Below are 144,179 nucleotides of genomic sequence, written 5' to 3'. Positions count from 1 at the left end.
GAAATATGATCTCCTTGATCGTGCTCCCATGGCGGGAAGCATTCTACTAATGCGCAGAATGCTTCCAGCAGTTGGACTGTGATTAAGGAAGCGCACGGCCTGGGTTACGCATGTGCCATAACCACGACTGGTCTAGTGGACAAGCATTTAAAGAGGGACAGCATAACAGACTGGCAAACCAAGGGACCTGTAAGGCTATGAGGGGCTGGAGGAAGCCTCAGGTAAGTAGAATAAAACTTTTCCCCTGTCTAAGGGAAACTGTAATGATCTGCTCGGCGCCTGTGCAGGCAGGCAGCTTTTTGACCATTGTTTAGGTTTGCATGCTGCAGGACTCTGGAAAGAAGAGCTTCTGTCAGTTTTGCAGCTTGTGCTTGCAGAGGAATTTGCATACGTTGTCATGCAAATTGCCGGGCCACATTCATTGGAGGCGTGTACTATAAGTACTATGCGTTTCCCACAATGCTTGGCTGGTCATAAGGATTTAGTCCTGTGTAACACTCCTGGAGGAGTGTCAGCCTTACTCTCTGTTTGAAGATCAGCTTAGAGTAATTCCTGGAAAACTGCACTAGGCAGGTTTCCTTAGTGCAGTTAGGATTGCTTATCTGTTTGTTTGTTCTGTTGCGATTGTCCTGTCCCAGCGGTGGTCGACAGGAAATGGTTCTGATCTCTGTTCTTGGAGTATAGCTGGTGCAGCGGTTGCTACCAGCTATCTCTTCTGATCTGTCTCACTTGGATCGCACTAGCATCTTGCGCTAGCGCTGTGGATCCTTCTGTTCTGTCTCCTTGGATCGCGCTGGCCACTTTCCGCTAGTGCTGTGGATCCTTCTGTTCTGCTACTCTGTACCTGGATCGCACTTGCCTAGCGCTAGTGCTGTGGATCCTTCTGTTCTGCTACTCTGTACCTGGATCGCACTAGCATCTTGCGCTAGCGCTGTGGATCCTTCTGTTCTGTCTTCCTGGATCGCGCTTGCCACTTTCGCTAGTGCTGTGGATCCTATCTCTCGCTTGTCTTTGTATTCGTGTGTCTGTCTTGTCAGCTACGAACGCTTGCTGGAGGCTCGGTGAGGTAACCGTTAAGCAAGCGCTCGCGTCCTCTGTTACATGTTTGTCTGTCGATGGTTAGTTAGGCGTGCTTGTCTCTATTGTGCTTATCACGTGGAGACCGCGCATGAACGTGTGCTCTGTTGCGAATGAGTGCGGTGTTCGCGTTCAGTTAGCGTTTGTTATTTTCCGTATCTTATTGTATGATTTGCTGTGCCTTTGCTATCCTCGTATTCTGTTCTGATCTGCCTTGTGTCACTTTTGGCAATCGCCTTTCTTACGGTTGCGTTTCTGTTTCGTATCTGCTGTTGTGTGTGCGCTGTCGCGGGGTGGCGACTAGATTGGCGCACACACATACAACCTGTCCCTTTGGTCGTTCTCATTCGCAATCGCTTCCCTTGCGATTGCGTTCTGCGCTTCGTACAATTCCTGTCTGGCATTTGTGGAGGTACAGAGGATTGGTTCCTCTGCACTCCTCAGCACCATCTGCCGACAGGAATTTCCCTCTACGGGTGCGTAGCACCTTTTGCTGGGTTCCTGCAATTACACGCTTGTGGAGGATTTCCACCGTGTCAGTGCACGCGTTGTGCGCTGATCACGGAGAAAGTTCCACAATCGTTACAGAAACTTTAAATAAAAAAGATGTATACTTACCTGGGGCTTCCTCCAGCCCCCAGTAGTCCGTCTGCTTGATTACCTCCATTCTCCCACAATGAAGTCCGCAATCCAGCCCAGTCGCACGCCAGAGTGCGTGGGGGGTAATGTGAGGGCCCCTGATTGAAATACCATTCAGAGCATTTTGTGCAAGCAGAGTTACAGAGTTGGCAAAATGCGCATGCGCAGAACATTCCCTGCCACGGGAGTGTGACCAGCTGTGGCCAGGATCGTCCGCACACATGCTGTAAAGTGCAACTAAACAAGAAGACAGAGAGCATGGGCTGGATAGGGCAGAAGCAGAGCATTAGGGGACCAAAGTCAGCAAAGACAGAGGATTGGGACTGGTAAGAAGCCCCCCGCATATATAATTACCTAATTAATATTAAAATATGTTACATATATTAACAAAATAACATTGGGGTTCTAAAGGGAAGGGGGGCCTCAGTAAACCTCACCACCCAGCATTTGTCATTCTACATTTGATTTTACAGCCAGTGTGACACAGACAGACATGATGCTTCAGCAGGCTATTTCTGACTGTATGTTCACTTACAGTTAAGTCACAAGGTGCAGGGTGCAGACATTGAAGGCTGGAGCCAGGGCTGTGCGTAGCAAATAATTAGGGAAGGGAGGTCTCGTTCTCCTCGGTGCCTGCACTCTGGGGCTCTCAAACAACCATCAGCCCCAGCGGCACGGCGAGACCTCTCCATCCACAACAGTCTCCTGGCCAGCGCTATGCTGACCTTTACGTCAGTAAAGTTGATTGACAGTGGGGGCGCCCTGTATTAAGATGCGCTCGCTTGCTCTCACTGCCCGCCGCAAGTTGGAAGCTTGGAGCTGGCTGCCCGGGACTCGAGAGCGAGAGTCTGCCTACAGTGCCTATTACTGGCTTGCTGCCAGGTAGCAAGTGCAGGCAGACTCGCTCGAGTCCAGGCAGCTTCACTATGATCGCATGCCTCTGATCTCCTCCTCAGTCCTCTGGGTCCCACCTCCTCATAGCCAGGCAACCGCAGCCGCCGCCTCCACCTCACACACAGAGCAGAGCGGCAAGCAGGGCGGGCGGCTGCAGACAGACAGTTGCGGTTTGCGGGCAGCTCCGCTGACAACCTATGGTTAACCTGTCACCTGTGGCTGCCCCAATAAAGGTAGCAAATTTATTCGCCCTAGTCCTGGGCCTTGGAGGCCTGCCCACAAATCCGGCCCTGCGCTCACACAATAAGTTCCCCTTGGAAGATCAACCTTGTCGGAACAATTATGAAAATGTACCATGAATGTGTCAGCAGACATCATGTTTAAAAAACAAACTTTTCCTTCAGCCACCGGAAATATTGGTTTGGCTTCGGGATGGATCTTTTGAATGCCAGCTGCGCATTCTCTGTTATTAAGCCAGCATGCTTCTTCACTAAATCTGACTTGCCCCAGCAAACACAGGTACTTCTCTGAGAATTGCCAGCATAACAACAAATCTACTTGTTTCACCTCCCCGTCTAGCACCAAAAAATGTTGACCTCTCAGGTCATGGTGTAAGACATGTGTGGAAGAAACAGGTGTCCCCAGTGATACTACTGGAAAAACTACCTGGGTTTTTCCATCGGTAGGAACTAAGGAAGTAGCGTTGCATAAAGAATTGTCGCACCCTTTCCACCTGTTTACCCAGACATCTCGGTGCCTCCATGCAAAAGATCCTTCCCCAGGAAAATCGATAAATCTCTCCTTGTCAAGTCTCAGCTGTAAAGGAGTTTTACCTTCTGATAAGGCTTGACCCATAATCTTAAAATCCGCTGTTAACTCAGTCTGAATAGACAAGCATGCGGTTTCCCATGCCGTACCCCTAGCATGTGCAATCATCTTCTGAAGAATTATTTGAATGTGCCTTGGAGTGTACCCCTGAATTTTATATGTGTTATGCGTTAACTGTTCCAAAACCAAGTTCAGATGATGTTGGGTACCCACATTCTGTTGGCCCAATGTGCCTAATTGTTGAATGACCTCTGTCATACCTTCTATGTCTACACTGTTTGCTACCCCCATTCCAGCGCCCATGCCTCCCAAGATTGTATCTGCTAAATCCCAGGACCTTCTTCTGGCTACACTATCCCCTGTGGAATGTGCCAATGACATAAAAGCCTGTACCAGGGTGGCAGCGACAGTGCTGCAGTTAGGGTAGATATTAGATCTTACCCACTCCTCTAAGTTATTCTGCCAAGTGATCAATTGAAGCTGGGCCTCCATGATAACTGGAGTCGCCCTCAGTTGATTTAACTGAAAATGGCCACTTTTTACAACCTGATGTGTATCACATGACGGTAGGCAGGGTTCCTGGGTAGTCACTGGCAGGGTGACTACCTGAGCTTTAGGAGTCGTGGGAACCCCCAATTTTACTGTCATGGTTCCCCTTCTCACTATATAAGATCTATTTGGACCTTTAAACTCTAGGGTGTGAGAAAACACGGAAGCACCGCCGCATGCGATCATGGCAAGGCGGAGGATTCCGCGTCCAGCGTGGCCATGGATGTATGTGCTCACGCGTCTTTGTGTTTGCCTGAAAGCGGAGGAACCGCCGCATGCGCTGGCGGCATGGTGGCAGATTCTGCGCGCAGCACAACAGGCATTTCGCAGCAGGGTTCTGGTGTGGCTGGGAGCTGTAGTCCACACAGGTTCAGAAGGACGCGTGCGCGCGCTGAGAGGCAGAACTTTTATGACAGCCAGAAGGGAGTCAGCTGACCAAGCCGGTCATCTGACGATTCAACCAGTTCCCATTGGTCCAGCACTTAGGGGAGGCGCTGGAGAGGTCTGTGCTATATATACTGGGTGCTGGTCATTCACTGGTTGTCTGCCGTTGCGATCACTACGTGGTAGCACTCAGACCTTGTCTGTATTTGTGTTATTAGACCAGTTTCCAAAGGTGTTGATGGCCAAGGATCTCACACCTTAGTCTAGGAATTCTGTACCATCTGTATATTTGTATTATCTAGTCTAGTTCCTGGAGCGTGAGAATCTTGGAGTTCACACTCAAGTCTAGGCATTGTTGATTATTTGTTATGACCTTCTGCTTTCCTGACCATTCTTCTGATCTCTGATTGTGTACCTTTGTCATTCTGATACTCTGTTGCTGAACTCGGCTAGTCTCTGGAATCCGCATCTGCCTCCTGTCTCTGTACCTTATCTGTCTGTCTGTTGCCGACCTGGCCTGTCCGACCTCGAGAACTATCTTCCCTGTCTGGAGATAGTTCACTGACCTGCCAGTGACACTTCACCTTTTGGTGTCACTCACCTTCTGTCCTTCTCTCTCTCAGCCTTGCTTCTCCCCTTGGGGAGCTGCAGGCCTGTAGAAGGAATCTGTTCCATAGCAGTATCTGTTACTACCTAGCACCCATCTTACGGGTGTGTTCTTCAAAGTATTACTGTTGCACCAAAACACTCTCAGGTGACCAGAGGTTAGTTGATATATCTGATTATCGGTGATACTGCAGATCATCAATAATCAGGTATATTCTGTATTCTCGGTGATACTGCAGATCACCGGTAATCAGATCCTCTCTGTGTTACACCGATCGTTACATAGGGACTGTGGGATGCAAAAACCGTATGTCCATGGGCCTTCATCCTCCCGGACTAAGGGCGCTATTTTTAAACTCCCCCGGTTTAGTCCCATCACCCTACCATCATAGAAAGTCCCCGGGGTGCTACCTGATGTATCCCAGGAATCTACCTCTCTACTCCAAAAAGTCCCCTGATCCATTAAACTCACGTCCCATGCTAACCCTTGTGGCCCTCCCCAGAAGTATACTGTTGGTACTCTTTCTTCTGAGAAATTGATTAGCATCTCAATGACAAAAGATGTTCCCAACAGTCCTGATTGGATCTTTGCCCCCCTTATGTCCTGAGGCAAAATACGTACCTTAGGTCGGGAAGAATGTACTCTCTGCAATCTTTCAATTAAGAGTACCTCCTCACTTACCCATCTAGCATGAGGATACGTGGCTGAATATGGACTGTGTAATATTGTCCCATATTGTGACCCGTGTAGTGAGGATGGTGTTACTTGTATTGGCTCTCCGTTTCCTGGGATCGCTCTCCCCACCCTCTTTGTCACCTGAAAATGTGGCTGGATCTCGATTTTTACTTCTCGTTCCGAGAACCAAAACCCTTCTGCTTTCCAGCCTTTACGTGTGTATAGTTGTCTCAGAGACTGTTGGTTGCTCCAGAGTGTAACATTGTTCACTGCTTCTCTCCTGGAGGAGAATTGACGCTTACTGCTCGTTCCTCTCCAATCTAGAACCATCTCACTCCAGAGAACCAAGACAAGGTAATCCTGAATAACACACTCCACCTTTTGCATGTACCCATTGTACTGCAATGTACCTTTTAACAAAACTTTGGATCGGTGCGTTGGTTCCAGGAGTGTGACATTCCAGAGCAAATTTAAGCTGCTGTTCACATCACACCTCCAGCACACTTGACCCTTCATACCTTTCACCAACATTGTGCCATGAAATTTGTTTCCACCTGGCACCTGTGATCTTTTCCTCCTTCCCTGTTCGGTCCAGTCGGGCCAATCAGAGGGAAGGGCAAAAGGATCACTACCTTTTTCTCCAAATCTTAACATGTTTGGGCCTTGTGTTCTCATTAACCCCTTATTTTTCATGAGAATGTTCTCTCCTCAGTCTCCTAGGACGAAATGGCAGCCTAGAATCACCATCAGCACAGTACTCTTCATTATGAGAGCACCTCCTTGGGAAAGAAAAACATTAGCAATTTGCATTATGCTTTGCTCAGTCAGTTTTTTTAGTCTCTTTCCAATCTCAGAAATCTTGCTGTTCTACAAACCAGGATTGGCCTCTGGAAACTTTCGCTTATCCAACTGACATCTCTGTCTCTGCTGCCAGCATCTCAGCTTTCTCGATTCCATATTGCCAAACTCCTGAAATCGAAATACAAACAAATCAATTATTATTAATAATTTGGGTTTCGCCCTTCGGCTTGTACTCTGTACACCTCAGATTGATCAATATATATAGCATAATTGATCTTGTTTCTTTATAGTTCTCCTGAACTCTGTTTACTCTTTTTGGTAGACTGGAGCTAAACTCCTCTCCACTACCTAATGCACAATGTCATAAGTACTTACCTTTTTAAAATATGCTCCCACGGACTTCACCTTTGGAAGCTCTTACCTCATTGAAAACTCTTACCTCATCCCCCCCTGTACATACTCGGCCGCAGTATGTACTGAGTACGGATGCCACACACATGTAGCTGCTACCTGCAGACTGCTTTTCAGCTGAGCTTGCAACGCTCTTACGCATTTTCGTTGTTACTTACCTAGAACTTCATTGATCGCAACCAGCTCTGTTAGAAGTCCTGTTTGTTGTACCCTCTGACCCATGTTTGCCAATGCTACTACCTCCCTACTTGTCCAAAAAATGGCTACCTCCGTGTAGGAAGGTGTGCTTTGCACCTTAACTACACAGGGTTCAGGGCTACTCATGCCAGCTTCATATGCCTGCATGGGAATCACTGAATGTCCACTAGGTAGGTAGTCCTATGGCAAACACTGTACTGATAAACTGTCACTCTGTAAATGGCAATTCCTTGCTTCTTTGTAATTGCCCCATGAACTGCTTTCAGTTCTGTTCTGTGCTAAACTTGATAGGAGCTGGAAAAAAATATATTTGACCAATCAGTGGACGAGGAAAAACACACAAACAGCCCAGCATTGACCTCTTTGTCAATCTCTGGTCCTGTCCACAACAAAAAAACGGGAAAAAAGTTTACCGCTCTGCAGCCGCGGCGACGGACACCTGGATTGGTCAACTCCTTTTTTCCACCTCCGGTACACCCTTATGTACTGTTCCCCCCTTTTTCTATTGGGAACTCAGGTTGCACCGCACTTTAAGGTGCTTCACTTAAAGGAATAATCCCCTAATTAACCCTGTCCAAATACCACCCCGATCCGCACTTGCAAATCATTCCCTGGGAAATATCTGACGTCTATGTGTCTCCATGTACCTTGCTGGAAAAGACTTCCAGCAAGGCCTCAGCAACAATGATTGTCTCATAGCAAGTGGTTGTTTCACATATCTGGCATCTTTTTCCCCATGCTCAGACTCTGGGAAAATAATCTGAAATCTGAGATACTCTGTAGAGTGTCTCTGCCCCTTCTATGGATTTCCCGATCAGCTGCTCTGTGCAAGGTGCCCGTTTGCACAGCCCTGATGTGGATCCCTGGCACCTCCGTACCCCCCTTCGCTGACATGACGCTAGCTTGCCAGCCTCCCATCGAGGGCGTGACATTACGTGGGCGCTTCCAGTAGTGATGGGCGAACAGTGTTCGCCACTGTTCGGGTTCGCCCGGATTTTGGCCTGTTCGGGTTCGGTTCGGCACCCCCCGAACGCCTCATGGTGTTCGGGAGGGTGTTCGGGCACGCTGCCCGAACCCGAACAGGCCTTCTTTGTTCGGCTGAACACAGCCGTGTCCGGCCGAACATAGCCCCCTATAGGGTCCCAGCATAAAGGGAGAGCATGCCCCGAGCGCGGGGGGGGGGGCGGAAATGCCCCCCACCCCTCCCCGCTAAGCTCTCCCTTTTGCCGGTTCCCTATAATGTTAAATTTAAGCCCCCCAAAAGTACCTGAGGAGGAGGGCAGGAAGCGGGCAGCCGGAGATGCTAGGCGCTAGTACCATCTGGTACTTCCGCCCTCTCTTGACGCACTTCCTGTTTACATTTGAAGTCGCGTCAAGAGAGCGTAGAAGTACCGCGATGACGCGTACGAGGGTACGTGTCATCACAGTTTCAAGTAGTTTATTCAGTAAACAGATATTAAAAAGCTCATCCCTACACCGCAAAGCAATTGTTCTGTAGTAAGTCCTCTTTGCGTTACAGCTCTTGGTTCCATTGCATGGCAACCAGGTTTTCTCTTATGTTCCATCTATACTACGTAGCCCTTAGGCCTATTTACAGCATACAGTTAGATAATATGACAATACATTACAAATAAAAGTAAAGGGTGGATTACAGATTACTCTAGCTCTGTGTATCAAAGGAGAGCACATTGTCGGTTCGCCGACAAATAGGTTCGCTATCTAAGGGCAGCTTTAAAAGGGCAAAAAAACGAATTTACCCAAATTCAATTTATGACTCATAACCCACTGACTCATCTATGACTCATAATACTTGCATCTGCAACCCAATCTGCAATTTCCCTGATCATCTTCATCCTTTCTCAACAGGTATGTCTGATAATTTCCATCTTTGAATCTGAACTGCACTGAAATCTGCAACCACACGCTTAATCTCATCCTGCATTTGCCAGTGTATGTCTGATAATTTCCATCTTTGAATCTGAACTGCACTGAAATCTGCAACCACACACTTAATCTCATCCTGCATTTGCCTGTGTATGTCTGATAATTTCCATCTTTGAATCTGAACTGCACTGAAATCTGCAACCACACGCTTAATCTCATCCTGCATTTGCCTGTGTATGTTTGATAATTTCCATCTTTTGTATTCAGGGGCGGCGCCAGGGGGGTGCAAGGGGGTGCTCGAGCACCCCCTAGAATTGTCCAAGCACCCCCAAAGCACCCCCTGGAGTGAACTGACTTCAGGCGTCTAAAAGACGCCAAGTCAGTTCACACAGCGGCAGCACGGAGCAGCAGGCAGGGCTACGGTAAGATGGCCGCCCAGGGCCCTGTTCTGCAGACTTCGGGCGGCCATTTTCCCGTAGCCCTGCTCTCTGCATGCAGGCAGGAAGTCTCGTCGTGACGTCGGGAAGGAAGAGGATCGTGGGCGCGCGGGCGCTGCGCGCCACAAGGAGGTCGGGTCAGGAGGTCGGGAAAGAAGGTCTTTGGCTGTAGGTGAGTAAATGGGGTTTTCTTTTCTTTTTCAGGTGGTGCTTATTGGGGTCATATCTGCTACGGATTGTGCATATTGGGGTCATATCTGCTGCGGATTGTGCATATTGGGGTCATATCTGCTACGGATTGTGCATATTGGGGTCATATCTGCTACGGATTGTGCATATTGGGGTCATATCTGCTACGGATTGTGCATATTGGGGTCATATCTGCTACGGATTGTGCATATTGGGGTCATATCTGCTACCGATTGTGCATATTGGGGTCATTTCTGCTACCGATTGTGCATATTGGGGTCATTTCTGCTACCGATTGTGCATATTGGGGTCATTTCTGCTACCGATTGTGCATATTGGGGTCATTTCTGCTACGGATTGTGCATATTGGGGTCATTTCTGCTACCGATTGTGCATATTGGGGTCATATCTGCTACGGATTGTGCATATTGGGGTCATATCTGCTACGGATTGTGCATATTGGGGTCATATCTGCTACCGATTGTGCATATTGGGGTCATTTCTGCTACCGATTGTGCATATTGGGGTCATTTCTGCTACCGATTGTGCATATTGGGGTCATATCTGCTACCGATTGTGCATATTGGGGCCATATCTGCTACCGATTGTGCATATTGGGGCCATATCTGCTACCGATTGTGCATATTGGGGCCATATCTGCTACCGATTGTGCATATTGGGGCCATATCTGCTACCGATTGTGCATATTGGGGCCATATCTGCTACCGATTGTGCATATTGGGGCCATATCTGCTACCGATTGTGCATATTGGGGTCATTGGATGTGTTTTTTGTTAAAATCTGCTCACATTACATGTATTTTCTTGAGAAAACCTGCACAATTATGTGAATTTTCTGGGGAAAGGGTCACCAAAACTTGGGCCCTCTGTCTTTGCGTTGCACTTTTAAAGGGAACCCGAGGTGAGAATAATATTGAGGCTGCCATATTTATCTCCTTTTAAGTAATACCAGCTGCCTGGCTGCCGTGTTGGTCCTCTGCCTCTAATTCTTTCAACCATAGACCCTGAACAAGCATGCAGCAGGTCAGGGGTTTCTGACAATATTGTCAGAACTGACAAGATTAGCTGCATGCTTGTTTCTGGTGTAATTCAGTTCACTACTACAGCCAAATAGATCAGCAGGGCTGCCAGGCAACTAGAATTGTTTAAAAGGAAATAAATATGGCAACCACCATATCACTCTCACCCTGGGTTCACTTTAAATTACAGTTAGCCACGCCCTCATCCGGTCATGACCACGCCCATTTTCTCGCCGCGGCGCGCTTCGCGCACCGCAGGTTGTAGCCACACCCATTTTTTGCTGCTTCGCGCGCCGCAGGTCGTCAGCTCCCCCAGAAATTGGTCCAGCACCTGCATAGCACCCCCTAAAAAAATTTCCTGGAGCCGCCACTGTTTGTATTTGTTCACTTTTGCTTTCTTGATCTTCCTCTGTAATAGTGTTAGCACCTGAGTAACATTACAGACGTTATTGTAATTGCTATTGAATTCTGGCTTTGTTTGTTCACACTTCCTGGTGGCTGGCCTGCAATTTCCATCAAAGCCTATATCCCATACAGATCTGTTTGAACTTGCAGGAGACAAGCCCACCCCTATTAATTAGCATATTGTCTGCCAGCTGACCAGGCCTTCCTGATTACACATTACTCTAGCTCTGTGTATAAAAGGAGAGCACATTGTCGGTTCGCTGACAAATAGGTTCGCTATCTAAGGGCAGCTTTCAAAGGGCGAAAAAACAAATTTACCCAAATTCAACAGTAATTCAGCAGAAATAAGCACCACATCAAGGTAACATTATCATTGTTGTAATTTACTTGTATCTGAACTGCACTGCCTACAAGCCACCCCACCAAATAGAAACAAACAAACTGCACTGATAATCTACTAAACACTGCTCCATTGCCCTAGTTAAGCTCACCACCAAGTATTCTCCAGCCTCTGCTACACCAATTTCCTTTCCTACCTCACCACCACTCCCAGTGCAACAGTATGTATCCCCAACACATCATTATGCGTACCCCCCTCATACCTGCTCCTCTTTCCCCTGATCACCCGCCCTGATCACCCGTTCTGGCTCCATCTGCTCCTCCCCCTGGTCCCTTGTCCACTTCTCGCCACACATCTTAACCCCAGGCCCACTCCTGTCTTCCAGTCCCCCCATTCCCCTCCTCTTACTTCCCCCCTCGCTCACCACAACCAAATTCACCCACCAAGCCCCTCTCCTCGCCACACCTCCCACCCTCCCCATACCCACGAACATTCTCACCCCAATCTCATTCCCATCCGCCCCATACTCAATCTTTTCCTCTATCCAGCGGTCTCTGGAATGCCAGATCTATCCGTAACAAGCTTACAACCATCCATGACCTCTTTATCTCAAAAACCCTCACCTTTCTTGCCCTTACTGAGACTTGGCTCACCCCCTCTGACCTGCCTGCAGCTGCAGCCCTATCCTACAGGGGTCTACACCTCAGCCATACCCCAAGACCAGATAACAGGCCTGGGAGAGGGGTGGGCCTACTCCTCTCCCCGTCCTGCACTTTCCGTGTCCTTACCCCTCCCCCTTCTCTTTACTTTACCTCCTTTTGGCCCATGTTATCTGACTCTACCATCCCCTCTCAGCCATTTTTGCAGTCCTGTATCCCCCCCCCCTCCAGTACAATATCGCACTTCCTAGAAAACCTTGCCTCCTGGCTCCCACACATCTTTTCCTCCGACCTCCCAACCATCATCTTCGGAGACTTTAACATTCCAATTGATGAGCCTACCACCTCTGCTGCCACTCAGCTTCTCTCGCTCACCAACTCCCTTGGCCTCACTCAGCATACTAATGCCCCCACCCACAGCACTGGTAATACTCTGGACCTTATTTTTTCCAAAGCCATCACACTTACAAATCTGGACATTGCACCATTCCCCATCTCCGACCACCACCTCATACCCTTCACCCTCACTCCGTCCAGCACCCCCTGTCCCCCTCCCCAAACTGGACGCTGGCAGAGAGATCTGCGCAACCTTGACCCCAGTGTACTAGCCACACCCCTCCAGTCCCTCTCCTCCTCTCTTCCCCAGCCTAAACCTGCCCCAACGAAGCGGCAGCTCAATACAACAGTAACCTCTCCGCAGCCTTAGATCATGCTGCTCCCCTGACCTTTTGTACCAACTGTCGCCCCAACCCCCAACCTTGGCACACTGTCCTCACAAAAAAACTACAAAATGAGACACGAGTTACAGAACGCAAATGGAGGAAATCCCGCCATAACCATGATTTCCTGGGATACAAGACCAAGTTGCAGACGTACCATACTGCCCTCACTAACAGATATACTTCACTCGCTTGATTGCTACCCAAGCCTCCAACCCCCATCGTCTTTTTGCCACCTTCAATGCCCTACTTAACCCCACACCTCCCCCCCCCCAACCTCCACCCTCTCAGCCATTGACCTATCAAACTACTTTATCAACAAAATTACAGCCATCCGGAGGGATATTTCTCTCCTCCACTCCATCGCCCCCACCTCCTCACCCCATCCTACTCCTGCCTCTATCTCCTCCCTTACCTCGTTCAATCCTGTCACGGTGGAGGAAGTCAACCAGCTGCTGGCAACTTCAGCTGCCACTTCCTGCCCCCTAGATCCGGTCCCATCTGATTCTCTGCGCCCACATTTTTCTGATCTGGCCCCTGTCCTCACCAACCTGTTCAACCTCTTCTTCTCCACCGGCATCTTCCCCTCCATATTCAAACAGGCCACTGTGCTTCCCTTGCTAAAGAAATCTTCACTTGACCCTGCTCTGCCATCCAACTATTGCCCAATCTCTCTCCTCCCTTTTGCCTCGAAAATTCTTGAACGCCTGGCCCACCAACGCCTGACCAACTTCCTCAATTCCAACTCCCTTCTGAATCCTCTGCAATCTGGTTTTTGAGCAGCCCATTCTACAGAAACAGCTCACACCAAAGTAGTCAATGACCTTGCCCTTGCCAAAGTCGAAGGTAAATACTCCATCCTGATCCTCCTAGACCTCTCCTCGGCATTTGACACAGTCGACCACTCCCTTCTCCTCCACTCCCTACAGTTAATGGGCATTCTGGACCTAGCCTTAGCCTGGATCTCCTCCTACCTCTCCAACTGCTCCTTCACAACATTTTTCAATGGCTCCTCATCCACTCCTACACCCTTCTCAGTTGGTGTTCCTCAAGGTTCCGTTCTAGGACCACTACTCTTCTCACTCTATACTGCCTTAATTGGCAAAATCATCTCCTCCATGGGTTTCAATTACCACCTGTATGCCGATGACACCCAGATATACCTCCACACCCCAGATCTCTCCTCCTCTACCATAGACAAAGTCTCAGCCTGCCTCACATCCATTTCCTCCTGGATGGCCACCAGGTACCTGAAGCTTAATTTGGACAAGACTGAGCTTCTAATATTCCCACCCGCACAGCTGCACCCCTCCCAGATCTGCACATCACTATCGAAAATACTACCACCCGCCCTACCTCCCAAGCCCTCTGTCTAGGCGTTACCCTGGACTCTGAACTTTCCTTTACACCCCACATCCAAGGTATTGCCAGATCCTGCAACTTCCACCTCCGCAACATCTCCAAGATCCGCTCCTACCTGTCCCCTGACACCACTAAACTCCTTATCCACGCCCTTGTCATCTCCCGCCTAGACTACTGCAATTCTCTTTTGTCTGGCCTCCCCTCTAACCATACTGCCCCACTTCAGTTGGTAATGAATGCGGCAGCCAGACTGATACATTCTTCTCAGCGCAGCGCCTCTACAACTCCGCTCTGTAAAGCCCTACACTGGCTCCCCATCAGCTTTAGGATCAATTTCAAAATCCTGTGCTTGGCCTACAAATCAGTGCACAAGACCTGCCCGACCTACATCTCTGATCTGGTCCACAGGCACATACCAGCCCGCCCCCTCTGATCCTCCAATGACCTGCACCTAGTCGCACCACGCATATCTCAGTCACATGCACGATTGCAGGACTTCACCAGGGCTGCCCCTACTCTCTGGAACTCACTCCCACCAGCCATCAGACTCGCCCCACCTTTAATATCTTCAAACAAGCTCTCAAGACTCACCTTTTCATGCTTGTATACCCCCCTACACCAGCACCATAATATGTTCTGTTAGACACCCTCTCAAAAGATGCACCTACTGTCTCCACCCCCACCCTTTATATTGTAAGCCTCTGGCAGGGCCCTCCTCCCTAGTGTTTCCAGCTTGATTATGCAATCTTACTGCCAGTCACCCCTCTTGTGGACTAGAACAGTCTCTATTTTGACCTATGACACTGACTGTTATCACATCATTTGCATGATCTTGTTTTGTTGTGATTTTCCTGTATGTTCTACCTTGTATGTTAACCCATTTATCTATTGTGCAGCGCTGCGTAATATGTTGGCGCTTTATAAATACAATAAATAATAATAATAAAGGGTGGAAGTCATCAGCCCGACCTCAGAAGAACAGCAGTAGTCAGAAGTGGCTCCCTGGAGCCCGTCAGCTGCTTTAGTACCAACCACTAAAGAGTTATATATGACATCATCTGAGCAGGAACTCATCGCCTGCTATTGGCTGATAAAACCTTGTGATATAATGACAGGCACGGTCTTTACTGCGCATGCCCGAACTATAACCTAGTTCTAGGACCATTTGTTTAATGTTCTTGTGAGAATATTTTTATAACAATGGCTCATATTTATGTTGTTTGTCACCAGCTAGTCTGGCCTCTATACTGGATATCTCTGATACAGCCTTGGGTGTTCCCGTATCACACTGTTCTTCAGTGCTTCTCGAGATCCTCTTTAAAGGCATACTCTGCAAATCAAGTCCTTTAACTAACCTCAGTTAAAGTAACTGAGGCCTACAAATTCAATCATATAATACTTAAATTCTAACACTTTCAAACTCCTCACAATACCAGAAAAGTGTTAGATCAGGATAACAAATACCAACAATAGCTGGATTGATGAAACCAATATGGGAGTGCGCCCCATAGACAAGTCTAAACAATCTATTCAGCTGTGCTTCTTAACCAGCCGGGCGGTATGGACGAGCTCAGCTCGTCCATTACCGCCGGAGGCTGCCGCTCAGGCCCTGCTGGGCCGATTTGCATGGAATAAAAAGCAGCACACGCAGCCGGCACTTTACCAGCCGCGTGTGCTACCTGATCGCCGCCGCAGCGCGGCGATCCCCCGCGTGCAGCAGCGACAGAGGGTCCCCCCAGCCGCCTGAGCCCAGCGTAGCCGGAACAAACAGTTCCGGCCAGCGCTAAGTGCTGGATCGGAGGCGGCTGACGTCCATGACGTCACTCCGCTCGTCGCCATGGCGACGAGGTAAGAGAAACAAGGAAGGCTGCTCATTGCAGCCTTCCTTGTTACTTCTGGTCGCCGGAGGCGATCAGAAGAACGCATCCGGAGCGCCCTCTAGTGGGCTTTCATGCAGCCAACTTTCAGTTGGCTGCATGAAATAGTTTTTTTTTTATCAAAAAAAAAACACCTCCCGCAGCCGCCCTGGCGATCTTAATAGAATGCCAGGGTGGTTAAATCATGAATACCAGAGCTGGGATAAAGAGACTGTGTGGTGTATATAAGTACCATGAGTTATACTAACTAGTGTGACCCGCATTACTCTATTAGCACAGCCATTGCACAGTGATGTGCGTTACTAACAGTAATGCTCATTGCTAACATGCGTTGCTGTAGCGACAGTTGCATTACTTGTGTATGTGAGTCGCACTAATAGTGTAACTCGTGGTACTTGCTGTGAGCAGAAGGGTAATATTTCCATGCAATGTGTGTGCTCGGTAGTATTACCACTGTTATGTGCATCAGGTCTATTGTCTTCTAACTTTCTGTAGTGTCTCTTGGTCTGTAAGGGGTTGTTCACACTAGAAACAGTGCTGATGTAGAGCAGTACCCACCTCTCTGCCCCCTCCCCACCCCATCTTCCCTCCTGCTGCCTGGCTTCTCCAGTGTAATTTAGCACCATGGAACAAATGCATCCAGGTGTATTTTGACATGATGAAATCAGCTGATCCCATTCACTTGTACTGAATGGGAATGCACCACTCTGTACTCCATGGCAGCTTGATGCAATGCTGAGCCATGTGCAATGCTGGATAAAAAACAGACTTTTAATGAATGGAAATCAACACAATGGGTACAAAGACAACAACAAAAATTTTTAAAAAACCCACAGCGGCTCTGAAGTGACCCAGCAGCCAATATCTGGAAACATGAGCTATCTCATGGCTCATTTTTCACATATTTACTGAATGATTTTTCTGCTAAACAGTTATCAGGGGGAGGAAATGTGTACTTATCTATACTGTCATGTTTACACCAGGAGGCACAATTCTCCTTTCATCCTATGACAAGCTGCATGTATTGTTCAGCTGCCCAGAATGGAAATGCTGCCTTATAGCAACATCCACAGTGTACATACAGCAGCTGCTGGTGTTCTTAATGACACAGCGAACATCAGACTTTCACAGACGCAGGGAAGTCAGTTATTTCAAGCCGAGACACATTAAGCCACATAAATTTGCTTTATTCTCTCATTTTCATTATGCTTTGTCCTTCACACAATCCTCAAAGGGAAACTACAGTTTGTCCAGAGATGAATACTTGCCAATTACTTCTATTTTAGGAAGACGGCATTGTACTTGACATATCTTTTTCAGGAAGGGCCTTTGGGGTTTCTTTTGGCTGTCTACCAGAATCCTAGTGGTTCTGGTTCTCCCCATTGCAACTAGGTATAAAACCTCTGTCTCCTTAGTCCTACCAAAGAGCTGTGTACCTTGTACGGATGAAAGCCAAATGATTCTAAACCAGATGGGTACTATGGCACTGTAAAATGAATACATTTAATAATAATACTAATGTAGGTGTGCTATAAACCAGCAGTCTTGGATGTATGTCTAGCTTTTCAGAGACAATACTCTGTTCATGAAGATGGTGCCTTAATTGGCAGCCACAGCCACAGGATTCTGGCCTTTTCTTGTTTTTGTTCCCTTTTCACTATCAATTCTCCTTGTTTTCCCCTCTATGGTGTGCAGTGTGGTCCAGTGGAGCTGGGACATTGGTTCTGGTCATGGGGAGTGCGGGACCTGGAGTTTTCTGCACCTGTCCAAGTCCGTTGTCTGTACAGGAACAGGCTGTGTGGAGTCCACCGCTGCTACCCAGGAGGGGGGGGCTCCACTGAGATTGACACCGCCACAATCGGAACACCTTTGATCTCGCTGTATGCCGGCTCCATCCATCCATCAGCTGCTGCTGTTCCGTCCAGCAGTGACACATTTGGTGCAGCCGATCCATCAGAGATGTATTAAGATGTAATGGGGCCCTAGGCAAGGTAGTAGATTTTGTGTTTCTTTTGGTAAGCTGAAGGGGAGAGAAGTCGAAGAAGGTGGCAGGTGAGCCCCTTGATGCCCACTTGGCCCCAAACACCTGCCTTGGTTGCCTTCTGGATGATCCTGCTCTGCCCTCCATGATGCCAGATGCTAATTTAGAAGTAAGGGCCGCCACATCCGGATGCTTCTGTGACAGCCAGATTATCTTGGCCAGCCCTGCCGAATGCTGCCCAGGAGTCGGGACCCACTAGAGAAATTAACACTACTGCATGCAGCTTTTGAACTGGAACACCTTGGCCAGCACAGCTAGATGCCAACATTTGGGATCCTCAGCAGCGTCAGCCATCACTGCTGGTTTCTTTCATGAAGAACTGGGCCATCACTGCTGAACCTTCACCTCCCATGTATGCAAAAAAATGGGAGTGATTAATCAACGGCTGGCATGTGTGCTGTACACAATATCATAAGTGGACAGTGGATACCAAAAATACAAATATACAGTGGGTTGCAAAAGTATTCGGCCCCCTTGCAGTTTTCCACATTTTGTCACATTACTACCACAAACATGAATCAATTTTATTGGAATTCCACGTGAAAGACCAATACAAAGTGGTGTACACAGGAGAAGTGGAACGAAAATCATACATGATTCCAAACATTTTTTAAAAATAAATAACTGCAAAGTGGGGTGTGCGTAATTATTCGGCCCCCTGAGTCAATACTTTGTAGAACCACCTTTTGCTGCAATTACAGCTGCCAGTCTTTTAGGGTATGTCTCTACCAGCTTTGCACATCTAGAGACTGAAATCCTTGCCCATTCTTCTTTGCAAAACAGCTCCATCTCAGTCAGATTAGATGGACAGCGTTTGTGAACAGCAGTTTTCAGATCTTGCCACAGATTCTCGATTGGATTTAGATCTGGACTTTGACTGGGCCATTCTAACACATAGATATGTTTTGTTTTAAACCATTCCATTGTTGCCCTGGCTTTATGTTTAGGGTCATTGTCCTGCTGGAAGGTGAACCTCCACCCCAGTCTCAAGTCTTTTGCAGTCTCCAAGAGGTTTTCTTCCAAGTTTGCCCTGTATTTGGCTCCATCCATCTTCCCATCAACTCTGACCAGCTTCCCTGTCCCTGCTGAAGAGAAGCACCCCCCCCCCCCCCCCCCCGAGCATGATGCTGCCACTACCATATTTCACAGTGGGCATGGTGTGTTCAGAGTGATGTGCAGTGTTAGTTTTCCGCCACACATAGCGTTTTGCATTTTGGCCAAAAAGTTCCATTTTGGTCTCATCTGACCAGAGCACCTTCTTCCACATGGTTGCTGTGTCCCCCACATGGCTTGTGGCAAACTGCAAACGGGACTTCTTATGCTTTCTGTTAACAATGCCTTTCTTCTTGCCACTCTTCCATAAAGGCCAACTTTGTACAGTGCATGACTAATAGTTGTCCTATGGACAGAGTCTCCCACCTGAGCTGTAGATCTCTGCAGCTCGTCCAGAGTCATCATGGGCCTTTTGACTGCATTTCTGATCAGCGCTCTCCTTGTTCGGCCTGTGAGTTTAAGTGGATGGCCTTGTCTTGGTAGGTTTACAGTTGTGCCATACTCCTTCCATTTCTGAATGATCGCTTGAACAGTGCTCCGTGAGATGTTCAAGGCTTTGGAAATTATTTTGTAGCCTAAGCTTGCTTTAAATGTCTCAATAACTTGATCCCTGGCCTGTCTTGTGTGTTCTTTGGACTTCACGGTGTTGTTGCTCCCAATATTCTCTTAGACAACCTCTGAGGCCCTCACAAAGCAGCTGTATTTGTACAGACATTAGATTACACACAGGTGCACTCTATTTAGTCATTAGCACTCATAAGGCAATGTCTATAGGCAACTGACTGCACTCAGATCAAAGGGAGCCGAATAATTATGCACACACCACTTTGCAGTTATTTATTTGTAAAAAATGTTTGGAAACATGTATGATTTTCATTCCACTTCTCACGTATACAGCACTTTGTGTTGGTCTTTCATGTGGAATTCCAATAAAATTGATTCATGTTTGTGGCACTAATATGACAAAATGTGGAAAACTTCAAGGGGGCTGAATACTTTTGCAAGCCACTGTAGTTTATTAGGATCAATAAGTCAAACTAATACTGTTACAAAAACATAAAAATATATAAAAACGCATGGGATGGCAACTCCACCATGCAACCAGGAACCACCACACACTCACTATCACACCTAGGGATCACAGCTGTGTAGATCATCAATGTTAGATGGTCAATCAATTAATATGCAGGACTCAGCAAAGAATATCCAACAATTATATGTGAGGCTTAGGATATAGATTTCAGCACCAGCAGGATTATAAGCAGTAAATATCATATAGAGCAATAATAGCAGTCATAAGGCAGCAGAAGGAATCTGCAGCAAAGCTTCAAGCATCTCACAGCAGCTTAGCCAAGAAGATAGGCAGTCAATATAATAGTCAGTAGCAATAGCAGCCACAAAGCAACAAGTAGGATCTGCAGCAATGCTTAAAAGGTTTCACAGCAACTTGACCATGGATGGATAGACATATCAAGCTGAAGTATCCAACCTTCACCTCCCACTAGCCCAACCCCCCCCCCCCCCCTCCATGTCTCCTTAGGGATAACAGATGATTGCCAAGTGCAACTGGTGGTGCTGTAGTATGGAAGCCTGGGCTCCCAGCTTTCTGACATCCCCCCCCCCCCATTTCTAAAATCCCCCATTCCAGGACCTGTATGAGCTGAATTTGGGTACAGCCCATACCCATCCACCTTTGTACTTGGCAAAATAAATGATTCTGATTCTGAAAATAAAAGGAATAATTGTTATATTTTCGCTAATATAGTGTTAATATTCTGCAGAGAGCAGACACTTCATCAACATGCTTCCTGCCACGGCTATATTTTTGGAAAGGCCACAAAGGTCTGGGACTTGGGTGGCTGTAGCCCAGGGGGAGGCAGCTGGATATGGAAGAGGGGTTGCTGCATATGGAAAATGAGGCTGCAAATGATAAAGGGAGGCTTCAAATGAGGATTAACACACTGGAAGAGTGATGTTGCTGTCCAAGGTAGTGTATATGAAGCTGATAGGCATTGATGGACATGGATGTTACACATGGAAGAGGGCATGTTACACATGGCTGTTTCACATAGAATGGGAGAGACTAGAAAGTTATCCTAGGGGCAGAAAAATAAGAAATCTGCCATCACTTTCTGCTCAGTAAAATGGAAGAGGAACCAAAGTAATGGCTCCTGCTGGGAACATTATTAGTTGCACACGTTGTTGTCAGACTAAAAACTGATACATAGCTGTTATTCATTTCATTGCAGGTAGGAATATTTCTGGAAATTTTAGCCTGTTAAATGTACCTATTAAACATATCACTGCTGCTCCAGAGAGAAACTTGCTAAGCTGAGGAAATGCACATGACAATCCCTAGGCTTAGTGCTTCCACAATCAAATAAGAAGTAGGTGAGCAGCAGCGGTATGCAGAAACAGCAAGCTATTGCGCTGTTCTATATATACCCAGAGCTGTGATTGGCTGCTGTTGTAGCTACACACAGGAATGCAAAGGGAAACACTTTATAAGTGTGGAAATACACATACTGTATTTATAATCAGCCATTGTACTGCAAACTTCATTGCCTATGCCCATATTTCCCAAATAAATGTGCAGTTGCCATGTAGTGTGATGTCCAGTCCCATGATTTTTGACATATCTGTACACACATGTGTCATTTGTCATTGCTTTTTTTGTCATTTGTTTTTTGGATGCCAATTCGCATGGATGCCAATTCACTTCAGCATGCGTGTTGCATCCATTTAGAAAATGGTGCAGCACATAGTTAGAAACCTGCGCTTAGGCTTCTTTCACATATGACAGAAATTGTGTGAAATTTCCATTTTTGAAAATTGCATTCACGCACAGTAATCCAAGCCAATGGCATTGCATTTGACATGCCCTGTTGAGTGAATTTTTGCATCCAAATTTTCTGCAGAACAAAAAAGGCCTACATGTATCATTTTTTCATGCCCAACGTGCAAGTTGAACAATTAATCATGTAAATCAACTTCATTGATATGCATGGAAAAATAGGAATGCAAAAATATGCATAAAACAAAAACGGGTACTTCCGTATTATCCTGTCTGGAACGTTTGCCAGCTTTTTGTTAAAGTTCACTTTGATCCCCTAGCCATATCTAGCCATTTTTGGAAAGCTGAAAGTCCCAGCTTTCCTTTGCACTGGGTCCCAAGTCAATGTGATTTCCCCATTCCCAAGTTATGGGGGGGGGGGGGGGGGGTTGTCCCCTGCACTTTGCTGCAGAGAGCACAGTGGAATTGAGTCTCCTGCCCATGCCATGCCAGTAGGGGCTTGTTCACACTGCAGGAATTTTCGTCTTTTCTTCGCCCACGTGCTGTTTTTAAAAAACGCCCCCCAACCGCGTGGACAATGAATGTCTATGAGAAGGTTCATATCAGCGCGAGTCATGCGCTGTCCGTTCAGTAAAGCTGTGCATGTACCATTTTTGAGGTGATTCCGCCTCAATGGAAAGTATAGGAGAAACGCAAAACGCTCACAAAATCGCTTTTTGTAGCGATTGCGTTCGCGTATTTAAGAATAAATACATTGTATTTATTCTTTTCTGGGTCAAAGAGTTCAGTTCCTGACTTGCGTCAAGGAGTGAACTACAAAACCGTTCGGAAAAAACGCTTAGAAAACCGCTAAGCACAAAAATTAATCACCCACCCAAGTGTCGGGAATCAGAAAAAAAAAGACGCCTCAGAAACAGCCCAACGTGGACACACGAACAGAACGCAATGTGAACAAGGCCTAAGACAGAGAGGAGACAAGGTTGCATAGCTGTGCTGCTCCTTCATCTGTAATGAGAGACCCAGGGCACTTGACATAAGTTTTGAAGACACAGATTTATGCTGCGAAGGAAGAAGAAGACCTACCGGGTGTGCTGCTTATCATCATGTCGGGTTTGTCCCGTACTTCTGTAATTGCACTTTCTGCAGCCAAGTTCAGGGGACACTCCTCCTTCAAAACCCCATAACTTGGGAACTGAGTATAATATCCACTCGAGACCTGAGGCAACAGAAAGCCGGAACTTTCCGCTTTCAAAAAATGGTCAGATCTTCCAGGGAGAGCAAACAGAACTTGAACAAAAAATCTGCCAAACTATTCAGATGGGATAATACGTTAGTACCCAAAAATGGAGGAATTGGTTTCAAAAATCCGTAAAATGCTAAATCGCTAACATGAACAATCACAGAAAAAAATCACAGCCAAAAATGCACCCTATGAAAATACCTGTGAAAATCATGAGTGATGCAAGGTAAATATGTAAGTATATATGATAGATAGATAGATAGATAGATAGATAGATAGATAGATAGATAGATAGATAGATAGTAATACTAGTTAGATAGGGCTGTTTCAAAAACAGGCGCTGGATTAACAGCCAGCATCTACCTGCGTGTGGCAACAGCCGCGTACTCGCCTGCGCAGTCGGCAGTAAGATGACTCATTTTATTACAAAAAAAAAAACGATGTTATTAAGGTAGTGGTGGTAAGAAAGAAGTTGCTTTGGTATTAAAATCTATAGAATAAATGCAGATATGATATTTGCTAACATGCTTGACTGGCATAATTAACAACAAGATATATAGAAGCAATGTTTACGTGTACACACAGAACTTCATCAGTTTTTGTTGTGTGCTTCTTGATTTCCACAAATCCAAGTACAGTAATATCATCCTCCTGCTCTCTGCTATTGGCTGTGTGACCTTGTCCATGCATCACCTCCCACCCTCTGTCTGATAGGCTCCATTTCTGTCTCTGCGGTTAGCATGGTAACTGCTGGCTTCCAGCTGCACACCTCCTCCCTCGCTTCATGTGTTGGATGGTTTAGCTGAACAGCTTATTCTTCACTACGCATGCCCACATTGGATGCTGGGAATAAACAGCTCAGAAGTCAGCAGCAGCAGCGCTTCATCCCAGGCTGCTCTCCACAGCAGAGAAAGCTGTCAAGCCTTTCAGCACCACAGAAGCTGGACAGCTCCCAGCACCATCATCCTGTGGAAAGCAATCAGGATTACTGGAGGATAAAGTGCACACAGCAACGATCAGGACAGCCACCGTGGGCTCCTTACACAGCCTTCCCAGTTTCTCATCATATAAGTCCTTGATTTGGGATCTGCCTTAGGATAACATGGAGAGACGCCATTGCCTGGAAGAGCATGCTGGTGGCAGCCAAATGGAGGAACCCAGGTAGAAAACAGCAGCTTACTTAAAATCCTGCATGGTTATCTGCAAGATCCAATCCTTGTTATGTGTTACCATATCTGTCCTCCCCATTTATTTCCTGCATTTGCTGGAATTGTCTATCCTTCATCAGTCCTCTGTGCTCCTTCAGGAGTCAATAAACACTGTATTTCATCATTGTCACTTTCTGGTCTCCTTGTTCCTGTCATGTTCATGTACTCATGTCACAAACTCTCTGCATTTTACCATGCAAATGATGTGTGTCATGTATATTTACCCTATATGTTCCCATCTTGTGTATTAAGCAAACACTAAACTGGTATTGATTGCTTATCTGTTTCTTTACATTTTGTGCTCTGTGTCATGCTGTGATATGATATGGAATATTATACCAGTAAACTCAAAAGAATCGTACACCACAACCGCTGCAGAGCCTCCACCAATCAAAGCCGGTGCACACGCCATCATCGCCCAAAGTCTACGTGCGCCAGCCGTTCAAAGCCTGCACATGCCACCGCTGCCCAAAGCTTGCGTATGCCCACTGCAGAGCCCCCTCTGCCCAAAGCCTGGGCACGTGCCACCAGCGCCCAAAGTGTGCGTTTTTTGTTTATGCGCACTGGTGCGTTTCTGGGTCAGTGAATACTTATATTTTTTTATTAGTATATAGTATGATTTCATGGAAGTAATATAACTCATGTTTTATAACTGATCCACTATGGCTTCTAACTGTGTGTGTAAATCGGTGTAATTAGCATAATACAAACATTAAATTCATAATACTTATTAGCCATACACAAGCTGACCTCCACCCTTTACAAAAAAACAAAAACTGACATATGTTTGATAAAAAACACAATCTATATAGATGGAGGCACAGCCCTCCCAAATTAATGTATTTTTTTTTCTTGACAAATACAACATTTTAATACTATGCAGAGAAAGGATTGCTTGACTGGCTTATGTGAGAGTCCCTTGGATCAGTTCATTTCGGCGTGCAGCTCTGAGAGCCGAGCGCCAAAACTGGGCGCCGTCATAGCAGAAATGCTGTGATGCGCGCCCCGTGTAGTGGTAATTCAGGTCTCTGGCGGCTGCCAGACCCCGAATTACATCTCCATCTGAGTTGCGACAACTCGGAGGGGGAATAGTATTTAATGCCGCCTCGGAGTTTAGCGGCAGTGGGGAAAGCCGTCATTCGGCTCTCCCCGCACCAAACTGAGCGGCGCCGAAATAATATGTACCCAGAGTCCCTATATGGCTATTATTGAGAGATTACATATTATTATTATTATTATTATTATTATTTAGTATTTATATAGTGCCAACATCTTCCACATTGCTGTACAGAGTATATTGTCTTGTCACTAACTGTCCTTTAGAGGGGCTCACAATTGAATACCTACCTTAGTCAAATGTCTATGTATATATTATGTAGTGTGTGTATCATAGTCTAGGGCCAATTTAGGGGGAAGCCAATTCGAACCGTGGACCCAGCACTGCAACGTCAGAGTGCTAATTACTAAGCCACCACGCTGCCCCACGGTATATATTACTTAGCAGTTACAGCTATGCTAATTATTTTTTTTAGTAAATCATTGTGCAGTGATGCATGTGACACCACTATTTCCTGTTTCCTGTGTCACCTACATGCTTGGGGGGATATTGAAGCAGTATCAAGCACCACAGATGACCAGGGAGATGTAAATATTTGTGATGTGCATGCAAATACATACAAATATACAGTATATATATCTAAAAGGCAGTTGTAATACACACGGAGTGGACGCAGTGCTGCACACGCTTTTTAAAATGGTGTAATGAGAGGGGTACACTTATTCCCGCAGGAGAGCGCGCGTGTGCATGTGTGGCGGGGGGCATGGGCCCAACGGAATCTATATATATTCCGGAGATTACTGGTACAACAGAAAACAGAGCCAAACCAATTTAGAAGCTATAGAGTTGGTATGGCTCAGTTCAAAACTGCATGCTACTTGCATGCAAACCCAAAACATTTGTATCTCATTGATCATTTCTATCAAGCAACATCATACTGCTCACATGGTGTCCAGGGAATTCACAGAAGACAAAGGAAGCTGTGAAACTGTGGTTAGACACAATTGGCTGAAATACATACAAATCAGTTCACAGGTACAATAGTTTAATAACCTCCGTACTACAGTTTGCAAATATAAAATATATATTAAGCCTTCTCTAATACCTCAATTTTATGCCAGAAGACGCAGTCATGTGGCTCCTTCTTGCTACTCCTTGCCTACTCTAGTTGGCGGTTAGAGAGAGGGACTATTAGTCCACAGTGCTAGAATGGAGCATTATAGCTGTCGTTTTTTCATATTTTCTGCAAGGACATACTAGTTGTGCGGAAGTTATTTATTGTTATATAGTATGCAGCAGTGGTAACTTATGGGGGAGCTTTAATCTAAGCAGGTAATTTTACAGGCAGTGCATGTTTGGTAGATAGGGCGTTGCCATAAGCCCTAATACAATTAGCGGCTATGGCGTTGCCTAAACAGCAATTTGGACACCCAAGGCGGGGATTACAGCTATGCATAGCGGCGGTACTATGGCACTGGGTGAATTGCCGCTATGGACAGTGGTGCTACAGTTCAGATTGCAGCTACAGTGGAGGTGCTTTGACTCTATAGTTAGGTGTAGGTAAGGGGGAGGTTAGTTTTAGGTGTAGGTAGAGGGAAGGTTAATGGTAGGTATATGTAGGGGGGAGGTTAGAGTGGGAATAGGAAAAGATAAGGCAACAGAAGAATATCAGTAAAATTGCAGATATGCTACTAATGAGAACAGGAGATAATATCGTCAAATTTACCAATACTACATTCTAATATTCTACTGTTGGGTACACCTCACACCTCTTAATTCCTACCAAGTGTCAAATATAGCTATAGAATTTCTTCAGTAAACATACATACTTTCCACATTATCTTTGTTTAATATCGGCTTCATATTAGAGTAGAGGTACCCATAGACATGAGATAACAGCTCCTACAATCTCTGATCTATCTGTGTAGTTAACTATTTAAAGTCTTGAACACATGCTCGGCACTTGGAGCTGCCTCTGCTGAGAATCTAGCATGCACACAGCAGCCCCCTAACCTCCCCAACTCATCAACAGCAGATCTAAACTGGCAGGTAGTCTTGTCCGAGACCATTGTTCTTCTCCTCACCTCTCCTGCTCCATCATGCACTATGCTGTTTTCTGTCTTCCCACTCTGTGGCAACAGATCATGTTGGAAAGCCTCTAGGCTAGTGACACGTTTGTACAGAGCTCGGCCCTGAACTGCCCGCCGAGGTATTGAGCCCGATTCCTGCGGGGGACAGTATACGTACGTGGGCGTGAGGCTTTCGGCTGGACCTTGGAAGGAATGATCTTTTGGACAGGACAGAAACTCTGTCGTTATCATTCCATACATAATTCTAGATCGAGCCAAGCTTTCATGATTGGTTGGGTCAGCAGACAATATTGATTAAAGTGTTAGTTTAAGTGTTTTTAAATAAGGCTCTGATCAATAATGCAATATATTACTGTTTTTATCTATGTTTTTAAATGTTGGCAAAACCCTGGCATGTGAATCACACAACTTACACAAACAAATGAGTCATTCGCTACCTATATAAATCAATACTTTGTACTTAGCGCGTGCCAGAGTTTAAATAAAACACATGATGATCCTCAGTGCAAGCTACAGTATTAGTCTATACCAAGAGAGAACAAAGGAACACTTTAGAACCAGATAATTCAATCATAGATCAAAACGTAGCTAGGCCTGGTACACACTAGAGTGATTTTGGCCATGTTTTTGAAGCTCCAACAATCTCCGGCGCTTTCAAAAACTATTTGCTAGTGTAAGTCTATGGTGTTGAGCACACTAGAGTGCTTGCGATTTTGGAAAGCATTTGGGCTCCAACACAGTATATGAGGTAGATTAATCGCAGTAAAACGCAGCTCAAATCGCTAAAAAAAAATGCTGACACAAAGTGCTAGCAATTGTTATTGTGCTTTGCTATTTATTGTGTGTCCCAGGCCAGACAGTAGTTAGTTTACTATAAGTACAGGTCAGCGTAACAGCTCACACTGTATACGCTGAAGGTCACATTTATAAATTGGGCTAAATTCGGTTAGGCTTGGAACCCACTAGCAGTGTTTTTCTAAGCCTTTTTTTTTCTAAGACTTTTTTTAAGCACTTGTTATTTGAAAAGCTCTTGCTAATGTAAAGTCCCATTCACACTGGGGCATTTTTTGCTGGCGATTCGCACTTTGCTCATCGCCGTCAATCAACAAAGCGCTGCTGCACGAGTAGTCCTATGGGATTAATCTCACTGCATCGATTGTGGCTCATTTGCAATTACCGCCTTTTGCAAACTCACTGCATGCAGCATTTTCCCGGGCAATTGCGGCACAATTCTCATTCACTTGAATGAGAACTGCAAAACGCAATTGCCGAAAAATCGCTGAAAAATCGCAGAAAAAAGTAAAAGCAAAAAAATTGATCTTTTTAAATTCCAAACTATTCCTGCGGAGTGCAGATTTCTGAGGGAACATTGCTGCATGGACACTTCTTCTTCTGCTGCTACCCAGAAGGTTGCTGTTGCTGTAATCGGGCAGCCCTGCTGTGTGATACAAAAAGCTCTTGCCCTGCTGGCTGCAACATGAAATACAACTTAGTCTGTCTGTCTGCATTATGGACATCTAAGATGATATGAAGCCTGACTGGAGACATATCACCTGTACAGACCAAACTCCACAGCATGAGGTTGATTGCTTTTAGAAAAAAACTGAGTGCCAGACATCCAGAGCTGCATGTTTACATCAACTAAAATGGGCAAAGAGACGGGTGGGTGGCAGTAATGGTGAGAAATCATGACTTCACATTAGTATAGGCATCTCTCTCAGCAATGGCTGCACATAAATCGATAGGATAAATGAGTGACTGATTTGCTGCTGAAGAATGACTGCACTTCAGCACAGCAGCCCTTATGCTTTTGACTTTTTCTCTTTTTTGACTTTTGACTTTTTAAGTTTTCTTATAGGACATAATGTTTCATCCTCTGTTTAAAATCATTTTCAGCATTCTGACCTTGAAAAAGTACCAAAAAAGAAGGTGAAAAGTACTGTCAAAATTATTCTGAGTAACTTTCATGCTTTCTGGTGGCTTTTTTATTTTATTGATAAGGTGTAATATAACCTATTAGAAAACTTAGGAGAAAAAGTGAATTGAATTAGGGCCAATGGCCCTTATGCAATTCACTTTTTCTCCTGAGTTTTCTCCTAGGTGATATTTTCACACCTTGTCATAAAATTCCTTTTAAGCCACTTCCAGGCAAAAAAAATACTTAAAATAAATGTATTGGTACTTTTTCATAAACTTTTGGGTACCTTTTCAATTGTAAAATGCTGAAAAGTTAGTTTAAGCTGCTTTCACAGTAAGACGTTACAGGCGCACGTTAGTGCATCCCATGGCCGGCCTTTGACCTGAGCGACCAGAGCGGTCGCTCAGGGCGCCGGCTTCCAGGGGGCGCACGTGTTGTGCATTCAACTGGCTCTGGCTGGCTGCGGGCTCCGGGTTCGTCTGTGGCTGCTGCGAGAGGTAGCTCCGCCCCCTGGTGCCGCTGGGGTGATGGGGGGGGCGAAGACTCCATGAACCTGTTGCTGCCTCGTTGAGTCTGTGTGAGCCATGTGTACCAGTAGCACTGCCCCTCGCTCACAGGCGATGTCTGTGCTGCGCACTAATCAAAGAGAGACCTGCTTGTCACTCCTGAGTCCTGACTCCTGCCCATCTTCTGTCCCCAGCTACAAGCAGAAAAGTAAGATTCCCCAACTGCCTCTTGGTTGGGGAAGGGGGTACCTATATCCACTAAAGGGGGATCTGCTTGTATACTATAAACTATTTATCTCCCTAGCTACAGTATATACACTAAAAGGGGGCTCTGTTTATATATACTAAAGGAGGGGACCTACCTATATACACTAAAGGGGGGGATCTGCCTATATACACCAAAAAGGATCTGCCTATATCCACTAAAGGGGGGGGGGGGATCTGCCTACATACACTAAAGGGGAGGGGGGGGAATCTGCCTACATACACTAAAGGGGAGGGGGGGGAATCTGCCTATATACACTAAAAGTTGTGTGGGAGGGTAGGGGGGAATCTGTTTATATGCACTAAAAGGGGATCTGACTATATACAGTAAAAGGGGATATGCCTATATACAGTAAAAGGGGATATGCCTATATACACTAAAGGGGGGATGTGCCTATATACACCAAAGGAAGGTATCTGCCTATGTACACTAAAGTGGATCTTGCACATGGGCGTGTGGGTGGGTGCGTGCGTGCGAAGAGGATGAATGAGGGGGCACTAAAATCTGGTTACACTCAGGGCGCTGTGAAACTTAAGGCCGGCCCTGGTGCATCCTGTAACGCAGCCCAATGCACAGTAATGTAAAATCAATGGGCTGTTCACAGTGCCCACGTTGCGTTACAGGGTAACGCTGCATGTTCTGGGAAAGTGCAGCATGCAGTACGTCATATGCGGCTTTAGCCACGTTAGACTATGTGCACATGCTCAGTAATGTTGTTTTTTTTTATAGATATGCTGCCCGAGAGGAGGTGGGGAGAGTCCGCTAATGTAGCCAGGCACATGGCTACTTAATATTCACTGCACTTGCAGGGTTGTCTTCCTGGAGCAGCCACTGATTGGCTGGCGGTCCCACGTGATGCGGAGTGGAACACTCCGCATCACGTGGTCCCGCCAGCCAATCTGCGCCCCGGAGACCACATGATTGGAACGATCACGTGGTCTCCGCAGTCTGTACTGCACAGTGCACACAAAGAGCTGCATAACGCGGCTCACTCTGGCGTCCTCCTCCAACACCATCAGGCGTTTCATTAGGGGCACGTTATGCGACCATAACGTCCCCTAAAATGCAATGTCCTGGTGAGAAAGAGGCCTTAAAGTGAAGGTGAAAATTATTTCCTAGGCGATAACTCGAGTGAAAAAGTTAATTGCATATGGGCCACTGTGTCTTAACTGTGTTTTTTTTCCTTGTAAGGGAGAGTCTTATGCTGGGAATACACAGCTCAATTTTGAGCCATTAAGATGGCTCGTTACATAATTTCCGACATGTCCGATCTCCCACCCGATTGTTTCAACACTCGATTCCGGATTGAAGTGAATGGAAAAAGATAAGAAAAATGAGCGGAAGATAAGAGAATTGACTGCAGAATCGAGCGGCGAATCGATCAAGAGGGAGAATCGAGCTGTGTATGCCCAGCATTAGAGTGTTGCAAAACTTTAAACTGTTGCAAAAGGCTCCTGGGCCCATATGCAATTGACTTTTTCTCGCGTTTTCTCCTAGGTGATATTTGTAAACGTATTATTAAATTGCCTTTTAAGCCACCAGCAAGCAAGAAAAAGCTCTAATAGTGTTGATAATACTTTTTCACCTACTTTTTGGTACTTTTTCAATTGCAAAGTAAAGAAAAGTTATTTTAAATAGAAGATAAAAAAATGATCTCCTAGGAGAAAACTCAGGAGAAAAAGTGAATTGCATATGGCCCCTGGTGACCCATCAATCCCTAGGCACCTGTCAAGCTACCAGTTGAAAGAGCATAATATAGGGTTTTGAACAACAGATGTTACAACGCATTTATGTTATGACATTGCATGACAAAAATATTCTTCAAAAGCTTTGTGCATATTGATTTATTAACAAATAATGTTGTTGTGCACAGCTCTGCACAGCATCCATTATGCCGATAAGAAAACAAGCAATGGTGCTGCATGAAGTCTTTAGCGCCAGTGCCTAATGCACACAGTGCTGGATCAACTTGCTTTGTCTGGATGAATAAGTGGCCACAGACATTGACGTAGCTAAGGAGCTTTGGGCCTTGGTGCAACATTGGGACCCCCTCCAAGCACTCTATAATTAACAATTGATATGGTGCACCAAAACCTGCCAAGGACTGCCACAGTATTAGAGGGGCAAGCAGGGGATAGGGGAAAGTTTGTTAATGATCAGGCTTTTTTTACCACTTAAAGGATACATCCGAGGAAAAAAACAACCAGATCTACTTACCTGGGACTTCCTCCAGCCCCTGGCAGCCTATGTGTGCCTCGCCGCAGCTCTGGTGTCCCGGGATCCCCCCTGTTGCAGATGCCAACCTTGCCAGGTCAGCATCTACTGTGCCTGTGTGACCACAGGGCCGCACCACTTGCAATAGTGCTCACGTGGCCTGGAGCGTTCTACGCAGGTGCAGACATACTGCGCCTGCGCCGAATGCTCCAGGCCATGTGAGTGCAAGCAGCGCGGCCTTGCGGTCGTGCAGGCACAGTAGATGGCGACCTGGCGAGGGGATCCCGGGACAGCAGAGCTGTGGCGAGGCACACATAGGCTGCCATGGGGCGGAGGAGGTCCCAGGTAAGTAGATATGGTTTTGTTTTTTTTCCTCAGATTTATCCTTTATGCAGAGAAATTGACATTTTCTGTCCATTCCCCACTCCACAATGAACAAGCTATTTTATAAATAGGAGCTGTTCACACTTGTCACGCTGCAACAGATCTGTGGTATCCGATGCAGTAAGTGGACTGCACTTCTGTGCAGTCCACGATAATCCTGGGCAGGCGGATGTGTTCCCCCATATAACATACGGGGGATCGCATCTGTCCAGGGCTACAGCCAGACCACGGCGGACCATCGGTTACCGCTGGCTGCACATGGTCTGGCACAAATGGGAACACAGCCTTACTACTATTCAAAGCATCTATAGAAGTCATCATTACCAGCAGAAGACCACTTTGGAGCCAATACTGCCATTGAGGGAGGGCCCCTTCTGGCCCAAGGCCTCCGGTACAGTCGCAACCTCTGCAGCCCCATCACTACAACTCTTGCCACAGATCACATGCTGCATGTGATCTGTGACAAGAGTTGTAGTGATGGGGCTGCAGAGGTTGTGACTGTACCGGGGTCCTTACTGACGTAGGTATGTCCACACAACAATCTTCATGTAAAAGTAAACTTTTTTTTTGCTTTCCAAAGCAGCAGATCTATGAATAACTTATGTGTATGGAAGCAGTTCCTGTAATGCATTCCTCTAATAGGCCCTCTAATGGCTTAACCTGATTAATTCAAGCTTATTAGGACCCAGTCATTATTACTGTAACAGACTGTGTATGGTATAAATGATGATTCAAGAGTTCCATGTCTGTTAATTCATCTTACAGCTGGCTCATTGGTGGAGTTCTTTGATGCCATATGCATGTCTATTCATGAAGATCAGAGTCTCTGTATAATAAAACCCAGCTGCTTCATTATAAACTAGTGTCCTCTTTCATATAACAATAGGAAAGCATCTTTTGAGGAGAGATGCTTTATATAGTTGAGTAAATGGAATGATTAATATCCAAGTAGCATTACAGCAGACATTGTGAGGGCCAAGCAGTCATGACTGTAAAATAATGACCTGCTTTATGGGTCTGGACTGTGTGATCAGTCTATTTTAGTTCAAACAGGGGGGCACTTAGTTTATAGCTATACATACTGGGAGGGGGGGGGGGAGTTATAATAACTGTATTTCTATTTCATTCCTGTAAAGATCAGATGATACTTGTATGTTCGGTTGCTATTTAGTCGTGTCTGACTCTTTGTGACCCCATGGACCACAGCATGCCAGGCCCCTCCATCCTCTACTGCAGTGGTTACTAACCTTTTTGAAGTCGTGACAAATCAGGCCAAATGCTCAGATGTCTGTGACATATCCCCCTGCCCCCCCCCCCCCCTCACGATTTGGAGTGTTCGCACAGAACCAACAATTTGCACTGAGCCAACAAATTGCACTGGCCCCCCCTCAAGGTAACCCTGAATATAGGTAGCCATGCATAGATGCCCCCAGTATAGGAAGTCAGATGTAGTTACCCTCAGAATAGGTATGTAGGTGCCCTCAATATAGGTATGTAAATGCCTGCAGTATAGGAATGTAGGTGACCACAGTATACGGTGCCCGCAGTATAGGTATGTAGGTGCCCGCAGTGTAGGTATGCAGATGCCCTCAGTATAGTTATGTAGATGCCCTCAGTATAGTTATGTAGATGCCCTCAGTATAGATATGTAGATGCCCTCAGTATAGGTATGTAGGTGCCCTCACTATATAACATACAGAGGGGCTGCAGCACACAACAGGAAAACAGTGACAGGGGCTCTTGGTTACGCTTTAACGCGCTTAAGCTCACCAACTGCGCCAAAGTGTCCCCGATCTGGTGAGTCCTACTCTAACCATGCTAGTTTTTATCAGCAGTCTAGTGGGAACTAATCCAAAAACCCAAGAGTCAACTAAATGGGAGAAAAAGAAATTAAAAACACCTCACCTTTTCACTAGCTTCCAAATGAACTCTCTGAACCAGTTCAATGCACTCATTTATATGCTTAACTGTGCTAGAGGTGGGCGTGGTTATGCAATCTCACAGGGGGGAAATTATAATCAAATATCAAGGGGTGAGCAGCACAAACCAACTTTAATGCAATTTTTTTTTTGCAAAGCATGCATGCAGCAGTGGAGACCTCAATCCCCACAAGAAATATATATAACATACAGAGGGGCTGCAGCACACAACAGGAAAACAGTGCCAGGGGCTCTTGGTGCCCTCAGTATAGGTATGTAGGTGCCCACAGTACAGGTATGTAGTTGCCCGCAGTATAGGTATGTAGGTGCCTGCAGTATAGGTATGTAGGGTGCCATAGGTAGCCAAGCATAGGCATCCCCAGTTTAGGAAGTCAGATGTAGGTAGCAAGGCATAGGTGCCCCCCCCCCCAAGTAGCAGGAGCATGCGGTGGCCGCGGCTCACTCACCCAGCTCCGTTGATTCCAGCGATGACGTCTCTTCAGCACCCTGCTCTGTCTCCGCTCCATGTATAATTAGAGCAGGGCTACAACAAAATGGCTGGCCAACTTACGCATTTGTTGACATCGACGGCCATTTTCTTGTAGCCCTGCTTTATTTACATGGAGCAGAAGCACAGAGTAGTGAAGGGAGAGAGCGAGGTGGCGACACATACCCGAGGCTGCCGCGACACATGAATGTGTTGTGGCACACGGGTTAGGAAACGCTGCTCTACTGCCTCTTAAGCTGGTCCAACCTCATGTTTGTTGCTTCCATGATACTATATAGTTATCTCATCCTCTGCCGACCCCTCCATTGTTTGCATACGGTATTGTACGGTGAGTTGGGCGTCGGGAGAGCTGAATGACGGTTCTCTCTGCTGCCGCAAAACTCCCTGGTGGAGTTAAATACTATTCCCCCTCCGAGTCGTCACAACTCGGAGGGATATGTAATTCAGGGTCTGACAACGGCCGGAGCCCCGAATTATATTTACATGCCCCTGCGCAGTATAACATTGCTGCTATGGGGCATCTGCTTTTGCTGCCCGGCGGTGAATTCCGTGCACCGGAACCACCTGCTTAGCTTCTTTTGCCCTCCATCTTTCCCAGCATCAGGGTCTTCTCCAATGAGTCCCAGCTTCTCATTTGTGTCCAAAGTAATTCAGCTTCATCTTCAGCATTGCTCCTTCCAATGAACATTATCAGGGTTAATTTATGTATCTTGTTAGTTAAAATGAACCCCCAGACTAAAAATCTACTCAGCAGAACTGAAAAGGCTTGGTGTTCCTTTAACAGTTTCACAGCATCAGAACTTTGTTTTTCTTACCAACGCATCATTTTTAGCTGCATTTTTAGCTAAGCTCCACCTATCAAAGAAAACTGCCAGGCGTTTTTTCCCTGATGCTGTGCAAAGCATGATGGGATTTCCTATGCTGTTATTCATGTTGCCTAGCAACTGGGAAGGGTGATCAGCACACAGGACAGTTGGGAACTGTGTCTCATGCTCCCTGTCACCTCCTTTCAACCAAAAAGATGGCTGCCATCATAAAATCAAACATTTGCCTGTTCTTTTAAAACAGGGTGGGTAAGAGATTATATTACCTATCTATTTTAATTAACATAACTAATGTAACTTAATGACAGTATGCACTAGCGTCGTGAGGGGGGTGCGGGGGGTGGACCCGCACCAGGTGGGGTGAGATAGTGGCAGGGCAGGGGTGATGTGGGGTTGAGGCTGAGCGCTGTTGGGAGGGGGGAGTTAGCCACGTGGAGGGCAGCCCGACCTCTCCCTTCCTCTCCCCGGGCTGCCCTCCGTGCTCCCCCCTCCGACTGCAGAGTTAGCCAGGGAAGCGCTAAACTGCCAGCAACTCACCTGCCAGGTTCCAAGCGCCGCTCAGTCGTCGCTGGTCTTCTCCTCGGCATATACGCTGATACACACACTGCTTCCTGTTTAACAGGAAGCAGTGTGTGTATCAGCGTCTATGCCAAGGAGAAGACCAGTGGCGACTGAGCGGCGCTTGGAACCTGGCAGGTGAGTTGCTGGCAGTTTAGCGCTTCCCTGGCTAACTGCAGTCGGAGGGGGAAGCACGGAGGGCAGTCATGGGAGAGGAAGGGAGCGGTCGGGCTGCCCTCCCCGCGGCTAACTCCCCCCTCCATTATGGGGGGGCACCTACCTAATCTAACCTATACTGGGGGGCACCTACCTAATCTAAACTATACTGGGGGGCATCTACCTAATCTAAACTATACTGGGGGCAGCTACCTATCTAACCTATACTGGGGGGCAGCTACCTAATCTAATCTATACTGGGGGGCAGCTACCTAATCTAACCTATACTGGGGGGCAGCTACCTATCTAACCTATACTGGGGGGCAGCTACCTAATCTAACCTATACTGGGGGGCACCTACCTAATCTAACCTATACTGGGGGGCACCTACCTATCTAACCTATACTGGTGGGCAGCTACCTATCTAACCTATACTGGGGGGCACCTACCTAATCTAACCTATACTGGTGGGCAGCTACCTATCTAACCTATACTGGGGGGCAGCTACCTATCTAACCTATACTGTGGGGCACCTACCTAATCTAACCTATACTGGGGGGCAGCTACCTATGTAACCTATACTGTGGGGTAGCTACCTACCTAACCTATACTGGGGGGCACCTACCTAATCTGACCTATACTGGGGGGCACCTACCTATCTAACCTATACTGGTGGGCAGCTCAGGGCCGGGACAAGGTCCACCACCAACAGAGGCTGGGCTGCCCAAGTGCGCCCCCCCCCCATTTAATGTAACAATAAATAATGCACAAATACAGTATTTTTCCGCCAGTCGGTGGCTCCTGCACATGTGCATTAGCAATTTTTAGAAATGGCAGATATGGCAAACGCCCCCGGGAGTGCGTTGAGGAGGCCCACTGCTGGCCAGGGAGTCTTGGACCGGCGTCGCGGGCACAGCACAGGAGGTCTCCAGGGGGCTGCAAGAAGCCCCAGGTAAGTTCAGCTCAAATTTCCTTTAAAGTAGTTATCAGGCAAATATTACATGAAAAGCTTTACTCACCTGGGGCTTTCTCCAACCCCTAGCAGCCGACTGTCCCAAGCTGTCACCTCCACTCCCCGCCGCTGTCTCCATGCTCGGAGCGGAAGGTGCAAACTGCCACTGTCAATCAAGCCCACGTTGTATGCGGCTTACTGTAAGCCGCATACAACGTGGGCTTGATTAACAGCGGCGGTTCACGCATGCGCAGTGCGGATGACCTCGGGGTCGGCTTCCGCACCAAGCACAGAGACCGGGAGAGCGGAGGTGACAGTGTAGAACAGTCGGCTGCTGGGGGCTGGAAAAAGCCCCAGGTGAGTAAAGCTTTTTTTTAAATATTTGCCTGATAACTACTTTAAGGCATGCAGCATAATTCTGGCCACATGTGTTTATAGGTGTAGAATGAATGATATACTATATCCACAAACTCATTCTGCACCTATATACACAGGTGACAGACACTATGCTGCTTGCTTGCAGGCAGATCTCTTAGCAATAGCAAACAACTAGGCAGTCAGTCAGGATACCATTCTATTCCTCACTCAGACTCAGTCACTCACTATCTATCATCTATGTTACACACTGAAGCTGACTCACTGTCTCTTCATTCACAGCACTGACTAACTAACTTACCTTATTATTATGGCTGCGGCAGGTGCAGTCCATTCCCCATTACGCAGCAGCAGCAGCCAGAAGCCAGCCCAGCCAGAGAAGAGAAGACGCCTGCGAGGGACGTTACTGACGTCCCTGTCACGTGACCGTCGTCATGATGACTGAGGAAAGGGGGCGGACGCGGACTCAGCAAGCAGAAACCGTCCGTGACTGACCACATCAATCAAGTGAAGGGGAGGGCCACCACGGGCAGGACTCACGCGAGAGCCACTAAGCGTCAGCTACAGTGAGCATGGATTGGGCTAACGAGTGAGCTGCACGCTGGCTACAACATCGGCTCTTGAGAGCGGGGGGCGGTGCAGGCAGCGTTGTGGCCATGGCAACTGTACATTCTCTCAGAGAGAGAGAGTGTACACAGAGACATTCTCGCCGCTGACACCCGCGGCCGGTACATTGCAGGGCGGGCAGGCACGGATCCGATCATCTGAAGTGTCCTCATGATTTATTTGATTGACAGGCGCCCAGAGGCCGTAGCCTCGCCAGCCTATGTGTCGGCCCGGCTCTGGGGCAGCTATCTATCTAACCTATACTGGGGGGCACCTACCTATCCAACCTATACTGGTGGGCAGCTACCCATCTAACCTATACTGGGGGGCAGCTACCTATCTAACCTATACTGGGGGGCACCTACCTAATCTAACCTATACTGGGGGGAAGCTACCTATCTAACCTATACTGAGGGGTACCTACCTAATCTAACCTATACTGGGGGGCAGCTACCTATCTAACCTATACTTGGGGGGCAGCTACCTATCTAACCTATACTGGGGGGCACCTACCTAATCTAACCTATACTGGGGGCACCTACTTATCTAACCTGTATTGGGGGCACCTACCTACCTAGCTAGCCTATACTGGTGGCAACTATACTGGCTACCTATATTGGAGGCACCTACCTAACTAACCTATATTGGGGGCATCTACCTCTCTAACCTGTGCGGGAGGCAACTATTCTGGCTACCTATATTAGCCCACTGCCTTACTGATACAGTTGCATTACAGTTAGCCCCGCCCATTTTTTGCCACGGCGCACTTCTCTTTTTTTTTGGGGGGGGGGGGGGGGTGTCAGTAAATTATCCGCACCGGGTGTGAAATACCCTAGCTACACCACTGACAGTATGTTTGTTTAGGCTGGAGTTCCTCTTTAAAGAACTGTTACCTTAACAACTACCGTTCACACAAAAAAAGGAAAATGTTTACGCAGTTTGTAATAATGCATCTGTTTCTTAACCACTTTGCATCCAGACATTGTTTACCACTTATAGACCAGAGCAGGTTTAACATTTTAGCTATGTCCCTATTTAATGAGCAATAATGTTATCCCTACTTATGACACCTACGTGAAATATATATTGTTTTTTCAAGACTAACTAAGCTTTCATTGAATGGCATTTTTCCCCTCAATGTTGTTTTCTATGCATTTTAATAGGAAACCTAGGAAAAAAATAGAAAAAACACATTATTTCTCTGTTTTACCAACTCCAGTTTAGACATAAAAAGTGCTGTTGTAGATAAAAAAACACAAATTTTGTTTGGCTATTTCTACTGTTTATTATAAAACTTAGATTATGTTCCTGTCACAATTTATGGTGAAAATATTTGATTCTGAAATAATGCTATGGTGTGTATTATTCACTATGAACTGAGAAAATAAAAGTATTTTTAATGGTAAAAATCAATCTTATTGGCTCAGGGAATATATATTCCCTTTCACCCATTAGTGCTGCAGCATATAGTGCCAGAGGTTTTTGCACAGGAGCAAGCACGATCCTGCACAGCTGTGCTTCATCTACACGACTTATATCTATGTCCTTGTGGCTAAGGGCTCTTTCACATTAGGGCAGATTTTCTGCGTTTCAACGCAATGGGTAAAGCTTGCATTACCTAAGGTAAAATGAAAGTCCATAGACTTTCATTTTAGCTTTCACATATAACGCAGCCTTTTTGTGCGTTGCGTTACACTCCACCCAGGCGCAGTTTTTCGGCCGACGCTAGCTTTATGCGTTACAATGTTAGTCAATGTAAAACGCACACTATGCGCGTTTTTAATCCGTTAACGCAGGCAATCAGTCCCAGAATGCAACAGAGGAACAATGTAGAAAGTTGAAAACTAAAAGAAAAGAAAATGACCTGCGTTTTCCTATGTGCTGTAACGCATTGAAAACGGATTAAAAGCGTACACTCACTGCAGTGCAACGCATATCAAAACGCATTAAAATGCATACAACAAAACGTATGCTTTTCCAACGCAAGCTCTGATGTGAAAGAGCCCTTAGATGAAGTCACAGAGGACATAGATACACTGTAGAGGTGGAAAAGGTGGTTTAAGGGGAACTGTAGTGAAAATAACGTAATGAATAAAATTGCTTCTTTTTTTACAATATTTATGCGCTTGATGGTATAATCTTCTAAGAAAAAGCAGTGCTAATACTGCAATAAGAACACTGATTACCACTGGAACCAAAAGTGGGAATGTGCAAGCTAATTCATAAGACTGAGCTATAAAGAGCAGAGACCAATAATCTTATGGGCAAGTTTGCCAGTGTCTAAAATGGTGTGAGCATGTGAATGCAGAAAGCCGTCCAGGATTGGTTGATGGCGCTTTCAAATACAGACGTTCCCTAGTGTTAAGCCACAAGCTGACGAAACCCTGTGATAGGGTGAAATGCGTAGGTAGGCGGAGCTAAGATGGCACAGTGTATGTGACCACTGAAGCCCTTCATGATCCCCACTGGGTGGCTGTATTGAGCAGGTGAGCTATGCAGAGGCGCCGAAACACCAACTGAGCATGTGTTACATGGCCTTGAATACACCAGCTTCTGCCTCCAGTAGAGAAGTGCAGGGAGTTCTCTTCAAAGTGCATAGCTTTCTATGGCCACTCTCTAAGAGCTCCCCCAACATCTCCCTTCCTTGATAGACTATGTTTATAAGAAAGGGACATATTATAATGATGAACATTTGAAGAGAAATATACTGTAAATACTCGAGTATAAGTCTAGAAAATTAGGTCTGATTCACTTCATAAAAGTATAGGGGTCGACTTGTACACGAGTCACAGGCAACACTGTGCACACTGAGTAATGTGTGTTCTAATAGTGACATTCCCATTTGCAGCAATTTACCCTGTGGTAAGTGATACTTTGAGGAAAGGAAATGACAAGAAAACACAGGTCTAAAAGTCCTGGCAACAACTATTAACAAGTAAAGGGGCAGGGGGGAAATACTGGGCTGCATAAAAGGGAGTGAATAATTGCAGCACTTGGGGGCCTGGAGGAGGTATTGGCTGCACTTAAGTGACAGGTGGGGTTAATGGCTGCAATACTGTATCCTGAGCCCCAATTGCAGCCATTTAGGCCCCGTTCACACTTGCGTTCTGGGATGCAAACAGACCGGATCCGGATCTGATCTGGACCGGATCCGGTCCGTTTGCATCAGGCATGAATCAGGCTGCCATCTGGATCCGTGTGGTAAAAATAGTGAAAAAAACGATTAAAATTGTTGGGGTGTGGGAGGTCAGCAGAAGGTGCACCTGTACAATCAGGTCCTCCGCGGTTTAGGGCCTCACCTCCACATCCGACATACTGCCAACAGCTCCAGCACAAAGTCACTGCTGCTCCACTCCAGGAATGCTGGGCCCATGTGTCCCCCTCCGAAATGGCCGCTAGAATATGCATAGGAAGTGGGGTAGAACATCCGGTTTTGATAGCCAATGTGTTCTGTGCTTTCCGTTCCCCATTGGTTTCCATATCCTGATGGTGCAGTCAGGCTCCGGTCCGGGTACGTGGGCCGGATGATCCGAACCCGAAAAATAGCGCATGTTGGAACAGTGTCCAGAGTCCGGATCCGATCCGGCTCCATTCTGTACGGAACGTACGCATGTGAATGTCTGCATAGACTTTGCATTGCTATGTGGAATGTACGTTCCGTTTGTACAGTATACGGTCCGGATCTGATCAGGCGGATCCGGACAGCGAACGCTAATGTGAACCTGGTCTAACTTTGCTGGGTAGACTTATACTTGAGTCAATAAAAAATTCCAGCTTAAGAGGGTTGATTATTGGAGTCGACTTATACACTAGGTCGACTTGTATTAGAGTATATACGGTATAAGCCGTATGGAGACTGTGTTGTCATCAAGCATAGATAGATACGGCCATGTGTGTATGGTATGTCTTGGATAAAAGCATGCTGCTAACAGGTGGTCGACCCCTGATACGTCGAGCTACTAGTGTTTAAAGGATACCACAACTGACATGTGGCATAATGAGATAGACATGGGTATGTATAGTGCCTAGCACACAAATAACTATGCTGTGTTCCTTTTTTTCTTTCTCTGCCTGAAAGAGGTAAATATCAGGTATGTAAGTGGCTGACTCAGTCCTGACTCAGACAGGAAGTGACTACAGTGTGACCTTCACTGATAAGAAATTCCAACTATAAAACACTTTCCTAGCAGAAAATGGCTTCTGAGAGCAAGAAAGAGATAAAAAAAGGGGGAATTTCTTATCAGTGAGCGTCACACTGTAGTCACTTCCTGTCTGAGTCAGGACTGAGTCAGCCACTTACATACCTGATATTTACCTCTTTCAGGCAGAGAAAGAAAAGAAGGAACACAGCATAGTTATTTGTGTGCTAGGCACTGTACATACCCATGTCTATCTCATTATGCCACATGTCAGTTGTGGTATCCTTTAATGGTTTTATAGAGATTGTAGTAATCAATTCAAATTTTTCAATTTCAAATAGTATTATTATTATTTATTGGATTTATATAGCTCCAACAAATTACGCAGCACAGTACAATAAATAAGACTGGCAAGGTTTACTGGTAAGACAGGCAAGGTTTACTGGTAAGACAGGCAAGGTTTACAGGGGTGAATGACAACACAATACAGGTAATAAGCAATAAGATACACAGGCGCATATGCAATTTACTTTTTCCCCTGAGTTATCTCCTAGGAGATAATTTTCATATCCTCTTTAAAATAACTTTGAAGCCATTTAGAATTGAAAAAGTACCTAAAAGTTGGTGAAAAGTACTATCAAAATTATTTTGAGTGTTTTCTTGCTTGCTGGCGGTTTAAAGGGGATTTTATTGACAAGTTTGCAAATATCACCTAGGAGAAGACTCAGGAGAAAAAGTGAATTGCATATGGGCCACAATGTCAGATCATGCAACGGAGTAGTAGTCCCAATCCTACAAGTTCATATTATTCAGTGGGTAGAGTGCATAATCAAGTATAATACACAAGGTGGAAGGCTTACAATCTAGAGGATAGTACTGATTGTGGCCAGCACCATTTTCTTTTTTCTGATTAGTGGATACGATTGAATACATGACTAGCTTCTCCCAATTGCTGAAATAAGAGACCAACACAGCTTGTGTCTAAGGCTGGATTCACAGTAGTGTTTGCAAAAGTCACCATGTCGTAGTTACTACATTTCTATTCAGACGTTTAGCATGGTCATTTCCTTTGGAACCCCCATTACACAACCAAAAGACACAGCAAGGGGTGTCCACTTAATGTGATACTGTTCTAACAACAATGTCCAACGCTGGTGTGAACTCCAACATTGAACCATGAGTTCTCTTTCTCAATGTTGTACCCCCATTGGTCACCTGGCGACCAGAGTGACAGGGAAATACTGTCCTCTTATTCCAGTGTGAACTTAGCTTTAATTGCCTGTATGTCCGACAGATGGGTTGGGACTGGAGAAGTCTAACTTCTCCTCCCAGCAGCCACTGTAGGGATTCTTGCTAATAATTCCATAACATAACTTGTTTATATTGTTATTTTATACAGAAATGCCAGATCTTACACATGACTTCCCTAATTTTCACACGGGGAAGTCAAAATGACGCACTGCTACCGCAGCCTAATGCAACCCTATGGGGAAGTTCATACTGCCCACATTGCGGTACGCTGCGCCGGAAGTCCCTAATCTAACGCTAGCACAGAATTACGTTACCGTGGGTGATCCACTGCAATCTGTGTCAGCCTAAAGACATGCTAGTCTATGGTGATGCAGGTTTTTTTTTTTTTAAAAAGTCAACACAAAACACTAAGCTAAGGAAGCTAGGATTGGGCATATATGCAGACAAGCACTGGGACTGAAACAGCCCTTCCTAAATAGTACTTATAGTACCTAAAATATAACTTTTAATAGGTTTCTTAAAAATGAGAATAGGGCCATACAACCACCACCAAGCATATAGTGTGAGTGGGTGATAGACAAGTAGTTCCAATAAGATGGACTGCCACAAATGCCCTGACAGTATATATCAAAGGATTGTATACATATAAATGGTAAGGATATCAAATTGTAACCCTTTTAGGGGGTCATCCAAATACCATTAGTCATAACAAAACTAGTGATAGTCCATATGAAACAGACACACAAATTGGTCTAATAATCCAATCAAGGTGCTCATATCCAAGGTAATGGAAATGTATATGGTATATCTGTGCCACCAAGATATGGAAGGACCCAGATTTGTGTGCCAAAGAGATCACTCCCTTAACATAAACTTCACCCCTCACAATTCAACATGTTTCGACATTAACATCATTTAGTCTTTATCTGGAAAATAAAAAAGGTGCAGTGCTTAAAGAGGAGCTGTTAGGTATAAGGTCTTAGAGAAAAAAAACATATATATCAGTAGATAAATACTGGCTGTACTTACATAACATATGCATTACACTTTCCACGTTTTGATTTTAGTGATTTTTATATAGTATATACAGAGATTTATGTTCCTGACAGTTCCTGACATGTTCCATCTTTGACTGTCTGTGTCTGAAGCCAGTCGTGATGTAATATCCTCCCTTACCCTGCTTCCACTCTTCCCCCTAATTTAGTATGCATTAGCAACTCCCAACTCCCAGACATCACATACTCCCACCAAGCTGAAGTCATCCGCCCCTTTAGTACAGGCTGTCAGATGCTGCCCCCGCCCCCTACAGTAGATATACAGATTATATTGATTTGTTAGAAGACCCCCAGATGTCCGCAGCTGCCCCTTTACAATATGCCTGGCTTGGAAGCAGCAGGGTCACTAAGCTGCAGCCTGCACCCCCTCCCACCGGGAGATCACTGCTAGATGCTGTCCCCTGTCAGCTCTCCCCCCACCCCCAGCAAGAGCCTGTGCGATTATCTTCTCCCCCCATAAACAGGTGTGGGTGTCTTCTCACCTGATAAGGCAAACACCGAGAGACAGCGGGTGCAGAGTGCATCTCCAGCTTCCAGCGCCCCCACCGCAGTTTCCTCTGTCAGCCGCCGCCGTGCATCTCTCTCTCTCCTGCTGGCGTCCCTCACATGATAGGAATGCGGCTGAGTGACCCTGCTTCTTTCAAGGCAGCCCGATTGTAAAGGGGCAGCTGCGGACATCTGGGGGTCTTCTACCAAATTCAGCCCTGCATGCCTGGCAACCCTAGGTGGACCAATAAGAGATGGACAGAAGCGTGGGTGTGGAAACCGGGAGGGATAGAGGAAGCAGCCAATCAGGCTGCAGCAATAAATTAGGGAGGAATAGGGAATGAAGGGGAGGAACAGGGAGCTAAGCAGAGAGAAAAAAAACACCTCCCAGCATGCTCTGCAACTTCTTATGTGCGACCTGCGGCCTCCTTAGGAGCTTGGGGAAAATGAAGATTATTATTCAGCCCACAAAAAGTAAGATTGATTTTTAACTTCAGTTTTGCCTTTTTGGCTACCTTCCTAACTGTTTAACACAGGAGAATAGAGATTTAATTTTACATTTCTAGCCTAACAGTTACTCTTTAATCGTTCATATTAACAGTGATACAGAGTATAACCCACGTCAGAGCACTGACTTGGGGCTCTTACTTGGGCTATACTCTGTATCACTATTATAATGTTTGTCTGTCTTTTTTAAAAAGTTAATGTCGCGACGTCGCTTTTCACAATATGCTTCCGTGCACTTCCGCTTACCTCGAAGCAGGAAGTAGCTGCAAGGGCGCATCACTTCCTGCTTGGCTGGTGGCCAGACAGGGACCACCTCGTAGTAAAGCAGTGTTCCCTGAAGACCTGTCTCTGGTGGTGCAATGCAATGTGGTGCGACGGGGGCGACACACCACATCGCTGCCACCAGTTTGCAGTGTGAAACCGGCCTAAAGGTTATTAGAATTTGTAATCACTGATCACATGGAAAAGGACAATGGACAAGGAATCTGCATTTTTTTCATTACCAGTCTCTATGTTCTTTCGTTCACAACAAATGCCAGATCCCTCCAATGAGTCAGACGGGTAATTAACCATCCAGATCAGTACTTTGCATCGCTAGTGTGAGTTATTTTTATCTGCACAGAGGAAGGCTACTAATTACACTTTTCAAGACCTTGTTACTACATGAGCCAAGGAAATGAGCCATGGGAAACTATTAAAGTGGATCTGAACTCAGAACTTCCTCTCTGCTCTAGAAGATAGCAACAGAAAATAACCTTTAACGCGGTATCGTCACCATAAAAATCAAATTTCAACAGCAACTTCATTCAAAACTTTCAAACCTTTTTCTGCTGTTATGATTTGGAGTTATCACATAATTAAGGTACACTGGCCCTTTAGTAGTTGTGCCAAAGAATTGCATGCTGGGGGTTCTTTTTATCTATAATCTATTCCTCCTCATCCCTTTATTTCCCTGCCAGCTTCTTATCTGAAACCTAATCCCCTACTCACTTGTGTTTACAATTAAGGCTGAGGCGACTCAGCGATTGGAGGAGATAAGAAAAAAAGTAAAGGACAGAAATGACATCACGAGTTAGCCTTAACTGTGGGCAAAAGACATGGCCCCCACCAGGAACAGAATTCTTGTAATTTACTATATAACATTCACTGAAATCAAAACGTGGACAGTATAATACATGTGTTATGTAAGTAGATCAAGTATTTATCTACTTATATATGTGTTTTTTCCCCTGGCATAGTATGGCTATACCTACTGCTTTAAAGAAAAACATTTCTTTGCTAGAGCTGATACAAATCTGCAGTGTGTCTACTTCCTGCTTTCATAGAATCAGACATAGGATTAAGATCCTGTGTTTACAAATTAGCTGCTTGCTATTGCAGCCTTCTGACACAGCTGTAAGATCAAATTACACTGTGATTAGTCACAGATGAGCGGAATTAGACAGGCTAAACTCTCAAAATACATACAGGGTGCATGTCTCTATGTTTTTCTCCTGTCCTGTGCAAGAGTTTAGGTCCTCTTTAAAACTGGCTGGTGGGTTTGCATTTTTATGGTTACTTTTTAACCAATCAACATGTAAACAGTGGCCAATATACACTTTATAAGGCACAAGTGCAGACGAGGCGATATAGCCAGAGAAGGGTTCAGGTTAATGAAGACCGGGCTACAAATAAACATGGGAACCCTTACAGTTAAGTACTGTATGTTACAGAGTACCCAGAGAGCTCATGGTGAGCCAGAACTACTAGGCTATTAGAAGGGTCTCGAAGAGACCAAAAAGCCCTCTTACTAAAAAAAAACTATGCTAAATATGAATTTGCCTTCTTAAAACAGAGGGTATTTGCAAAAAGTCTGCTTTATTTGAGCAAGAAAAATCTCCCATGATGCATCACTGGCACTGCTGATCATCCCATATGCAAATCATCCCTTTCTGTCCCAGACAGCCTAACACACCTCCAGAACTGCTCAGTGTGCCTGGATGGCATATTTCTATTAATTTTAACAGAACCACACTAATCCATCATGCATACAGCTGTTTCAGAGTTTTTGCTTCTCACCAGTGCAGGGCATAGATTACTGTGGCTCTATGAGGAGGGACTTGGCGGTTGCGTTTTATAGAGTACTCAGATAGCTAATGGCTACACAGAACCACTAAGAGTTTGTAAGGGGCTCAAAAGGACCACAAAAACACATACTAATAAAGCTATGCTAAATATGAATTTGCTTCTTTAAAACAGAAGGTATTTTCAATAATTCCCCATTATATGAGCAAGATAAATCTCCCATGATGCAATTTATGATTGTACTGACAGTAAGATTGTTGTGCTGTAACGAATGGTGTCAGCAATACAAAGTTCTGATTATTTGAGGATCTGCAGTATCACCAAACAATGCAGATACTATATCTGATTATATGGTGATCTGCAGAATCACCAATAATACAAATATAGCAACACAGAGGATATCGAGACCTTAGTCACACTTTATTGTAAAGGAGTGTAGTCATTGGTGCATACAGTATTCTGACAGGTTTGACTTTACCTCACCAGAGGAGCTGGTGGGCACTGTCAGTACAGAGAACACCTCACCAGTGACAATGGCTCACTGGTGAGTGGAGAGGTCAGACTAATCGAGTCGGTAACCAGCCAAGCAGATACAGTACAAAATCAGAAGGCAGAGAAGTAACGATTAACAGGCAGAGTTCGGCAGCAATATCAGATGGGCTAAAGTACAGAATCACTAGAGCAGAGAGAGGAACGATATTCAGGCAGAGTCGGTAACCAGATCAGATGGGCAAAAGTACAGAATCACTAGAGAGTAAGAATAGTCAGAAACAAGCCAGAGTCATTAACAGATAATACAATATAATGCACAAATCCTAGAGCTGTGTGAAATCCCCGATTTCCTCCCGGATCAAAGCACACCGGATCTAACTAAGGTCTGAGCGCTTACACGTAGTGATCACAACAGCAGACAAGCTGCAAATGACTCCTCCGGTCTTAAGAGCCCGAGGAGATCCTGAGGCACGCCCCCCTGCTGCCAGCCAATCAGCAGCGGCGGGCGCACGGCAAGACGTCAGCCGACCCGCAGGTCAGCTGACACGTCTCCTGGCCGCATAAAGATCCTGACGGTGCGCTGCGCACGCGTCAATGCGGCCCTATGCACGAGCGAGAGGCCCGTCCTCTGCGTGCTAGACGCCCGAGGTACGGGATCGCTGCAGGGTAGGGAGATGGAGGCAGCTGCGGTGGCGGCGTGGTTCGCCGCAGCTGCCTCCTCAAAAGTTGTTACATGTGCCCTCCGCAATCCCTGACTTGAAGGAATCTCTGCCAGTGCCTATCAATGCTTAGTTAGACCTTGCTACATTTTCTAATGGAGTAACAAGCTTTTTCCACATATTTCCTTCATTCTGTCTTTTCACAAGTTCAATTTCCAGGAGGCTATTTCTTTCATCTAATGGATCCATTTGCAGAGCAGGTCCATTTCAGGCTATGCAGCTTAATACAGCCTTTCTATGGAGTGGCGAAAATGAAATAATACCAGGCGGCACACAGTGGGATTGATATAATAAAAGTGAAAAACTGTGAGGACTGGATTTAAAAAAAATGTTTGTTGTTAGGTGGCAAGTGGCAACGTTTGAAGTCCCTGCCCTATAATAATTTGCTCTGGATCATCTGTCAAAATAATGTTATTCCTGTGCAGTGGTGGGTTCAAATTTTGCCAGCAAGTTGAATATACCGTTTCAGGTTCAGATAGTCCAAGTTATGGAGTTATTTTCTGCAGTCTGCACGACATACACTAACCTGTTAAATGCAAATGCTCACTGACCCTATGGGCATCCTGTCTGAATTGGACCCAAAGCAATGTTATCTTTAGAAAAGATCTAAGTCCTTCCTTGGTGATGCTACATAGTGTGGAGGTATCCATCTTGATCTTGCATAATAATGTAATGTCAATTACAACTATAAAGCTTTGCTGTCAATAAATGCAATTACATTCAGTTTATCTTGCCACAGAAATTACATTCAGCTTATCTTGCACACATAAATTACATTCAGTTTATCTTGCACACAGAAGGTCTCTGCTATTAATCATGCCTTATTTTCTGCAGTTAGAGATGAAACAATGATCTTTGGAAGTCTGGAATGCTCATTGTGGAACAATGCCGAACACTGATCAAGACAAAATGAATCTAAACATTTTAAACCTTTGAGGCATTTTTTTAAGTTTGTTCTTAGAACTTACAATAATGTGGTGAATCTTTTGTAGAACAGGGGACATTTTGTCTGATTTGTTTAAAGAGACTCCGTAACAAAAATTGCATCCTGTTTTTTATCATCCTACAAGTTCCAAAAGCTATTCTAATGTGTTCTGGCTTACTGCAGCTCGTTCTACTATCACCATCTCTGTAATAAATCAACTTATCTCTCTCTTGTCAGACTTGTCGGCCTGTGTCTGGAAGGCTGCCAAGTTCTTCAGTGTTGTGGTTCTGTGATGCATCTCCCCCCTCCAGGCCCCTCTCTGCACACTGCCTGTGTATAATTTAGATTAGGGCAGCTTCTCTCTTCTCTCTTCTCTTTTACAAGCTGGATAAATTCTCCTCTGAGCTGGCTGGGCTTTCACATACTGAGGAATTACATACAGGCAGAGCTGTCTGCACTCTGCAGTAAGAAACAGCCTGACACTTCAGTGGAAGATAGCTGCAGAGGGAAATAAACACACAAATGATCTCTTGAGATTCAAAAGTAAGGGTGTATACAGCCTGCTTGTGTATGAATGTATTTTCTATGTGTGGACGTACTGTACATCAACCTACTTCCTGTTTTGGTGGCCATTTTGTTTGTTTATAAACAAACTTTTTAAAACTGTTTTTAACCACTTTTAATGCGGCGAGGAGCGGCTAAATTGTGACAGAGGGTAATAGGAGATGTCCCCTAACGCACTGGTATGTTTACTTTTGTGCGATTTTAACAATACAGATTCTCTTTAAGGTTGCTGGGAGGACTGGCAGCTGTCTTTTTGGAATACGCTATATAATACAACATATAATGAATGTTCTAGCTAATTGCAACTTGCTTGTCATTTTTGTCCTTGCCAACGCACAGGAAAGACATTGCCTGGCTTTACAGATGGCCCAGTGCCCTGCTTTCTACAATGGCTAATTAATAACTGGAAGAAAAGGAAGAGTCATCTGTCTTGCTCATAGTTAGAAAATTGCAGCTATTATATTATTGGATGCAACATGCATGAAATACTCGGCTTTCTTCTTGTTTAGTGGAGGCATAAATATAACTTTTGCTGACACGAGGGTTCTTGTGTGAACAGTGGATGCATTTTTAACCTCTGCAGGTAATGAACTTTCATAATGTAAAGTATCTGAAATAAAAACAGGTTATGTTGTCCTGAAAATATCAGTCAATATGTGCTTTCTGTTCTTTGATTATCATGCAAAACTTAGGATTCATTCACATTATGGCTCCCGATCTAATACATTAGTCCTCATTAAATTCTCAAATTGACGACCTGTGTGTGCGTGTGTGTGCGTGTGTGTGTGTGTGGGGGGGGGGGAATGTGCATAGGCTTAATGCACCTCCTGTGGCCCGGCGTCTGCCTCCGTTTCCTCACTATGCCTCCCATTTTCAAGGTCCTGATTGGCGCCCTCTGACCCATATATATTGTGCTGCGCTTCCGCAGTATTTCCTCTATGCATGGGGTGCGCACTTACAGCTCTCTGGGTCTCTGGCGGGTGCGGTCACAAGGTGCCCAAGAGGATATACTGTGCATGTGCAGCGCAGTATGTCCGGGTCAGAGGGATCCGATCGCACTAACGAGAACCACCAGATGTGGTAAGCCTTTGCGCACCTCCCCACACACACAGGGCATCAATTTGAGAATTTCATGAGGACTTAGGTACCTAAGCGCCACGGAATATGTTGGCGCTTTATAAATCAATAATAATAATCCGCAGATGCCTCAACTGCCCTCCGCAAGCTATGCGACTCCATCACACTGTGGGAGACGTCACTCCCAGACTCCCTCTTTATCATCCTGGGGGACTCCAACAAAGCTAACCTCCGCCAAGAGCTGCCTCGCTACAGACAGCACATAACGTGCCCCACCAGGCAGAAGAACACCCTTGATTACTGTTATACCGTGCTCAAGGATGCCTACAAGGCTACTCCGCGGGCTGCCCTCGGCAACTCTGACCACTGCCTCATCCACCTGATCCCCACCTACAGAAGGCAGCTAGCGTCCACTAAACCAGCACTGAGGACTGTCAAAAAATGGTCAGAGGAGGCAAAGCAGCAACTCCAGGCCTGTTTCGAATGCACCCACTGGTCAGCCCTGGAGTCACCTTGTCTGGAGGAATGGACTGAGAACGTCACATCCTACATCAGAGAATTTCATGAGGACTTAGGTACCTAAGCGCCACGGAATATGTTGGCGCTTTATAAATCAATAATAATAATCCGCAGATGCCTCAACTGCCCTCCGCAAGCTATGCGACTCCATCACACTGTGGGAGACGTCACTCCCAGACTCCCTCTTTATCATCCTGGGGGACTCCAACAAAGCTAACCTCCGCCAAGAGCTGCCTCGCTACAGACAGCACATAACGTGCCCCACCAGGCAGAAGAACACCCTTGATCACTGTTATACCGTGCTCAAGGATGCCTACAAGGCTACTCCGCGGGCTGCCCTCGGCAACTCTGACCACTGCCTCATCCACCTGATCCCCACCTACAGAAGGCAGCTAGCGTCCACTAAACCAGCACTGAGGACTGTCAAGAAATGGTCAGAGGAGGCAAAGCAGCAACTCCAGGCCTGTTTCGAATGCACCCACTGGTCAGCCCTGGAGTCACCTTGTCTGGAGGAATGGACTGAGAACGTCACATCCTACATCAGATTCAGCGAGGAGTTGTGCATCCCAACGAAGACCTTCAAAGTTTTCCCAAACAGCAAGCCATGGTTCAACGGTAAGCTTCATCGGCTCCGGAAAATCAAAGCGGAAGCTCACAAATCCGGCACCCCTGAGGAGTTCAGAGAGGCCAGAAACACCCTTAACCGTGAACTTATAGCGGCAAAGCGGAACTATTCCGACAAGCTGCGTCTCAGTCTCCAATCTAATAACCCACGTGAAGTCTGGAAAGGCCTGAGAGCAGCCACTAACCTAAAACCTCCTCCTCAGCACACACCACCTAGCACAGTCCTTGCTGAGAGACTCAGCGAGTTCTATTGCAGATTTGAAAAGAATCCCTCCAAACTCGAGCCACAAGCTACCTCCACACACGAACCACGAGCCACCTCACAAGGAGTGACACCTGCTTCTGCTCCGGTAACCGTTCTAGAAGCTGACGTCCTAAAACACCCGCAGAGAGTCAACCGCAGGAAGGCCTCAGGCCCCGACAGCATTTCATCGAACTGCCTGAGAACGTGCGCAACCCAGCTCGCTCCGGTCCTCACCTCTCTTTTCAGAAAATCACTGGCAGAAGGCAAAGTACCCACCTGCTTTAAAAAATCAACAATCATTCCGGTACCCAAGAAGCCAGGAATCTGCGACCTTAACAACTATAGGCCCATAGCCCTCACTCCCATCACCATGAAGATCCTGGAAAGACTGGTCCTCTCCCATCTGAAGCTCAACACTGACTCTCTCCTGGATCCACTTCAATTTGCATACAGGGCAAACAGGTCTATCGAGGACGCTATCAACATCACCCTGGCGAACATCTCAGAGCACCTTGACAACCCTGACATCTACACCAGGATCCTCTTCCTAGACTTCAGTTCCGCCTTCAATACTATATGCCCAAACATCCTATATGACAACCTTGTACAACTTGGCCTGGACCTCACTCTCTGCATCTGGATCAAAGACTTCATTACAAACAGGACGCAATTTGTGAAGCTCGGCAGTTGCTCTTCCCAGGAAAATACCACGAACACTGGCGCCCCGCAAGGATGCGTACTATCCCCAATCTTGTTTTCCCTCTACACAAACAGGTGCAACTTATCTGCCGACTCTGTTAAGGTTATAAAATTTGCAGATGACACCACCATTCTTGGCCTCATTGGCAGCGAAGGCGAACACACATACCGAAACGAGATTGAGCGCATCTGCAAGTGGTGCAAGGACAACCAGCTTGTACTCAATGCTGCAAAAACAGTTTAACTAGTAGTGGACTTCAGAAGGCGCCCTCCCACACCCAACCCAGTCTCCATCGAAGGCACCGACGTCTCCAGGGTGTCAAATGTTCGCTTTCTCGGGGCCAACATTACAAATGACTTAAAGTGGGCGGAGAACACCTCCAAGATCCAGAAGAAGGCTCAGCAGAGGTTGTTCTTCCTGAGGCAGCTGAGGAAATTTGGGATGCCGCGGGAACTGATGTGTACTTTCTACACTGCCACCATTGAGTCTATTCTTTGCTCCTCCATCGTCGTCTGCTATGCAGGCGCTACCGCGAGCGATAGACTCAAGCTCCAGAGAGTTATCAATGCCGCAGAGAGGATCATAGGGTCACCACTTCCTCCTCTGGACCTTCTTCACACCTCCAGACTGTGGTCGAGAGCAAACAGGATACGAAATGACCCCACCCACCCCGGTAGTCGCTACTTCGACTGCCTGCCATCCGGCCGCCGGTACAGATCCATCCCCACCAAGACCACCAGGCATTTAAACACTTTCTTCCCCCAAGCTGTCCTCCTGCTGAACTCGAGCTACCACCCTCGCAAAACCCCCTAGCCTTGCACCGCTGCCCAAATCATCAATCACGCTTGCAACCCTTTGATATGCTCGTTATGTTGTAATCTTTCTGCTTCTAGGTTTTTGCTGCCCAAATCTTGTTTTGCAATTTTTCTTTAGTATGCCAGCCATGTTGTAATGTTTTTCAGTATGCTGTTATGCTTGTTAGTTGTACTGTTATTACGTGTAATGTTTCTGCTGCCTGTATTCTGCCGCTAACTCCCGTTTGTCCTCTTCTACTCTTTACATCTGATTGTGCCCAAATGCCTCTTATCTGTAAAATCAGCTTTCCATGCCGTGTGTACCACAAAAAATTCCGGGTGTGATGTTTGTCACACTTGGCGAATAAACTGATTCTGATTCTGATTCTAAAGATCAACTTTGACCTAAGATTGAACTTAATTCCAATCAGTAGCTGATAACTCCTTTCACATGAGAAATATTTTCCTTTTCTCAAATAGATCATCAGGGACGTCTGTATGGCTGATATTGTGGTGAAAAACCTCCCACAGTGTGATGTCATGACCATGGTTGATAGTTTCCAACTGTCAAGCATACAATATATCCCTCTGTGCATTGAACCCTCAGAAAGAAACTTAGCAGACATGACTTGCCAGTACTAAAGATGTGATAAATTTCAGAATGTAAATCAGGGAGAGGAAAGATTTTACAAGGGGAAAACAATGACTAAATAATTAATTTTATTTATTTATTACACATCGCTGTACAGAGTATATTGTCTGGTCACTTACTGTCCCTCAGAGGAGCTTACAATCTAGTCCCTACCATAGTCATATGTCTATCCTATTAGCACACAGAGGCTGGGTCTGCATATAATGCCCATCCTCTGTTGCTATACTGTCTCCCCCCAGCCCCCCCCCCCCTGCGCTCTTCTGTCCCCCATAAATCAAACACTATGTTAGCGACATGCAGCGTGTCGATAGCAGGCTGTTTACCTCTGCACTGTCACTCTCGCCGCTCCCCCGCCTCCTCTACAGTATATCTCCACTCCCCGCCTGCGTCCCTTCCCTCCAATCAGCGGGGAGGGAAGGCGGGGAGCAGGCGGGGAACGGCGACATAGAGGAGGCGGGGGAGCGGCGAGAGTGACGGTGCAGATGCAAAAAGCCTGTTAGCAATGTCGCTAGCACGGCATTTGATTTATGGGGGACAGCAGAGCGCAGGGGGGGGGGGGGGGGCTGGGGGAAGACAGTATAGCAACAGAGGATGGGCATTATATGCAGACCCAGCCTCTGTGTGCTAATTGGATTCTTAGAACCTATAGAACTATTTATTTCCCATTGTCATAATAACTTTTTGGTACATTGCAAGTAAAAAAGTCACTCTAAATAACATTTCCCAGATTCATTTAAAGGTCCACTACTGTGAAAAATTTTAAAGTTTGAAGTACCTGTGTAGGCATACATAAAAGCTATACATTATATTTGTCCAAGAGTAAAAGAGTGAGCAATAAGTTCTTTTTCCCCCCATGTCGCTATCAGTAAAAAAATTACAGATGTGACAGGTTCTAGGGCCCTTTCATGTGGGCAGCTGACAAGTGGTGAAGTCACCGCCTCTCAGCTTTTCTCCTGCATTGTCCGAGCACTTGTCAGCACCCGGTACCGGTGTTGTATAAGCACCCCTTCCCCCACAGAGTAAGATCTGAGCGCTGCCGCAGCCGCACTCAGACTCAACTTGTCGCGTTTCTCAGCCGCCCAGTAACGCCACCACATGTCAACGCTTGACACGTGTGGTGTTACAACCGCTGCAATTCAGCTGCATTTAAATTACACCCGAATTGCACTGGTGGGCGGCAGACAGGTCACTGAACTACTCGGCAAACGCGCAGTTCAGCCACCCATCTAAAAGGGGCCTAACACTAGTCCATCTCATCAGAGAACAAGGCCAAAACTGGCAAGAAAAACTAATGTGCAACTGTGTTAACCCTAAAATCAGTGTAAGTGTAAGAGGGGAGCTCATTGATGCCTGGGGCTACTTTACATAAAATACTGGTTATTATGTAGCAGGGCTAACAATTGTTGCTGCACTTCAGCTATCATGTAACCGAACTCAGGAACGGCTGTGGTGTACATATAGCCGAGTAATGGTATTGGCTATATGTATAGCCGACTAATGCTCTTAATACTGTAATGATCTGCTCAGCTGCCTGTGCAGGCAGGCAGCTTTTTGACCATTGTTCAGGTCTGCATTCTGCAGGTCTCTGGAAGAGAGACCTTTTGTCAGTTCTTCAGCTTGCTGCTGCTGAAGAATTTGCATACGTTTGTCATGCAAATTGCCTAGCCACATCCCTTGTAGGCTTGCTCTATATATACCATGTGATATCACAGACCTTCGCTGGTCATAAGGATTCCTCCTGTGAAACACTCCGGAGAGTGTCAGCCTTGCTCATTGTTTGAAGATTAGCTTAGAGTTATTCCTGGGACTGCACTAGGCAGGTTTCCCTAGTGCAGTTAGGATTGTATATCTGTTTTGTTTGTCTGTTGCGATTGTCCTGTCCCTGCGGTGGTTGACAGGAAGTCGTTCTGATCTTTGTTCTTGGAGTATAGCTGGAGCAGTGGTTGCTACCAGCTATCTCCTCTATCTGTCTTGCCTGGATCGCACTCGCCTAGCGCTAGTGCTGTGGATCCGTCTGATCTCCATCTCTCTGTCTCCCTGGATCGCACTGGCCTCTTTTCGCTAGTGCTGTGGATCCTATCTCTCGCTTGTTCCTGTTTCCGTGTGTCTGTCTTGTCTGCTACGAGCGCTTGCTGGAGGCTCGGTGAGGTAACCGTTAAGCAAGCGCTCGCGTCCTCTGTTTCATGTTTGTCTGTCGGTGGTTAGTTAGGCGTGCTTGTCTCTATTGTGCTTATCACGTGGAGACCGCGCACAAACGCGTGCACTGTTTCGAATTAGTGCGGTGTTCGCGTTTAGCTAGCGTTTGTTATTTTCCTTATCTTCTCATTTTATGATTTGCTGTGCCTTTGCTACTCTCGTGCTCTGCCTTGCTGTAGCCTTGTGTCACGTCTGGCGATCGCACCTCTCGCGATCGCGTTCCTACTTCATATCTGCTGTGGTGTGTGCACCGTCGTGGGTTGGCGACTAGTTTGGTGCACACACATACAATCTGTCTCTGTGCTCATTCTCAATCGCCTCTCTTGCGATTGCGTTTCTTCCCTTTGTACAATTCCTGTCTGGAGTGTGTGGTAGGGCAGAGGAGCTGTTCCTCTGCACTCCACAGCTCCACCTGCCGATAGGAATTTCCCTCTACAGGTGCGTTATACCTTCTGCTGGGTTTCCTCAAATTATACGCTTGTGGAGGATTTCCGCAGTGTCAGCGCACGCCTTGTGCGCTGATCACGGAGAGAATTCCACAATCGTTACAAATACTAGTGGTAATGTGTGCCCTAATATATAGTATTAAAATGTTTTTGTTTTTTTCACGATAGATTTCAATCAATCGCGGTGCATTGCCTGCTCTGTGAAGGAAGAGTGAGAGGGGCGGGCAGAGGCGGCGATGCGCCACGATTGACGTCAGGAGGGGCAGAGCTGAAGCTGAAAGCTCTGCCCCTTCCAGGAAATGCCGGTGGATCCCCCGGGCGATTTGGGGGCTCTGCATCCCTCGTTTTGCGGCGGGGACACGACGGATTACTTGTAATGGGAGCACTGAAGCGACCTATAAGGTAAAATAGGCAAAATAGTTCGCTTCAGTGTGAATTTGATTTTGAAATAAAAATCAATGCAAGGGATGAGGGGGGGGGGGAGCTGTTTGATTGATTGATTCCCTTATGCGGCCCAGCCTCATCCTGACTTTGCCTCCTGCGGCCCCCAGGTAAATTGAGTTTGAGACCCCTGATTTAGAGTATCAGATCTCTGAATAGCAGTGCTGCATGTACCGTATATATGAGAAATAACTGCAGACCTTTTTATATTGTTCACATAAATGACATCCCTACTTAATGTATTATGTGAATCAATTCAGGCAGTTTAAGAAATTGGTTGATTTGTTGATTTGGCAAATTGTGCAATTTCCAATTTCATGCAGTTTAAACACATATGAAATAAGGATGCTGCATCCTTTGTTGTCAGATCATAGCTGTTGCCTGTATACTTTACATACTACAGAGAGTACATAGTGTACTGGCAAACAGAAGACAGTGACAGGTCTTGAAGACAACTAGACATGTCTTTTTAGTTTTAGCTGCGGTTTACACAGTTCATTTGTTGGTCTAATAAATTCAGACTTGCTACAAGCTTTGTATAGAGAACATCATGCTCTTCTTAGCAATGAAACAGCATGATCTGGTGTTTAGCCTCCCTTCTGGCAGAGGGAGTCACTCACACACACTAAAACTAATAGGAAAATGAAGTCTATCTGGACACGGAGTATCGGTTTATGTATCCACTGATTCTGAATCTGTCCCAGTCCATTAGTGCTATGGAATTATCTCCTGCTGACAGGGCCTTGTTAGGAATATAACAACGCTAATGGCTGATTTGGAAAGCATGCAAAATGCGTAAATATTAGGTCACGATAAAGCTATTAAATGCTAATAAGTAATAACTGTAATGATATAATGCTCTGTGGAACAGCCTATTCTGGTCTGAAGAGAGAAAGGGGATGGGGAGGAGTTGGGAGCAGTCCACTGCAGGAACTACAATAGACCTTCAAGTAGCAGCTGGGTGAGTGGGATCTAAGCAAGCCATCGCTGAAGGGAAGTCACGGACATTAGAGGACATCTGCACTCCTGCTAGATGTTCATCTGAGAGGAACTAGGAAAGGAATTATCTTGGGTGTCAATAATCCACTCTGGAAATGCAATAATCGCCCTATCAATAATCCACCCTGTGTATGCAACATAAAGTGAATCTGAGGGGAAAATAAACTAATGAGATAAGCGATTGTATCCCTCTACTCCTAAAAATGACTTTTTTTCCAGATATCACAGTTTTATTTTATGTCTGAAAACCTAAAAGGTCAATTTAATTTTTTATTGTCTCTGCTCAATGACGCAGTGTTTGCATGTGCCAGAGCTAAAATATATGAACTACTGACTTTTGTATCTTCACCATACACTCAGAAGCTGTTCTCTACTAGGCAACAGTTTTATGGCTGTAATTCTTTACCAGTTAGGGCTACACTACAGTCTTACTAGGTCCCACTGCCAACTGGAGAGAAACTGTCACTTACATACATAAATGTTAACTCTTTCAGTCAGAAACAAAAAAAGAAAGGAATGCAGCCTAATTATTAATATGCTTGGCACTGTACACAGACATGTCTATTTCATCATGTCACGTGTCATATCAAGTACACTTTAAAGTAAACTAAAGTGAAAATAAAAAAATAACATAGATAAGTACCGTATATCTGTAGCACTAATCCTGAATGTTTATTCAGCTTGGTAGAAAATCTAGGTTTGACGGTTGAACCAGATTAAACATCACACTAGCAAGATTGCTTTGCCTTCAGCTCCAGCATAGAAAAATGATGACATTGTTTTTTTCATCACAGTTCTGTTATTATAAGTGTTAGCACAACCACACAGAAGTTTTAAGACCACTATTTTTATTTCTGCAGAGCTCGCCCTGTAGTCCTTCTCATCAGAGAAAGCACTGGTTTATTAACCCTTGCATGAAAAAATAAAATAAAAAAAGAATGTGGGCAAGTCCCAAGTACTGCATGTAGCCATTTTTTTTTATCATGACACAAGTCACTTCAGAGTCCCTTTTAGTTACTGGTTTCCAAATTTTAGAAATAATCATGAATAGGGATGGTCAATGAAATGAAAATAACTTTGAGCAGATGCAGAATTATGCAAATTTTGTATGCAAATTCATGCGGCTTGCAAATGAACCAATCAAATCCTGCTGATGAAGAGTCTGATTTGTCCATTTTCAAGCTGCATAAATTTGCTTACAAAATTTGCGATATCCGGCATCAACTCAAAATGATTTGCATTTTGTTGGCTACCCCTACTGAAGAACGGTAAAGACAGACATGAATAGTGAAATTGTCTCCTGCTGCAAAAGATGAGGAATGCATTGAATGACAGTGTCTGTAAATGAAGTATTAATAATGACACCAGATGGACCTTAAGCCTCTCATCATTCAAGCTGGCACTGAATGGAGAAGAAGTGGGTTTTAGCAAGCGTATAATTATCCAATGATGCAATGCTGGGGGAGCAGGTGGGGTAGCCTGAGGTTTTTATGCACACAGTCAGAGAATAAATGTTGCCCAGGGCTCATTTCCAAAGGCAGTATAAGGCCTGGAACCCAGTGAAATCCGCAAACCAGTGCTGGGCCGAAATTACGCATTAGCGTAATTACGCATCGTAATTCACTACAAATGCACCGTAAGCGTTACGTGTAAGGTTACGGTATTACGCGTAATTAATTACGCGTAGACCGTAGGGTTACGTTTTACGCGTAACAAATTACGCGTAAGACAGTAAACTCCCATTGAAATTACACAGTCTGCCGTAATCGCGTAATATTACGCTCCCGTATAATATAAAAAAGCCGCCGACTTTAAGGGTTAATAGCAAAGCCCCCTTAAGTGCTAAGAGCCTCAAATTTGGAGAATATATTAAGGAGATCAGAAGGAATAAGAGGAAAAATTTTTTTTTCAAAAAGACCTTATAGTTTTTGAGAAAATCGATGTTAAAGTTTCAAAGGAAAAATATATACATTTAAAAACCCGCCGACTTTAACGGTTAATAGCAAAGCCTGCTTAAAATTTAGGAACACCAAATTCACAGGGTACATTAAGGGGATCAGTGGGAATAAGAGGAAAAATTTTTTTTTCAAAAAGACCTTATAGTTTTTGAGAAAATCGATTTTTAAGTTTCAAGGGCGAAAATGTCTTTTAAATGCGGAAAATGTCAGTTTTTTTTGCACAGGTAACAATAGTGTTTTATTTTCATAGATTCCCCCAAGTGGGAAGAGTTTTACTTACTTCGTTCTGAGTGTGGGAAATATAAAAAAAAAACGACGTGGGGTCCCCCCTCCCAGACCTCTTTAACCCCTTGTCCCCCATGCAGACTGGGATAGCCAGAATGCGGAGCACCGGCCGCGTGGGGCTCCGCACCCTGACTATACCAGCCCGCATGGTCCATGGATTGGGGGGTCTCGGAAGGGGAGGGGCAGCCAAGCTTTCCCCTCCCCCTCCGAGCCCTTGTCCAATCCAAGGACAAGGGGCTCTTCTCCACCTCCGATGGGCGGTGGAGGTGGAGGCCGCGATTTCCTGGGGAGGGGTTCATGGTGGCATCTGGGAGTCCCCTTTAAAAAGGGGTCCCCCAGATGCCCACCCCCCTCCCAGGAGAAATGAGTATAGAGGTACTTGTAGTACCCCTTACCCATTTCCTTTAAGAGTTAAAAGTAAATAAACACACAAACACATAGAAAAAGTATTTTAATTGAACAAAAAACATAACCACGAAAAAAAGTCCTTTAATATTCTTAATTAACCATTAATACTTACCTGTCCCTTTAAAAGCCAGTTCCCACGCAATATCCTCGGAAATATACTAATCAGTTACAATGTAACAAAGTTATTACAATGTAACAACTTTGTTACATTGTAACTACGCCGCACCCGACGTCACTCACCGCCGCCGCCGCCGCCACCGCGTCTGTGCTGCAGGACCCGACAGAGCTCTGAGCTATAGCTCAGAGCTCTCTAAGCATCTTTGTATTTGGGCTCCAAGGAGCCCCATTGGTCCTTAGCAGACCAATGGGGTTCCTTCTGATTTGAAGGAACCCCATTGGTCTGCTAAGGACCAATGGGGCTCCTTGGAGCCCAAATACAAAGATGCTTTCGAGAGCTCTGAGCTAATATAGCTCAGAGCTCTGTCGGGTGAAGGGACGCTAAGTCCCCGCCGGCTCCGCTGCCCTCCCAGCCTCTCCCACATGTCACCTATATACATGCTGGCACCCATGGGTGCCAGCATGTATATGAGTGACAGGTGTGGGCGGAGTGGACGGCGGGAGCCGGCGGGGACTAGCGTGTATGCGGCGGCTGGTGGGTGAGCGGCAAGTGACGTCGGGTGCGGTGGTGTTACAAAGTAACAAAGTTGTTACATTGTAATAACTTTGTTACATTGTAACGGATTAGTATATTTCCGAGGATATTGCGTGGGAACTGGCTTTTAAAGGGACAGGTAAGTATTAATGGTTAATTAAGAATATTAAAGGACTTTTTTCGTGGTTATGTTTTTTGTTCAATTAAAATACTTTTTCTATGTGTTTGTGTGTTTATTTACTTTTAACTCTTAAAGGAAATGGGTAAGGGGTACTACAAGTACCTCTATACTCATTTCTCCTGGGAGGGGGGTGGGCATCTGGGGGACCCCTTTTTAAAGGGGACTCCCAGATGCCACCATGAACCCCTCCCCAGGAAATCGCGGCCTCCACCTCCACCGCCCATCGGAGGTGGAGAAGAGCCCCTTGTCCTTGGATTGGACAAGGGCTCGGAGGGGGAGGGGAAAGCTTGGCTGCCCCTCCCCTTCCGAGACCCCCCAATCCATGGACCATGCGGGCTGGTATAGTCAGGGTGCGGAGCCCCACGCGGCCGGTGCTCCGCATTCTGGCTATCCCAGTCTGCATGGGGGACAAGGGGTTAAAGAGGTCTGGGAGGGGGGACCCCACGTCGTTTTTTTTTTATATTTCCCACACTCAGAACGAAGTAAGTAAAACTCTTCCCACTTGGGGGAATCTATGAAAATAATACACTATTGTTACCTGTGCAAAAAAAACTGACATTTTCCGCATTTAAAAGACATTTTCGCCCTTGAAACTTAAAAATCGATTTTCTCAAAAACTATAAGGTCTTTTTGAAAAAAAAAATTTTCCTCTTATTCCCACTGATCCCCTTAATATACCCTGTGAATTTGGTGTTCCTAAATTTTAAGCAGGCTTTGCTATTAACCGTTAAAGTCGGCGGGTTTTTAAATGTATATATTTTTCCTTTGAAACTTTAACATCGATTTTCTCAAAAACTATAAGGTCTTTTTGAAAAAAATTTTTTTCCTCTTATTCCTTCTGATCTCCTTAATATATTCTCCAAATTTGAGGCTCTTAGCACTTAAGGGGGCTTTGCTATTAACCCTTAAAGTCGGCGGCTACCTAACATTGATCCATGCGTCAACTTTTCCGCTTGGCAGCATGACCTTACGCATTAATTGCTAGTAGGATTTTACGCGTAAACCTATAACGTAATAACCTGAATTACGGTATACTTACGCGTAATTGCGTAAGTGATATGCGTAATTATAGACATGTACCGAAATTGACTGTCTATGCCGTAAGCGTAATTTCGTAATGCGTAATAGCGAAAAATTACGCGTAATGATCCGTAAGCGTAGCTTTCTCCATTACGACCAGCACTGCCGCAAACGCTAAACGCAACTGCTAGCGTTTTGTATGAGCGGTTTGCAAGCGGATTCATGCTCGTTTTAGGGTGCGTATTTAAAAAGTGTATTTATGTGTCAGCGGTTGTGTAGCGTTTAGCGATTCGTGTTTTAATCCTGATTGGTCCTCTCAATTAATTTTAATTTTGTTACAGTGTGCTGTAACTTCAAAACGCTAGCAAAACCGCTCCGTTTAGGTTTTGATAAACGATTACGCTAGCGTTTGTATACTTAACATTGAAGCGCTAACGCTCCCAAACTGCTGCATGTTCTGCGTTTGCGTTTTTGGGAAACGCAAACGCTCCTGTGGAAGTTACCCCATCCATTAACATTAGCTGAGCGTTTTGGCAAAATGCTAGCGTATCGCAGCGCTGCCAAAATGCTCACAAAACCGCTCTTGTGGGTTCCAGCCCTAACTGTGTGCTCAGCAAGCAGTTACCAGGCAGCAGTGAGCAGTGACACTCACTGCAGCTGGAACAGGCGAGATTTTAATGCATGGGCACCAAGGGGGCACATTAACATTTTGGGGGACAGTGGCGGAGGCTGCGCAGGCAGCAGCACAAGGTCGATTCCTTAGAGATTTCATGCTGAAATTGATAGGCCTGCAGTATATGGGCAGACAGCAGATCTCTCTTTGATCAGATTCGATCAGAGATCTGTCTCTTGGTTGATCTGCCCATACATTGCTAGGTGGAGAAGCATATAGATAACATCTTAGTTTTTCTTCATCATGTTTCTGGATACATTAACACATTCCCTCTTCTTCTCAGGCTCACACTACAACCGCACTTCATTATAATGGCCCTTGTTTCTCTAATATGTCTGTTTTCAGAAGAACACATTCCAATAAGACTTGACTCACCGCCAGATTAATATTTGCCTACTGCTGCGCTGAACAATGTTCTTTCTCTGGAGAGAAACAGATGTTACGGAATCTTCCTTGCAGGGCTGAAACTAATACTTCTGAGATTGTACAGCGTCTATTAAAGCTGGCTGCTGTGATGAAGGGAAGAGCGTGGGGACCAGATTACACTTTATTCTCCTCTCCCTTGAAATCCTTTTAGTGAGTTCATTAATAAGCAAGAGGAGGATTCTGAACACCGAGGTATTTTCATCACAAAATACCAGAAAGCCCACAGATTAGCAAGTTAAACTAATGCTGCATCCTGTAAGATCCAGGCCTCATTTCCCAGTGGCTCAAGGCTGGAACATTTTAATTAAATTGAGCACTGAATTTCAAGTTCAATTACCACCGATGTTAACTGACGTAGAGCTCAGACTTGAAGAAGCATGTTTGAAGGAAGAAGCCACCCAAATTGCGGTATATAAATCCTTACAAGAGATGAGAAGACAGTCAAAAAATAACCTGGAAAAAACAGTTATATTAGGCAAACTAAACCATCTTTAGTCATGTGACATTGGTCATATGACAAAGGGCACTGGTCTAGCAACAGTTAACCAACAGGGCAACTTGTTGACACAGTGTGCGTGTGTGCGTGTGTGCATGTGGGGGGGGGGAGGGCGGCACTAGTCACGACAAAAGCATGATTCTCACTACGAAAATGATTGGACACAAACTTATTTTCAGTTTGGGAACCAATTGGTTTAGTGTTTGCAATAATACATGGCACAAAAACAACAAGCCAAAACACAAAATAGGTTCCCATGGATGATAGCATAAACCATTGCGAATGCGGCAGCTTCATCAGACCTCTGACCAAGTGGCTGGGTCCATGATACATGTGAGATGGGTGATGTCTGACTACTATACTTGGAGCTTCCGTTTATTTCTTTTACATTAAAGGACAACTGAGGTGATGTGACATGATGATAAGTAGTACGTAGGGGTGTCTTGACACCCTGGAGAAAAGACACAGGAAACACAAAAAGGATGGGAGCCCAACAGCGTGATACGTTTTAGCAAAGGTGTATAGAATGGTAAAATGAAAACTACTCACAAAGGCGGGTTGCAGAGGGGCAACCGACCACAAGAAGCAGGTGGAGACAATAAACCCGACTCCACTTGGGGTGGTCCAGCCGGACCCGGTGGCGGTCGCTCTCTTAGGAAAATTTGACAGTTGTTCTCTGTGGTGTGAACCACATGCAGACTGAATCCCTCCAACAGGATATGTTGGGAGGTATAAGCACAATAAGGGTGAAAGAGGCGTCCTGGTGTATGTAAAATTATTTAAAAAATTATGAAAAAACCTAATTAGCATAGGGAGGCTCCCTATGCTAATGAGGTTTTTTTTCACTTGGCACTGTTATTGGCCTGAGGAAGCGTGCTTAGACCCGTGAAATGCGTTGCCTGTGCTTAGTAATGAAATTCTTTTGTTGTTCCAAAGATTTTGTTATTTGAGGTAAGCTACCACCTTTTCTTTCATTTTTATGTGTTTTTAAATAATTTTACATACACCAGGGTGCCTCTTTCACATATAGGGCTTGATTCACTAAACTGTGATAACTCACCTTATCAAAGATATCACACCTTATCAAAGTTAACACGCCGTATCAGAATCAGAATCAGAATCAGAATCTTTTATTTCGCCAAGCACAACTGGGCCGTGCCCGGAATTGGGTTTGGCAAGTACAGGGCTAGGTGAGAACAAGCAGGACATAACGATACATATATGTAAGCAGACAGACAATATAAAGGGTACAGTTACAGCATTTGAACACATATGAACACGTATATATGAAGTGTGCAGCCATACGGTCAGGCTGGGTGCTACTAGACACCACTTGTCGTGGTAGGATGAGGAGGGATCTAAGAGTTCAGATAGTTCACGGCTGAGGGGAAGAAACTGTTCCTGTGTCTTGTGGTCTTGGTGTAGATGGATCGGAATCTCCGGCCTAGGGGGAGCTTACTAAAGAAGCGGAAACCTGGGTGGGACGGGTCATTAGAGATTTTTTGAGCTCTGGAGCGCAGTCTAGAGTTGAAGATCTGGGCGAGAGAGGGGAGTGGTTTCCCGATGATTCTCTCCGCTGATCTGATGACCCTCTGCAGTTTGTGTCTGTCGCTGGCGGAGGATCCAGCATACCAGACCAGGATGGAGGAGCAAAGGACAGATTCAATTGTGGCAGTGTAGAAGCTCGACAGAAGCTCGTGGGCCATACCGAACTTCTTTAGTTGGCGTAGGAAAAATAGCCTCTGCTGGGCTTTTTTCTGGGTTGAGGTAGTGTTGGTTTTCCACGTCAGGTCCTTAGAGATTGTCGTGCCAAGGAGGCGTGCACAGGGGACGTTCTCAACTGCCGTGCCATCAATGCTGATCGGGGGTGGGGTGGTGGCGCGTTTCCTAAAATCGACAATCATCTCAACCGTTTTTGTAGTGTTCAGGACCAGCCCGTTCTCCCTACACCAATGGCAAATTCTGTCAATCTGGTGGCGATACTCCTGCTCATCATTTCCAGAGATGAGGCCAACGATGGTGGTGTCGTCAGCGAACTTGAGGACTTTGACGGAGTCTGCGGTGGACCTGCAATTGTTAGTGTATAGGGAGAATAGGAACGGCGACAGTACGCAACCTTGGGGTGCCCCTGTATTGGTGGTCCTTGGTTGGGAGATGATAGTGTCCAGTTTGACGGCTTGGGATCTATTACTTAGGAAGTCCGTGATCCAGAGGCAGAGGGTGGGGTGGACTCCGAGGGCAGCAAGATTTTCTTGAAGTATTAGGGGGCTGATGGTGTTAAAGCCGAGCTAAAGTCGAGTAGAAGGATCCTGGCGTATGAGTCAGGTCTGTCCAGGTGTTCATTTACAAGCTCCAGGCAGATATTTATGGCGTCGTCAGTAGACCTGTTTGCTCTATATGCAAATTGAAACGGGTCCAGCAGGGATTCGGTCGATTGCTTGAGGAAAGGCAAAACCAAGCTTTCAAAGGCTTTCATGATGACCGAGGTGAGAGCCACCGGCCTGAAATTGTTGAGGTCTGAGACGCCCTGTTTTTTGGGGACCGGGATGATTGTGGACCTCTTGAAGCAAGCAGGGACCCTGCCTTCCTGGATGGACTTGGTGAAGATGGATGAGAGAATGGGAGCAAGCTGCTGTGCGCAGGTTTTCAGACAGGCTGGTGACACTCCATCTGGGCCTGAGGCTTTCCTTGCATTAATCCTTGACAGGTGTTTCCTGACGTCATCCTCATACACCTCGAGGGGGGGTGGGCTTGGATGTGGGGGTTCTAAGTCAGAGGAGGTGGCCGGAGGCTCTGGGGACCTTGCTGGATTCTCAAATCTGCAATAGAACTCGCTGAGGTTCTCAGCGAGCTCGGTGCTGGGAGTTGCATGCTGCGGAGGGGGCTTGTAGTTCGTGGCAGCCTTAAGCCCCTTCCAGACAGTTAGTGTGTCTCTTGAGGAGAGGTTCTGTTCCAGTTTTACAGCGTAGTTCTTTTTGGCGGCCCTCAGTTCCTTGTTTAGGGTGTTTTTTGCCCTCCTATACTCCTCCTGGTTGCCAGACTTGAACGCCAGTTCCTTGCTTCTGCGCAGATGCCTAAGTTTATTGGAGAACCAGGGTTTATCATTCGGGTAGTGTTTGTGGATTTTTGTTGGTACACACTGCTCCTCGCAAAAGCTGATGTACGAGGATACAACGTCTGCCCACTCATCCAAGTTCGGTGTTTCCAGAGCCTTCCAGTTCGTGCAGTCGAAGCAGGCTTGAAGTTGTTGTTTAGCCTCCTCCGACCAGACTTTGCTGGATCTTAGGACTGGTTTTGCAGTTTCCAGGCGTCTCCTGTAGGCGGGTATCAGGTGAATGATGCAGTGGTCCGATGAGCCAAGTGCAGCTCGCGGGGTTGCCTTGTAGGCATCTTTCAGGACCGTATAGCAGTGGTCCAGAGTATTGGCGTTCCTGGCGGGGCAGGTGACGTGCTGGTGGTAGCGCGGAAGTTCATGGCGTAGGTTGGCCTTGTTGAAGTCCCCTAAGATAATGAATAGCGAGTCCGGAAGGGTCGACTCCCACTGCGTGATGGTGTCGCTGAGCACGCTCAGGGCCGTTTTGACATCAGCGTCAGGAGGAATGTACACCCCAACAAAGACATAGGAGGAAAATTCCCTGGGTGAGTATACGGGTCTGCAGTTGACCAGAAGGAGTTCCAGATCAGGGGAGCATCTCTTGGCCAGAATCAGAGTAGCATAGCAAGCGCTACGAATCTGCAGGGGCTCAGGGCAGGACAAGTGCCTTGCCAATTAGCAGGCAGAAGTTCATAGTGCTCGCTATGGTACTCTGATAAGGCGTGTTAACTTTGATAAGGTGTGATATCTTTGATAAGGTGTGATATTTGAATTATCACGGTTTAGTGAATCAAGCCCATAGTGTGACATGATGAGAGACGTGTATGTATAGTGCCAAGCACACAAATAACTAGGCTGTGTTCCTTTTTTTCTTTCTCTGCCTGAAAGAGTTAAACATCAGGTATGCAAGTGGCAGTTTCTATTTGGGTCTGGACTGGGTCAGACTATAGCATAACCCTCACTGATAAGTAATTGCAGCAAAAAATTATTTTTCTGGCAGTCAATGGTTTCCTGGTGCAGGAAAGAGATAAAAAGGGTCAATAATTCATAGATTTGGGCTCTAGCATACTTCAAAGAAGGTGTCATTGAGAAAAGACAACGAAGCAGTAAAAACTTAAAAACTAGATTTAAATATAAAATAAAATTGTGGGATATCTAAAAAGGTCAATTTTAGGAGGAAGATACTGTAGATACAATTGTTTTTCTCCTCAGTTTATTTTCACCTCGGATGTCCTTTTACAGTAGCACATGGTTTATGCTATTTATTCAGATAATACACCTGTTAACACTGCTTTACAATTATCAATAATGGTGCTGTCAATAATTTTGGACTATCCTATTGAATGTATTGTACTGTATGTATCTAACAAATCAAGGTGACTAGACCCTATGATATTATTAGAAATTAAGCTTTGTTGAATGTTACATAGCATCCTTCTTGAGTATACTGTTTTGAGCCTCCCAGATAGTTCAATAGTTTTGCCTGAGGAAGCGGGTTTTCCTGCTAAATGTGTTTATATTTACAGGTTTTTTTTTAAATGTGATGATAAATGTTTTGAAACTAGACTTTTCAAGTCCAACTACCTCAAAGTAAGTTTACCACTGCCTCACCTTTAATCTGTTTTTAGTGTATTTTACCCTGTGTTGGTGCCTCTGTTTTTGATTGTTGTGACCTGTTGATATCCACCCTTGGTGAAGGGGTGTGACCCCTTTTTTCTACACTACAGAGAGCGACTCCTTAACCTGAGTGGGGTCAGCTACAATCTCCCCACCTGCGTATACAGTGGTTGTCTTTGAGGTAACCCCCCCCCCCCCCTGTTGTGAGTATCTCTCTTCCGAGCCTTTACACAAATCATCCATTAATAGTACATACTACACTATATTGGGCTCTTGGTTTCTCCTCCCATTTTTTGTCTTACACTTGGGGGTTGTTGGATCCTGACATAAGCAGATCATTACTTGTACTTGCACTGCTCTTAATATTTGTGGTCTGCAGGAGGCCACTGTGACAGTCTTCTTGTGGTGATTCCATAACATTGCATACCATTTCATAACACAAGTCTGTGACAGTCTTTCTTTCCCAATTTGCTCAGTGTTTCAGCTATCATTTACAGACCATGGGTTTTTCTCACCATATATTGATTGATGACGGCCCACACTTTCCGTTGATTTTAATTCTTTTTACTAATTTTAAGCTATAAGTTCCTAATAAACGTTGTTGATTGTAGTCCTATTGAGCTCGATAGTTACCGTAATTATCTGTGTTACATGGATGTCTACTTGTAAATGTAAAAACTGGGCAGTACCATTTAATGAAAAAAGGTAACAGAATAACAAAGCAGCTCAGGATGACCCAGAAACACTAGGAAAGTATGCAGGACTAAGGACTTAAAGAGACCAAAAAGCCCTCCTACTAAAAAGCAACGCTCAGTTTAATTTGCCTTCTTAAAAAACAGAAGGAATTTGCAATAATTCAGCTTTAAATGAGCATCTGTCGTTACCTACATCATTACGAAATATGCAAATTATCTCTTTATGCCCCTGAAGGATATAAGACTGGCTTCAAGGGCATAAATAGATAATTTGCATATTCAGTAATGATGCATTGTGGGTAACCACAGTTGCTCACTTAAAGCTGAATTATCACAACTAACTTCTGTTTTAGGAAGGCAAATTACAATAAAAAAAGGTTAGATATACATACACATGATACATTGTTATTGAGATGAGTTATGATATTAAATGCGAGAATAATAAATGTGTAATATGAGTATTAGAGAAGCATTGCCTGTTTACAAGTGATTTCTGTCAAACTATGTAACCACATTGGACACATCACCCCATCCCATTACTTCTCACTATCCCTTTGTCCTGTCAGCAAAATGTAATTTTTATATTTATCTCAAGATAAAATAACATAAATGCAGAAATGGAAAAAGCATTATATAATGACATGATATAGCTCTTTGCATTAACATACAGGAAGCCTTATTCATGTTTAATATGCTCGATTTTCAGAAATCATCTGGAGAGGGAACAAAGTCAAGATAGTGACAATGACAACACAGATCAAGGTCATGGTCCTATGAACAGACCCATCCAAAATATCCACCATTGCTTCCTGAAGGAGCCAACCAACTGTGTGCGAGATCGTCTGTCTACACCTACCTACTGCCACCCACCTGCCATGAATAGATCCAATGGACAATTGTCTCCTAATATGAGTGATGCAAATCAGCACTTTAGGCCTTGTCACTGCAACCACCAGGAACGTAAATCAAGTTACACATTATCACAAGTGTCTAGTAATGAAGACAGAAGAAAACTGTGCTCCCATCACTCCAGTGTTAATTCTTCTACTAGCACATCACATCCTGCCACAGGGAGTATATGGAAGCAGTGGTCCAGAGATCCGAGGACAGCACACCCCATGCAGCACCATGTAGTGACTGTAAGGTAATAGCATTTAAAGTTGACATTTCAGCAACTGTACTGCAGATCAGATTAGGTATGCCTTTAAACCACCATGGCCACTAAAGTCTTTAAAGAGGAACTCCAGTGAAAATAATGTAGTAAAAAAAAGTGCTTCATTTTTTACCATAATTATGTATAAATGATTTAGTCAGTGTTTGCTCATTGTAAAATCTTTCCTCTCCCAGATTCACATTCTGACATGTATTACATGGTGACATTGTTACTGTGGGCAGGTTATGTAGCTGTTTCTAGCTGTTCTGGCTGTTACAGACAGCTGTAAACAGCTATTTCCTGTCTGTGAACATTGTTACATTGTGGCAGTTTGCCCAGAGTACCGCGGTATTCAGAGCTTCTTGTGGGAGGGGTTTCAGCACAAAATCAGTCATACAGTGCCCCCTGATGGTCTGTTTGTGAAAATCATTATATTTCTCATGTAAAAGGGGGCATCAGCTACTGATTGGGATAAAGTTCAATTCTAGGTTGGAGTTTCTCTTTAAGGGCCTATTTCCACTGTAGCCAGGCCCGGATTTACCTCACAGGAGCCTATAGGCACAGATGTCCTGGACTGGCACCTTTGACTTCGCCTTCCCTGAACCTAGGAACCCCCGCCAAACCACACCACAAGTGTACTGGCTGGCCCAGCTCTCACTTCTTCCTTACTTTTCCTGTCATCATAGGTAGCTAGAGGCGCCCTCAAGTATTAGGTAGCTAAAGGAACCTTAGTATTAAGTAGCTAGAGGTGCCCCAGACTGAAGGAAGATCGTGTCAATAGAATTCCCGAGGAGGGTGAGTAACCTCTAATTTACATTCTCATCAGGACTCTGCATAGGGAAGGAGGGAGGGGGGCACTTTGGGAGGGAAGTGAGCCACCTTTCCATCATCAGACGCCTGTAGGCACGTGCCTACTGTGCCTTATGATAAATCTAGCTCTGACTATAGCCAAATATGCAGTGTTTCCCCCGCATGCGAGCTGGATGGTGAAACACTGCCTATTCAGACACTGCTTTCTTGATTACTGCTTGCCGACCGCGTCACTCCGATGGGCGTGGCCACGGCGGCAGCCCCAGGACCGCCTAATGCCGATTGGCGTAAAGTCCTCAGGCTTGCTTTCGCAGGAGATCGTGCGCACGCTGCGCTCGCATCCCCTGTTGGTAGGCAGAGCGCAGACCTTCACTCTCCAAGCGGCGATCACCGCTCAGAGACTGTTAGACGGCAAAACCGCCATCTAATTAGCATGTACAGCACTGCGATCTAAGGCAGCGCTGTACTGGGGACAGCCGTGTTACACGGTTGTCCCCTCCAGGGGATCAGAGGTCATCGGTTGTCATAGGCTAAAGCACTGATTGGCTGGCGGGGGAGAAATAGCGGGTTTAGTATGAAAAAAAATAGACAAATTTATTCTGAAAATAATAAAATATTTGTTAAAAAAATAAACATGGGGGTGCGATCAGACCCCACCAACAGAAATCTCTGTTGGTGGGGAGAAAAGGGGGGGAATCACTTGTTAAAGCTGCAGTGGCCTACTTTACAAAAAATGGCCAGGTCTTTAGGGGGGTTAACACTGCGGTTCTCAAGAGGTTAATGTGAATCCAGAATTGTATACACTAGCACTTTATAAATACTATACATAATAATAATAATTATAATAATGATATTGCTCATCAGTGCCATACTTTTCATGTCTCCAGCGTTGCAAGATTATGAATATGCATTAACAACGCCTTTGATTCACAGAACTACTTTCTTCTTGCCTGTTCCATGACTCTTATGGTTAAAAGGAGTGTATCACAAAGGCCTGCTGTAGACACCATTGCTGTCCCCATGGGGTCAGGAAAAGATTGCTCTGACTCTCTGAATATGCTGTTTGGGGACTCTGAGAGATTATAACAGCCAATAACAGCTATTGGGGTTGATTCACAAAACCGTGCTTACGCATAGCAAAGCCGTGCTAGCAATTTGCGCACGTTATAACGTGCGTAACGGTTTTTGCACACAAACTTGAATTTTTGCACGCAATCGCGAATTTTCGCACACAAGCGAAAATTTTGCACACAAAACGCTAGCACGGCTGTACTATGAGTTAGCACAGTTTAGTGAATCCCCCCCAATGTCTGTAAAAGGCTTTAGGGCTTACAGATTTGTTTAGCTGCACCTCCCCCCACGTATTCAGCAGCTGGTCAGGTGACCAGTGTGCATCATGCTGGGGGTTGCAGTACTTGCAAATTTTCAGAGTTTGCCGACAAATAAAATGTAACTTAAAATTAAGCTGAACAAAGAATGTATCTGGGTCACTTTTAAAGGGAACCTAAACTGAGAGGGATATGGATGTTTCCTTTTAAACAATACCAGTTGCCTGGCAGTCCTGCTGATCTGTTTGGCTGCAGTAGTGGCTAAATCACAGACCTGAAACAAGCATGCAGCTAATCCAGTCTGACTTCAGTCAGAGCACCTGATCTGCATGCTTGTTGAGGGGCTGTGGCTAAAAGTATTAGAGACACAGGATCAACAGGAGAGTCAGGCAACCGGTATTTTTTTAAAAGGAAAAATCCATATCCTTCTCAGTTTCGGTTCCCTTTAAGTTGCATGATATTTGCTTGCAGTCTTGTGACAGTGAGACATAACATTCTGATCTGTAGGAAAGAGAAAAGATAAAACACATAGCGCTGATCCAATTCATTTTTTTCTCCAAGTTCCTTGGTGATAATTTCACATTATAGATAAAATGCCTTTTAAGCCACCAGCAAGCAAGGAAATACTCGGAATAATTTTGACAGTACTTTTTCATCTTGACTTGGTGTTTTTTTCAATTGCAGAATGCAATTTTTTTTTAAACAGAATATGAAAAATGATCTTCTAAAAGAAAACATAGGACAAAAAGTGAATTGGGCCCATAAAATGAAATAACATCATTGGAGTGTCACAGAAGTATATTAAACCAAAGGGTTCCTCAACTAGTTTGTTTGCATTAACACTTTAAATTTTTCCACAACTAAATTATTCCTGATGGTTATCAACTGGAATTATAAAGTGTTTACAGCTGCTCCCAATTTCATTGGCCTCCTCTTGCCAGATTTGCCAGAATTGATCACCTCACCTATTGTCATTTGTTCCTGTGGGAACTTCAAAGGACATCCATCATTCCTGCAGCAGGGTGCTGCTCACATATCTTTTTCCCTGCCCTGTCCACAGGGCAAAACATGTTACTCGGCTTGGAGCCTCCCAGCACGTCTGTACAATACATCTAATTAATCTGCTGCCCAAAACAATCCATAAAGACTGCTTAGGGTGTCAAAACTTGAAATTGTGAAAACGTGAATATCAAATGCTGGGCAGACTTGGCCTTCGAAGTACTCCTGTCACAAGTTCACTTGCCTAACTTGGTAAACTAGTGACAGCAATATATGTTGTGATGTGCTCCTTATACTTCAGTGGAACAGGCTGCTTTGAGACTGAGCACAACCACTGTCAGGATGCTTACTACAAATTCTACAGAGAGTCTCTCTGCAGCCAGTGGTTAAGGTAAAAGAAAGACTAACTACTAACTGAAGCCTCCTCTTTCATCTTAGGGGACTCTGTAAAAATGACTTAGGGCTGGTTCACACGGGCGTCTGCTGAGCTTTTGCTTGGCATTGCGTTCAAACGCCAGCGTTTAAAAGCTAGCTTTTGAAAGCTTTTGAAAAGCGTTTAAGGCTAGCAGTTCTGGTCTCTGCTATTGTTTCCTCGCGTTTACTGCCTCTGAAAGCAGCATGTTGCTTTTGAGACTAGACGCAACGCTGGGATCTACTGCCAGGCTTTCATGAAAGCCTGCAAAAGCCAGCTCTAAACGCTCCCATTCACTTGCATGGGATGGCAGTAGATCCCAAAAACGCTGCGTCTGAAATGCTGCGTTAAACGCCACAAAAACGCCCGTCTGAACCAGCCCTAAGGGCCTGAACCAGCCCTTACTTTTATGTATACAATTTACATAGGTTAGACAGAGGGCAGGGTGCTTCTAAAGGGATTTATGGCTGGGCCTCATTATGTACACCACCAGGCACATGCACACGGTGGGGGCGGGGGGGGGGGCTCTGGGTGCTAAAGTGCACCCCCCCTCCTCCATTTGTGTGACCCACTACCCTAGGCCCTTCCACCGGACTTCCCCCTTATTACGAGTGTGGAGTTTGTGGGGTGGAGTGGATTGGAAGGATGCAGCAGACTTGCAGTAAGTAACTTATACTAACTGGTTGCCAGAAGATGTAGGGACCCAGACGGCGCAGGTGCCAACAAGTAGGAAGTTCCTTGAAACTTGGCGTCTCCATGGCAGCTTTGCATGTCCCATTGCGTTATTGCCATCCTAAGGTCATGGCAGAGGAGACTCGGCTGCCAAGGAGACAGAAAAGAGGAGGAGGGAGCGCGTGGGCACCGGTGACAGATCTGACTGACATCAGAAGCTCACAGAGGACAAACATTTTTCTTCTGTTTTGAATATTTAGTGTTATAACATGCCTACTGCATCTGATCATGTTCTTACTAATGTTGTCATTTGCATAGCACTTTCTCAGTTCTTGTTCTCTTCTTACTAACATCAGGCATAAATCATATTAATTACTCTTTTCTTATTTTGTTTTGCAAGACATGATAAAGCATTTAGGATGCCAAAAAGGTATGTAAAGTATGCCAAGTCTATATATACATACAGAAGCAATTATACCATGACCTGCTTTTTTTTAATTGTAAGAACAGTGGTAGAAGCCTATAAAGAATACTCGCAGCAAGAATGCATCTCAGAATTGTGCTTTGATGTCAAGTTGTCTAGTTGTAGGTCAGAGAATAAGAATAACTGAACATTAAATTGAAAGTTCAGTTATTCTGATATCAGGTATGGGGTTGTAAAGAGGTAAATGACAGCCCCTACATGGCATGTGAGCATATTCAGCTCCCACCCTCATCTGACTGCTGCCTGCCTGCCCACCCAGTAACACATTCAGACTAGTCAGTCAGGCTACAGGCCAGTGAAGTGTCTGTACAGCACTTGACACCCAACTTTGGCCTGGGGTACTGAATTCCAGTCCTTGCGGGCAGCACCTCGTATGTGTGTACAAGCACTGACAAAACACCACCATCATGGAGAAGTCACAGAATTAAACAAATAATTTTTTTGATCATGCAGGCTTCATTAGGGGTTAATTTATGGACAGACATGCTGGCCACAGTCATATAGATTTTAGAGGCGCTACACATGCTATTGACGAAATTCAGTTTTGTCCCCACTCTTATTGCCTGATGAAGAGGGCTGGGCCTGCGAAATGCGTTGCACTGTTTTTGGGGTACCGTATAATAAATGTATTGATTTAAGTAGTGTAGGTTCTATATGTCACATCAAACCGCCCACTTCCGGTAAAGTGACAGGTACCACGCCCCTTTCCACACCCCTATAGGTATGTGACGTCAAACCGCCCACATCCGGCTTAGTGACAGGTACCACGCCCCTTTCCCCCACCCTTTTCTACGCCCCTATAGGTATGTGACGTCAAGCCGCCCACATCCTGTTTAGTGACAGATGTTCCGCCCCCCTTTTCAACGCCCTCTTCAGGTCTAAGGGGGTTCCCCATGACGTTTTGCCCTCACTGATGCCGGATTCAACCCATTATAGTGCCCAAAGTGTCCATTTTGTGTTGCAAACCATTTTGCCTGATACGTGGGCCTTAATGAGCCCAGACCATGCCATATATACGGGCCCATTGTTTGATACGCATCCCTTTATGTTTTATAGCACTTAATATTGTGTAAGCTTTTATTAATAAGGACGCGGTAGCAAGTTTTATGTGCTTTTTATTAAATCATTATAAAGATACAAATTAACAGCGGATGAATTTAAATGAAATCATTATAAAGATACAAATTAACAGCGGATGAATTAAAAACCGCTGTAAAAGATCATTTTCGTTGGTATATACATAGAGACACAAATTAACAGTATCTGAATTAAAAACCAATGTAAAATATTGTTTTCATTGTATGTACATAAAATAACTTTATTACAGGGCATGATATACTGAACAGAAAAAAAAACAGGTTTTATTTTCGTACATGATCAGAAAACAACAAACTATTTTTGGTTTGTCGGAATTGCCTAGCGGTCTAATCCATGGGTGGCGTTTTCGTTGTAAACGGTTACGTATCTGACACGGGTTCGATTACGGCTCCCGGCAAACCTTTTAAGTCCTTGTATGAAAATAATTAGAGAGTTAACCAGTGTGTTTGCAGCAAAGGAAGAGTTCTTTTTTTAGGAAGCAAAGTCCCCTGTGTTAGTCCTGGTGATGGAGAGAACATTCGGCGACTGACAGGAGTGCTAGGTGTCGCGGTTGATTCCTCAGGCAATTGTGCTTTTAGATGGTCGAGCATGTCTCTTGTCCTTGTATTACCAACCACAGTAGACGGTACATTTAATTCAGCCATGGCATCCATAAATATTTTCCAACCAGGAGGCGCTTTATTCGCTGTCATGGCGTGGTTTTGCGTAGCGCTGCGAACCAAATCAACCATGTTGGATCCAGGAACAATATGACCTCTGTAAACAAATTCCCCTCTTGCATTCCAAGTAACTGTATCATCAGCCTGAACAAGTCTATTTAACAACAGCGCTGCATTTTTCTTAAAACGTTCATTAACATGATTAAGTAATTCAGCAATATCATCGTGTTTGTTACCATTAACATTTGTCAATTGCATCTGATCAGATGAGGATGGCGTTATCAAAGTTAAAGAAGTTGTTTCTTTTCCAGTCTGTCTGGCAAACGTTAAGTATCTCTGTAACACAGCAGTGTATCTCTTAATTTTCTCATCATCAGACATGTCATTCCTATGCAAAATTTCACTAATTTCTGCATCTTGACGCTGTGTAACAGTCTGACGTATGTCGGGTGCTGTTGCAGATGGCCTCTTTATTTTGTCAAGTTCTTGTTTGGACACCAAGAACATTTTCTCAGTATGATCCATCATGAGCCACCAACACGGCTAGCAATCAGGCTCGTTATTAAGGGGATGGCAAACCCAAGGAGGGAGCCTATAAACCCACCAGACTGATTCACAAGTCGTTTCTTGGTTTTAATGGGAAACGTTTTATCGCTCAGTTTCTTTATAGCTTTTCGCCACCTTTTAAGTAGTTTCTTTTGCCGTTCTTTCAGGGGTATCTTCCCTTTTATAATGTTGAGAGCGATCTCACCAATAGCCGAAATCAAATCGTTACTGGCATTTCGTAAAATTGATTTCCGGACAGATGGCCTTGCTTTCACTAGAACTTTTAAAATGGCCCAATTGCGCCTCAGCCTGTTAGACATCTTTACAGATGTCTATGCACGTTTAAGAATGACAAGTAAGATGGAGAAAATCACTTTTTAGAGCTTTGGTTTTTGTACACATACACAGCCGGTAAGTCCGGAGGGAACAGACCCGTTCTCAAGCGGAGCGCGTCTGGAGTATCCGAACGTAAATCTACCAGTAAATAGCCATAAGGCACTTGTGTAGCATCTTCAAAAGCCTCTAAAAAGAAACGTGTTTTACCAGGGTACATTTGTCTAGCCAACGTGGTAATTTGTAATTTATCACGTGGATTTTTAAAAAGCACCATATATTTAGTATTCAGATTTATGGTTCTGCTTTTCTTACCCTGGCAAAAAACATTTTGAACAAGATACATTATGCTCAGGTTTCTGTGATGGACATACTTGGTAAATGCCTGCTGTATTTCAAGGTTTTCACAAGCCGCCTCCATGAGATCATCAACAACTGCCAAATTTACCTTGTCAGGTGGGAACAGATCTTCGTCTGTAAAAGTATGCGGTAACCCCTCGACAAATTTGATGTGTGAAAAGAAACGAGAGAGATCATCATACAGTTTTTGCCAACAAGCATAAAACCAAACAACATTTTCAGGCTTGTGCGACATAAGTGTGTCAGCGTGTAGTAAGAGCTGTTTTACAAAATAACTCTTTCCAGAGTTGGAGGGCCCCGCCAAAATACAAGAAAAAGGGTGTTGAAAACGTGGGTCCATAACTGTTTCAGTACCCAAAAGGCAGTGTGGTAAAGTCATTTACCAATTGTCTCTTAGTGTAAACGCACTTCTGTGTTTTGCGTAGAGGTCTCGTTTCTATGCGCCAAAGCTTCTTATTTCTGACAATGCCCGGCTGTTCTATGCCTATTGTTTTCTGCGTCTTAGAATCTGAATTTCGGGGGTAATCCAGCACAATGTCTTTCAAGCTGTCAAAATTAATAAGCTGCGTGTTAGCCACATTGAGTGTTATACCCTTAACTTTTAAGGTGGTTTTACCAGTATTTAATTTGTAACCATATGTCTTGGGCCCCGCAGAGACAAACTCTGTAATGTATGTGCCATCAGGTACCTCACTTGTCAGCTCACCAAGAAAATCACCCAACGGCGGATTCCAATCACCCTCTTTACTCACAAAGATGACAGAGTCTGTGTCGTGGTAAAGGACACGTTCTTGCAAACAATCCAGTAATTGATACAATTCCAATCTGGCATAAGCGGTGGTAAAACAGGCTATAAAGATGTTTGTGTTTTTGTTTACCGTATAACGTTCTTTGGTATATTTCCAATTAGCTACAACCGTCTCATCACTAATGAAATTAACCTCGGAAAGCTCGTGGACCGTGGTATGGTAAAAAGGCCAGTTTGAAAAGTTCATCCGGGTCTGAAACTATGCTGGTGTGTGGTAAGTTTGATCTTTGACCAAACTTACCCCACAGGGAGTTCAGGAAAAGTTTGGATATCTGTCGTTTAGCCGGGTTCACAGCTATTTTGTCAGCTCGTAGGTGGATGCCCTCTTTTTTGTAAAATGAGTCAATATAATGTTTTTTGTCCTCATCGTTTTTACACCAGCTGGGGTAACCAGAAGCCTCTTGTTTATCCCTGAGGTGTAGTTTAATATAAGGCGCAAACAGCTCCTCTGTGGTGTTTGGGAAGTGCCAGATCTCATAAACTTCTGCAATCCTATAGCCCTTCTGTACAGCTAAAGTGAGTTCTATAGTGCACCAGGTACCTGTCAGTGAGCGTTGTTCATCCGTGTGATTGCAGATGTCTGTCAGTGTATTCAGAGCACATGTGTAGCATAGGGGGAACATGAGTTTTTTGTTGAGTTTTACAGGAAGAATTGGAAAAAATAAATCTCTAGGTGGGTACACTTTCACTTTAGCAATGCCAAAGTATTTTTGTATGTACCCAAAGTTGTCAAAAATGATTTCAGGATGACCTACAGGGTATGTTTTGGTTTTGTTTACAAAAGGGTAAAGACTTGTGAAATCATAATAATGAATGGTTTCATCAACTTGTGTTTTGTGATACAGTTTGATAGCATTTGTTCTCCCACCATAAAGAGCATCACGGGGCTCCAGCGGTACTGGGAACGCCATTTTAAGGAGATAATCTTTGACCCTATCATCTTTTGCAACCATTTCATTCCACTCATGTTCCCACATTATGCGCAGTGTAAACCCACATTTTAAGAGGTAACTTTTCTTTGCTAAGAATGTGTTGTACAACTGGCCGTATGTAGACTTGGTAACATCGTTGTTATCACTCTCATTATAACACACGGGACAGCCATGATAAAAACAGCCCTGAAACTCAAAAGCTATGTGTACGTCATTAACAAAAGCATATCCGTCCAAAAAGTACTTCCCTACCTGCTTTTCACCACCGCTTAGAGCGTGTTTTATAGAGATGCCCTCTGAATGCTGTACATACATAAGCCAGTGTATAGCCGGTGTGGAATAACGTTTCTGTGTTTTATGATAGTTATCAGCTGGTAGAATGGCTATAGTGTCTGTTGGGAGAAACTTAAATCTGTACATAGCCATGCAGACAGAGGCCAGAGTGATGAGCTGAAAGGGGTCAATGCATTTAGTCACTATAACGGGCTCCTTCTTACGTTTGCAGTACTGTGTCACTTCTTTTCTAGTCATTTGCATGACCTGCTCTCTGTAACACTCACAGGCCTTTCTCAAAATTTCCACATCCTGCTTGCAATAAGCTTTCAACTGTTCTTGAAAATTAAATGTGTCATTTTTATGCTCCTCATACCACTCCAAGATTTCTTTTTTCTCACCTGCCATCATGTATTCCGCACCATAGTACTGTATATGGGGCATGGGGCCTACATAGCTCTGATTTGCTTCTGTGTTGAAGAAATGTGGGAAATGGCCTTTAGCCCCTGAAAACCCCATGGCTTCTTGCATTTTACTGAGCTTCATAGGTATGAAATTTAAAGAATCTATGAATCTCATTTTTAAATCTACCAGGGTCACGCACATTAGACGTCCCCCTTGATTCACTATGCGCATTTCTAGTTTTTCCCTGATAAATTCTTGAACAACAAAATAGACGTCATACCTCCCGGCATTATGCGCTATGAAGGTATATCCGGTAAATTTACCGCTGGTGAAAAACAGTACAAAGTCTCGGGTGCATGTCTTACCGCTGAATTCCCAGGATGTTGGACCGTATAATGTTGTTGCATAAATGTAATTCAGTATGTGCGTGCCTGTCTCCTGCATACACTCAAAGTCATAGAAAATGTACTTTTCTGTCATTTGTTTATTACTGTATGTCTGCATGAAGCAAATATGGTCATCAAATCTGAATACACGACCGCCACAAATGCGGCATCTCAGACCGCTGCACTTATGATCATCACCATTGCTGACAAAACTGAAACAAGAGTCACAAAACGATTTCATCCTGCAGATTTCCACATGATTAACAGCTAAACGTTTATGTTCTTCAAAACACGCATTTGACCTGCAAAACACACGACAGCGGGGGCACCTAGGCTGATCACCTGACACCTCTCTGCAATCTGATCTCTGACTTTTGCAAAACTGTACATAGAGATGAGCGTAATGGAGTAATTACGATTTCGCGAAATTTCGCGTAATTAGTGTAATTACGTTTATGGCCGTAAGTACATAATCGTAATGAAGAAGGATTTCGCGAAATTTCACGTAAGCGTAATTTTCGCATTACAACGGGTATTACGAAATTAATGCGTATGGTCATGCTCCCGAAGCGGAAAAGTTGACGCATGTATCAATGTTAGGTAGCCGCCGACTTTAAGGGTTAATAGCAAAGCCCCCTTAAATGCTAAGAGCCTCAAATTTGGAGAATATATTAAGGAGATCAGGAGGAATAAGAGGAAATTTTTTTTTTCAAAAAGACCTTATAGTTTTTGAGAAAATCGATGTTAAAGTTTCAAAGGAAAAATGTAAACATTTAAAAACCTGCCGAATTTAACGGTTAATAGCAAAGCCTGCTTAAAGTTTAGGAACACCAAATTCCCAGGGTATATTAAGGGGATCAGTGGGAATAAGAGGAAAAAATTTTTTTTCAAAAAGACCTTATAGTTTTTGAGAAAATCGATTTTTGAGTTTCAAGGGCGAAAATGTCTTTTAAATGCAGAAAATGTCAGGTTTTTTTGCACAGGTAACAATAGTGTATTATTTTCATAGATTCCCCCAAGTGGGAAGAGTTTTACTTACTTCGTTCTGAGTGTGGGAAATATAAAAAAAAAACGACGTGGGGTCCCCCCTCCCAGACCTCTTTAACCCCTTGTCCCCCATGCAGGCTGGGATAGCCAGAATGCGGAGCACCGGCCGCGTGGGGCTCCGCACCCTGACTATACCAGCCCGCATGGTCTATGGATTGGGGGGTCTCGGAAGGGGAGGGGCAGCCAAGCTTTCCCCTCCCCCTCGGAGCCCTTGTCCAATCCAAGGACAAGGGGCTCTTCTCCACCTCCGATGGGCGGTGGAGGTGGAGGCCGCGATTTCCTGGGGGGAGGTTCATGGTGGAATCTGGGAGTCCCCTTTAAAAAGGGGTCCCCCAGATGCCCACCCCCCCTCCCAGGAGAAATGAGTATAGAGGTACTTGTACCCCTTACCCATTTCCTTTAAGAGTTAAAAGTAAATAAACACACAAACACTTAGAAAAAGTATTTTAATTGAACAAAAAACATAACCACGAAAAAAGTCCTTTAATATTCTTAATTAACCATTAATACTTACCTGTCCCTTTAAATAAATGATCCCTCGAAATAGCCTCGGAAATGTTCTATCAGTTACAATGTAACAAAGTTATTACAATGTAACAACTTTGTTACATTGTAACTACGCCGCACCCGACGTCACTCGCCGCCGCCGCATACGCGTCTGCGCTGCACACATTCCCGACAGAGCTCTGAGCTATATATACATGGGTGACATGTGGGTGGCATGTGGGAGAGGCAGGAAGGGCAGCGGAGCCGGCGGGGACTTAGCGTCCTGCACGGACCCGACAGAGCTCTGAGCTATATAGCTCAGAGCTCTGAGAAGCATCTTTGTATTTTGGCTCCAAGGAGCCCCATTGGTCCTTAGCAGACCAATGGGGTTCCTTTTGATTTGAAGGAACCCCATTGGTCTGCTAAGGACCAATGGGGCTCCTTGGAGCCAAAATACAAAGATGCTTCTCAGAGCTCTGAGCTATATAGCTCAGAGCTCTGTCGGGAATGTGTGCAGCGCAGACGCGTATACGGCGGCGGCGAGTGACGTCGGGTGCGGCGTAGTTACAATGTAACAAAGTTGTTACGTTGTAATAACTTTGTTACATTGTAACTGATAGAACATTTCCGAGGCTATTTCGAGGGATCATTTATTTAAAGGGACAGGTAAGTATTAATAGTTAATTAAGAATATTAAAGGACTTTTTTCGTGGTTATGTTTTTTGTTCAATTAAAATACTTTTTCTAAGTGTTTGTGTGTTTATTTACTTTTAACTCTTAAAGGAAATGGGTAAGGGGTACAAGTACCTCTATACTCATTTCTCCTGGGAGGGGGGGTGGGCATCTGGGGGACCCCTTTTTAAAGGGGACTCCCAGATTCCACCATGAACCTCCCCCCCAGGAAATCGCGGCCTCCACCTCCACCGCCCATCGGAGGTGGAGAAGAGCCCTTTGTCCTTGGATTGGACAAGGGCTCGGAGGGGGAGGGGAAAGCTTGGCTGCCCCTCCCCTTCCGAGACCCCCCAATCCATGGACCATGCGGGCTGGTATAGTCAGGGTGCGGAGCCCCACGCGGCCGGTGCTCCGCATTCTGGCTATCCCAGCCTGCATGGGGGACAAGGGGTTAAAGAGGTCTGGGAGGGGGGACCCAACGTCGTTTTTTTTTAATATTTCCCACACTCAGAACGAAGTAAGTAAAACTCTTCCCACTTGGGGGAATCTATGAAAATAATACACTATTGTTACCTGTGCAAAAAAAACTGACATTTTCTGCATTTAAAAGACATTTTCGCCCTTGAAACTTAAAAATCGATTTTCTCAAAAACTATAAGGTCTTTTTGAAAAAAAATTTTTTCCTCTTATTCCCACTGATCCCCTTAATATACCCTGGGAATTTGGTGTTCCTAAACTTTAAGCAGGCTTTGCTATTAACCGTTAAAGTCGGCGGGTTTTTAAATGTTTACATTTTTCCTTTGAAACTTTAACATCGATTTTCTCAAAAACTATAAGGTCTTTTTGAAAAAAAAATTTTTCCTCTTATTCCTCCTGATCTACTTAATATATTCTCCAAATTTGAGGCTCTTAGCATTTAAGGGGGCTTTGCTATTAACCCTTAAAGTCGGCGGCTTTTTTATATTATACGGAGCGTTACGGTTTAACGCGAAATTACGGTAGCGTTTAATGCGAAATTACGGCATGAACGAAACGCGAAATTACGCGTTGAAAATTACGCTTACGGTATTTTCAATTACGATTTTAATGGCAATTACGCTACTGTAATTTCGCATCGTAATCGCTAATTTCGCATGCGTAATTTTAGTAATGCGAAATTACGAAAATTTCAGCTCAACTCTAACTGTACACAACCGTGATTATACTTGTGCGTGTACACCGAACAACATCTCTCACAAAAGTAATCGGCACCAATAAAAGCTTTCACATTTTTAATACCATAATAATGTTTTTCATGATGTAAAACATACACAGTCTTCTCTTTAGGTGTCTGGCCTGTATGATAATACTGCCACTTGCCACAACCGTGATACAGCACTTTAATTGTGACATCTAAATAGTTCTCAAACAACATAACATCACTAAATGACACCATTTGATTCTCAGGTATTCCCAAATCTTTGTGCGTCTGACAGGCTTTTTCTAACAAAACATGATCAGCTACATCAACACCTATCAAAAGAGCATGAAGACTAGCAGCAAGACAAACATTAGAGCTGTAATTGTTGAAATCATACAGCCACTGCTTCTTACGTTTAATAATCTGACTGTATGTGATAGACTTCAAAATCCTTCTAGCACCACCACGCCGGTTCTTGATAACAGTAATCACAAGTTTGAGGGTGTTGCAGGCAACACACTCGGCGTTGCTCTGTAAAGCATTTGCAATGTTGTTCAGAAACGTTTCAGCGTTAAAATCATCTCTAGACTGTTTAGCTGACACAACAGGATCAAATGTGTCCCCACCATGCAACCTCAGCTGGACAAAATCACCAGGATCTACTTCAGTAACTATGCGTGACAGCAGCGTCTGAATAGCAGAATGTATAACATTAATCGATTCAACGAACGAGCGTATTCTATTAAGGTTCACAAACCTAAAGTGATCAATATACTCAAAACCGTTAAAACGTACTAGTTCCCGCTGCTGGTGAAAAACATGATCTAAATACACAGAACCATCATCAGATTGTCCAGAATCATTACACTGCCCACTGTCTGTGTCTGGGGTGTAGTTGTCTGTTATGGAACTGTCACGCTGTAGTGAACTATCAGCTGTTTCTCCCTGATCTGCGTCATGCTGTTGGTTGTCAGTTGTGACGGTCGTTTGTGGCGCTTGTTGTTGAATGGTATTTTGTGCAGATTGCGTTTGACTGTTTGGTGGGCCAGAAGTCGTGACCCGTTTGTTAAAACGTTGTTTTCTTTTTTCTCTAGAGCGCAGAGAACGCCTAGCTGAATATAACATTTTTATAGCCCGTTTTAAAGATCTAGATTTTATACGCTGAGTTGTTTTATTAATTGTTCTTAGGGTGTTGCAGCTAACACCACCACCCACCATGACTAGTCAATCATCAATCCCTAGATCCCTCTCAAATGCCACCACATTTTTGAATATTTTTTCACATTTTTCATCTTCTGCTATTACAGCCGCGTCATTTGAGGGGGATGGTAATGCAGCTTGTAAAGCGTAATTATTCCTAAGAATACATAGTAAATAATTAGCCATTCTATACAGTCTATGCTGCCTGCTACCCAAACGTGCCAGTGCTACTTGCGCTTTTCTCCCCCATATACCGTAGGCTACGAGTTGCGGCGGGTCTGCCGGACTATGTGTATGTGCTATTATAGAGGTTGGTGGTGTTGTCCCTATTTCTGTAGATTCATTTTCTGGACTTTGGTGATCGTGCATAGGTGTGTCAAACATGATACGCCTCTTTAAACTGTTTATATCAAGAGAGCATGTAGGTGTATCCTGAACAGCGCCTGAAGTATTGTTTGGTATTCTGCTGGTTGACTCACCACCATGCCTGAAATTCTGCGACGTTGGTATATCCTCGCAAATTGGTGATAAAGGTGTTTTTCTTATAGCCCCATTACGGGGTCTACGTGTTCCTGCTGGGGTCCTGGATAAAGGTGTTCTTCTTATAGACCCATTACGGTGTCTACGTGTTCCTGCTGGGATCCTGTCGGTTGATGTTGTGGGTTGAACAGCAGACTCTTGAATTACATTAAACCATCTCAATGAGCTAGTTGTCCTTTTTGCTGCGTATTAAAAATAAAACATAAGGAATTATAAACAACACAGTAAACACACAGCTTTATTTGCAATACACAGTTTTGTTTGTTGTTTTTTTCAAGCTATACACTACATTAAATAGGACAAGCTTTAAAAAAGCGCACTTACGGGCACCAGGGCATTTTTTGACCTTAGCAGGCGGCTGCGACGACGTAGTTAAGTCAATTGTGTCGGGGTCCGCGTTTTCCTCGTCAGGACGCTGTAAAAATGGAGCAGTTTCTTGTCTTTTGTGTATTCTTACGCTGTGATCAACAGCATCTGTCCGACTGTTAAAGCTGTTGAGAGCTTTTCTTTTACCTGTTCCTGAAAAATAAAGAAAAACAAAGTTTTATGTACAGACCATTTTCCCCAACATATATAAATCCACGTGATAAATTACAAATTACCACGTTGGCTAGACAAATGTACCCTGGTAAAACACGTTTCTTTTTAGAGGCTTTTGAAGATGCTACACAAGTGCCTTATGGCTATTTACTGGTAGATTTACGTTCGGATACTCCAGACGCGCTCCGCTTGAGAACGGGTCTGTTCCCTCCGGACCTACCGGCTGTGTATGTGTACAAAAATCAAAGCTCTAAAAAGTGATTTTCTCCATCTTACTTGTCATTCTTAAACGTGCATAGACATCTGTAAAGATGTCTAACAGGCTGAGGCGCAATTGGGCCATTTTAAAAGTTCTAGTGAAAGCAAAGCCGTCTGTCCGGAAATCAATTTTACGAAATGCCAGTAACGATTTGATTTCGGCTATTGGTGAGATCGCTCTCAACATTATAAAAGGGAAGATACCCCTGAAAGAACGGCAAAAGAAACTACTTAAAAGATGGCGAAAAGCTATAAAGAAACTGAGCAATAAAACGTTTCCCATTAAAACCAAGAAACGACTTGTGAATCAGTCTGGTGGGTTTATAGGCTCCCTCCTTGGGTTTGCCATCCCCTTAATAACGAGCCTGATTGCTAGCCGTGTTGGTGGCTCATGATGGATCATACTGAGAAAATGTTCTTGGTGTCCAAACAAGAACTTGACAAAATAAAGAGGCCATCTCCAACAGCACCCGACATACGTCAGACTGTTACACAGCGTCAAGATGCAGAAATTAGTGAAATTTTGCATAGGAATGACATGCCTGATGATGAGAAAATTAAGAGATACACTGCTGTGTTACAGAGATACTTAACGTTTGCCAGACAGACTGGAAAAGAAACAACTTCTTTAACTTTGATAACGCCATCCTCATCTGATCAGATGCAATTGACAAATGTTAATGGTAACAAACACGATGATATTGCTGAAATACTTAATCATGTTAATGAACGTTTTAAGAAAAATGCTGTTGTTAAATAGACTTGTTCAGGCTGATGATACAGTTACTTGGAATGCAAGAGGGGAATTTGTTTACAGAGTGTGAGAAAACGCGGAAAAGCCGCCGCGTGTGCCAAGAACGAGGCGGCTGATTCCACGTCCAAAGCGGCGGTTTGCACGCATGGACACGCGTCTGGTGGTATGGTGGAATGCGGAAGAGCCGCCGCATGTCCTGACAGCAAAGCGGCTGTTTGCATGCAACAGCATGTGCTTGGTGTGGCTGGGTCTGTTAGTGCACCTAGGCAGATGGAGAGCTATGCTCGCGCGGGCCTGAATTCAGGACCTTTATACCTGCAGAGGAAGTGTCAGCTGATCAGGAAGGTCAGCTGATTCCTGCAGGACTCATGATTGGCTGAATGGTTCGGGCGGGGCAGCAGAGTCTACAGAATGGCAGACCGAACCCAAATGGACGCACTGTATAGCCATGTTGAAGTCCTGACCACCGCGGTAAACCAACTTTCCGCGGCAGTTTTGAACCAACAGACCCAGATATGTCAGATATTTGGGGCTATTTCAGGACTTCAATCAGTGCGGTCTCCTCTTAGCACAGACATGCGTATGCCTGTACCTGAAAAATTTTCTGGCGACAGATCTGATTTTCGGAACTTTAGAAATAGAGTGTTATCATACTTTGAGTTAAGGCCTAATTCATCTGGAACCGAGGCACAGAGAATTACGTTCATTAAGACTCTATTGTCAGGGGATTCCCAGACCTGGGCATATGGTCTTCCTATTGGGCATCAGGCCCTGACCTCGGTCGATGAATTTTTTGAGGCTATGGCTATGATTTACGATGACCCAGACATCGCCTCGACTTCTGAACGGAAGCTCAGGCTTCTGCGTCAGGGCAAAGGTCTGGTGGAAAATTATGCTGCGGAGTTTAGGAGGTGGGCAGTCTCGGCTAGATGGGACGCATTCGCCCTCCTAGACTGTTTTTTGGCCGGATTGTCAGATAATATTCATGAGGTAATGATAGGCCATCCTGAGCCCGAATCATTGGATGAGGCAATCTCTTTGGCCATACAGATAGATCGCCGTTTGCGCCACCAGAGACAGATTCGTGGTAGAGTGGCCAGAAGGTCTATCTTACACGACTCTTCTCGGTCTCCCTCACCTCCAGGCGAACCTATGCAAATTGGGTACACAAGGTTGAATCTGGGGGAAAAGAGTCGCAGGAGCCCAAAGAAGAACGCTTTACATGATTCCACTAGGCCAGACAAAAGCTATCGCCTAGGATTAGTCAAAATCATAGGTGAGCAGGGTTCATCCCTGAACGATGGTCGGCTGATCCTTCCTTGTTCGGTTACGTGGGAAGGTCGGACCAAGTCCGCAGAAGCCATGGTGGACTCAGGTTCGTCAGCAAACCTCATCGACTACGATTTTGCCAAAAGTCTGGGGATACCGTTATCTGCACCCGACCGGCAGATTTCGGTCACTGCAGTGGACGACTCTCCATTGCGCAGTGCCCAGTTTCTTTCCCAAACCCCCCTACTGTCATGTTGTTTAGGGGCAGTGCATGAAGAGAGTTTACAGTTCCTGGTCCTGCCGATGAAAGGGTCTGCTGTTGTTCTCGGTATGCCCTGGTTGCAACTCCACTCTCCACTGTTTGACTGGGCTTCAGGACAGTTACTGAACTGGTCAGCTCATTGTCATGAGCACTGTTTAAAGAAGGGTGAGGTGGATAAAACCAGGATACAGGTCGCAGGAAAGGCAGGACAGTGTACAGTTATTTCTAATGGTTCCTGTTCCTCACGGTTTCCTCTCATGTATAAATCTGATAGCAAAAGCCCCAAAGCAGACACTTTAGACAGGGGTTTTTGGCCCAAAACCATTCTACCACCAAAAAAACAGGCTGACAAAAAATCATTTCCTGTGTCCCCGCCCGGGTCAGCGCTGCAGGTGGATTCCACTCCCTCCCTCCCTGGGTGGATTGATGGCCGGCCTGAGTATGAGATAAAAGGAAAATTCTCTAACTTACGTCCTGGAAAGCCAGGAAGGAGATGTCCGGAGTCCACTCCTCAGCGGGGGGGTACTGTGAGAAAACGCGGAAAAGCCGCCGCGTGTGCCAAGAACGAGGCGGCTGATTCCGCGTCCAAAGCGGCGGTTTGCACGCATGGACACGCGTCTGGTGGTATGGTGGAATGCGGAAGAGCCGCCGCATGTCCTGACAGCAAAGCGGCTGTTTGCATGCAACAGCATGTGCTTGGTGTGGCTGGGTCTGTTAGTGCACCTAGGCAGATGGAGAGCTATGCTCGCGCGGGCCTGAATTCAGGACCTTTATACCTGCAGAGGAAGTGTCAGCTGATCAGGAAGGTCAGCTGATTCCTGCAGGACTCATGATTGGCTGAATGGTTCGGGCGGGGCAGCAGAGTCCAGCAACTATATATTCTGCTGCTTGTCAGTTGCTGGTTGTCTGCCATTGCTAACACTTGCGTGAAGGCACTCAGACCTTAGCTAGACCCGACAGTGTGCCAGAACCGTCTGGAGCTGGGAATCCACACGGAGTCAGATTCTTGATAGCTTAAAGTACTAATTGTATGGTATTATTTGTTAGACCAGTTCCAGGGTGTTGAGATCAAGGCCCTCACACCCCAGACTAGGAATACTGTGTATCATTTATGTTATACTACAGACTAGTTCCAGGGTGTTGTGAATACGGACCTCACACCCAAGACTAGGGAACTGTATTATCATTTATGTTATGCTCCAGACTAGTTCCAGGGTGTTGTGAATACGGACCTCACACCCAAGACTAGGGAACTGTATTATCATTTATGTTATGCTCCAGACTAGTTCCAGGGTGTTGAGAATACGGACCTCACACCCAGACTAGGTTGTGTTATTACTGTGTTACGTTAGCCCAGTTCAGGGCAAAGCCTTACATATTAGCAGCAGGGCTTCCTGCTTTCCAGCCTTGGTCCCTCGCTCAGGGGTCCACAGGCTACAGGAATATCACCCACCGCTCAGGGGTGAATTCCTCGGGAGTATAGGCCGCCAGCTCCTCTGGTGGTCTTTACTCAGAGTTGTTACTGTTGCACCAAACACTTACACTCTCCCTGGTGTCTAGAGGTTAGACATATCTGATTATTGACGATTCCGCAGATCCTCAATAATCGGGTATATCTGTATTTTTGGGGATACTGCGGATCGCCAAGGATCAGATTCTCTCTCTGGTTGCTGACACTGATCGTAACACAGAGGTCATATTGTTCCTGGATCCAACATGGTTGATTTGGTTCACAGCGCTATGCAAAACCACGCCATGACAGCGAATAAAGCGCCTCCTGGTTGGAAAATATTTATGGATGCCATGGCTGAATTAAATGTACCGTCTACTGTGGTTGGTAATACAAGGACAAGAGACATGCTTGACCATCTAAAAGCACAATTGCCCGAGGAATCAACCGTTACACCTAGCACACCTCCTGTCAGTCGCCGAATGTTCTCTCCATCACCAGGACTAACACAGGGGACTTTGCTTCCTAAAAAAAGAACTCTTCCTTTGCTGCAAACACACTGGTTAACTCTCTAATTATTTTCATACAAGGACTTAAAAGGTTTGCCGGGAGCCGTAATCGAACCCGTGTCAGATACGTAACCGTTTACAACGAAAACGCCACCCATGGATTAGACCGCTAGGCTATTCCGACAAACCAAAAATAGTTTGTTGTTTTCTGATCATGTACGAAAATAAAACCTGTTTTTTTTCTGTTCAGTATATCATGCTCTGTAATAAAGTTATTTTATGTACATACAATGAAAACAATATTTTACATTGGTTTTTAATTCAGATACTGTTAATTTGTGTCTCTATGTATATACCAACGAAAATGATCTTTTACAGCGGTTTTAAATTCATCCGCTGTTAATTTGTATCTTTATAATGATTTATTAAAAAGCACATAAAACATGCTACCGCGTCCTTATTAATAAAAGCTTACACAATATTAAGTGCTATAAAACATAAAGGGATGCGTATCAAACAATGGGCCCGTATATATGGCATGGTCTGGGCTCATTAAGGCCCACGTATCAGGCAAAATGGTTTGCAACACAAAATGGACACTTTGGGCACTATAATGGGTTGAATCCGGCATCAGTGAGGGCAAAACGTCATGGGGAACCCCCTTAGACCTGAAGAGGGCATTGAAAAGGGGGGCGGAACATCTGTCACTAAACAGGATGTGGGCGGCTTGACGTCACATACCTATAGGGGCGTAGAAAAGGGTGGGGGAAAGGGGCGTGGTACCTGTCACTAAGCCGGATGTGGGCGGTTTGACGTCACATACCCATAGGGGCGGGGAAAGGGGCGTGGTACCTGTCACTTTACCGGAAGTGAGCGGTTTGATGTGACATATAGAACCTACACTACTGATTTATATGAAGACAGGATCTCGTGTCTGCTTTTGGGAGGCAAGCCCACCACTTTCTACAAGCAATTTTTAAATTGTTTTTTTACTTTTATCCTGCTGGTGCCTCTGTTCTACATACAAATACTCTGTGTCCACTCCTGGTGGAGGGGAGTGCTACCCCCTTTCTTATTTCTTTACTACAGAGAGCGACTTCTTAATCCTGAGTGAGGACAGGTCTAATCTCCTCACCTGCCTATTGAGTGGTTGCCTGAATGGTAACCCATGTTTGTGAGTATAAATTCTCTCACTAAACCACTTACCAATTGTCTTTAACATACTACACCATATTGGGCTCTCGTTTTTTTCTATTTCTATTTTATATAGATTTTAGACTTCTTAAACTTCTAACTCTAAAACAACTTCTAAAAGAATCTAAAGCAATTTGTTTTAACCTCTTCACACAAACTGGACATATGTACACACCCAGTTTGTGCATATGTGTGGCAAATAGGACGTACATGCGCATCCTGTCATTTAGTGGTAACTTCCAGGAGAGTATTTAGCCCCATCTAGTGGACAAAAAGTATAATTAAAATAAAAAAAAACCCTTATTAACACTCTACCCAACGTTTGTAATAGTCACTTAAAAAAGTGACAATTACAAAAAATAACAATATAAATAGTAACCTTAGGGTCTGAGCTTTTTAAATATATATGTAAAGAGGGAATACTACTGTTATTTTAGCAACTACGGACTTGTCATTATTGATGGGTCCAAAAAAAACACATGACAATGAAAATACACCTTTATATCCAATTAATGTACTGTCACCGTACATTGTACTAGGAACATAATTTAAATGTTGTAATTACAGGGAAAAATGTGCAAATAAAATGTGTGGGTTTTATTTACAGTAGCATTGTTAATTTGAAAACTATAGGAGGTGGAATTGGAGAAATAGCGTATTTCTTATTTATTTCCCTGTTTTTTCCTGCAAAATGCATAGAAGATAAAGTAATGACTGTAAACAAGCATCGCCCACAAAATGCCTAATTTGTATAACCTCCCCCCCCAAAAAAAATATAGATCATTTAGGTATGATAAGTAGTAATAAAGTTATCGCCAAATGAATGGGAGAAGCGCTGGCAGGGAAAAAAGGCTCTTGGTGGTAAGGGTTAAGTAGCCTGTGGCGTGAAGTAGTTAATGATCTATTCAATTTAATTTGCTGTAAATTTTCCTATTTGCCTATCTAATAATTATGATTGCATTTTATCATAAAAGATAGCAAGTCAATTTGATTTACAATACAGTTGTTTCAAAACATTTTATTAGGTGGGAATGCATATTACAATAGAGATATATCTGCACAGCATTTTACTGGCCACAATTTATATTGAATGAGCACTTTGTTGTAGAGTGAACTTTAGTGTAACACAAATGCCGTAATTACAAGTGCTCCAAAAAAAGTGTTTAACAAAAAGAACTAAAATTCTATGAAAACAACATTTGTGCCAAATAGCATACATACAGTATATTAATTACATTTCTTGTACCTTCTAATTGTGTCTTCTTTCCAGAAATCATATCCCAACTTTCTTCCCCAGACTTCAAATTTAAATACGGTAATGATAATTATCGTGCCAGGTTGTAGGCATAATTTCTATCCCATTATTCCCATCTTTTGTAAAATTACTACTAAGGTTGATGAACATTCGCTCCTATTCAAAACTAGTATTAAATGTCTAAAGGATTTCAAGTTATGGTGTTTTGGAATCATTCCAGTGCTTTGAGATCAGAATTTTTGTTGCCAATATGATATTAGCGATCACATGTCCATGTGGTTCTACAATCAGGTTGAGGTTTAAATTGAAAAGTTGTTTTATAAATCTGAAAGTGCCAGAAGGCAATCACAGTTTAAGTGTGTGGCCAGCTTTAGGCTTCCTTTAAATTGGTCTTTTTAACAAATATAACTTTTTAGTTTGCCCAATACCGTACTGGTCTACATTAGGACACAACTGACTCCATATTGTTACTTTGATTTTTTTACAGTTATTCTCAGATGATAACTGACTGGCCTCTGCCTATAGTGGCGATATGTTCGCTTGTCATGTTGGTATGCACCCTGGCAGGGATGCTGGTTGGACAGATGCCAGATTTTTCCGACCCTCTGATGGTGAGTTTTTCTCCTATAACAGTTACAGATACATCTACATCTTCTCATTATCCAGGAAAAATACAGTGTAGACCTAAACCCATGTCAAAAACAATTGAGGTAAAGCAAACTTATGAAACCATTATACATTATTGCGCTGTGTTGCAATTTATATACGCATATGGAGTGAGACTCCAGTCATAAAATTGTCCCCACCCCTAATCCCCTCAATAAAGCCATCTTGACCTGTGTAACATTGGTAACTGGATTAGTGGGCACCAGTCTTCAATTCTAAAGGTGTCCATACCCTGGCGTTCTATTGATTGCGCCAGGGTGGCTGCGCAGCAGTATTTTTTGAATTTATTTTTTTAAATCATGTAGCTAGCCTAGCGCTAGCTACATAATTCCCCCCTCCCTGCGGCATCCCTCCCACCCCTCGGATCGCCGCCGGCGATCAAGCCCATCCGGAAATCCCATTCTGAACGGGATTTCCTTTAGGGCCTCCCCCGTCGTCATGGCGACGAACGGAATGACGTCTTCGACGTCGTGACGTCACAGGGAGTCCCGATCCACCCCTCAGCGCTGCCTGGCACTGATTGGCCAGGCTGCGCGTGGGGTCTCGGGGGGGGGGGCTGTTACATGGCGGTAGCGGCGCATCAGCGGCGAGCAGCGGCGATCGTCCCCAACATGCAGCTAGCAAAGTGCTAGCTGCGTGGTTTAATAAAAAAAGTACGAAAATCGGCCCACCTGAGTGGTGCCCTGCGGCGGTTATGGACGAGCTGAGCTCGTCCATACCGCCAAAGAGGTTAACGGTACAATTTTTCCTTCAGATTCGATCTTTCAATGCACCTCTTATGATTGGATTGTATAAAAACTGCAGTTTCTGGCACAAATCGATGTGATATGATTCTTTGGACAGTCGGAAAAGGAAAAATGATTGATCCGAAAGTTGGATTTTATGATCGAATCAGAATGTAAAACCTTCTGAAATTGTTCCGTTAATGGGAACAATCGATAATTGCCTTCAGATTAGTAACGATAGTTCAAATTGCGTCAAAAGATTGTATATGATGAAAAAATTGTACCACTTTAATAGAGATTTAAAGACCTTAATAGAGATTTTAGAGAGAGGAAGTAAACCTGTAACCCAGTGCCTAACGTGTGGAAATAATTTGGGCTTGTTGCCAATAGCAACAATTCATATTCCTTATTTAATTTGCAAATCAAGACTATAAAATATTAACTGGAAGCAGTACAAAGGCGAACCAACAGACATTTTCACACACACTGTGTGGACAGACTCAGAGGGGACAGGCTTCTTGCACCTCTTTACACCAATCAAAGATTTCAATGATTTGTTGTTAAACTTACAGGATGCAAAAACGTAAACAGACAGTGGGAAACAATTAATATCACTCATTGGACCTGATTCATTCAATCATATTTTCACCTGAGTTTCCTCACAGGAGTTGTGTTCTTATTTTATTTACAAGACACATTTGTAGCAGTGAAAAGTGCTAAAAAGTAGTTAAGTAATGTAATATCTGTAACTTACCGGTAATTAATTTGGGATAACCGTTTCTATGCACTTTTTGCTTGATGGAAACTAAAAATGTATTTTATTGATAAAGTTTGAAAATGTCTCCTGTGAGAAAGTCAGTAGAAATGTTAAATGAATCAGGGCCATTATATCTATGCATTGATTTAACCACTTGAGGACCGCCCCCAGCCGATGGGCGGCGGCAAAGTCCGGGCCCAAACGACCGCAATACGCCCATCGGCGGGGGCGGCTGCGGGAGTGGCTATGCGGCGATCGCGTCATTCGTGACGCGATCAGCCGCCGGGGACTCGCTCCGCCCACCGCTCGTAGTAACCCGCCGGCCGTTCGGAAGCGCCGGCGGGTTACTAGCACCCGGATCGCCGCTGCACATATGTATAATAGGCTTTGTAATGTATACAAAGCCTATTATACTGGCTGCCTCCTGCCCTGGTGGTCCCAGTGTCCGAGGGACCACCAGGGCAGGCTGCAGCCACCCTAGTCTGCATCCAAGCACACTGATTTCCCCCCCCCCCCTGCTCCCTGATCGCCCAGAGCACCCCTCAGACCCCCCCCTGCCCACCCCCCAGACCACTTTTTGCACCCAGTCACCCCCCTAATCACCCATCAATCACTCCCTGTCACTATCTGTCAACGCTATTTTTTTTTATCCCCCCCCCTGCCCACTGCCCCCTCCTGATCACCCCCCCACTCCTCAGATTCTCCCCAGACCCCCCCCCAGACTCCCCCCCCCCGTGTACTGTATGCATCTATCCCCCCTGATCACCTGTCAATCACCTGTCAATCACCTGTCAATCACCCGTCAATCACCCGTCAATCACCCGTCAATCACCCCCTGTCACTGCTACCCATCAATCAGCCCCTAACCTGCCCCTTACGGGCAATCTGATCACCCACCCACACCAATAGATCGCCCGCAGATCCGACATCAGATCATCTTTCAAGTGCAGTGTTTACATCTCTTCTCTCCTCTAAACACCCACTAATTACCCATCAATCACCCCCTATCACCACCTGTCACTGTTACCCATCAGATTAGACCCTAATCTACCCCTTGCGGGCACCCAATCACCCGCCCACACGCCCAGATTGCCCTCAGACCCCCCCTTATCAATTCGCCAGTGCAATATTTACATCTGTTATTCCCTGTAATAACCCACTGATCACCTGTCAATCACCTATCAATCACCCCCTGTCACTGCCACCCATCAATCACCCCCTGTCACTGCCACCCATCAATCACCCCCTGTCACTGCCACCAATCAATCAGCCCCTAACCTGCCCCTTGCGGGCAATCTGATCACCCACCCACACCAATAGATCGCCCGCAGATCCGACATCAGATCACCTCCCAAGTGCAGTGTATACATCTCTTCTCTCCTCTAAACACCCACTAATTACCCATCAATCACCCCCTATCACCACCTGTCACTGTTACCCATCAGATTAGACCCTAATCTGCCCCTTGCGGGCACCCAATCACCCGCCCACACGCTCAGATTGCCCTCAGACCCCCCCTTATCAATTCGCCAGTGCAATATTTACATCTGTTATTCCCTGTAATAACCCACTGATCACCTGTCAATCACCTATCAATCACCCCCTGTCACTGCCACCCATCAATCACCCCCTGTCACTGCCACCCATCAATCACCCCCTGTCACTGCCACCAATCAATCAGCCCCTAACCTGCCCCTTGCGGGCAATCTGATCACCCACCCACACCAATAGATCGCCCGCAGATCCGACATCAGATCACCTCCCAAGTGCAGTGTATACATCTCTTCTCTCCTCTAAACACCCACTAATTACCCATCAATCACCCCCATCACCACCTGTCACTGTTACCCATCAGATTAGACCCTAATCTGCCCCTTGCGGGCACCCAATCACCCACCCACACGCTCAGATTGCCCTCAGACCCCCCCTTATCAATTCGCCAGTGCAATATTTACATCTGTTATTCCCTGTAATAACCCACTGATCACCTGTCAATCACCTATCAATCACCCCCTGTCACTGCCACCCATCAATCACCCCCTGTCACTGCCACCCATCAATCAGCCCCTAACCTGCCCCTTGCGGGCAATCTGATCACCCACCCACACCAATAGATCGCCCGCAGATCCGACATCAGATCACCTCCCAAGTGCAGTGTATACATCTCTTCTCTCCTCTAAACACCCACTAATTACCCATCAATTACCCCCTATCACCACCTGTCACTGTTACCCATCAGATTAGACCCTAATCTGCCCCTTGCGGGCACCCAATCACCCGCCCACACGCTCAGATTGCCCTCAGACCCCCCCTTATCAATTCGCCAGTGCAATATTTACATCTGTTATTCCCTGTAATAACCCACTGATCACCTGTCAATCACCTATCAATCACCCCCTGTCACTGCCACCCATCAATCACCCCCTGTCACTGCCACCCATCAATCAGCCCCTAACCTGCCCCTTGCGAGCAATCTGATCACCCACCCACACCAATAGATCGCCCGCAGATCCGACATCAGATCACCTCCCAAGTGCAGTGTTTACATCTCTTCTCTCCTCTAAACACCCACTAATTACCCATCAATCACCCCCTATCACCACCTGTCATGGTTACCCATCAGATTAGACCCTAATCTGCCCCTTGCGGGAACCCAATCACCCGCCCACACCTCAGAACATCCTCAGACCCCAGCCCTGATCACCTTGCTAGTGCATTGCTTGCATCTATTTCCCCCCTCTAATCACACCTTGAGACACCCATCAATCACCTCCTGTCACCCCCTAGCACACCTACCCATCAGATCAGGCCCTAATTTGCCCTGTGTGGGCTCCTGATCACTCGGCCAAACCCTCAGATCCCCCTCAGACCCCCTTCCGATCACCTCCCCAGTGCATTGATTGCATCTATTTTCCCCTCTAACCGCCCCCTGAGACACCCATCAATCACCTTCTTTCACCCCCCTAGCACCCCTATCCATCAGATCAGGCCCAAAACATCCTGTCATCTAAGAGGCCACCCTGCTTATGACCGGTTCCACAAAATGTGCCCCCTCATAGACCACCTGTCATCAAAATTTGCAGATGCTTATACCCCTGAACAGTCATTTTGAGAAATTTGGTTTCCAGACTACTCACAGTTTTGGGCCCGTAAAATGCCAGGGCAGTATAGGAACCCCACAAGTGACCCCATTTTAGAAAGAAGACACCCCAAGGTATTCTGTTAGGTGTATGATGAGTTCATAGAAGATTTTATTTTTTGTCAAAAGTTAGCGGAAATTGGATTTTTATTGTTTTTTTCACAAAGTGTCATTTTTCACTAACTCGTGACAAAAAATAAAATCTTCTATGAACTCACCATACCCCTAACGGAATACCTTGGGGTGTCTTCTTTCTAAAATGGGGTCACTTGTGGGGTTCCTATACTGCCCTGGCATTTTAGGGGCCCTAAACCGTGAGGAGTAGTCTAGAAAACAAATGCCTCAAAATGACCTGTGAATAGGACGTTTGGCCCCTTAGCGCACCTAGGCTGCAAAAAAGTGTCACACATGTGGTATCGCCATACTCAGGAGAAGTAGTATAATGTGTTTTGTGGTGTATTTTTACACATACCCATGCTGGGTGGGAGAAATCTCTCTGTAAATGGACAATTGTGTGTAAAAAAAAATCAAAAATGTGTCATTTACAGAGATATTTCTCCCACCCAGCATGGTTATATGTAAAAATACACCACAAAACACATTATACTACTTCTTCTGAGTATGGCGATACCACATGTGTGACACTTTTTTGCACCCTAACTGTGCTAAGGGGCCCAAAGTCCAATGAGTACCTTTAGGATTTCACAGGTCATTTTGAGACATTTGGGTTCAAGACTACTCCTCACGGTTTAGGGCCCCTAAAATGCCAGGGCAGTATAGGAACCCCACAAGTGACCCCATTTTAGAAAGAAGACACCCCAAGGTATTCTGTTAGGTGTATGATGAGTTCATAGAAGATTTTATTTTTTGTCACAAGTTAGCGGAAATTGATATGTATTGTTTTTTTTTCACAAAGTGTCATTTTCCGCTAACTTGTGACAAAAAAAAAAATCTTCTATGAACTCACCATACTCCTAACAGAATACCTTGGGGTGTCTTCTTTCTAAAATGGGGTCACTTGTGGGGTTCCTATACTGCCCTGGCATTTTAGGGGCCCTAAACCGTGACAGTAGTCTAGAATCCAAATGCCTCAAAATGACCTGTGAATAGGACGTTAGGCCCCTTAGCGCACCTAGGTTGCAAAAAAGTGTCACACATGTGGTATCGCCGTACTCAGAAGAAGTAGTATTTTGTGTTTTGGGGTGTATTTTTACACATACCCATGCTGGGTGGGAGAAATCTCTCTGTAAATGGACAATTGTGTGTAAAAAAAATCAAACAATTGTCATTTACAGAGATATTTCTCCCACCCAGCATGGGTATGTGTAAAAATACACCCCAAAACACATTATACTACTTCTCCTGAGTACGGCGGTACCACATGTGTGGCACTTTTTTGCACCCTAAGTGCGCTAAGAGGCCCAAAGTCCAATGAGTACCTTTAGGATTTCACAGGTCATTTTGCGACATTTGGTTTCAAGACTACTCCTCACGGTTTAGGGCCCCTAAAATGCCAGGGCAGTATAGGAACACCACAAATGACCCCATTTTAGAAAGAAGACACCCCAAGGTATTCCGTTAGGAGTATGGTGAGTTCATAGAAGATTTTATTTTTTGTCACAAGTTAGCGGAAAATGACACTTTGTGAAAAAAAACAATTAAAATCAATTTCCGCTAACTTGTGACAAAAAAAAAAAATCTTCTATGAACTCACCATCCTCCTAACGGAATACCTTGGGGTGTCTTCTTTCTAAAATGGGGTAATTTGTGGGGTTCCTATACTGTCCTGGCATTTTAGGGGCCCTAAACCGTGAGGAGTAGTCTTGAAACGAAATTTCTCAAAATGACCTGTGAAATCCTAAAGGTACTCATTGAACTTTGGGCCCCTTAGCGCAGTTAGGGTGCAAAAAAGTGCCACACATGTGGTATCACCGTAGTCAGGAGAAGTAGTATAATGTGTTTTGGGGTGTATTTTTCCACATACCCATGCTGAGTGGGAGAAATATCTCTATAAATAGACAATTGTGTGTAAAAAAAATAAAACAATTGTCATTTACGGAGATATTTCTCCCACCCAGCATGGGTATGTGTAAAAATACACCCCAAAACACATTATACTACTTCTCCTGAGTACGGCAATACCACATGTGTGGCACTTTTTTGCAGCCTAACTGCGCTAAGGGGCCAAAAGTCCAATGAGCATCTTTAGGCTTTACAGGGGTGCTTACAATTAGGCACCCCCCAAAATGCCAGGACAGTGAACACACCCCACAAATGACCCCATTTTGGAAAGTAGACACTTCAAGGTATTCAGAGAGGAGCATAGTGAGTCCGTGGCAGATTTCATTTTTTTTTGTCGCAAGTTAGAAGAAATGGAAACTTTTTTTTTTCTTTTTTTTTTGTCAGAAAGTGTCATTTTCCGCTAACTTGTGACAAAAAATAAAATCTTCTATGAACTCACCATGCCTCTCACTGAATACTTTGGGATGTCTTCTTTCCAAAATGGGGTCATTTGGGGGGTATTTGTACTATCCTGGATTTTAGCCCCTCATGAAACCTGACAGGTGCGCAGAAAAGTCAGAGATGCTTGAAAATGGGAAAATTCACTTTTGGCACCATAGTTTGTAAACGCTATAACTTTTACCCAATCCAATAAATATACACTGAATGGTTTTTTTTTTATCAAAGACATGTAGCAGAATAACTTTCGCGCTCAAATGTATAGGAAATTTTACTTTATTTGAAAAATGTCAGCACAGCAAGTTAAAAAAGTCATTTTTTTGTCAAAATTCATGTCTTTTTTGATGAATATAATAAAAACTAAAACTCGCAGCAGCAATCAAATAGCAGCAAAAGAAAGCTGTATTAGTGACAAGAAAAGGAGGTAAAATTCCTCTAGGTGGTAGGTTGTATGACCGAGCAATAAACCGTGAAAGCTGCAGTGGTCTGAATGGAGAAAAAGGCTCTGGTCCTTAAGGGGCGAAAAGACTGTGGTCCTTAAGTGGTTAAAGGGTGGGTGAAGTACCATATGACACGATGAGATAAACATGTGTATATAAAATCCTAATCCTGCTCACAACTAGGCTGAGTTAGTTTTTTTCTTTTTTCTCACTCTAAGGGATAAGAATCCAGGGCTATAAATCACAGTACCTCTGCAGTGAGCTCGGTAGAGTTCTTTACAATTTTAATAAACTGAACTGATAAAACTTTGGTTGGTTAAAAAAAACTTCTTTGTGCCGTCAATGAATTAAAATAGATCAAACACATTAAAAAAACCTCATAATTTACCTGAGACAGTAAAAACCTTTCAACATGCATTACAAAAAAGTTGAATCAATTTCTCCATTTCTCAGTCCATCCTAAACACTGGCATGCATACGGCCATTGAGGCGTGGAATCGGACAGCCCTTTAGGCTACTTACACACTAAGACGTTGCGTTTTAGGGGATGTTATGGTCGCATAACGTTCCCCTATTGCAACGCATGGTGGTGCGGGAGAGGACGTTAGAGTGAGCCGCGTTAGGCGGCTCTATCCACATAAGGTCTCCCAGAGTGGCGCTGATTGGCCGGCGGGACCAAGTGATGCGGAGCGAGACACTCCGCATCACGTGGTCCCGCCGGCCAATCAGCGGCCGCCAGTGCAGTGCATATTAAGTAGCCATGTGCGCTACTGTCGCGGCATCTCCCTGCCTCCTCTCCGCCCCCCACTGAGCATGTGTAAACAGTCTAACGTAGAACGCACAGCATGCTGCACTTTCACTACAACGTGCAGTGTTGCATGTAACGCAATGTGGGCTGTGTGAACAGCCCACTTGTGTTACATTGCTGTGCGTTGGGGGAGCGTTAGAGGCTGCACTAACGTGCACCTGTAATGTCCCACTGTGAAAGCAGCCTGAGGATCACTTTGAAATAATTTTGTTTTTTGTGCAGCCAAATTAAAAACTTTACTGGTACTGCTGTATTTAGTATTGAGTAAAGCACAGTTCAAAATGGACAGGATTAGTAATGGAAGAGTATAAGTGCTGGGTGGCTGTGTCAGTTCAGAGAAGGTTAGAAGTGCAGAGTGGCTGTGCCAGCACATAGACGATTATAAGTGCAGGGTGGCTATGCCAGTTCAGAGAAAGGAATAAATGCAGGGTGGTTGTGTAAGTACACATAAGAGTTTAAGTGCAGGGTGGTTGTATTAGTTCAAAGAAAAGTATGTGTGCAGAGTGGCTGTGCCAGTTCAGAGAAGCATATGAGTGCAAAGTGGCTGTGCCAGTTCAGAGAAGAGTAAAAGTGCAAAGTGGCTGTGCCAGTTCAGAGAAGAGTATAAGTGCAGAATGGCTGTGCCTGTTCAGAGAAGAGTATGTATGAGTGCAGAGTGGCTGTGCCAATACGGAGAAGAGTATAAGTGCAGAGTGGCTCTGCCAGTTCAGAGAAGCATATGAGTGCAGAGTGGCTGTGCCAGTTCAGAGAAGAATATGAGTGAGCCGAGTGGCTGTGTCAGTTCAGAGAAGAGTATGAGTGCAGAGTGGCTTTGCCAGTTCAAAGAAGAGTATGAGTTCAGAGTGGGTGTGGCAATACGGAGAAGAGTATGAGTGCAGAGTGGCTGTGCCAGTTCAGAGAAGCATATGAGTGCAGAGTGGCTGTGCCAGTTCAGAGAAGAGTATAAGTGCAGAGTGGCTGTGCCAGTTCAGAGAAGAGTATGAGTGCAGAGTGGCTGTGCCAATTCAGAGAAGAGTAGGAGTGCAGAGTGGCTGTGGAAATACAGAGAAGAGTATGAGTGCAGAGTGGCTGTGCCAGTTCAGAGAAGCATATGAGTGCAGAGTGGCTGTGCCAGTTCAGAGAAGAGTATAAGTGCAGAGTGGCTGTGCAAATACAGGGAGGAGTATGAGTACAGAGTGGCTGTGCCAGTTCAGAGAAAAATATGAGTGCAGAGTGGCTGTGCCAGTTCAGGGAAGAGTATAAGTGCAGAGTGGCTGTGGCAATACAGAGAAGAGTACGAGTGCAGAGTGGCTGTGGCAAAACAGAGAAGAGTATGAGTGCAGAGTGGCTTTGCCAGTTCAGAGAAGAGTATGAGTGCAGAGTGGCTGTGGCAATACGGAGAAGAGTATGAGTGCAGAGTGGCTTTGCCAGTTCAGAGAAGAGTATGAGTGCAGAGTGGCTGTGGCAATACGGAGAAGAGTATGAGTGCAGAGTGGCTTTGCCAGAGTGTAGAGTGGCTGTGGAAGTTTACAGAACAGTAAAAAGGCACAGTGGCCGTGCCAGCACACAGAAGAGTATAATAAGTGCACAGTGTCCGTGCCAGCACACAGAAGAGTATAAGTGCACAGTGTCCGTGCCAGCACACAGAAGAGTATAATAAGTGCACAGTGTCCGTGCCAGCACACAGAAGAGTATAAGTGCACAGTGTCCGTGCCAGCACACAGAAGAGTATAAGTGCACAGTGTCCGTGCCAGCACACAGAAGAGTATAAGTGCACAGTGTCCGTGCCAGCACACAGAAGAGTATAAGTGCACAGTGGCCGTGCCAGCACACAGAAGAGTATAAGTGCACAGTGGCTGTGCCAGCACACAGAAGAGTATAAGTGCACAGTGTCCGTGCCAGCACACAGAAGAGTATAAGTGCACAGTGGCCGTGCCAGCACACAGAAGAGTATAAGTGCACAGTGGCCGTGCCAGCACACAGAAGAGTATAAGTGCACAGTGTCCGTGCCAGCACACAGAAGAGTATAAGTGCACAGTGTCCGTGCCAGCACACAGAAGAGTATAAGTGCAGAGTGGCTGTGCCAATACAGAGAAGAGTATGAGTGCATCAACAATCAGTATATGTTAATGATATGCTGATATTACCCACAACAAGCAGCTAATAACAATGATTAGGGATGGCCAGTGAGATGTTTATAATACTGAGCTGAAGCAAATATTAGCAAATATATGCAGCATAGAAATGGACCAATCAAATGCTGTGGCTGCATTAAAAAGAAATACTTATGTTAAAGGACCACTATTGCAAAAAAAGTAGGTAGGTAAAATCTGACAGAACCAACAGGCTTTGGGCCAGTCCATCACCTTAAAGGAATACTATCGATTCACATCTTTTTTTCAATTGACACAGGAATTGTTTGGGAAGTGCTGCTAAGTACTGGTGTATACATTTTAGTAGCAACTTCTTTGTTTACTGTTAGCAAAATACATTCAAAGTTTACTGACACCAAAACTGACGGCTGACTGAGCCATGAGGAGAGGGGAAATTCCCCTCACACTTGATCAGTTAACTCTATGTGTAGCTCTGTGTGTGACAGAGAGAGACAGGACACAGGAGCAGCAGCTGTTGGGAGCTCTGTTTCTGACTGAAGTGTCTGAAGAGAGCAGAGGAAATGTAACTAATTGTCACAGCTTTTTCATATTGTTTGTGCTTTCAAAGTTTGATATGTTTGATATTTGCCTTCTGTAGTCTGATATGCAGCTCTGGCAGTACATTGATGCAGACACCCCTTCTGCAATTGATTTGTCCCAATATAGCTAAATCCTACCCTCAATAAATTACAGCTTTTGCCTCTGATATTTAACATGAAAAGTAGGAAAATGTTTACACAGCTACTTAGACATTATTTGTACATTGTCATTTTAGAACACTTGGGGATCGATAGTATTCCTTTAACTGACTACTTTTTTCGCAATAGTGGTCCTTTAAAGTCTCTCCTTTTCTCCACAATGATCTTCTCCTTCACCACATTTGATTTAGAGGCACCAAAGCAGAAAAAGAAAAAATCAGAAAACAGAGTCATGCAGGAATAGAGTGGACATTCATACAAATATTTGTGCATAAAAATATTAGTATACAATCAAAACATTTTTAATAAAAATAATAATAAAATACAGAATGTCAGCTTAGCCATATGAAAAGCAATACTGTACAGCTGTGATTAGTGATACACTATAAATTATACAATGGCATCAAAGCAAGAAGACAAGACATACAGCAAAACACAAGAACATTACTAAAAGATGATCTAAATATAGCCACTTGCCAGACGGTTTTAGTAAATGTCATTATGGTAATCGTTTCTATTTCTGCCCTTTCTGTGGAAGTTGATGTTTGGTTCTGTCTGCCGTAGGGATTTGAATCAAGGGATACTGATATGGGGAAGAATTTAATGACCTGGAAAAATATGCAAAGCAACACAGGCTACAGGAAGGCATTATCTGTCTATCCACACGGTGAGAAGAACAGGTATGACAGTTTTATTGTTACCGCACCATCTGCCTGCCAAATAGTCCACACAGTTTATGAGCTGCAATCTATAACCAGCAGACAGGCTGAGAAGGGACAGCAGCACAGCAGTAGAGGTGACAAAGGGTGTCACTTTCTGGACCATAAACGTCAAATTCCACTTTTGTTTAATAAAATCTGCTTTAAACTTATAACAGTTCTGCACGAGTGTATTTTGTATCTCAGGTCCAGCTCAGCCAGAGGGCTGACAGGAGGAGGGTTCACCGTTAGCCACCCCTGCCCGTTGTGCAGCATTTTGGGTGGCTAGAGATGGTGGCATGGTGCGTCCACGGTGGCCCTAGGCTGGATTTACACAATTTGTGTCCCTAGGGCAGATTTTATTGTTGCCCCCCCTTTTCACATGCAGCAGTGCCCAGTGGCGTACTAATGGGCAATACTGCTGCAATCATCAAGCAGAGCCATCAAGGAGAGTCTGCATTGCTGATTGAGGTACCTCCACCCCACCTATGCCTTAGAACCTGCTCACCTTCACCTAACACCAAATGGCGCCCCCACATTTGCTGGCCTAACACTAACCTAGCCCCATACCTGCACCCACCACCTCTGCCCATACCTACACCTAGCACTGACCCCCACCACCTATGCCTAACACTAACCCCCACCACATACACTTAACACTAACCTCCCTTATACCTACGCCTAACATTACCCCCCCCCCCACACACCTTACTTACACACCTAACACTAACAACCCCTATACCTACATCCAACACTATCCTCTCTCACCTATGCCTAACAATAGCACCCTCCCCCCCACACACACATACACCCACCTACCAAGGCCTAACCAGAGCATGCCACACTGACTCGGGGGGGGGGGGGGAATCATTTAATACCCTTTCAAACGGCCTAGGTATGCCACTGGAGCCCTCCTCCATGTGTACCATCCATGTAAAGCAGCACCTCTCATTCATGTACAGCTCACTTGGGCAGCAAATCCCCTCTTCCCTATGTTGCTCCCCATTTGCAGCCTTCTATTACATATGGAGAGCAGCTCCCCTTCCATACCCAGCTGCCCCTTAGGCTGGAGCCACCAAGGCCCAGGCCTTTGTGGCCTTTACAGAAATCCATCCCTTAGCCTGCACCAAATCAGCTGTCACTGGGCATCTGCCTGTCAGATGTTATATGTAGTAGGGTCAATCTACATGGCAACCACTCTGCTGATCTCAGCCTGGCAGCATCTACCCTATACTAAACCCGCACAATATTAGTAAGTTAGAGTGCAACTTCCAGCAAAAATGTACTTTTACCTTTAAAATGAGGATATTATCCATATTATAAACACAGAAACCTTACATCTAGGACCACTGTGGTTTTGTAAAGTTACATGTTAATTATAATAAAGAAACTGCTTGTCAGTGATATTTTTTCTAGGGCCATTAACTCATTGCTGACCATGCAGCTCTGGTTCCTTAAAGGAATCATCCGCCAATTGACATGGAAGCTAATTTACTTACCTGGGGCTTTCTCCAGCCCCTTGCAGCCGTCTGTCCCACGCTGACAGCTCCGCTCTCCGCCGCTGGCCCGGGGTCCCCTCACGGTGTCTCGCCAGGCGTCCTCTACTACGCCTGCACGAGCGCAGCTGTCAATCAAGGCCACGCTGTCCGCGGCTTACTGCGCAGGCGCAGAACTACTGCACCTGCGCAGTATGCCGTGTACAACATGGGCTTGATTGATAGCAGCGCTTCACGCAGGCACAGTAAGGACGACCTCGAGGTCATCCTCTGCACAGTACGGGGAGCCCGGGACGGCGGCGGAGAGCGGAGCTGTCAGCGTGGGACAGTCGGCTGCAAGGGGCTGGAGAAAGCCCCAGGTAAGTAAATCAGCTTTCATGTCAGTTGGCTGGTAAATCCTTTAAGGAGCTTACGTAAGTTTCCGGCGACTGTAATTTGGGCGCAGAGAGAAGCCGAGAGACAGCTCTTCCTGCACAAGGTAATCTGGGCACCAGAGTCGGATCCCCCTGCAGATGACAGTTTTGCGCTGATGCTGCTTGTTCACCGCGAAACAGTCGTATGCAGGGGGATCCCGACCTGGCGCCCACCTAGCCGCTGATAGCGTGTACCTGTACCTGTTGACTGTAAGTGTTTTTATATTTTTTTGCCAATAAACCCACAATCGCAGTGCCAGCCTCACCTCTCCTCCTCTTTACAATACGACTGCTACTAGCACATGGGCTTGAGCACACCATTTAAAGGGACCAGCTACTTTACAGTCAGATAATCCTCACAGGCAAGTCCTGTCCCCTGCTGCAGTGTCCTTGAGTGCTGGATCTTTGCACTTCTTCTCAATTGACCAACAAATGTATTCCCCTACTGATTACCTAATTTGTCCTTTTAGACACGTAATATAGGGTCTGGCTATTGCCGGCACCCCAATTACAGTAACTTTAGAGAACTGCGCTACTATAGCTATAATTAAAATTATAGTCTATGGCGGCACCCAAATCAGGCGCTGCCATGGTTCTGAGCAGATGCCAAATCGACCTGACTCTCCTTAAGGATCAGAGCCTGTTTTTTTTTCATTTTTTTCCTTCCTGGTCACTGTGATTGGCTCACAGCTATCACAGGGTTAGGAGCCAGCTGTCGTTACACAGCTGAGCTCAGTGCCAGCTGGAATGTGGGATTGGAGCCCGGGTAGTAAAATCTATGCCAGCCACAAGTGCAGTGTAGAATTTACTATGGGCAGTCCCGAAGCAGTTTTTACATCCTTTGTGCGGCATTGGAACTATTTTATTTCCATATTACATATGGCTAGGAATGAGTTATCATGACAGTCTACAAAGAAACTTGATCAGATGAGGGACAGTTGCCTAGAAGAACCAATCAGATTCTGTCTGCTGAGTAAAGCAAGAATTCTGATTGGGTGTTATGGGCAACTGCTGAAATACTGCTCCAGTTTCTGTACCTGTACCAGTTTCTTAGCAAAGCACTGCCAGTGTGCTGAAACTGGTGTGTAGTTCTAGCATTACAGTACATTCAAACTGTTACCATGGAGAATAGCTTTAAATATGGATGTTTCATAACTGAAAAGCCATGAATATGGTAATATATTTCTTTTGCAGTCTGGATGACCTGGATTTCATCCAAAGAAATGAGAAACTGTTTCAAGTACCCAGGATAGAAACGCGATATCGTAGGATGGTGGAGCAGAAGGATGGAGTAGAGGGCTTTTTCTGTGGCCCCCCAGGTTAGTAAAGTGTATGTAAATACAAGTAGAAGAAACACAGCTTATTATTTAAATTTACAATTTTAAAGGTAACCTGAGATGAGGGGGGAGGGGTAAAAAAATTGATACTTACCTGGGGCTTCCTCCAGCCCCGTGACTACTGTTGCCTCCTTGCTGTCCTCCCGGATGGCTCCATTCACCTGCTATCAGCCCTGGTAATCCTTGTTCAGTGGCGTCAGTTGGACCCTTCTGCGCATGCACGTCGCAGCAAGGGTTCTGTACCTGTGCAGATAGTATTGGGGCTGGGGCCATGTTTTAATATGACCCTAGACAAAGACTGCAGATTTTGTCATGCTACAGCAGACAATTAAAACAAATCCAGCTTTGTTGGATCACTTATGGTTTCCAGTGTTTGTCATGGTCTCTATCTTAGTTCATTAACCCTTTATCGGCTCCCTGGAGGAGCAGAATTATTCTAATGGCAAATATAGGTAAGTTCAATTCATACAGCAAAAGGAATGGCAGCGCTTTCAGAAACTCATACCTGAATGTTTTAATAGTATAAGCTGTGCAGAGCTCCAATACTCCTGGACTAAAATACACACCAACACTTATTGCAAACACAAAAAAAATAGAAGCTAGGTGTGTATTCTAGTCCAGTGGTCATTGGCGCTGTGCACATTGTGGCAGATAATTCATTCAGGTATATGTTCACCCCTTACTGAAGTTATGTTCCACCATTTTTTGTGCCTGCAATGAGTGTTGGTGTGTATTTTAGTCCAGGAGTATTGGAGCTCTGCACATCTTATACTATCAGAGGCGTAGCTAGGGTTTTCAGCGCCCGGGGACAAAGACTATTAATGCGCCCCCTAAGGTGAAGGGTCGTGACCAAATGTGGGCGTGGTTATGGGTACTCCACATTTGGTCACGCCCCTTCAAATGTACATGGAGGTTAGCAGGCTCACGCTCACCCACCCTCCCTCAGTATGTACCTTCCAGCATGTTCCAAGACAAATTCAGCAATCATGAGCCCCCCACCCCCATCAAGACAAATTCCGCAATCATGAGCAAACATGAGGCCCCCAACAAGACAAATTTAGCAATCCTGAGGCCCCCAACAAGACAAATTCAGCAATCATGAGGCCCCTAACAAGACAAATTCAGCGATCTTGAGGCCCCCAACAAATCATGAGGCCCCCAACAAGACAAATTCAGTAACCATGAGGCCCCCAACAAGACAAATTCAGCAGTCATGAGGCACATAAATAGACAGCATTTCACATAAATAGGCAGAATGTCCCCTTAATATGGTAGACACCTCTCACCTGGCAGCAGTTCCCCAAAATACACTCAATCTGACAGCAATGCTTGCCCAAAAATAGGTAGCCCCAGGTCTATAGGTGTCCCCAGAATAGGTGGCCAGCAGTATAGATGTCCCCAGAACAGGTAGCCAGGGGTAGAGATGTCCACAGAACAGGTAGCCAGGGGTATATGTGCCCAGTATATGTAGGCAGGGGTATGTGTCCCCAGTATATGTAGCCAGAGGTATATGTGCCCAGTATATGTAGCCAGGGGTATAAATGCCCAGTATATGTAGCCAGGGGTATATGTACCCAGTATATGTAGTTAGGGGTATATGTGCCCAGTATATGTGCCCAGAGTAGGTAGCCAGGGGTATATGTGCCCAGAGTAGGTAGCCAGGGGTATATGCCCAGTATATGTAGGCAGGGGTATATGTGCCCAGAGTAGGTAGCCAGGGGTATATGTGCCCTGAGTAGGTAGCCAGGGGTATATGTGCCCAGAGTAGGTAGCCAGGGGTATATGTGCCCAGAGTAGGTAGCCAGGGGTATATGTGCCCAGAGTAGGTAGCCAGGGGTATATGTGCCCAGAGTAGGTAGCCAGGGGTATATGTGCCCAGAGTAGGTAGCCAGGGGTATATGTGCCCAGAGTAGGTAGCCAGGGGTATATGTGCCCAGAGTAGGTAGCCAGGGGTATATGTGCCCAGAGTAGGTAGCCAGGGGTATATGTGCCCAGAGTAGGTAGCCAGGGGTATATGTGCCCAGAGTAGGTAGCCAGGGGTATATGTGCCCAGAGTAGGTAGCCAGGGGTATATGCCCAGTATATGTAGGCAGGGGTATATGTGCCCAGAGTAGGTAGCCAGGGATATATGTCCAGTATATGTAGCCAGGGGTATATGTGCCCAGAGTAGGTAGCCAGGTCAGGTGTCCCCCCTCCCTAGCAGGAGGGGAGCAGCGCAGAGAAGAGCTGCTCTCCCTTCCTCGCTGTCCCCTCCAATGTCCGGGTGGCTCAGGCTGGCAGCGGCGGGCGGAACTTACCTCCGTCTCGTCGCAGCGCCGGATGGATCTGCCGCTACTCTGGTCTGGTCCAGACCAGAGCAGCGGCTGCGCACTCGAACTTCCGCCCGGCGCTGGAGCGAGACGGAGGTGAGTTCCGCCCGCCGCTGCCAGGCCAGCCACCCGGACATTGGAGGGGACAGCGAGGGAGAGAGAGAGCACCTAAGGTGAGGGAAGGAGGGGGGATATGGCCCCCCTTCCCCACCGTCCGCACAGCTCTCCCTCTTCTCTGCGCTGCTCCCCTCCGCTGCAAAAAAAAAATAAAAACCCGCAGCTCAGCGAGGCTGAGGGCGCCCTCGGGGACCAGGCGCCCCGGGGCACTTGTCCTACCCCGACCCCCCCTAGCTCCGCGCCTGTATACTATTAAAACATTCAGGTATGAGTTTCTGAAAGCGCTGCCATTCCTTCTGCTGTATGAATTGAACTTACCTATATTTGCCATTAGAATAATTCTGCTCCTCCAGGGAGCCGATAAAGGGTTAATGAACTAAGATGAAGACCATGACAAACACTGGAAACCATAAGTGATCCAAGAAAGCTGGATTTGTTTTAATTGTCTGCTGTAGCATGACAAAATCTGCAGTCTTTGTCTAGGGTCATATTAAAACATGGTGGTGTTGTTGAAATGTTAAGGTACTGATACACCTGTCCAACTGCCATCAGGTCAATCATGAGATAGATGCTTGCTGATCGAATCTGATCAGAGAGGGATCTGTTGCCTGCCAACACACTGCTGAAATCTATTGCAAATCATCCAAGAGCCGCCCCTTGCCTGGCAGCCCCCACCCCCCATGTAAATGGTGCAGGCTCATGCTATTGCTCATGCTCCTGGCCTCCTCCTGTGCCTGGCGTCTTTTTGAATTATCACCCTGAGTGCCTGAAGCACGTGACATCAAGTAATGTTTGGGCACCCTTAAGGTAGCCATACATCTAGCGATGATGGGCAGATTCAACCAAGAGCACTGGCGTAACAATAGGGGATGCGACCCCTGCCACCGAGGGGGGCCCAGGGCCCCCCTAGAGCCCGCTCAGGGACTTTTGTGGGGCAGGAGGGGTCACAGCATAAGAGGAGAGCATGGCCGCAGATCTGTGGGGAGGCGGGACATCCCCCCCCTCCCTCACCTTGGGCTCTCCGCCGGAGGTCTAAGAGCAACTTCCTGTTTACACAGGAAGTTACATGAAGCTCTTAGAGATCGCAAGACCTCCGGCGAGAAGGAGGTATGTGTTCAGCCTGCTGCCGCCGCTGCCTGCCCGCTGCCACCAATGATTGCAGGAGGGGGAGCGCTGAGAGGAGAGCCCGAGGTGAGGGAGGGGGGGGGGAATGTCCCCCCTCCCCACAGATCTGCGGCCACGCTCTCCTCTTATGCTGCGACCCCTCCTGCCCCACAAAAGTCCCTGACCGCCCCTAGGGAGGTGGGGGGCGGATTTTTTTTTTGCAGGGGGGCCCGGGGATTTCTAGGTACGCCCCTGACCAAGAGACAAATCTCTCTCTCTCTAATCGAACTTGATTAGAGAGAGATCTTTCAGCTTCCCATACAGACCGAGTCCCGATCAATTTCATGCTGAAATTGATCCAAAATTGGCCTTGTGACACCGCATCTGCTGCCTCTCTGGTCCGATGCTGTCCCCCCTAATGTTAAATGTGCCCCTGGTGCCCAGTGCACTCTACGCATTACTTGTCCCTTGTTGCCTAGTAACGTGGCTCATGTGTGACATCACACATGGGCCTGTGTTGCTAGGCAACAATGTGGGGCGTGTGTATGGATGGCGGAGACAGCCTGGAGCAACTGGCAGCCGCGGACAGGTGGTGTACTGAGTGCACTGGGCTGTACATTAAACATTAGGGAGGACAGCGTCTGCGGTTTTGTCGAGTTTGTCGCTCATCTTCATATCACTTCCCGTTACCGTCGTGCCCGCGGTCAGCCCTACATCTTGCAGCATGTCCAACCAATTAATGCGACCAATTTTGGGCCAAAATTGGTCACATTGTCGGCCTGGCATGCACTTAATGGCACCAATTTTCAACCGATTAGAATAATCGAATTGGATGGTTGATTGGCCACCAATTCGCCTGATGTATGGCTGCCTTTAGTGAATGAGCAATTGTGCAACTCTATTGTACATGGACCCGTATGAGAGAATTTTGTTTCATTCATGAGATAAAACAGATGAGAAGAGATAATTTATGAGATACAATACATAAGTAAATGTTTACATTCTAAAGTCTTACAGTTCAAAACTTAACACCTGTTAACTATATGGCAAGGAAATGAACAGCGCTACTTAAAAACAGACAAGTGCCTACCTGCAAAAGAGTGCAAGCCCCACTTGTGGCATAAAATACACACCTAGCATACACATGACCTGTCTACCACTGGAGGATGTTGGTTTCCGTAACAGCTTGCATGCAACCTATTAAATACTCGCCCCTCCCACTGCGAAGAAGTCAATCCTCTATGGGAGGGAACCTAACACTAACTAAATCCTAACCTATGTATATGCATAGCCTGGGTGTGGCTAATCAAGTAAATTCGAAAATTGAAAACTGCGCAAAAGGTGGATCAGCGCATCACCTCCGAATGGCCCCGAATCAGAGGTGCGCTGAGCCCCCCCAGAAACTGAAAACGCACCTTGAACCCAAACGGAACCTCTGCATATAAAACCAAAAGCAAAGCTTTTGCACTCTTTTGCAGGTAGGCACTTGTCTGTTTTTAAGTAGCGCTGTTCATTTTCTTGCCATGTACTAATTTAATTCATTTTTGGTCAGCTGCTCCCACTTAACAGCTTTGCTTTTGGTGTATATGCAGAGCTTCCATTTGGGTTCAAGGTGCGTTTGCAGTTTCTGGGGGGGCTCGGCGCACCTCTGATTCAAGGCCATTCAGAGGCGGCCTGGTGATGTGCTGATCCACCTTTTGCGCAGTTTGACCTGTTAACTATATAATGCCTAAAATAAATGTTGTGTAAGTGGATAACAATTAAACGTGATGAAATATGGTGTACTCCAGGGCACGATACTATCCCCTTTGCTGTTCACGGTATACATGCTGCCACTTGGAAAAATATCACTGCTATGCTGATGACTCCCAGCTCTATTTATCTTTCAAACCTGGCATAACAGAGCCTACTCCACAAATAAACGCATGCTTAGCTTCAGGGGTGGATGAATGATAACTGGCTAAAATAAATGCTGACAAAACTGTCATGCTGCCCCGTCCCTGGAAGCATTTAAGTCCAATCTGAAAAGCCACCTGTTTAGTCTGGCATTTATGAATACCTGACTATCTCCTCTGTAACACATTTCAGCCTGCAACCCTGTATTGATCTGAGACATATGCACTTTGAGTCTTATGGGAGAAACATGCTTTACAAATGTTATTGTATTGTATTGTATTTCATATAATTGGGTAATCCCAGGAGGATAAACAAAAAGATTGTGTGTGCTGTGGATTTTTCCTTGCTACTTTGATTGGACTTTACCTTTAGATTCTTTCCTTTACTACTATACGACCGCCCCACGCCAATGGGCGTGGCCACGGCGGCAGCCCCGGGACCGCCTAACACCAATTGACATCTAGTCCTTGGGCTGCAGTTTGCAGGAGATTGCGCGCAGGCTGTGCGCACATCTCCTGCTGGGGGGGGGGGGGCAGAGCTCAGGAGATTGTTAGACAGCAAAACCGCCGTCTTTTCTGTTAGTACACCGCTGCGGTCTGCAGCAGCGCTTTACTGGGGACAGTCAGTCCGGCAGTCCCCCTGGGGCACTTGAGAGCGATCGGCTCTCATAGGCAGAAGCCCATGACAGCTGATCGCTAGGATTGGCCGGCCGGGGGGGGGGGAAGGTTTAAAAAATAAATAAAAATAAAATAAATATTAAAAAATAATTATTAAAAAGTGAACATAAATATTTATAAAAAAAGATAAGGGTTTTGTTGGTGAGGAGAAAAGGGGGGGGGGGGGATGGGATCACTCATGTGCTGTGTTGTGCGGCCCTGCAGCTTGGCCTTAAAGAGAACCTTAAAGAGAACCTGAACTGAAAATAAAAAGTCAAAATAACCATACACAGGTCATTCTTTCCTCCTGTGTAGTCTACTCCTCAATCTCTTTCTCCTCTCCTGCGTCCCATTTGTCCACTGTGATCAATGGAATTCTCCGTCCTCCATATTAAAAATGTCCATTACCCCATAACAGCTTGCTGGTCAGCACGCTGTTAAACTGTAATATCGCCCCACTTGAGCCATAGGGAAACATGGACATTACCTTGAACATTCAGTTTTAACTGACAGCTGCTGATATATAACTGACAGCAACTGGAATATTTCAGTTCTGACAAAATATTGTCAGAACTGGAAGGGATCACTGTAAGAAGCAAATGGTGAGCTTCTGAGAGGAACTGACGGTGACGTTGGTACGTAATATTAATTTGCAGCTACGTCATGTGTTTATTTTAAATAATTTTACTCGCTTCAGGTTCCCTTTAAAGCTGCAGTGGCCAATTAAAGAAAAAACAGCCTGGTCTTTAGGGGGGTTTAGCACTGTGGTCCTGAAGGGGTTAACCTGTGACCTGTCACAACCATAAAAAGCTATTTAAAGCTTCTAGCTGAATTTAAGCTTGACGCTAATGTGTTATTTATATGTATGCCTCTGTACATAGAGCTTCCAGTTGCCAGCAATTACTGGGACATCGCCTTTGTGCTATATTTCAGACTACTCCCATAGCTGGAAACAAGGAACGGCTCGGTAATGAAAATGCTGTGTGTCAAGTGATAAAATAAATACGCCTATGCTACTCAGTTGTTAGGCAGCTGAATGTGTGATCAGAGGGTGTTTAAAGCTAACCTGACAGGTTTGCAAACAAATATTGTGGATACTTACCTCGGGAGAGTGAAGCCTCTGGATCCTGCAGACGCTTTCCCCATCCTCCTCCGCTAGGCTGCTCCAGTGCCGAGACCCCCGAAGCTTGAGGGCGCATGGCCTCACTGTGCCTGCACAGTAACATGGACCCACTCAGGCTTTGGTGAAAAAGCTGAGTCAGATGGGGTTCCTGCTGCTGTGTGCAGGCGCAGATGCACTGGCTTTCTTGGCTGCGACCTAAAAAGCCGAGCCCTTCAGGTCCGTACTAATGCACATGCGCGAGCCATCATTAAGGGCCTGTCTAAGGTCTTTTGGGGGACGCAGTGCTGAAGCGGCCCGGTGGAGAAGGATGGGGGAAGTCTATGGATTACCCAGTGGCTTCCCTCTATTCAGGTAAGGGTACTCTTTAACATGAAACGATACACAACTGCCCACATGTAACTAAGCAGAGCAGTTTGACAACTTACCGATTTAAAATAAAAAACAGTTTTTAAAAAGTATGTTTTAGATATCTTTTAACCTCTTGAGGACTGCAGGGCTAAACCCCCCTAGTGACCAGGCAATTTTTAGTTTAAAAGGCCACTGCAGCTTTAAGGCCAAGCTGCAGGGCCGCACAACGTAGCACACGAGTGATTCCCCCCCCCCCTTTTCTCCCCACCAACAGAGCTCTCTGTTGGTGGGGTCTGATCGCTCCCCCCATGTTTATTTTTTTTTTAATCAATATTTATGTTTGTGTTTTTTTTTTAAAAAAAACACTGCTCCTTTAAACCCCTTCCCTCCCTCGCTCCCTCCCTCCCCACAGCCGGCCAATTACGGCGATCGGCTGTCATAGGCTTCTGCCTATGAGAGTCGATCGCTCTCTTGTCCCCCAGGGGGACAGCCGTGTCACACGGCTGTCCCCAGTGCAGCGCTGCTGCTGATCGCAGCGCTGCACAGAGTAAATAGACGGCGATCACGCCGTCTAACAGTCTCCCGAGCGGTAATAGCCGCTCGGAGACTGAAGGCGGGGCGGAGCTCCGCCCCCCAAGCAGGAGATGCGCGCGCAACCTGCGCGCGATCTCCTGCAAAACAGAGCCCCAGGACTTTACGCCAATTGGCGTTAGGCGGTCCTGGGGCTGCCGCCGCGGCCACGCCTACTGGCGTGACGCGGTCGGCAAGAGGTTAAAGTGATCAGCCTTATATAGATATCATTGTGTATAAACGTTTTAAAAACTCTATTTCTGATGATGATAATAACAATGCTAAGATTTGTATAGCATTTTGTCCTGTTGTGGGTTAAAGATGTGATTCCTTGAGAGCCTGGCTTTAAGTGGCTTCATTACCATCGGACTGTGTGCTACTTCCATGGACAGGACAGGTGTAAATCCCACCCTGTTCTGATAGACTGTGACAATTTGTGCAGGTACTGTCCTATGAAGAGGGGAGGCAATTGGAAGATAAATTCTAAAGCAGCTGACTGCTTCCTGCCCATGTTTTGAAATGTACAGAAGATGAGGGATGCCTGAAATGAATTTTTACTTAATCAGATGCATTTTTATTTAATCAGTTTGCAGTTGAAACTGGATTATCGGTACCCAGGTCCTCACTCCTAACAGCTTCAAGCCCATCATAGTCATATTACCTTTCCCTCCTCCTACTGGCATTTGGAACCCTAAAAGTCATTTGGTAACTACAGTACATTAATACATTTTATGGCACGGGATATGTCCTAATGTCATCATGCCAAAGCTAAAAATAATTTCCTAGTGACTGTCAGCCTATCCACAAGAAACACTGCTTTCTGCATCTTGTGAGATGGTCACACTGGTAAATTTAAAAAATACTTCTGTGTATTGCTGCAATAGGGCTGTGAATCCCCTGTCCTATCCATGATTATTTTGCATCACATGATGTAAAAACACAAGAGTCACAGGAGTGGCTGATGACAGAACAAAAGTCTCTACTGTCATTTTGTCTGAATTGCAGCAATGTACACTTTGCAAAAGAGATATCAGTTCAAATAAATGGACCCAAGCTTTCTGCACTGTGATATACAGCATATTCACTGCTATTTTTAGACTAGCAAATACAGGATATGCTTAGTGATTATTGCAGGTTGGGGAGGTATAAGGAAATAGGCAGGTGGGCAAGTGTATAGGCCAGGTTGGCAGACATGGAATGTGGGTTGTTACAGCTACTTATACACCATGCTTTTAATCAGGGCCGTTGGAGTCGGAGCAATTTTAGGTACCTGGGCTCCGAGTCGAAGTCGGTGGTTTTAATAAACTGAGGAGTCGTAGTTGGATGAGTTTTGAACCAAATCCATAGCCTTTGTAAAAATTAGACTAAGGCGTCGGAGTCAGAGCAATTTTGGGTACCTGCAGTCAAAGTTAGAGTCGGTGGTTTCATAAACTGAGGAGTCGGAGTCGGATGATTTTTGTACCGACTCCACAGCTCTTTAATCTTATCACTCCTGCCCAGGTCATAAAATGAGCATGTGCATACAGCTGCTTGTAAATTTTAGTTGTTCATTTATTTATGAAAATCTCTTACATGAAAAACAATGACAAATGCTTTCCTAATACTGTAATTTATTACTAACCAGCAAACCTGCGATTCCATACAGAATCCCCCACCCCCCTCCTCGGCTTTAGTGTGGGCACCATCAATGTGCGGGTAACCCCTGATACCCCCAGTGGCTGCACGTGCGGCGGTAATGTTGGAATTGTGGGTGGCAGGCAGCATGGCTGTGCACGGTTTACTGCAGCTTGCTCTGTCTATGCTGGGTTATGCACAACATAGGCTCAGGTGCTGCGCATGCACAGCTTATATGCGCACAGCAGCTGCATCCACGCCATGCATATTACAACAGTTTTTTAGATATATAGATGGTTAATACATAGATCTCTAAAACTCTAATAAATAAGAAATTATCTGACATTTAAAAATTACACAGTTTTGCTCAGAATTAGGTCTTCTGTATTGCAGCAAGGAGCTACTCCAAACTTGTGTTCATGTCTAAAACTGCTGGCAGCTTATGGAATCTACAAGCAATCCAATCTATGTGCCGCATAGAGAAAGAGAAGGTTGGTGTAAAAAAATAATGTTTTTGAACGATGACATGTCTTTTGCATTCACTGCTTCTATACATTATTGCACACTCAGCCTTGCTCTGGCTGGCTCTCCTTGTGGCCATGTCCATTTCTTGTTGACAACACTTGTGTGTCCTCCCAACCAGCACCAATGAGGAATGGGCATTGAACGTAGACACAGGGAGAAAGGGCCGCCATCAGAATTTTCTGGGCCCCATACTGGGCAAACCTACTGGGCCCCTCTTACTTCCCTGTGCCTTCACATGTCAAATCACAACCTGATAGGTAGTGTGTAGTAGCAGGTAGGTAGTGATAGGTGGATTGTATTGGCCAGCAGGTGTGGGGAGTAGGGACTCTTGGTATAGCAAGCCTCCTCCATCTGCCATAAGAGACTTACAAGGGGGCGGGGCCACATGCAGGGGCATGGCCACAGCATAACAGGGCAGAGCCACGATGCATTGCAGTCCCCCCTCCCCCTGCATTGCCGCGTGTCCTCCAGTCATGTGGCAGAATGTGTACAAAGATGCTGTACCCATTCAACAGATCAGTATCTGCTACAGATCAGTATCTGCAAAAGATCCGCATTTGTAGTCTATGATATCTGCAGATCTCATACACACCTTGTTTAACAGACATTCATCTGCAGATCTGACAATCATCTGCAGATCTGAAGATCCATCCTGGTGGATCTGATCTGCAGATGAATGTCCGTTAAACAAGGTGTGTATGAGATCTGCAGATATAGACTATGAATGCATTTTGCAGGAACTGATCTTTTGCAGGATTGATCTTTTGCAGGTACTGATCTGTTGAATGTGTACAGCATCTGTGTGTGCAGCATCTTGCAAAAAATTTTATCTGATGGGGAGTTCAGCTCAATAGAATAGACTGTGTAGAGTATAGCTCTCATACTACATGGAAGGGGGTAAAATTGGTCTGTGATCTTTCATTAATCTTTCAAGTGCCTACACAGCATTAGTCAGGAACAACTTATTTTGAATGACTGCTTTGCTTAGAAAGTGTTGAAACATTATTTTACACATAAAGAAAGAAATACATAAGGGGCTTTTATTCAATTAACTTCTCTCAAGAATTTTGTCTCAGGAGATATTTTTTACACTTTATCAATAAAATACTTTTTAAGCCACAAGCAAGAAAGAAAATACTCAAAATAAGTTTGAAATTTATTTTCTTTCACTTTTTTTAAACCTTATTTTTGGTACTCTTAACTGTGAAGTGCTGAAAAATTCCTTTTGGGGGAAAACTCAGGAGAAAATGTATTTGCATATGGGCCAAGGTGCGTTACACCACACATTACCACAGCAACACGCACATTATCTCAGTAATGCGCATGGCGCTAATAGGTTGATGGGTGGTGCTCCTCTGGTGTTGGTAGCAGTAAAATTGCTGTGCGCTACCTGCACATGGCAATTTTACCACAGTGTGCTGAATCAGTGCCATTCTTGAGTTAAATTTAATAAAGCAACCCTGTGTGATTTCCAAAGTGTTTTTGTTTGCATTTACATGTATGAACATTTCCCCTTGTGATTGTGTCAGACATTAAAGGGGCATTATGGTGAAAAATTGTTAAATTTAAAATATGTGCAAACAGACAAATAAGAAGTACGTTTTTTCCAGAATAAAATGAGCCACAATTTACTTTTTTCCTATGTTGCTGTCATTTACAGTAGGTAGTAGAAATCTGACAGAAGCGACAGGTTTTGGACTAGTCCATCTCCTCATAGGGGATTCTCAGCAAGGCTTTTATTCTTTATAAAGATATTCCCTAAAAAGGATTTAATGATGCACAGTTTTTTGGCAATTGGACAGAGCAACTGCCATTCACTAAGTGCTTTTGAAAATAAATAAATCCATGAGAATCCCCCATGAAGAGATGGACTAGTCCAAAACTTGTCGCTTCGGTCAGATTTCTACTACCTACTGTAGTACTTCTTATTTGTATATGTTTGCGCATATTTTAAATTTTAAAATGTTTCGTCATAGTGCCCCTTTAATCTTAAAAATGCCTATTTTATTTTATAATGTACTAGATGTGAGTCTCACATGGCTGTGCCCGGATAGTCCTTTCAACACTTGTAACTATCATAAGTTAGCAGCAATTAGTGAAAGTTGAACTACTGAACATTTCTGATAATTTCTTTTGTTACTCAACAGGCTTGGAATGTCCTTTGGGAGTGATTACATTAATTAGCAATGATTTACTGTATGTGACTAGAACTACTTCAGACAGAAATATTTCAAGTGTATCCCAGGGCGAAGGGTAAAAATCAGATACTTACCTAAAAAGAGGGAAGCCTCTGGATCCTTCTGAGGCTTCCCACATCCACCTGGACCCCACCATTTCCATGCATGGACCCCTGAAAGAAATCCGACAAGAGACTGTCAAATTTCTGATGGTGACCATGCTCCTCTTCATGTATGAGCGCAGCCATACTGCATCTGTGTGAGTACGGCTGTGTCTGTGTATGCTCATGCGTAAAGGGCTCTGTGCCGCTGCGCAGCCATGGCTGTAGTCGTGCAGGTGCAGTATGGCCACACTAGTGCAAGAAGAGGAGCGCTGTAGCAATCTTCAGGAGGGTCCTAGGAAGTTCCGGGGGTCTGGAGGAGGACGTGGGAAGTCTCCGGAGTATCCAGACACTTCCCTTTACTTAGGTAAATGTCTTTCTTTTACCCTTAGGTTCGCCTCAGGTTCACTTTACGAGTTTACGTTGTACATACAGTAATTACCAGTATAATACAGTAATTACATTATATCTTTGTCATGTCTTTAGCAAATACTCACAATATTTATTTATACTCATGCTGGCTGTGAGTTGAGCTTTGTTGCTGTCCACCTCATTAGTTTTAACTGACATACTGTATTAAATGACCTTATTATTCATGGCTAAATATAACAACTTTCCAACAGCACACATTGATGTAGGCCTAACAGCAGTTCATCAAGACTACTTCTGCTCAACAGGAACTATAGGATAGGTTTCTGAGGTCCGAATAGCAGGAAGCCAAGGATTACATGACATAGAATACATATATTAAAATCATTGTAAACTAACCTAAGGGCTTTATAATGAACCCAAAGCACTGCATATGGACATACATATGTGTTTTGTACAGTAACAAGTAAATGAATAAAGGTGTAGGCTGTCCATACTGTACACATGTGTTTCTCACTGTGTTTTCTTTTGCAGATTCGTTCTCACCCTAGTTTCTCAGAGCATTGTGAACGCAATGATAACAAGGAGTGTTGTCCTAGTTGGTCTCTTGGAAACTATATATCAGTTCTGTACAACCGGTCTTCCTGCATGGAAATTACACAAAGTGACATCTCTCACACATTGGTTCTACTCCGCTCTTGTGCTCCAGACTATCATCGAGGTGCTCTTACTCCAGCCTGCATAGGCTCAAGATCAGAAAGGGAAAAGCATTCCCAATGTGCCAAAGTGCCTGAAAAGTGCACAAGATCCAGCGCAGTTTATCAGCTGCTTCATTTTTTAGTGGACAGGGACTTTCTCAGCCCCCAGACCACAGACTACCAGGTCCCATCTCTGAAGTACAGCCTTCTGTTTTTACCTGTCAAGAAAGGGCCAGAAATGATGAACATTTACGTGGAAAACTTAGAGTCGTGGGAACTTGTTGATAACTATACTGCTATCACTGGGATGGATTTGGGGCTGAAGCAAAGACTCTTTCACCACTATCTTGTTTTGGATACTGTGTATCCAGTTTTGGGGATATTAGCTATTTTTGTAACTATGTCTTTTTACCTGCATTCTTTTTTTATTACGTTTATGGTCCTGATGTCCGTCATTGGCTCACTTACAATTTCTTTCTTTATCTACAAGCTGGTCTTTAGAATGACTTTCTTCCCATTTGTTAATTTGATAGCAGTTATTATCCTCAGTAGTATCTGTGCCAATCACACCTTTGTGTTTTTTGACCTATGGAACCTCAGCAAAATACAACACTCGGCAGCTGGTATGCTACAATGGGTGAAACAAACTATGCATCACTATGTGTATCTTATGCTAGTATCTTGTTTGACTACTGGAGCTGCTTTTTATGGCAGTTACTTGAGCAGCATTACCTCTGTTCGGTGTTTTTCTATATACATGGGAACTTCAGTATTAGTAAATATGGTATTCATGTTAACCTGGCTGCCTGCCACTATGGTCCTTTATGAGAGATATATTAAGGTCAATTGCAAATACAAATCAGAGGATTATTGGACCAGCAATGGACATAAAAGGATCTTCCTGTCTCTATACCAAAAGTTAGGAAGTTTACGAAGTACCTTGTCGGAAACATCCAAACTACTTTTTGAGAAACTCCTTCCTTGTGGAGTGATAAAATTTCGATACATTTGGATTTGTTGGTTTGCTGCCCTAGCTGCAGGTGGAGCCTATATTGCTTGTATGAACCCTAAACTAAGGTTACCATCTTCAGATCTTTCGTCTGTTCAGATGTTTCGCTTGAGTCACCCTTTTGAAAGATACGATGCTGAATACTGCCACCAGTTCATGTTTGAACATCAGGAATATGGAGAAGGGCAACATATGCCAATTAGACTTATATGGGGCATCAAGCCAGTGGACAATGGGGACCATCTCAACCCAAAAGTAAATGGAACACTTGTAATGGATGCTAGTTTTGCCATCTTCAGTGCTGATGACCAGCGATGGCTTCTGGAACTTTGTAATAAAGTGAGAAACCAAAGTTTTTACTATTCTGATCAGGAGAAAAAGCCAAACATTTGCTTTATGGAAGACTTCCATCGGTGGATGGAAAGCCGGCAATGCTCACAAAGTGACCAAAACCACAACCTTTGTTGTAATCAGTTTTCATTTCCCTATCCTAGTGACTTGCTGCTCCACTGCATAAAAATGATGGTTAGAGAACAAATGGGAGACGGACTCGAGGCTTATGACCTTGGGCCCAGATTTAATGCAGAAGGCAACTTGACAGCTTTAGTTCTGGAATTTCAAACCACATATCACTACAGCTTCAATTACAGCAAGACAAAGGTATTTTACAATACTCTGAATCAATGGCTGAGAAATGAAATAAAGAACGCACCTCCAGGTCTTCAGAATGGCTGGTTTACTAGCAAACTTTATCTGTTTAATCTCCAGCATACATTGAGTACTGAGATCATGATGATAACTGGCTTTTCCATTGCAATTTCATTTGTGGTTCTGCTGCTAACCACTTGGAACGTCTTACTCAGTTTATTTTCAGTTGCTTCCATCGAAGGATCAGTTCTGGTTACTGTGGGTCTCTTAGTCCTTTTAGAATGGCAACTAAATGTTGTAGAATCTTTGTATGTGTCAGCTGCGGTAGGCCTCTCTGTTGACTTCACAATCAATTACTGCATTTCATATCATCTGTGCCCACATTCCGACCGTCTCAGTCGTGTCGCATTCTCCTTAAAACAAATTAGCTGTGCCACTGCCATGGGAGCCTCTGCCATGTTTTCTGCTGGAGTAATCATGCTACCAGCCACTGTACTGGCATATAGAAAACTCGGGATATTTATAATGATGATAAAATGCATCAGTTGTGGGTTTGCTAGCTTTTTTTTCCAATCCCTCTGCTGTTTTTTCGGCCCTGAGAAAAACTGTGGGCAAATTTTATGGCCCTGTGTCAACATTATAAAGGAATATCCAGATAACCAAAGGCTAAATGGCACATTTGCTTGCGGTGCACATGAAAAGCAGAGCAGACTTAGAAAAGTTCAGGAAGGAAACACAGAAAATGAGCAGTATGAACTACAGCCATTAGCTAGAAACCTGAGTGACAGTTTTGACAACAGCACTACTACTAGTAGGCTCTCTAAGCGGCCTTCTATTCTCTCTGAGGATATGCAGTTATCAGAAAATAAGTGTTCCCGGATGAAAGAGCAGCGTATTGAAAAAGATCAAGCCCAAGACATCCAGGATAACCCGAGTGGCCACAAACTTTTTACTCATTGCCCTGCTCTACAGACATCTTCTCCCTACAGACAAAATAGTTATGGGGATGATGCAGAGAAGCCTGGAGAATCATGTAGACAATGCATCTGTCAAAAAATGACCAGTAAGACATGGAATGGATCTGTGGTGGATGATGTTCATGTTCACAATAAGAAGGTCCGGTCCAACAGTTTGCAAGACCCTAAAGATGACAGCCCTGTCCATTATTCACCAGACAGAAGCATCCGCATGTATGAATATTCTAGATGCCTCTGTTCTGTAGCTAGTTCATTTGATGCTCTTGACTCAAATGAAACTTGCCTTAGTGATATTGACCAGAGCTCTAAGCTGGCTGAGTCAACCAGCTGTTCACCCGATATTCTTGATGTTCCTGATTCTCCATGTCACAGTGAAAGGGGTCATTTAAATGGCAAGAGAGAAACTCTAAGACTGGCTCTAAGGGAAACTGTATTTGATTCACCTTCATCTTCAAAACAGTCTAATATGTTATGGAAAATGCAGTCCAACCAAGATGATGATCATCCCGTTGTCCTACCAAACAGCAAACCAGACATGCCTGATGTTTGGATTAAGAGATCTGGTGAACACAGCTCTGGCTATATCAGCTGAAAATGTCTTTATATCAGTATCATGAAAGAAACATTTCTTAATTTCCATTATCTCATTATGTGAATTGTGGTTCTTGGTGTGTAGAATAAATGTATGATGTCCACTGAATGATTATCTTGTTCTCTTTAAGGCAACTTATGGTTGCTGGGTACATAAGAAGGTGACAAAGTAACTCCATCCAACGTTACAGACTAAAATGATGTAAAAGTAGTAAACACAACATCCAGCCAAATAAGAAGAACATTGTTATGTTGCACCAATATTGACTGATTATCAATCTAGTCACATGATCACAGTTCTGTTCATACTTTAAATTATGCAATATAGAAGCAGGGATTGGTTGTGCAGTCAAGAGGCAGCTCTTACATTGCTTCATGCCAAGAATGGGGTGGAGTTTTCAGGTTGCAGCCCTACTGTTAGTCACAACACTGATCTCCGAGTGGAGCTATACTTGGGTCACACGGGCAATGAATGCTGTAGTTTCTCCATAATTCCTGCTGCTGGGGTAGGGGTTGTGCCAGAAACAAAGAAAATAATAAAGTTCTATGGTGGCTTTCACAGTACTGCTCAATTAGGATCTTTTGGATGTTTTCTTTTCTTGAGCTACATGGTAATTTCCCCAGAGGGAAAAATTACCATGCAAAACTAATGTCACACTCGAACAGACAGTAAACTTCATAGTCTTTCTTTCTTTTGTATGCTTCCCCCGTTGCTGCTGTGGGCCATGCCTTACAGACCACCCATGGCTTTCAAGATACTCAGCTCCCATGATGCTTTGCAAAGTAACAAGCATAAGGGCCCTTTCACACTTATGTGCGGTGCTGTCAGTTATGATGCCACACATGGTAACATGATAGCCTATAGACTTTAATGTTACCGTTTATAGTTGAGAACGTGATCCCGTGTGTTGAGATGTAACCAGGCCCGGATTTACATCACAGGAGCCTATAGGCACAGATCTCTTGGTACCTTAGACTTCGCCCTCTATGAACAAGCAATCCACCATCGAACTGCACCTCAAGTGTGCTGGCTGGCCCACCTGTCACTTATCCCTTACTTACCATGCCCATCGTAGGTAGCTACACTTGCCCCTTAGTATAAGATAGCAAGAGGAACCTCAGTATTAAGTAGCTAGAGGTGCCCTTGACCGAAGGAAGATCTCGTCAGTGGAATGCAGAGAGTTGGATGGGTAACCTCTCATTTACACTCTGATCAGGACTCTGCATAGGGAATGAGGGAGGGAGCTGCCTCTCCATCATGAGGCACCTGTAGGCACATGCCTACAGTGCCTTATGTTAAATCCGGCCCTGGATGTATTGAGCGTGGGAACACTTTATTGCACAATGCACGCACTTTCCTGTTGGGTTAATTTGTGCTAGAGCTGCTAATTCGCTCTGAAATGGACGCCCATTGTGCATGCCATGTCAGTAACGCATGCACAAAGTCAAATTCGTGGATGAGATGGCAAGTGTGAAAGAGTCCTAAATCATAAAAATCTAAATTTAGCAGACATAACTTACTGGTGTCAGAAGTCTAAAAGTTTGGGTCCAGTTACAGTAGAGACATTGATGAAACCTTGATGAAACTTTATATTTTTAGAACTTTATTAGCCAAAGAAAGACACTAAACAATGTTGAAAATCACTGATGCTAATTTCATATTTTAGGTTTTATTTCTGCTTGGATTTAGGCTCTAATGAACACATCAGTGTAATTCTGACACTCAAATCACCGAATTTAAGATTCCCAAGCTCTATTCCTTTTAACTCAATATATTATTGTAAGGACAGGTTAAGTGGAATATGTTAATCAAAGCCACCCAAGTGCAGAGTTCTTCCCTCTTCCCTACCCTTTACCCCATCAAGCCTTATTGAGTACTTCATAACCCTAACCATGCAGGTTGGTATTAGCCAGGAAGGCAGTGCCTATAAGCGTGCCCCCTCCCCCATCCTTGGCCAATACCATCCCACATGGATTCTTTTAAAATGGGGGAGGAGTGTACCTTTCAAAGAAGCCATGCCCTAGTATTAAGGAGAGGCGTTATTTCCCACCTCCATATGACCAAAATAGGGGTTGGAGTAATACACTGAGGAACACTTATGGTGTTATATGTGCAACCCCTTAATAAGGGGATAACCAATAGCCACCCTCACACAGGGGTCTATTAGCCGACTCCTTACTTACCATTCATGGTAAAACTAGACTGTGGTTGTGTTATACTTGGTACATTTAGAATCAGGACTTTTTTCCATTTGCAAATTTCTATGATAACCTTAAAATCAAGCAAACAATGGTATAAATACCTTATTCTGAAATATTAGAAATTACTGTGAGTCAGGCATGAATTGTAAACATTTTCAACATAGATCCCCAAATGGTGCAGCTTTTCAAATTAAATAAACAGAGGCATGGAACAGAAAAAAAAAACAAAAACAAAAAACAAGGGTAGAACGACTGGCCACTTAATATAAACACTCCTTACTTACAATCTTGTTAATCAACTTTAATAACACAAGGGAGAGAAGTGGAGGGATGGTGGAATCTACAGGTGTGTAACAACGAGATGGAGAAGGGGAGGAGGGTTGCTGAAGAATGATCTTGTTTTAGTCACAGAATTCCTGCCTGCAGCCAATGCAAACCTACAAGTTTAAAAAAAAAATTGTTTCTGAAAAATTGTGCTTTTGTGAAGTCTTGTAGTGCTATAAAACTGTAGATGAAGACTACCTATTTTGAGTTCAGGACTGCTTCAACATTACAAGGTAAGTAAAAGCTTACTGCATCTATTCAAATATTTCAAATGATTCAAGGCTTAATTTATTAAAGTAAAAAGGTTTGGCGTCTATAGTTATGTCCCATATTTTCCTAAGGTCTGTTTCACACTGGCACTAAAAATGGTCCATTAGCGGATCATAACAGAACGGATCCTAAACCAATCCAATGTTAACCAATGGTTCCGTTCACATTGGTCTGTTCACATGCTCCACGGACCGCAAGTTTGGTTCTGCAGTGGAATGCAAACAGAGGCTGAAGCACTGCATGGGAGGCAATAAGTAAATGGATCTTTAAAACACACTGACTAGAAAAACAGACTTCTGCAGCGACTTTTTCTGCCACACAAGCCGACCAAGCAACCCCTGCAAGATTGCATTGATATATGCAGCTCATGTGCAATGTATGCAGAAGTCATATTGCATAAAATATTGCATCTAGGTCACCTCATGCAATCTACATACCGTATATCATCAGTTTTGTGCCAGCAATAATTTTTGAATCAGGATGATACCATTTATTGGCTAACTTAAAAATATATTGTAGTCCCTTACACACTCCAATGAGTTCTGGGTCACCATGAGCTTGCTGGTTAGTCTGTACCTCTCGGTTTACAAGCCCTACTCCATAGGGCCAAATTAATCCATGCCATGCACTGATGAGGATCAAACAATCCGAAACAGTCTGTATGCATGTTGGATTATTATGGCTCTGTACAATTTAACAAGCTGACACATCATTGCATTCCAGCGGTTCTGGAGGTGTGTTTAGCTTCTAAGGGTACAATGGTTAATTTGCATATATTCAGCAGTGGTGCTCTGGGAGACATCTCGAGCTCACTCCAACCTGAATTATCGCAAATTTTTTCTGTTTTAGGAAAGCAATTTTTGTTTTTCTTAACATCTTAGTAAGGGGGCTTTTAGGACCATTGTAGTCCCTTACACACTCCAATGAGTTCTGGGTCACCATGAGCTTGCTGGTTAGTCTGTACCTCTCGGTTTACAAGCCCTACTCCATAGAGCCAAATTAATCCATGCCATGCACTGATGAGGATCAAACAATCCGAAACAGTCTGTATGCATGTTGGATTATTATGGCTCTGTACAATTTAACAAGCTGACACATCATTGCATTCCAGCGGTTCTGGAGGTGTGTTTAGCTTCTAAGGGTACAATGGTTAATTTGCATATATTCAGCAGTGGTGCTCTGGGAGACATCTCGAGCTCACTCCAACCTGAATTATCGCAAATTCTTTCTGTTTTAGGAAAGCAATTTTTTGTTTTTCTTAAAAATATATATAAGAGTAATGGTGGCCACTAATGATCCAATCTTTTTCATCCAAATCTTACCAAATCTATGTAGTATAAGGGTAAATTGAGTGAATATACTGAATGGATACTTCAGGCAATTACCTTATATTACATAGAAATGGTAAGATTGGATGAAACAGATTGGATTATTAGTGGCCACCTTAAGTTTTCGGCTTTTGAGCCTTTGGCAGACTTAAATCCTGTATGCTTACAAGACAGTTAAATACATGCAACAAACAATAAAAACATGTCATTATGATGCCTAAATTTAAACAAAACACTCAAACAGGGCCAGTGGTTGTTAGGTGACATATTACAAACAGATAAGATCCTTTGTTTACTAAATGCTCACACAATGCTCACACAACTGAGGCCTGTCATCATAAATTCCTAGTTCAACAGTTAGCTGAAGCAGAATGGATGCAGTAAGTCTGGGCTGAAAAATAATTATGCCATCAAATATCATCATCAACCGCACACCAATTTAAGAAATTGGTATCCTTGTTTAAAGCGGTATCGTCACCATAAAAATCAAATTTCAACAGCAACTGGTATGAGTGTATTAAATGATAAAGATGCTAATCCTGCATTTAAAACTTTCAAAACTTTTTCTGCTGTAATGATTTGGAGTTATCACATACCTAAGGAACAATGGCCCTTAGAATTGCATGCTGGGGGTTCTTTTTATCTATAATCTATTCCTCCTCTTCTCTTTATTTCCCTGCCAGCTGCTTATCTGAAACCTAATCCCCTACTCACTTGTGTTTACAAGCAAGGCTGAGGCGACTCAGCGATTGGAGGAGACAAGAAAAAAAGTAAAGGGCAGAAATGACATCACGAGTTAGCCTTAAAGAGACACTGAAGCGAAAAAAAAAATGATGATATTATGATTTGTATGTGTAGTACAGCTAAGAAATAAAACATTAAGATCAGATATATCAGTCTAATTGTTTCCAGTACAGGAAGAGTTAAGAAACTCTAGTTGTTATCTCTATGCAAAAAAGCCATTAATCTCTACGACTTTCAAAGTCGTGGAGAGGGCTGTTATCTGACTTTTATTATCTCAACTGTAGGTGAACTAATTACTTTTTCTCTGCCAGAGGAGAAGTCATTAGTTCACAGACTGCTCTGAAAGAATCATTTTGAATGCTGAGTGTTGTGTAATCTGCAGACATTATAGAATGATGCAATGTTAGAAAAAACACTGTATACCTGAAAATAAAAATATGAGGATATTTTCTTTGCTGCTAATCTTCTAGTAATTATTCATAGTACACAACCAATTCACTATATCATATATTTTTTTTCGCTTTAGTGTCTCTTTAACTGTGGGCAAAAGACATGGCCCCCACCAGGAACAGAATTCTCATCATTTACTATATAACATTCACTGAAATCAAAACGTGGCCAGTATAATACATATGTTATGTAAGTAGGTCAAGTATTTATCTACTTATATATGTGGTTTTTTTTTCCCTGGCATAGTATGGCTGATCCTCCTGCTTTAATATTTCATCTACAGATTTGGACTAACATATACATTTGGTCTCTGCTGTCAGTCTCTCATTTTGTGATACACAATGAGGGTAAAGAAGCGCCCAGGGGTTTATAAAACTGAGTTAAAAACAACAGTAAAAACGAAAAATGAGGCAACTTACCTCTAAAAGGACATTCTCATAGCAAAAATAAAATTCTCCTTTTCCTATGAGAATGTCCTTATTGAGGTAAGCCACCTCATTTATCGTTTTTACTGTTGTTTTTAACTCAGTTTTTTAAACCCCCGGGTGCTTCTTTACCCTCATAGTACTTATTCGCCCCCCCCCCCATACCTGTTGCGGACGGGGTTCAAAAACGGACCAGTCCCATTCTGGGACACCCCAAGTGGAGGCGGGTTCATTATCTCCACCTGCTTCCTGTGGTCGGTTGCCCCCAGCAACCCACTTTTGTGAGTAGCCCTTTCATCTTTATATTGTTTTCAGTGTTACTGACATACTACACCATTTTGGGTCCCGATTTTTGTTTTGTCTCTTCCTTCCAGGGTGTCCCGACACCCGTATCCACTGCGTCTTATTTTGTGATGTAAAGCCACCCTCTAGGGCAGTAACCCGAAGATCATTTAAGCTGTGTTCATGGGAACGAAAGTGTGTGGGGACTGGGAGTTAAGATTCGGTGTCTTTAATACTGTACCTATGTTCGTTCATATGTTTACACAGTTTTTCCAGTTTCTCCCACATAAGCTCTGTACCTGTGTTCGTTCATACGTTTATACAGTTTGTCCAGTTTCTCCCACATAAGCTTCTCCCAGTTTTGTGCCAAACACCTTTGCTCAGTGCAGATCTCTGTTTGCACACTTTGCAGAGCATAGGGTTAATTTTAGCATTTGCTGTTGGAACGGAAACAGATGCAAAATGGATACCTACACAACGGAAACAGATACGGATATGTTGAAAAGGAATTCTAATCCATTTTTACAGATCCGTTTGCCAGAAAGTGCGATGTGAACCGACAATAAATCTTGTAAGACCACTCAAACCCAAAATTTACATGTTTGTTAAATTATTGTTTATAACTTTGTGAATAGATAAACAAAAGTTTGTTTTATTAAAACAGAAAGAATTTGCGATAATTCAAGTTAGAGTGAGCTTGAGATGTCTCCCAGTGCAACACTGCTGAATAAATGCAAATTAACCATTGTTGCCCTTAGAAGCTAAACACACCTCCAGAACCGCTGGAATGCAATGATGTGTCATAATAATCCAACATGCATACAGACTGTTTCGGATTGTTTGATCCTCATCAGTGCATGGCATGGATTAATTTGGCTCTATAGAGTAGGGCTTGTAACACCGAGAGGTACAGACTAACCAGCAAGCTCATGGTGACCCAGAACTCATTGGAGTGTGTAAGGGACTACAATGGTCCTAAAAGCCCCCTTACTAGAATGCTAAGAAAAACAAAAGTTTGGTTTCTTAAAACAGAAAGTATTTGCGATAATTCAGGTTAGATACAGTGGGTTGCAAAAGTATTCAGCCCCCTTGAAGTTTTCCACATTTTGTCATATTACTGCCACAAACATGAATCAACTTTATTGGAATTCCACATGAAAGGCCAACACAAAGTGGTGTACACATGAGAAGTGGAACGAAAATCATACATGATTCCAAACATTTTTTACAAGTAAATAACTGCAAAGTGGTGTGTGCATAATTATTCGGCCCCCTTTGATCTGAGTGCAGTCAGTTGCCTTTAGACATTGCCTGATGATTCCTTATGACTAAATATAGTGCACCTGTGTGTAATCTAATGTCAGTACAAATACAGCTGCTCTGTGAGGGCCTCAGAGGTTGTCTAAGAGAATATTGGGAGCAACAACACCGTGAAGTCCAAAGAACACAAAAGGCAGGTCCAAGAAAGGTCAGGGATCAAGTTATTGAGAAATTTAAAGCAGGCTTAGGCTACAAAAAGATTTCCAAAGCCTTGAACATCCCACGGAGCACTGTTCAAGCAATCATTCAGAAATGGAAGGAGTATGGCACAACTGTACACCTACCAAGATAAGTCCATCCACCTAAACTCACAGGCCGAACAAGGAGAGCGCTGATCAGAAATGCAGCCAAGAGGCCCATGGTGACTCTGGACAAGCTGCAGAGATCTACAGCTAAGATGGGAGACTCTGTCCATAGGACAACTATTAGTCATGCACTGAACAAAGTTGGCCTTTATGGAAGAGTGGCAAGAAGAAAGGCATTCTTAACAGAAAGCATAAGAAGTCCCGTTTGCAGTTTGCCACAAGCCATGTGGGGGACACAGCAACCATGTGGAAGAAGGTGCTCTGGTCAGATGAGACCAAAATGGAACTTTTTGGCCAAAATGCAAAACGCTATGTGTGGCAGAAAACTAACACTGCACATCACTCTGAACACACCATCCCCACTGTCAAATATGGTGGTGGCAGCATCGTGCTCGGGTGGTGCATCTCTTCAGCAGGGACAGGGACACTGGTCAGAGTTGATGGGAAGATGGATGGAGCCAAATACAGGGCAAACTTGGAAGAAAACCTCTTGGAGACTGCAAAAGACTTGAGACTGGGGCGGAGGTTCACCTTCCAGCAGGACAATGACCCTAAACATAAAGCCAGGGCAACAATGGAATGGTTTAAAACAAAACATATCTATGTGTTAGAATGGCCCAGTCAAAGTCCAGATCTAAATCCAATCGAGAATCTGTGGCAAGATCTGAAAACTGCTGTTCACAAACGCTGTCTATCTAATCCGACTGAGCTGGAGCTGTTTTGCAAAGAAGAATGGGCAAGGATTTCAGTCTCTAGATGTGCAAAGCTGGTAGAGACATACCCTAAAAGACTGGCAGCTGTAATTGCAGCAAAAGGTGGTTCTACAAAGTATTGACTCAGGGGGGCTGAATAATTACGCACACCCCACTTTGCAGTTATTGATTTGTAAAAAATGTTTGGAATGATGTATGCTTTTCGTTCCACTTCTCACGTGTATACCACTTTGTGTTGGTCTTTCATGTGGACTTCCAATAAAATTGATTCATGTTTGTGGCAGTAATGTGACAAAATGTGGAAAACTTCAAGGGGGCCAAATACTTTTGCAACCCACTGTATATAATTAATAAAAATCAATTTATGAAAGTGTTGATACAATTAAAAACATTCAAACAACCAACAGAATGCAAACCTAAAGAAGACCTAAAATGGTTAAGACATTTTACTAAGATATAAGGGCCCTTATTCAATTAACTTTTTCTCCTAGGTGACATTTTCACACCTTATCAATACAATGCCTCTTAAGCCAGCAGCAAGCAAGAGAATACTTTAATAATCTAGGAGATAACTTAGGAGAAAAAGGTGAATTGAATAAGGGCCAACATGCACTACATATCAATTATAAAAAAACATACCAAAGCATGTTCAAACAGCAATGTAGTCCATATAACTAATTAGATTGCAATAATACATACCGTGATTTGCCGTCTTAAAACAGACGGTATTTGCAATAATTTAGCTTTAAAGGATACCAGATGCAAAGAACACTAGCCCCCCCATCATACCTTAAAGCCCTCCAGGACCCTCTTCCAGGTCGCCGGAGTCAGGCTTTACTGCACAGTCACTTTCTATGCTGTGCGCGCCCGTGGATGGGAGCACTATGCGCATGACGACATGTGAATGACAGTGATATCATACGCATGCAAAGAATGCTCCCGGCCATGCGCTGTAGGGCACACGCAGCCCGGCCAGCGCCTGCGTAGTAAAGCCCGACCCCGGCGCCCTGAAAGAGAGTCCTGGGGGCTTTTAGGTATGATGGGGGGCTAGAGAGGAGAACGGGTGGAGCGCTTGGCATCAGGCCAGGTGATAGTATATGCCTGCTCCTCCCATTCTCTAGCATTCTTCGCATCTGGTATCCTTTAAGTGAACATCTGTGATGTGAGAATCTGTATTGTTAAAATCGCACAAAAGTAAACATACCAGTGCGTTAGGGGACATCTCCTATTACCCTCTGTCACAATTTCGCCGCTCCCCGCCACATTAAAAGTAGTCAAAAACAGTTTTAAAAAGTTTGTTTATAAACAAATAAAATGGCCACCAAAACAGGAAGTAGGTTGATGTACAGTATGTCCACACATAGAAAATACATCCATACACAAGCAGGCTATATACAGCCTTCCTTTTGAATCTCAAGAGATCATTTGTGTGTTTACCTTCTGTCCCCCTGCAGCTCTCATCCACTGAATACTAGTGACAGGCTGATCGTTTCTTCCTGCAGACAGCTCTGCCCTGTCTGTAATTCCTCAGTATGTGTCAGACAGCTCCTTTCACAGCCTAACAGAGGAGGATTTTTATCCAGCTCTCTTCTCTCACTGATAAGAGAGCAGAGACGCTGCTGGCTTATGTAAATAACACACACACTGGAGTGTGCATAGAGGGGCCTGGAGAGGGGTGTGCATAACAGATCAGCACGGAAGAGTTGGCAGCCTTCCAGACACAGGGCGACAAGTCCGACAGGGTAAAGATACATTGATTTATTACAGAGACGGTGATAGTAGAAAGTGCTGCAGTAAGCCAGAGCACATTAGAATAGGTTTAGGAACTTGTAGGATGGAAGAAAAAAAGGATGACATTTTTGTTACAGAGTCTCTTTAAAGCTAAATTATCGCAAATACCTGTTTTAAGTAGGCAAATCACACCAAGCATTGCTTTTTAGTAGGAGGGCTTTTCTGTCTCTTTTAGTCCCCTGTACTTTCCTAGTGGTTTTGGGTCGCCTCGAGCTGCTTGGTTACTCAATAATACATACAGGATCAAAATAAGTTTATTTTGGTTAAAAATGCACTGCTCCAGCAGATAGTTGTATCCATGCCACTTTACAAGAATGCTCTTTCACCCTGCCTGAGGTGTATGCAGGTTGCTTAAAAGGTGACTAACATTTAAAACAATTTCATTTGATTCAAGATTAGCCACAGGAATAAGCTTATAATAAAGATGATAGTTTGAGGGTTAGTAAGCAAATAGTCAAACAGCAGGACACAGCAGTGGCACCCTTGGACATGGCCGGCCTTTGACCTGAGCGACCCGAGCGGTCGCTCAGGGCGGTGGCTTCCAGGGGGGTGCACGTGATGTGCATTCAACTGGCCCTGGCTGCATTTATACCTGCTGGCTGCGGCTCCATCTGTGGCTGCTGCGAGTGGCAGCTCCGCCCCCGGTGCCACTGAGGGTGATGGGGGACGAAGACTCCAGGGACCTGCTACTGCCTCTTGCTGAGATTGTGTGAGCCATGCGTGCTAGTAGAGGCGCCCTTGGTCACATGTGATGTCTGCACTGCACAAAGGTGATGGTGCCACTGCACTGCACTAGTCTTCCTGCCCCAGCTACAAGCAGAAAAGTAAGATTACCCAACTGCCTCCCGGTTGGGGAAGTGTGTGTGTGTGTGTGTGTGTGGGGGGGGGGGGGGGGGCGCGTCTATATACGCTAAAGGGGGATCTGCTTGTGCACTATACACTATTTATCTGCCTAGCTATGTACACTAAAAGGGGGATCTGTTTATATATACAGCCCCTACTCTATGGCAGGGACGGATCTAGGGGGGTGCAAGCGGGTCTCTTGCCCCAGGCGCAGTTTGTTGAATTCTTAAAAAGGCGGCAAAATGTGGATGGGGAATGGCAGTTTAGGCGCCAAAACCTGACCTTGCCCCAGGCGCAACTTGGGGCAACTTGGTCTAGATCCGTCCCTGCTCTATGGAACTCACTTCCACAATCAGTACGAGAGGCTCCTTCTCTGGACAGCTTTAAAAAAAGGCTAAAAACTCACCTCTTTTCCCTAGCCTTTGAGACTGCATAATGCAGGGTCACAGCGCTTTGAGTCCCCAGGGAGAAAAGCGCTATATAAATATTATTGTTATTGTTAAAGGGGGGATCTGCCTATATACACTAAAGGGGGGATCTGCCTATATATACTAAAGGGGGGATCTGCCTACATACACTAAAAGGGGGGGAATCTGCCTATATGTACTAAAGGGGGATCTGCCTACATACACTAAAGGGGGGATATGCCTATATATACACTAAAAGGGGGGGGTCTGCCTATATATATACTAAAGGGGGGAATCTGCCTATAGACACTAAAGGGTTTCTTGCACATAGGTGTGTGCGTGTACATGCAAAGAAGATGAATGGGGGGGGGGGGGGGCACCAAAATCTGGTTACGTTCAAGGGGCTGTGAAACCTAAGGCCGGACCTGCCCTTGGATACCAATTATGGTGTGGCCGAATGTGTGCATCATTCTAGTGTGAAGTAGACAGAAGTATTGGGTGCAGCAACAGCATATGTATGGTGAACAAGAAACTTTCGGCCTGATGCATGAAAATGCAGTAATATTGCCTTGCACAGACATCGCATGGCAATATTACCCTTACTACCGGCACTTGGTGCTGACAGTTACGCTATTAGCGTGAGTCGTATTTAACTAGCATGACCTTTGCTCAGGTAACACGCACTACTAACGGTCAAGCTATTAGCGTAACTCGTGGTGCACACAGTGTCAGTAGTAAGGGTAATATTGCCATGTGATGTCCGTGCATGGCAATAGTGCATCAATCCCTAGGAGTCACAAGCTTAAAGAGGAACTCCAGTGAACATTTTACTGTTGGCAGGTGATGTAGCGGAGCTAGTCTACTTTAGGGGACCCACCGCAAATCCCCATAGACAATTTCAGCTGGGCTGCAAAACGGAACAAATGTCTTCCGTTTGCTTGTTTAAACCTCCACAAGCCTTATATCCTCTGGTAGCTAAGCATGCCCTCTAACGAATTTTGCGAGTTTCGGTCAAAAAAAAGTTGTAACTGACTGTACAGGAGCCGCCGAACGGCCGCAATTTCGGGTCCGTCAGCCATCTTGGTTCTGCTCTGCAGGTCGTTTCTTCCTCCTCATTGGAGGGATTGTTCGGTGGGGGCGTGCCAGCTTCTGTCAGCAGCTAACAAACCCTCCAATGAGGAGGAAGAAAGGACCTGCACAGCAGAACGAAGATGGCCGACGGAACCGAGATTAAGGCCGTTCGGCGGCTCCTACACAGCCCATTTCAACTCTTTTTTTGACCGAAAACCTTACAATTCGTTAGAGGATATGCTTACCTATCCATGGGTATAAGGCTTGTGGGGGTTTAAACAAGGTGAAAGCGGACATTTGTTCCGTTTCTGCAGCCCAGCTGAAAGTGTCTATGGGGATTTGCGGTGGGTCCCCTAAAGTAGACTAGCTCCGATGTAGCTGCTGCATGGTTTTTGGCAGTTGGAAACAGCTGTAAACAGCTATTTCCCACAATGCAACAAGGTTCACAGACAGGAAACTGCCAAAAGTTTGAACTTTTCTTGTGAGAGGGGTTACTTGTGGGAGGGGTTTCACCACAATATCAGTCATACAGCGCCCCCTGATGGTCTGTTTGTGAAAAGGAATAGATTTTTCATGTAAAAGGGGGTATCAGCTACTGATTGGGATAAAGTTCAATTTTTGGTCGGAGTTTCTCTTTAATAAAGGAGCCAGATGTTAATGTTACATGTATACACCAATGCAAAACAGAAGTTTGCCTTCTTAAAACAGAAGATATTTGCAATTATTCAGGTTGGAATGATCTCTGAGAAGATCTGTTAACTCATCTCTGCTTAGCTACATAATATAATAACAGGCTAATATAATGCTCTCTATATGTGCTTAAATACGTGTGTCATCCTGCATTTCCATGTGTCATCATGGTTCGAGTTTTATTTTGTCTACAGTGTAATCCCATAATACAATGCTTGTCTGCACTCACATAAAAGCTTGTCCATTCAGAGCCTGCTGACACATGTAAGTGTGTTTACTGAGGGAATGTTCCACTCTGGACACAGCTGTATTCCTATGCACTGCAACAAAGCAGACATAGAACAACACAGAAGCTTCACATAGAACTGAATGACATTGCCATCATTCCTTGCTCATTCATGGATTCTGCTTGTTCAAAGGAAGGTATGTGTGGGTTTTTTCATGCAGAGTATTTTTAAGCAATATGATATTTTATTAGACAGCTGGTTAATAAATAAACTATTTGAATCAAGTTATGTTGTTTTCCTTGTTAAAGTGTGAGCTTCTCATTTCACCAAATCAAAACTATTCATCCAGAGTTAATTTAAAGCAGACTTGAACTACTGAACGTCACACAATGAAGTATTTATTCCACATACAGTTGCTGAAGAAATTCATTGCTCTGTGTTCTTTGTTTGTTTAGCTAGATCCAAATACCTAATTAGTTCTTATAGCTATAAATAGACTGCAAGCTTTCTGCCTTGGCTGTTTCCTCATAGTTACTCTGAAACTTAACCCTTTCAGTGATCCCTGGAAAGTGAATCCAAGTTAAAACTTCAGGGTTTTTTTTGTTTTATTTTTTTCAGGATTTCTATAAATTGTAATGAAGATTTTTTTCCCCATTAAGGTTATCATGCTTTGGCTAAGCTTTTAGTGCACAGATGAAGTTCTGAGTTTAGTCCCACTTTAAGCATTGGATCTTATGCTGGCCATACACCATACTTAAAGCGGACACAAACCAAACGTTTTTTTAATTAAAAATATTTAGTTGCACCACTCTGACAGATACAAAGATAAATAAACCCTCCTTCAAACCTATGATCAGGGGCGTAGCAATAGGGGGTGCAGAGGTAGCGACCGCATCGGGGCCCTTGGGCCAGAGGGGCCCCGAAGGGCCCTCCCCTTAACTACAGTATTAGCTCTCTATTGGTCCTCTGCTCATAATAATCACTTCTATAGATACATTGAATAGTAGTAATCATTAACAAACTGTTCCCCATCCCCTTCTTGCACCTCTGACACTGTAGTTGCCATTGGCAGGTTTTGGTGCGCCACATCAATTGTTATGTATAGAGTGCTTGGGGGGCCCCATTGTAAAACTTGCATCGGGGCCCACAGCTCCTTAGCTACGCCACTGCCTATGATCATTTCAGTGCATGCTTTTCACCCTTCTCTTTTCATAGCTAGGGTTATACTGGGGGCAGCCATTAGCAATTCCTCCATTGCCGGACACCATCTACTCTATCAGTTTGCCGGAAAAATCCCGGCAATTTGAAAGGAAGGGAGGGGTTCTTCCAATAAATGTAAAATATTTTATATCTGTCATCATGCAGCTGAAAAAAGGCTGCTATTTATTATTATAATTTAGAAAATAGATTTTATTTCTGAAATCTTGTATTTTTAATTTGGGTCCACTTTAAATGTACACTGTTGACCACATTTATGTACTATAATAGCCAACAAAGAGACTGCTAGGTAAGGTCTCATACCATATGGAAGTAGTGCCAGACTGTATAAGGTTGGATAATTAAGACTCTAATGCTGTATAGCCAGCTATAGGATGTTCATATATGGGCACACTCACTGGGAAGGGTGGGTACATACTTATTATGGAAAAAAATACATACACCAAATTATCAGTGGCTTCTGCTTCTCAGTCTGGTCAAATGGTTTTAAAGGGAATGTCCAAAGTAGTTTAAAATACAAAAATATACTTACCCAAGCCTTCTTCCAACCCCCGGCAACCGTTCTGTGCCCTCGCCGCAGCTCCGCTCCCAGCCGGTGGCCTGGGGTCCCCTGTGGTGCAGATGCTAACCTCGCCAGGTCAGCATCTACTGCGTATGCGTGAGAGCCCCTCGCGGTTGCGCTGACGTCATCTTGAGTGTTCTGCACAGGTGATGACAGTGCTGGAGTGTTCTGTGCAGGCAAAGAACTACTGAGCCTGCGCAGTACACTCCAGATGACGTCAGCGCGACCTCACTAAGTTGGCATCTGTACCGGAGGGGACTCCCGGCCACTGGCTGGGAGCGGAGGAGCTGCGGCGAGGGCACAAGATGGTTGCAAGGGGCTGCAGGAAGCCCCAGGTAAGTATATTTTAGTTTTTGAACTACCTCGGACATTCCCTTTAAAGTTACTTACAGACATTAGTTGATTGACTGTCACTCAACTATAGCCATTAAAGCACACCTGAATTGAGAGGGATGTGGAGGGTGCCAAATTATCAGTGGCTTCTGCTTCTCAGTCTGGTCAAATGGTCTTAAATTTACCTACAGACCTTAGGTGATTTTCACTGTCCTGCTGATACTCTGTGTCACGGTCAGTTACCTGTGCAGACACGGAGGCTGGCACTTACGGATGTCCGCGTGCATCCTGGGGCATGTCGCCGTCGTCTCAACCGAGGGGTTTTGGCGATGTGTGTCCGTGCGTGTTGCGCGTGATGGCGTAGACCCTGGAGGTTGAAGGCTTAGGGGGTTTGCGCGTTGCGCGCGCGTGTTGCGTAGGGCCGTGCGCGCCTACATGTTTTCTTGTTGCGCATGCGCGTGCATAGCGTTGCGTGTCATGTGCGTATGTCGTTACGTGTTACGCACGTGCGGCGTTGCGCACTGCGCGTGCGCGGGCGTGCGTTATGCGCTGCGCTCCAAAAGGCCTATATAAGTCTGCAGAGAACATTGCTCAGTGCTGTTGTACTGCAGAATTGTGTTCTCCTGTGACGAGACTTTTGTCTGCCTTGTTCACGTTTGTATGCTTGCCTTACCCGTTGCTGACCTTGGCCTGTTCCGACTACCCGCTCTGCTGCTGACTCCTGCTTGTATGACTTCCCGATTTGCTGCTGACTACTG

At 44.8% G+C, this 144,179-nt stretch overlaps 1 protein-coding gene across 1 annotated transcript; it reads left to right on the top strand.

Moving 5' to 3' along the window:
* The first annotated feature begins 23,862 nt into the window (after nucleotides 1-23,862).
* On the top strand, nucleotides 23,863-128,025 carry DISP2 (dispatched RND transporter family member 2). The gene is made up of 8 exons (XM_068253398.1): nucleotides 23,863-24,263; nucleotides 71,748-72,185; nucleotides 76,816-76,845; nucleotides 95,803-95,926; nucleotides 107,705-107,820; nucleotides 110,942-111,066; nucleotides 121,215-121,312; nucleotides 124,528-128,025. The coding sequence occupies exons 1-8, from the start codon at nucleotides 24,205-24,207 to the stop codon at nucleotides 127,915-127,917; spliced, it is 4,380 nt and encodes a 1,459-aa protein (XP_068109499.1). The 5' UTR covers nucleotides 23,863-24,204; the 3' UTR covers nucleotides 127,918-128,025.
* The last annotated feature ends 16,154 nt before the right edge of the window (nucleotides 128,026-144,179 follow it).

The sequence above is a fragment of the Hyperolius riggenbachi genome, chromosome 9, assembly GCF_040937935.1.
Source record: "Hyperolius riggenbachi isolate aHypRig1 chromosome 9, aHypRig1.pri, whole genome shotgun sequence".
In the NCBI taxonomy this organism is placed as follows: domain Eukaryota; kingdom Metazoa; phylum Chordata; class Amphibia; order Anura; family Hyperoliidae; genus Hyperolius; species Hyperolius riggenbachi.
This window is presented reverse-complemented; position numbering and strand designations above follow the sequence as displayed.

Coding starts and splice junctions, on each gene's coding strand:
- DISP2 (XM_068253398.1), top strand. CDS start 24,205: ATGGAGAGACGCCATTGCCTGGAAGAGCATGCTGGTGGCAGCCAAATG. Junction 72,186..76,815: donor CACCATGTAGTGACTGTAAG/GTAATAGCATTT, acceptor TTGTTTTGCAAG/ACATGATAAAGCATTTAGGA. Junction 76,846..95,802: donor GCATTTAGGATGCCAAAAAG/GTATGTAAAGTA, acceptor ATTTTTTTACAG/TTATTCTCAGATGATAACTG.